Source organism: Pelecanus crispus, chromosome 5, assembly GCF_030463565.1.
Source record: "Pelecanus crispus isolate bPelCri1 chromosome 5, bPelCri1.pri, whole genome shotgun sequence".
NCBI lineage: Eukaryota > Metazoa > Chordata > Aves > Pelecaniformes > Pelecanidae > Pelecanus > Pelecanus crispus.
In genome coordinates this window covers 50,787,576-50,931,754 of record NC_134647.1, presented here as the reverse complement: position 1 = coordinate 50,931,754, position 144,179 = coordinate 50,787,576, and the positions used below count along the sequence as shown (strand labels likewise).

Here is a 144,179-nt window from a genome sequence, read left to right as displayed (position 1 = left end):
CTTCAGGCTCCCAGGGCAGTACTCACCTTAGAGGAGATGCCTCCGTATTTTTTGAAGCCTGGAGCACCCCATCCCACCAGCAGCAGGCTGCAGATGTTGTTGGAGCTGATGCAGAAAGGTTGCAGCTTTCCTTTCTTCTCCTGTATTGCTGTTGGTAAGACTTTCATCTCTTACCTCCTGCCCAGAAAATGCTGCATTATTTCTATATTTAGCTTGATCACCTGGGTGGGTATTAATACCACACGCTTCATATAGCCATGTGTCTGACTCCTGCCTCCACTGTGGCTCAGCAATTTAAGGAAGCTGTTAGTGACCCTCAGCTGGTTTTGCAAAACTACCATAACATTGACTGCGACAGGCTTAGACTGTGGAAGAAATGCCTGTCTCTTTTTTTTTTTTTCCTAAGTTCAGATTCCCTTCCATTCCCCATGGCCACCGGTGACAGACATTCTTCTGTGTATACACTGCCTTTTTGCCATGAAAAACACAAGTTCAGCCACATGCAGACTTGCCTCTCTCCTCCTCGCAGAGGTCCAAATTTGGACTTTTATGATGGGGGAGGGCAGAAGATGGGCACCCTACTCAATCCATTTGGCATCCTGCACGAGAATGAGGGACACCAGTAAATCTTCTGCATAGTCCTTCACAGAGTCAGGGAAGACTGGGCAAGATGTTCAACCTACCCCACATCAGCCTGTGGACCTAACTTGACTTCCCCTCACCTGTCCTTGTTCTTCAGCAACAGAAGAAGCTGGTGAGAACACTGGGCACCCACCTCCCTTCACAGAGGTCTTTGGACTTCAGAAGAAGGAATATAATTAAATTTTGTGAACACAAATAACACAGAAATACTTTTTGGTACCACCCTTCACTGGCTTGAGAGTGGCCAGAATGCTTTCATGCCATTTTTAACCAAAGATGAGCCCCACCACGGCCTCTCACTGGGATATATAGATTTTTGAGCTGGACATCGAATCTGAATTTCTAGATCCAAAATAGTCCCCATTGTTTGGACATTAGCTCAAAATGATGGCAAGCCCATTTTTTCATTCTGCTTAAACATGCGTAAATAACACCCAAACTATGTATCATATTTTAACACAGTTCAATGGAAACACTAATTCTGATTTGGCCTCAAACCAAACTAAACTTACCTAGAGTGAACTCCTGAGCAATTTTCAATTTCTAATCACCGTGAGTGTCTATTATGACTTTCTTGTAGATTTTTTTCAAAGTGTAGTCTCAGATACCTGTCTTTTAATTCCTCCTATTGCTATCCCAATTCCTCTTTCTGCCTCTGAGCTACAGAGATGATTAAGACAAGACTGCTGGCAATATCCTCCTTGCCTTTTTGGAAGGAACATCCTTCTTTCTACTCACTTTTTTTCTTCTTCCTCCAAGAAAGAAACTTTTGAGCAGCCTAGGGAGCAAGCAAGTTTGTTTTGATAATGAACTGAAACCACTTTTTTGAGTAATTACTGCTGAAGTGGTAGCATTTCCATGTATCTCCAGGTTGAACAATGACAGTTCTGGAAGAGAATGGACAAATAGACACTAACAAAGTAGGCAAGCAAGAAAGGCAAAACTTTTTACATGTTTATTGAGGGAAAGCTCCCAGAAATGAAGGTGGAATGATTACCTTCCTAAAGACCATCAAATTGCCCCCCGAGCATGGATTCACCTCACATGGTTTAGACATCAGAACTTAGGTGCCTGTGCTTGTTATCCCAGCAAAACGCAAGCCTCCGGGAGGTCATTCATTTCATCTTAACATAAATCAGCCTTTGGAGGTCCTTATTTCTCTCCACTGACTTTAACAGGAGTCATGGACGACTATCTGTAGCATGGACATCTAACTTTCAGATGCCTAGGATAAAGCAGACAAATGCTACCCTACAGCTCCATATCATAACCTATATATAAAAATTACAATAAAATGCATTTGTGGTTAATCACATATCCATACAAGTTGTGAAATTCAACATAATAGTTCCCTTATCAACTATAATACACAGTTTCTGTCAGTTTAATATTTTCTGTAAAGGTGTGTAGCAACAATCGCTCCAAAAGAGCCCAGTGTTTTGGACCAAGTTACAATTTCTAAGGGAATCATAACTTTCCCTTGATTTGAATGCAATTAAATTCTCTGCCATAATAGCAGCATAATGACAAAGAATATTTTTTCTTTATTTCCTCAACTTGGAAATTAAAAGGGAATAACACACCATGTTGCACAGTGAAATAGACCTTCAATCCCATATGGACAGCGGTATTCTCAAGTCAGTGTATTCTTCTTTCTGGTATGAAAAGTGATGCAGAGAAATCCATTTATATATTTCTTTTTAATGCCCACTTCCAGTGCACGAAAAGAATGAAGTTGTGCTAGCAGTTAAAACACGGCCTCTTAGCCATGGCTTGTAGCTTTGCTTCTCAGGCCCACTCTGTGCTTTAGACTACTTACTGAATCATTGTTTGCCCATCTGAGATGTTGAGACCTGAGACCTTGATCTAATAAAAGCTGCGTTAGTTTTAACTTTGCACATGGTGCACAGTCCCTTGCTGTAACGTTGATAAATGGCTTGGGTAGAACACAAATGATGACTTCACCCATGCCAGCTTTTACTGTTTGAAGCAATCCTTCAACTAGTTATGAACTTTGAATGTTGGGGTTTTTTTTTATGGTGCATTAAAATACATGAAAAATCCCCCAATTCTTCATTACTGTTATAGCCACCAGTTTTTGCTTTATGTTCTTGCAAACAGTATTTTTATGGGCCTCTGAAAGACTGATTTACTTAAAATTTAACAATGCTTATCTCCTAATGTAGTCGTCTCAATATTCAACATTGGCAGTTAAGATCTTATCATAACAAGTAAACTACTATTATTGTATTATGGCCATCCTGCCAAGGAACCATTATATAGCAACTCTTATTTCCCATCACACCAACCCAACCCTTTCCCAAATACAAAATTTGACAGCAAAATTCAACATAAAGTACCCTGTATAAAGGCTGGCTTCCCAATAACCCTTCCCATTTGAGCCAAGGTCTTGGCAGCCTCCTTTGAGGCATTTGCCACAATAGCACGTCCAAATGGATGTGGTCTGTAGTCATCAGGAACCTGTATGAGCTGGTAGTGCAGGCCCCAAAGCATTGGTGTGCAGGGGGTCTCTGTGTGGGACAATTGCCCTTTTTCTAATTTAACTTAAAACTCTAAACTGAAACTGGGCTCTATCTTAAAAGTGTGTATATTCCTGATGGAGGTGAGGAGTGGGAGTGGATCTGTGCTTTGCAAACACCTGTGCCAGAAGAAGAAATCACTAGTGAGCAGTGCTCCTCAATGCTCCGAACAGGAGATGGCCACCTTTCCAGAGGAGGAGGTAAAGCTGCTCACATAAGTGTTCTCTATATAATTTAGTGCCAAAATGAGCTGTGTTAAAGCTTAAGAGGCTTAAACAGAAAGTCACGCTAGCCTAACTGGTACCGAGAAACAAGTGTAGACTAGAAGAAAATGTTCTTGGCTTTTTGATGCTAACTCAGTAACAAGCATAACTCAGCATGTGCTTTGGATGCAATTCTGCACCATGAAAGTCAAAGGGATCTTTTGCTGGTGACCCAAACTGGACCACAGTACCCAGTCCTCGCTTGTCACTAATTTTCTATGTTTTCAGATCACATATTGCCTTGTTACAGAAGTAGTATAGCAAACAGTGGGGGTTTCTGACAAACTGTGCCTCCAGGCATGCAAATCAAGTTGATCTTTGTTGGTTTATCTTATTATAGTATAGGTACATGGCCTACAACTCCAGTCCCAGCACAAAACATATTTTAGGCTAAGAAACTCAATGTATCAACTTTAGCAGTATCTGTGCTGCATCCAAATGTTGAACAACTAAAAAACTAAAGTTCTTGCTTATTTTTTACCCTATCTGCCTTTGCCTGAAATTAACAGAGAGCTTTGCTAAGTGATTAATCTGGAATTAGGACCTCAGGATTGGATTTCTGACACGGATCTTTTATTCTTGTTTATACAGCATCCAAAATGTGCGTGGCTTATCTGAAGGCTTATCTACTTATTTTGTCTTATCTTGCCTAATTGCAAGCTAAATTATAAAGAGAATAATTGAATCTGAAGAGTAAATAAACAAACATTGCATACAGAGCTGGGATCAGTAAAGATTGTCTGAAAATTCCCAGGGGTATCTATAGGTTTCTTGTACAGCTGGGCTTGCTTTCTGTCCCAGGTTTTTAATGTAGGCCCTATTGATGACAAAAATGTGAAAAAGAAAATTCAGGAGAATTATGCAGCTTTAAGTAATGCAGATTAAATTTTGACTTTTTAAAAATATTTCAGACTCCTTTTTGCCCTCTGAACAGGTGTACTGCTCAGTGAGGTGAATGAGAGCCGTTCATGTTTCCAAGGGCGTTATTTATTCTAAGATAATTATTTATTGGTTAAAATGCATTCTCTAATACGCCAAGAATTTGCGATCCATTTTTTTCTTTATTGCAGATTAACACCATTTCCATTTTAATAACGATAGTGAATGCAACGAGCAGGGCCAGACTGTGCAAAGCAAACATCCACTAATTTGTAATCATTTAAATATGTAAAGCTAGACTTTGATGTTAATGCACCATTAAAAAGAAGCCGGGAAGTTCACATGTCTGTTCCTGTATTGCTTGTCAAGCAGCAGAACAGCTCAAACAGCAGCTCATTGATTTACAGCATCAAACCAACCTCAGCAAGTTTGCCATCTTGTAAAAATTTTTGATACGTGACATCTTTGCATTTTACAGGACATGGAAAATCTATGTGAGGAAACTGAATCTACAGAGCTTGTGCCTTTCTGTGCCCTTTCTTCATTATCCAGCAGCACCAGCTATCTGGTGCGTGTGAGCCTGACTCCGGCTCTCCTCCAGTCCTTGGGGGTGGAGGAATGGCTTCATCACCCCGGCTACCAGAGTCCTTTCCCAGTGACTGTATTTTCCAACCAGAGATTATGTTTACAAAGACCTTTGAATATCAGCAAGTTTACGAAATAGTTCGATGTTTTGGAATTATTATTCTTAAAGGGAAAAGGAATTTGTCCTTCTGGAGTTTATGTTAGCATCTCCTAGGCAGGGTCTAGACGATACCAATTAATCAGAATCTTTAAACTGTTCCTGGCAGCAGTTTGTGCAGCATTTTAGTTTTTCTTCTGAACTCACGTTAATTGGGAAAAATGTGCAGAAATTTCACCTATTTATCAGTAAGCCAAGCTATGACTTCTCTAATTGCTCCCATTTCTGAAATGTAGAGCTTCATTAAAGTGTCAGGAAATCACTAGTACCTTTCAGAAAATAAAATAGGGTAACTTAGGCACTTGCAACAATTTTTAGGCTTGGAACACAGACAGTCGTCGTGTTGATAACAACTACCTGATTAAAGTAACAGTTTATTTTTTACAAGTAGGACATGGTTACAACATGCACACCTTTGGCATAGATGAGTGAACTATATTGCCTTTTTCAGGAGAAAAGAACGCAGATAGATCCCTGCAAGCATCGTTATGCTGATATAACTTAAGCAACATGCGTGGTGCACACATACACATTGATTTCACTGCAGTAATCTGACGAAAGCCAAATAACTTTTTTTTGCATAAACAGGTCAAATTGATGTTTCTACACCACTGTTTTAACTGCCCTCTTGTGAGCCTTGCTGTTTCCAGCACTCCCTTTTACATTTCACATCTTCAAGGCTTGTTCTACACATACACCAGCTGTAGCTCTTTTAACTCTCCCTATGTAGCTAGTGTTATTGTACTGAAAATGCTCTTCTGCGAATGCAAGTGCGCTATGACAGTATAACGCGAGTACAAGCGTGAGAAAACAAGTACATAATCCCACTACGATTGCATCTGCATTGGAGTTAATATACATCAGCCTGGATAAAAATCACTCTAATCAAATGGATTCATCATAATAGCAACAACACGTAGATCAATCCAACAAATAACCTCTCATAGTGCAAAGTTTCAGACTTTGAGACACCAACTCAGCAGCTTTAAAGCCTGCTGGCATCGCTGGAAATTAATTGTGCACATCACTCTCTCTGCTCCGTCTAGTGTGTTGCTGTGTCGGGGTCAACATGAAGGAACCTTTCCGCTGATGCCAGAGGTAGCCCTGCTTGGAGTGGGCTCCCTTACAATAAGCTTATGGGTTTCAGTGGCATACAAGCTATTGCCTTAGAGAAGAGAGGGTCCCAAAATTTAGTGTGGCAGAATTTGGCTCAGAGGTGGAGCTTCTTTCAAAAGAAGAGAACCAGGTGCAATGTCTGGAGCCACTGGCTATCTCATCATAATCATTTTGCCTTTGCAAATATTTGTCTCTTGGCTATTCTTTAGTCCATGGCTCCCCCAGATCCAAGTCAATTCATTCCCATAGCAGCAGGAGAATTGAATCGGGAGAGCTGATTTCTTTTGTATTGTACAAAAAGGTCAGGATGAAAGTTGTCGTCTTCTTGCAGGAACAACCCCCAGCCCTTGGTTTTGATATTAAACCCATAATTTATTCTTGGGGTAATGAACTAATACCCAGTTCAGGCACCACTACGCAGGGACAGAGCACCAGGCTCAGCTGACATGGGCTATGCTTGGTACAAAAAAACATTCTGGGTATCAGAAATCATTTACACTGTTTATAATTTTCCAGCTTCTAAAAATAACTCTCCAGTATGCAGTGTCTCTTCTCAAAAATGAGCAAAACAAACATAAGAAATCAGGGAAATAACTATTTTCTATTTATCTTTGACTACTTGAGAGTGGTAGACAAAGACTTGATCAACAAATTTGTGTATAAGGAAATGGACTTACATGTAAATAATTATATTATGAATGTTAACTGGCTGCACACATCACAAGGAAAATGTCAGGGAGGTTTGTTTGTGGAGGCTAAACAAAATAGATTTGCTTTATGCTGTTCTTATATGGTCATTTTTTTTTGGAAACAGAGTATATAGCAGCATAGCAATCATATATTTTTCACTGGAAATCTCTACATGTCTTTGGAAACATCAGGCTCTCTGCAGCGAAAAGGGTGAAAAACAAAGTTGGCTGACTTCAAAGTTGTCAACCTAGAGTTCAAAATACTCCCTTTTGGAATCTCTTGATGTTGTTTATGTCCACCTTTCTGGTAGTGATTTCCAAATCAAAGAAAAATAATTAGATTGCTAGAAAGAGGAAGGTAGAAATGACGGCAAATGGGATCTTGCCAAGGATTTGGCAAACAAACTGTTATTTATCTTAACATTGTCACAATGGCGAAGCAAAAATGTCCTTAGATGAGAACGTATCTGCCTGGATTATTGAAAGATACTAAAACTGTCAGTGATGAAAAGAATGTAGGCTTGCTGGAGTCCTTCTAGTTCACATGGTAGCACTTCCTGGCAGAAACAATCTGAGAAAGCCTTTATAACCAGATCTTCGAAGAAGCTTCACCTCAACCTCCATTTTTTTTTCAGTCAACAGTCATTTTCATGAAAAACTATGCCTCTGTGAATACAAAACCACAATTTTGTCTGTGAAAATTTGGGCACATGCTGCAATAAAGCTCACACACATTGTGTTCCTGGGAAAAAACCCTCCACAATAAGGTGGAGAACCACTCTGCTGTCCCGTTGCTGAGTGGGAGAAGGACACCAAAGGCACAAGGGTCTGTGCCTTTGCATCTCTGACCTTACCTAGATGCCTGGTGTTCTCCCACATCAAAATACTCAAGACTCCTGCCCTGAGATATTGCAGACCATGGATGCTTGAGATGCTCTCCAGTGGGTGCTGAGCCTTCCTTCTCCCTAAGGAGAACAGTCCACCCACTGAGGTGGGTACAGGCTTTTAGGAGAGGGAGTGGGAATGTCCTTGTGCTCACCATCGCCCTTTCAGGGTACCGAGCTGCTCGCACAAAGACTGCACATAAAACGAGACAGCATATTAATGACAGCTTGACCTGAAAAAGTCCTATCCCTGCACGTTTTCCACCCCCGCACGCAAACAAGATTTCGGTGAAGTAATTAAAAAGCACAGCGCCGATCATCACTGCAACTTCATTCCTGACAGTCAATGGAAAAGGACAAATTGCCTAGTGGGACGTTTTTTTAAGGATTTCCAAAACGACTATGAAAATGACACGTTATCCTTGCCCGTTAGTTGTGTCTGAAACAAAGCATTCAAAAGGGGACGTTTTTAGTACCAATTTCCAACCGTTTCATGGGCAGTTATGAGGCCCTTCATTTTAATTAAGGACACGCTCTTATTTTTAAACGCCGTCTTCAGCATCCTAACCAGTTTTGCACCTGCCCGGTCAAGGAAGGCCTGTGTCCCCCGCCCCCCGCGCCAGCCCCCCCGCCTCCCGCCGGCCCCGCGGCTGAAGGCGACACGGGGTCGCTCGGCCCCTCCAGCCGGGGAGCGCAGGCGGGCCGGCGTGAGGCGGGGGCCGGGAAGGGGACCCCAGCGCCGGCCGCCGCCTGAGGGAGGCGACGCCGCCGCCTGAGGCAACGCCGCCGCCTGAGGCGACGCCGCCGCGGCTCCTCGCAGCCCAGCGGGAAGGGCCGGAGCGGGGCCCGCGGCGGGCAGGGGCCGCTGCCGCCGCGCAGGCCCCGGCCCCCCGCCCAGGGCGGCCTTTGGGCGCCGCTCGGTCCCTCACCCGGGCGGAGCGAGGCGGGGCGCGGCCCCCGCAGCCCCCCGGGCGCTCCGGCGGCGGAGGAACGGGCGGGTCGCGGGGGCTCCTCCTCCGCGGCCTCTCCCCGCCTCCCCGCCGTGACGGCCGGGCGCGCCCCCCGCTCCGCACCGCCCCTTCCCCGCCTCGGCCCGCCCCGGCTCCCCGGAGAGGCCGCTCCGCGCCCGGCTGCCGCCGCCACCGCTGCCGCGCTCGCACACTTAGTTGGAGCCGCCCGGTCCCCCGCGCCTCCCCGTCCTCTCCAGCCCGGGCCCCGAGCCGCGCCCGGCGCCTGCCGGCGGCCCTCCGCGGCGGGGGAGCCGCTCCGAGCGGCGGCTCCTGAGGTGAGCGTCCCCCGGGTGCCCGCAGGGGCGGGCGGCGGGGGGGCCGCGGGCGGGCGGCCGCGGGTGGGGGGCCGAGGGGCGCCGCTTCCTCCCGCGGAGGCCCGGGCCTGGGCCGGCGGCGGGCGGGCCGGGGCCGGGCGGCGGCCCCGCTCCGGGCCGGGGCCGGGCCCGGGCCCCCCCCGCCCGCCGCGGGGCCGTGCCCGCCGCCGCGTCCGCCGCGCAGCCTTTCTATTCCCTTATTTCTCCGTATCCCGCCCCCCACCCCCTTCCTCCGGGCGATGTTTTATTCATGACCCCGCCGGGCTTTGTACGGGCAGCGGGCGCCTTCCTCCGCAGTTCGCCAAGTGCTGCGAGACCCCGGCGCTGAGGGGGGCCGGGGGGGTCGCGGCTTGGAGGCGAAATGGCTGCAGGGTGGGCAAGGTTTTCCCATCCGGGCCGGCGGCCCGGGGTTTGAACGGCATCTGTTTGCTTTGGGGGGGGTGCTGGCGTTGCCGCGGCTCAAAAGTGGAGTGAGGCAGGGGGGTCTCTTGCTGCATTTCCCTCGCTGCGGGTCTGCTGGCCTCATGGAGAAAAAACAAGTCACTGCAAGGCTTTCTGTAGCAGATTTTAAATATGTGTGTGTGTATATATATATCTTCTCTTTCAAGGGTTCAGCAGCAAGCGTATTGCAACACCAAATGCCTGTAAGCCAGGCGGCACTTACACCATCACCGAGTTAACTGTAGATGTCAGACTGTGCTTGCACTGATGTGATGTCAGATTCGTAATAACACGCAGAAATGGTGAATTCGGTGCGGGCTGAGCGTGATGGAGATGGCATAGACCCAGCTGGCGTGGACAGACTCAGTGGAGCCTCTTTCTTCTGTGGTGCAGGGCCTGCTGTGTAGGTAGTCCCCTGGAACAGGCAGATCATGGGGGCACTGGGATGATGGTTACAGATTCGTGGGTACTGTGGACTCAGATGAGCAGGTATTTGTGCCTGGAGCGGAGATACTTCGCTTGCTTTCCCTTACAAAGGTATTCAGATGTGTGTTGGTTAGACAGTCGCTTGCTGATGCCTCTCTTGTCTGTAACTTCTGCGATGAGGCTGCTGCCATGGGTATCGGTCAAGAGGATGAATTTTGTGGCATGCTGTAGAAAGCCAGCTGCAATCAATAGGTGGTTTCGTATTAGCCCTTGATACTGCCTCTTGATTTCTCATGAGCTGATCATGGACTGGTGAACTAAAACTGAGAGATGCCAAAACATGTTCCTCACCTTATTCACTTTCCCGTTCGCCTGCCCTTCATGTTCCCCATGCCTTGGTTGGTTGGATTTCAGTGGAAAAATTCTGGTCCTGAGTGTGTTCAAAGGAATACGTGTGTTCTGGTTTGGCTTTTCTAACTCGCTGTTTGATAATAGCTGTAAGGCTACGCGTTTCTGAAGATCTCCTGTGTATGGGGGCTGGCGGTATTTGCCCTTTGGTACAAGTGGAGTGCACCAATACTGCTTGATGTGTTTAACCTTATATTAAGTGTTGTGTAATAAGGCAGCTTGATTTGTTTAAGACTTTGTGATGATGTAATACAATAATAATTATTAATCTTCTCATTGGCTGAAGAATCTTTAAATACTACTCTGTCTCGGGAGGTACTTCGTTGTGTGTTTATTTCCAAGAGGGGCAGGCATGGATGAGCAGTGTTTGATATTTATCATGTTCGTTTTGGGGCGGAAGGGCAGGAGCAGTCTGGCACTAGTGCTGTAAGTTGTAATTTATGGGTGTGACGTCACGCGGTAGATAAGCTTCTATGGGATCTGCCATGTAAATTATGGCCTTTGTTTATATATGTGCAATTACTTGTTTTGAAAATCCACACTGTATAGTTTGCTTAATAGCCTGTGCTGGAGCTGTGAATAAGATCTAGCAGAATGTGCTTTAATTGCGCAATATTGTTCAGCGGTTGAACACATTTTGCTTTACCTTGTGCTCGCAGCCTGCACCAGGTGTGAAGTTATTACACTGCATCTGCACGCTGCGATATGTCTTGTATGGTAGTTGGCTGTGAAAGCAGTGGCCAGGCGCTTTTATTTTCTTCTTTCTCCATTATCTATTTAATTTTTTTTAAAAGAAGGGGGGTGCTGAAATGAGTGATTTCAACTAATCCGCACTGGAGAGAGCAGCTTGGTTATTTAAGGCTGCTGCAGTTTGTTATGCAATCAGATTAACAAAGGTTGAAATGATCATTCAACTTTGGGTAAACAAATGGTATATATAACAACATGGATTAGGGTGACTGTTTACATCAGAGAGATGTGCTGCAGTTAGTGTGTTGCAAATATTGGACAAAAACACGAACGGATACAGTAACGTAGTAAGTAAATTTTTGGTAAACTTCTCGGGGCTATAATGCACTTACTATTGATTGTCTGTACTCCAGGAGCTTCTGCAGTGTGTTAGGCGCTGCCCACGTGCATGGGCAAACTTACTTTCAGCTTCATTTAGTTGACAAGCAAGGGCCTCGGCAAATGTCTTTGTGCACAGCCCGATCGTGCCGGGCGTGCTGTGTAGGCTCTGTGCTAATTGCTGCACAGGTGTTGGGTCTAGGAAGATGACCAATGCTCAACTGGAAGCTTTTTAAATAAAATTAAAAAGTACATATAATTCCAAATATGTTTGCTGAAGCTGGCAGCCCCTCAACTGCTCCATTATTAGTTGTCTATTTCTTCTTGCTGTTGTGGAAGCAGCATGGCTGCAGGAGAGATTTTTAAGGCTTGTCTCCCTGCATCTGCGCAGAGAGGAGGTGATGACGTGCGTGCTGCGTGGCAAAGGTCGGTGCAGGTGTTGCTGGTGTATCAAAGGTGCGACCCCACCGGGAGAGACAAGAGCTGTTGTAGAAAGGGGAAGGTGGAAGCCTGGGATGTCGGGGAAGTAGCTGGAGCGCAGGGAGGAGAGGGAGGCATTTATTGGTGTTACGGCAAGGACCTCTCTTGTGCACCCGTGCATGCAGTGCCTCGCTTGGACCCTGGTCTGCGGTTGCAGTGCAGTGATCTCATGTGGGCTCTGGTGCTGTACAGGTGGACCTCGCTCTAAAAATACCATAGTGTGAAATATGCCCACTGTTATTACGGTATGCAACGACGTCAAGTGGTTGGGGGAAAGGGGGAATAACTGACTCCTGGCAGTCAGTTTTCTGGGGGCCTTTGTATCAGCATGGAGCCTGAGACCTTCCAACCTTCTTCTTGTTCAGGGAAAGGTAAGGTACCCTCGAGGATGCTGCTGTTCTGTCCTTCAGCAGAAGATGATGGAAAAGCGCTATGTTTTGGATACACATGCAAAAAGGTTCTGGAAAGGTTTTTTTTAATATTATTGTTAGTTATTTCCTTGCTGCCTGTATTTAATTCTATATAAGCAGGCACCAGATTGCAAAGGGATTTCACAGGCGCTTGCAAATATCTTCACTATGCTACTGGCTCATCTTTGTGCTGTATAACATATTTGTGACTAAATGTACACAAGCACATTTTGGATATACTGGCATCTGAAGAGGTACTTTTGGAAATAGGTAATATTGTTCAGGCTGTGTTCTTGTAGGACGTTCAGAGAGGAGGCGGTGTGGAATATGATATCCAATCAGTAATTTTAAGACTATTTCTTTTACTGGTACTAGTCTACTTCAGCTCCGATTTATTAACATGTTGGTATCTTGTCATCTTCAATTTTGTGGACTGAATAAGAGCAGTTGGTTTTGGTCAGACTAGAGATCTGTCTAGCTCAGTATCTTTTCTGATGGGGCTGCTTACAGGTGTGTAGGAAAACTGTAAGTACTGAGTTTTCCTCCTCCTGGTAAACCCTTCTAGCAGTCATTGCTCTAAGAAATCTTTGGTCTGGCAGGCGTTCCATTGAGGCTGTTGTGTTCAATAGCTGCTGATGGATTGTCTTCTCTGAAAAATGTCTAATTTGTTTCGAAAACTTCTATGGCTTTAGTGTTCACAACGTCCTGTGTCAGTGAACTTTGGGTATAATTGTGCACTCTGAAAAGGGTTTATTTTATTTGTGTTGCAGCTTGCCATTTGAAGTGCCTATGCTGTGACTGTCATCTGAATTCTGGAAGAATATCTTCCTTTTTAGATTTTTATGTGGAAAAGTACTATGTACAGGGATGTTAACAGGTCTTAGAATGTATATAAAGATAACTGCTATATGTTTGCAGTAAGGTATGCTCCCAGCCCCGTTCACAGTCACCTTTCATAGATACGTACTTTTACAGCTGTAGTGTAGTGTTTAGGTGACTGCATGCAAAAAAATGTTCAAATACAAGAAGTGATGTGATTTCTGCAGCTATACATCCTGTACATAGATTGCAGTGAGTCTTGACTCAGAACAAGTCAGACGACAGAAGAGTTGCTGTATGCCAAGGAGTGACTTCAGCAGCGTTGTTTGAAGTTCTTGCCAAAGTAAATCTTTGCAAGGTATCTGGTGCAACATTTTAGGGGATATGGAAGGATGCAGGGAACAGAATTGAAAAATTGTATTAAAGAGCTTGAAGTTAAGAAATATAGATTCCAGTAAGTGCAGCATCATGCAGTAAAAACAATGTGTCGATCCCTGAATTGTTCTTTAGGTTAGCTTTCAACATGCCATCCCGGACCATTTCAGGAATAGGTGGGTGTTAAAAAGCTGTGTTTTAAATTCCACTTTTCCTTCATGTGGCAGGGAAGCAGGATCTTTTGACTTGTGAATTGACCTACAGTAATTGCTTTTTTACTGGTGGTCCAGGAGTCTGTCTGGTTTACAGGGGCCATCTGGGTTACAGAGTTTGTTGTACTAGACTTTGGTACTGGTGGTAATGGTAGTTGTGTTTGGTGTATTAAAAGAAGCCCTCCAAAGGTTGGTAATTTATTTATTATTATGGCAGCTTCTGAGGTCCTATTGCTAAAAGTGGGTAACATATTCACATTTTTAAAGCAAACAGAAAATCTTCATCTTGTAATTTCGACTGTTATTCCACCCTTAAGCCTGTAAAACTTATGATTAAAGTGGGTGGAATCTCAGCTTACTGGTTTACGGGTGGGATAATAGTAGAGAGTGACGAGACAAACGTTTTCTGTTTGTTTTAAAAATAGAGACACTTACATAATGATGCAATACACAACAACAGTACATGCATATGGATAAGATCTCTGCAACAGAGTATTAATCCAGCAGCATCCCTTGCCTGCGTGTCTGCTGTCGCTTGCTTCAAAGGAAGGTAATTCTGGAGTGAGGAGATGCCAATGCCAAGTGATTTAACTGGAGTATTGGGCTAGTCCTGAACAGTCTTTAGACAGGGCTCTGGATTAGAGGTTTGGGAAAATAGATTTTTAAACCGTTATGAGCTCTCAATTTGTTGTCTGAATCAGGGAAAACCATTCTTTCTCTTTTGTGGAGCACTGTCTATCTGCTTGTGTTTTGAGTTGTTTGCAGAGATTAATCTCTTAATGTGTGGCATGTGCTTAGTACAACTGAGGCCCCATTTTTGAGAGTGGAGTGCTATCGCTAATAAAAAAAACCCAAACCAGTGAGCATGTCTGAAAGCATCAGGATCACATCAGGGTCTTTCCTCTTACTATGGAAGTGGCCTCAGTTTGTTTTTCTTCTGTCTCTGTATTGCTAACAGAAAGTAATAGACTTTTTCCATCAAGTTTGGAAAAAGATAAAAAAGCAAGTTCATGTATTTTAATTGGAAAATTTTTTCCAGGATCTATGTATACGGGAGGGCATTTTCCCAAAAGTGTGTGTTAGGCGTTGAGGCCATAACTATGTTGTTGCTAACCAAAATTCTAGCCCAGAACGTATCTATAAATACCATAGCCTCACCCCTTTGACTCCATGAAACGATAGGTAGCTGGAATAACTTCATACACCAGGACATAAAAGGACCTTGGTGAACTTGTGCTTTTATAATAAACAAGGAAAAGTTTATCCAAGTTGCCCAATAGAGGAGTTTATCCACACAGAGACAGCTCTTTATTTGGTGAGGGGGAGGGACTTACCTTTTAGACTTTTCTCCTTGGGATTTTTATCTCATCCCATCCCAAGTTTTTATTAATAAAAGCAAAACAACTTTAATGTGATTATGCATGTTTGTCAGACAGACCTCTGCGTTTTAGAGTCATGGCTAATTAGATTTGTGGAGCCTGTGCAATTTAGGATATTGGGCAGGGAGATTGTTTTAGCAGGAAGACATAGAAGAAGGAACAAATTGCTCCACTTCCCTTTCTTACGGTGGCAGCAACATTTTATGTGAACTTTGCAGGTTTCTAGATGGTGTGCTGATGTTGGTGTGCCATTCCTGGGGAAATGGGCTTGTTGAAGTTCGCCTTTCTGTTTAGAGAATTCCTTTTAAATTACTGTTCAATAAAGTTCTGAATATTGGATATTTGTACATCTCCACTGGAACAGTCTGAGGAAAGAATTGGCTGGTAAAACAAAATAAATGCTGTCTTTTTAAGGGCTGGTAACAGGCTTTAAGCCCATTTCAGCTTTAACTTTGAGGGATGACTAAGATGTTTCTCTCTTCTGGCAAAACCCAGTTTGGATCCTGCTGCTTAATTTTGTCTGCCGGCCGGCTCATCTCAGCTGCATCTTAAAGGGAATGCAGCTGATGTGCCATAAATGTAGGAATAAAATGTGCAGGAGTTTGGTCTTTTGTTGCAGATGGATTTACACAGCACTGTCACTAGGAAGCCACCTTCAGCAGCAGGGTGCTCTCTGAAGTAGGATGTTTAAAGATGTGGTTTGGGCTACTGAGCATGGTCAGCCATGTGATGCTGAAGAACAGGGTGCTGTTCCTTTTCTTCCAGTGCAGTTGTGCTTGTTACATGCACACAGTAGCTGTGGTCTGGTGGATGCCCAGAGGCTCAGCTTTCTCTTCTGAGCCTTTATTTTTGCAGGAATTTGAAATAGCAGAACTGAAGCTGCTGAATAAGCCGGACTGAATCCAGGGGAGCAGATCTGGCGGCTCTCCCCTTCACCTACCACAGAAATGCATAGAGGAGAAACTTGCATGAGTACTTCAGGGACTTGTTTTATTAGTGGGTGAAAGAAAAGCCAACCAGGGTTTTCTAATACAGTCTCTGTTATTTTTACCACTTGAAGTTCTTATGGACATAGTTGTTTTTTTCTTATGATTTATGTTTTTAAATTACTACCTAGTTTTCAGGTGTGGGAGCCTATAATTTAAAAGTGTCTGGCCAGTGCTACTGAAATGAAAATCAAAACCTTCCAATGAACAAGCTTCTGAGATAATTTCTGGGTTTTTTCCTCTGGTTAAAAAAAAAACAAAAGAGGAAGCGGTATCTGTTGTGCTTTGGTCGTGTCAGACAAGGTATATCTTTGAGATTGAAAAGTCTTGATGCTTGTGGGAGGAGGGAAGCGCTTCTTTCTTTTGTCTCAAACGTTGCAGTGGAGGATACTAATTAACCACCAAACAAATTGGGTTTGGGGGAGTTTGCCTTTGCTATCGCAGTGAAAATGTTTTGTTTGGAAGAGCTGTGTAAATTACACCCGCAGACGTTCATACAGAGATAAATCAGCCCCTGGCTGCCCAAAATCTTCCTGTTTCAGTCTGCAGAAATATGCCAGGAAAGCTTTTGAAGTGGCAACAGCCAGTCTGCATGTTCTGGAGCAGATTGTGTACCAGAGACCGTGGCACAGCCCTGAGCAAAGACGTCAGCAGCGAGGAGTGACTGTCATCCCCAACACAAACAGACAGACTCCATCAGCGTGACAGACAGGCGAAGAGTGACGCAACACTAATGGGCAGATCATGATGGTTGTCAGCTCAGAATATAGGGTTGGTTTGTTGTTCTTCCCCAACAACAGGAGCTGACTCTGAGGTGGATTTTCCTATAACTAGCATTCTGCATCTTTGACATTTTGGCAAGAGTAAGACTATTTCCTAAAAAAAAAAAATAATGGAATAAGAGGCCTCAGGCTTAGTAACAGCATTTAGGAGAATAATAAACGCTCAGCTATGTTTAGTTGTACGTTTGTTTGGGGATTTTTACAAGCATAATGGAAAATTATGCACTTGACTCTTCACTGAGTTGCAGTGGGATTCAGGGGACCTAATTTTCCTAAGACTATGAAAATCCCAGGCTTTGTGGTGTAATTTTTGTTTGTCTTTATTACACTTCTGTGCTAGTCTCTGAGCCTTTTTTCATCCACAGCAAATGCTTGGGTGCTGCAACAGAAATAGTTTAAAAGCCAGAGATTTGAGAGAAAAAAAGCTGGAGTTTCTGAGATGTGTGGGGACAGGATGAAGTAGGATTAATTTGGCATTAAGGCAGAAATTTGTGGGAGAAGTCCAGTCAAGTGACTGGCTGGAGAGAGGGGGGTGTTCATGGAGTCAAGGTCACTTACTCAGCCAAAGGGGGACCAGGCTGACGTCTTTGACGGGGTTTTTGCCTGGCCTGTCCCACAGACTCTGGGTAGCTGTCATGTACTTCCCCTGCAATTGCTTGGTGTTCTGTGAGCTCCTGCCTTAAAAAAAGGCTCTCAAAGTGAACAGCTTTCCAGAAGGTCGTTAGAAATTTAATACTACAATTTAACGAGGTTTGTGAGTTACCTGTAACACAAATAACAGTGCTGACGACTGGTTTTCAATTATTAATTTTTGTACAGCATGTTGTTGGCCATTAAGATGGGTTGTCTATTCAAAGTGGTTCCATAAAATGCAAATTATTAGCTTCTATGTGGGTCAGAAAACATTGCATACTTTGTGTAACTCTTGTAGTTAAATAGACTCCTTTGTTAAGCAAATAATTTAAGCGCTGCTTACTCTTAGCAGTGTCAAAAACATACATGAATTCTTGCTGAGTGTAAATAAAGCATTTCAGCTTTGAACGGTGACTGCAGGATTTGGCTTAAAAGCTATTTTTGGGCCACGGGCACAGCCCAAAGCAGGGGGATGTACGTGGCTCTGCTCCTGGAATGGCGTCAGGATGGAGGATGACTCAGTCACCCCTGCAACTTCCTTGTTGCTCCAGAAAGGTAGTGATTTATTGCAGGCCTGTGTCAGCAGTAAATAGCCATCCACCCGGCGCTGATTCAGCTGCTCTGAAAGTGGTAGTTAGGGATGTGCACCCCGTCTTTGCCTACTCAGTGCCTCCCAGTTCCCTTCCCACCCATCATCTGCGGAGGGTGTAAACAAACACGTAGCCTTTCCTGCCCTGTACTTCTGACGGCTGGCTAGGCAGTCCATGTGAGACTGCGAGCAGAGATCCTGTTCTTGCAGATAGACGCCCGCTGCATGCCAGTGTCAAGATTTGGATGGTGTTCTTGTTGTGTCAGGAAAGATTGGCTGTGCAAAGCCTGCAGGGTTTGGTCTTCTGAGGGCGCTGAGGTTGAAGCAATAGTAAATGTGGCAGAATCAGCACATAGTGCTCTTGCTGCTGCATGAAAAATTGGTCCAAACCCTTCCAGGCCCTGCCCTGGCCTTCCTTTGTAGGCAGAACAGGTTGGGCAGGAGCAGGGGACCAGAGGAGACTACAGAGAAGGTGGTGAAGTTCACAGAGAATGTTCATTAGCGCATCAGGTTGAGGACTGTTGTTTTTCTGCGGTTTATGTTGGCTTGCAGTACATGAGCAGGAATTTCTTTGCTCCTGTTATGATTAATGAAAGTAAGGCAAGTAGTTGTTTTACTGCTGGCTTTCCCTGACTGCCTGCCCTCCAAAAGAAACCCCAAAGTATAAAAAAACAGCAGTCTAAACACCTGATTTTGAAATAAAGCACTGTTTCAGATATAAGAATGCTCCTACTGATGCCAAAGGATTGTGATGGAGAATAGCATCCTAATGGCAATACTTCCTCCCTTCTTTTCTAGCCTGCTTTCCCAAGAGCTACTGCTATCCTGGGAAAGCACATGAAGAACCCACTTGCTGTTTCTTGCCAGTGGAGGGTAAATACCCTCTTTGTAGTGGAAGGTAAATGCCAGGATAATTGTTGTATTCCTCTGTTTTTTTGCCTTAAGACAAATGCAGAAGAAACAACTGTCTTTTCTGGGGCATTTTTGCAGTGGTGTGTGCTTTGAAAAGGCATATAACAGGCTGTTGTTGGCCATAATCAGTGTTAGCCACTTCCTGAGACATGGTCTCTTGCAAGCAGGAGTAAGTTTTAATGTGGTGCTTGTGAGAGGCAGAGGTGGGATGGAAGATCCCAGGTGAATTAACCATGCCCAGGAAACTATCCCCCAAAAAATCTGCTGTGGATTTTCTGAGTGTGTAAGATCAGCCCTGCTTCTGATCTCTGTCGTTACTCTGAATATCCTCAGAAATAAAAGCCACAAGTAAGAATGGAGGTGGCCCTGAAGACTTCTTGGTTTCGCTTTGATGGTTGTTACCTGGTGAATTGCACCATCCTGTTTGCGGATGGATTCTCTTAATGAGTAAATTGGTGACCTCTGTGCTTTTCCAGGTGTTCAACTTCCCATTCCTCTTCCCTACCTATAATCTTCCATTCTTTCTCTTTATCTGCTACCAACTCTGGTGACATCTCATGAATGAGCCTGAATTCTGTTTTGTATGGAAACAGTTTCATTGCTTTGAAAATACTGAGCATGGTTGGGTATAAACAAAAAGTAGCATGTGAGCTTCGTGGTCTGCTGCTTCTGTGCCAGTAAAGTCAAAATCCATGAGTTAGGCTTGGTATCTGTAAGGTGTCTTCCAAGTGCAAACAGCTGAGCTGAGGTGCTGTCTGTGGGAATGCTGATCTGGTCTCAATGTCAAGGAGAAAAAACAGTGTTGGAGGAGACACAAGGACCTTTCTGTATCATCAGTCTGCACGACCGGTTTTAGATCTTGATTTGAATGTCAAAGAAGAGATGGAAAACAGAATATGGGAGTGACTTTCACCCTTAAGGTAATGTATGCCTCTTGGTGCTAGGGATTGCAAGCTGGCTTACCAGTCTCTAGTTCATCATTCCTACCTGGTCATATCTAGTAGGTTCGAGCATTTGGTTAGTCACTGGAGGTACTCTAGGGCAAAGTTTAAAATTGATGAAAATTACAGCAGTCTAAGGTGCTGTGTTTGTTGCACTTAACCTGGAAATTTAGGAGTGTACCCTTGGTTCTGTGTGCCGCTACCTTTAGCAGTTCTCCTGGTTTTTATACCATTTGCTGCTTTGTTATAGGTCTATACCAGAGAGGCTTGGATGAAATGAGTGCCCGCAAGGGAAGTTTTAGGGAATATTGGGAAGTATAAAGGAGGACAAGCATGCACCAGAAAATCAGTTTCAAAGCATATGGTAAGGAGGAAAAAATGTACATGCTTCCAGATATTGCTGGAATAGGAGAAAAATGGCAGGGTGTAGTGAATGGTGCACCAGGGTGGGAGCTGGGAGACCACAGTTCTTTTTCCTGAGAGGCTGTGGAGCTGCTGCGGTTGCAGTTGCCCATTCAGGCTCTTTGCAGCTGCGATGGTATCTTTGTCACACACAGCGTGGTAGGACTCTGATCTTGTTCTGTTCCTTGTTATCAGAAGAATGAAAAAAGGTCCCTTTTCTCTCTTTGAAATGTTTTTTGTTCTTTTTTTTTTTTTTTAATAGAGTGAAATCAGGATTGTTTTTCTAAATCCCTTGATCAACTTGAACCTTAGTAGCTTAATTCTGTTCTCACAACAGATTTGCTTTTCAAATACTATATTTAAGTTCATAGTTCTGAAGAAGAGTATTTCTTATTGCTGTCCATGACAAGTACTAATGATCCCAGTTCAGTCCTGGGGCTGGGGTGTCCATTGCTATTTCCTGATGGGTTTTGTAGCTATTGTCTCCCTGCTTCTGCAGGATGAAGACAATGCTGATTGATTGCAGGTTTATATTGCTAATAACTATAAACAAGCAATTCTGAGTCATTGGTCATGGAAGACAGAAGTACAATCAAATATTGTGGCTATGTTAATTTGTTTACATATAGGGAAATTATGTAAATATCAGTGCAGATTAGGTTTAGCCCCTGTGTGTGCTTGCATTCAATACCTTGGGGCCAAAACTGGGTACTGCTGAAGTTATGGAGAATTTTGCTGTTGAGCTTAGTAAGTCTAGGATTTAGCTTCTGAATGTTTAGAGGCACAATGGTTTTTAATACTGTTAAATGCCCTAAAAGAAGGATTCTTGTGGCTTTACATTACCATTAAAGCCATAATCACAGATGTGTGAAAGGACAAAGTAAGCTGAAAACACGTCTTTCAGGCTTTCTGATTGTCCTCTTGAGAAGGTATATAGCTCCCCTGTGCATCTCGCTTTTGGCTGTCCCCCAGCCTCAGCTTCCCACCTGCCCATCCCTTCCTACAGCCCATATCTACCTTGTACAGACTGGAGCCTGTATGCACCTTGGGTTTAGCATGGACTGAAAACTAATATTGAAAAAGAAGTTCAGAGTAATGGTTTGGCCACGATCATGCCCAGCAAAGGAAGTATTGCGTGGGCATTGTTAGAGGCTTTTGCTTAGCAGTGCTGTGCAGGTGGGGTTGTCTAACTCTTCATTTTTGGGGTAGGAGTAGAGCCTGGACATGTTGTTTCTGGGTCATTACCATCAAGAGTTGGTATCAATAAGCTGAGAAATGGTATGGAAAGTGGGAATAGTATATCTGTTCATAAATGTATTAAACAAGGAGGTGGCAAGGTATAGAGGGCTGGAGAAGAGCTAAACAGCTGATGGCACAAGCCTGGAAACATGAGCAGGAGAAAATGAGACACTGACTAATGAAACCAAAAGGCACTTGCTGTTGAAAAGGAAGCTGTGTAAGGGCACACACGTGCTTTGCATTATTGTCTCGAGGTGTGTGGTCAAGGGGCAGAAATGATCAAACACTTCCTTCTCCTGTTCTTCATATGGTGTGTATACGAATAAAAGCTTTCTGAGTGAGAGGCTCAGAGCCAGAGCAGTTTTCTGTAAGCTGCGATGCAGGATGCTGGCCTTCATGTTGCTTTTCCTTTTAGAGGTGGCAATGCAAGAAGTGAGCCTGTCAAAACAGCAAGAACAGAGCCTGTTCTCTGTCAGTGGGCTATAACCAGGGGTGGTGGTGCCACATCCTAAAGCTGGGTCTTGGGCTGGTCACTGCCTGATGCCAGTGACACCCCAGGTTCTTGTGGGAGGCACAGAGTAGTGCCTGGCTCTTTGCGCAGCCTTCTCTTTTTCACTGCGTGAGATATAGCTGGCCTGGATTCAGCCAGATTTGTCGGTTGAATCCTTCTGAGCAACATCACTAGCTATGGGCAAGGGAGAAGAGGAAGGAAAGAATTTGGTCTCCAGTTTGGGTTTTTCTACAACTCTGAAACATTAAAGATCAGTCAAAAAGGTTGTAAATATTCCAGTTGTGAACTGCAGTGATTTTGCTTAATGCACTTCACTGATTCTTCCTGTCAGCTTTTCCATGTGGAAATGTTAATATTCCACTCAGGAGCAGTATTTCTTCTGATCTCTGGCTGCACTCATTGTTTGTTTCCCCAAACCTTCTCTCTTTCTACCACAAACCATGTAGATAACTGGTTTTATGGCAAAATAATCATCACTTGTGTTAGTTCCTTGATTCTTAGCAATGCTGGCTTGTAGTCCGGTATTTGAAATTGCAAGACGGACAAATAGACAAATGCACAAAAGGCAAAGCAACAGCAGCAAGACAAAAGATATTGTATTTGATTAAAATAAATTTCTCCATGGTACCTTAAATATAGCTAATCAGGAGTGTGTCTTTTTGGGGGAACTAAGGATAAGGATGAAGTTTTATGAATGAGCCTTCACTTGTTGAACCTGAGATGGAGCTTGATGGAATAAATCATAGGCTCCTTGTGGCATTGACATACTGTTGGGAAAGAGGGGGCAGTGGCTGACCCTGCAAACACTGGCTTTGGGAATACATTGACTCTCGGGATTTTAGTACCTTTACTGGCTAATGGTGCTGCTAACGTGCCTGCTTTGTAGGATCGGGGCTTGTTTGTATTTCTGTTTTATGTCCACCACCCTTACTATCCTGTGTTGTGCAGCAGACCTGCAAAACTCAAAGCAGCATGAATTTCCATAGAGTTTGATGTTGCCACTTGTGTTGGCACAGTGTATTTGACAGTATATTGGCAGGACACCAAACAACAGGAACTATCTTGTAGGCCAGCAGATGTAATGGAGGTAAGGCACTGCGCCTGCTGTGGTAGGACCTCGCATCCAAGACTGTCAAGTGCTTTAGTGCTGGTTTTGAGGGGGGAAGTTCATGTGGGTAGTATCTGCAAAGTAAGAGTTTCTAAATATATAAAATGCTAAAAATTTAAACTTCATCCCCCTTGTTCCTTGGTTAACTTTACTTTTAACTCAAAATTATTTCTTTATTATGGAGCGTCCTCTCACCAGCACTAACACCGCTTCCCGTTTTGGTTTGTTTTTCTTAAATTTCCCCTTGCCACATTACTAATTGCGTTATATTGGCTCAAGGAAACTCTGGATGAGATCAGGTGTCGTTCTGGGAAGCACAGCCATGACTTTTGGCAGGGAGGTTGGCTTCCCAAAGCTCACAAGGTAGAGAGGAGCAACCAAGGGTGAATGAGGAACAGGGAAATGGGCAGAAGAGCCTGATAGACAGTCCTGTGCTGAGATGATCAATCCATGTTGACTTGCTGTGTTGTGTTTAGTACAACTTCAGTTACACGTTGAATCAAAGAGGAAAAAGTGGTCCCTGTACTTGGGTTGGGGTAGGAGAGAGGGTTACAGGGTGGTTTCACTGTGTACTTGACCTGTATTCCTACACCCTTTCCCAGGTATGTGGTTTTGGTTTCTCTTGGGTACAGGATGAAACGGACCTTTAGTGTGACCTGATGTAGTTGTTGAGAATAATTCTGCATTGTTGGCAGGTCAGCAAGTCAGCAAGGCTTGTGGGGGCATGGGTGTCTTTGTAGAATGGCTTGGGGGACTGGGACATTCGACTGCAGGCTTCCTGGAGAAGGAATTGCATCTTTGTTTCTGTACATCCCTAGCTGAGCTTATTGAATAGCAGCAGTTCTGGAAAGCAGAGGAATATGATGAAAGTTTGCTGTCAAATTAAAGTAAAAAGAAGGCCTGTTTCTGCCATGCATATAAGAGCAGAGGGCTGGAAAGGTGAAGTCTTCTTTTGCCTGTGCTATGCTGCTTGTCCTTTGGTTTCTTGTGTGTGAAATGGTATAAAAATGCAGACGACCTCTACGCAGCACATAGGGACGAATGAGTAAAAGCTCAGTGAAATGCAAAGCATTTTACCCGTTCAGAAAAAGGAGCAACTGTTCTGTTGGGTTGCAAGGCGGGGTGGCCTATCTTTCATTTTTTTACAGTGTTTTCTCATCTTCCTCTCAGATGAGTGCTAAAAGAAGTGCTAGTAGGTTTGCAGTCTCTGAGGGATGGTGGATTATCATCTGTTAAGGGACTGACTGTCTAATTGAAACAGTGCATTTTGAGCACTATGAGTGCACTTGCCCCTTGTGTGTTGTTACTCAATGACTGTGGTGTATGAATGCTTGCTAGTGAGAGAACTTATTTTTGTGTTTATACACTTAACAATTTGCTTTGGTAAAACAAATGAACTTACTTTTAGAGTTGGTCACTTTTTTTTTAAGATTGCACTTTTTTCCCCCAAAGTCTGCAAGTGGCATTTTTCCCCATGTTTCCTGCCTCCTCACCTTATGCACAGCCAATCGGAATACTATTTTTTTTCTCCAAATTTAACTTTTACAGTAAATTAGCAATGTATTCTGTTCTCCATTAGATTCCTCCCTTAGCTGAGGACAGCATATAGTGACAGAAATGATTAGCCAGCTGGTTTTTTTTAGGCATAAAGGGTTTGTAATGTCCAGCCAGCTGAAATGCCTCTGTTCTTTAAGATGAATGAGAGCACTGCAGCCTGTGACTGCATGCCATCCTTCAAAGTCCCCTCCTCAGTTTTAATTACCACGAGACCTGGCTGCGGTTTGCTTTCAGTTTATATGACAAAAATATATGTAGGGTTTGTGGATTCAGAGTCATGCCTTTGTGCTGGGTATGCAGTTGAACAAGTGTGAGTCTAGTGCATGGTTAGAGCTCTGCTGTTTTTTTTCCTGTGTTTTTGTCTTTCAAACAAGTTCACATCAGGTTTTTTATAAGTGAGTGCTTTATGAGCTAAGTAGAAAGTCTTTGTATTAATTCGATGTGAACACAAGCAAAAATACAGAAGACAAATGCAAACATATAAGAGAATACCTCTGATAAAGGTTCTGCTTATGTGAATTCTGTTTTAAGTGAGTCGAAAACACTAGTTATTTTATATATATAAAATACACGTGTGTGTGTGTACACATGTATTTTTTTCATCACAGAAACTACTGCGTATCACTTGGTAGCGATAGAAAATGGTGTTTGACTGGGTATCAAAGTTAGCCATGGATGGCCATCTGCTGCGCACCACTTGGATGCGGGTTTGTGGCTGCAGATGCCCATCTGCAGCTCCCACCCGTTTCTGCTGCTCACCCATTACCATGGGACTGTGCAAAATCCTGTGGGTAAGATGACTTGCACAAACCACTGATTGCTGTGATACCCATTTCACTCTTAACGCTACTTAGTCACGGTATCTGCTGATGCAAAAGAAATTATATAATCTGTGCAGATGTGAGAGCAGTAATAATATAAAGGCACATGCTTCTGAAAAGGTAACCCTAATGAAAAGCGCAAGCGTCCATAGCAAAAGGTATATGTGATAACTGAAGGTATATTTGCAATATCAATAATTATGTTTATTGTAACTTTTAAATAAGAGCAGTGTGTATGAAGGTACAGCGGGGCAGATTGCAGTGCAGGCCAGCTGCCCAAGAAGGTACCCGGTGTCCCCTAATGTCCCTGAGATTAGTGTTGGTGACAGGCAGAGCCACTACCTATGATTACAGGTTTGGTACCTTTTGCGTGTTCCGAGTTAATTAGCAATTTATGTGCAAATTGAATTGGATTGCAATGATTACTGTGGTGTCTGTGCTTAAGGAAGCATGTACAGGTATGTAAAGATTTTTGGAGAAGCAGGTCTGTATAGCTCAGAGAGACCATGGCAGCACTAAGCGCCAGGCTTAGGTTAGGTTTTTTGCTAGCTCATTTTGCTTTGCCTTGTGCACCAAAGACTCGCCCTTAAATTTCACTTCCCCTCCCCCCCCCCCCCCCCCCCCCCCCCCCCCCGCTTTTAAACGTGTTAATTGGCCTTTAGCCAAAAGATGTTGCTGCCAAACCTTTTAGAAGTGAAAGCCAATCTAAACAAACATTCAAGCATTGTATATATTGAAACACTTTGTCTGGGGTGATCTTCAGAAGCATGAAGCAGTTACAGCACCAAATCTGCTTGAGCATCTCCGTGGTCTGGAGCTTTGGAAACCCATCTTGATTGTGTTTTAAGTGTTGGCAGTTGCCCTGCTCTCAGTGGCTTTCCTTCCTCCTTTATCAGCTTTGGGAAGGAGCAAACTTGAAGCAGAAGGAGAAGGTAAATGGAGGCTGAAAGAAATATTTAAGCACTTTGAGATTTATTTCACTGACAAATAAAATCGACACTTGATTTCTGCAGGAGGATCATTTGCCAGAGCCTTGCCAAATACTCCAAAAAAGGAGCTGGAGAATGTTAAACACAAACTCCACAGCATTTGATGGGAGTTTATTCTGTTGTTTCAGTAGTGACTCATCTCCAGAATGATCCATCCACTTCATCATGCATATGTGGGGAAAAAACACTGTGACAAAGGTCTTGGAGCCATCTACGAAAGGCAGTGTCCTGTTCAATTATTAGTTAAAGCATGTAAGTATCTTAAGCCCTTAGGCAATTTTGAGAGTTGTGCTGGCAAAAGATGTTTGCAGTCAAATCTTGTTCACTTTTTGTTAAACACCTTATATTTTTAAAAGAATGTGGGATGAGAAAGAAATGGTAGGTATGATTTCTTTTTCTGGATGGACAGGATTGTTATTTTTGAAACCTCAGGGGTTGTTAGAACGTCACTTTTTCCTTTCTGTACATCATATCTTGGGCTAACTGACCTGAAAATTAAAGATCAGCATTTCAGCGTGTTTGTTAAGTGCTCTGCTTCCTGAGGTGGTTGTTCAGAAAGCAGACAGCTCCCGTCTCTATTTTCCTCCTGCCCCTACTCATCATCCTCCAAAGGCAGGAATGAGTACAAAAACAGGAAAGGGGAATGATAAAGTGTGGGAATAAAGCGAGCGCTGAGTTAGCAGTGCCAGAAGGAAACGGGTTTCTGACGGCAGCCTTGTTTCTGGTGAAAAATAAACCAGAGGTGAACTGACTTAAAATACTTCTGAAAATGGATTTCTCTCTCTTGTAAAATTTTTCTGTGACCTCTCTCTGCAATTTTTTAATGCAATAAAGTAGAAAGAATGCCCATTGTATTGACTGGGTACTGGCACTAGTGTTTTACCAAACACCTACACAGTATATATGGACTAAATTATCTAAAGAGCTTGTTAGCATATCATCTGAATGCAAAAGAAAGTGATGATGGTGATGGAAGCTTCTTAGAAAGAGAGTGAAGGACTCTGGCTCTTGTGGTGTGCTTCTGCATGTGAAAGTTGCTGCTTTTTCTCTCAACCCTATTTTTCTTTTCCTTGTATCATTCCCCAGATACTGTGCAAATTGGTGGAGTGATGTATCTTTTTTTTTATAATATTCCCCCATGGAATTGCTAGAAAACTGGAAATGTATTATATGGCAAAATGTAACATAGGATGTGAAAGCCTGTTACCGCTTTACTGCCTTTCCAGAGCTGCAGAGCCTGTCCCAAGGGTTTGGAGGGACTGTCTTGATTAATCAGATGTTGTGCATGCTCCTTTCGTGTAGGTGCTGGGTGGTCAACGCAGATGCACTTTTGACTTCAATGTGGCACTAACATTTCCCTCTTCGAGAGCAGCATAATGCTGAGAATGAGTGGTGTCCTTTGGCTCCCCGAGTTCAAATGAGTCAACCCATAAATCAAGAGCACCAGGGTTAATGAGTCCACCGTGAAGGTTTGGGGGGGGAGGAGGACATCTTGCGAATGCTGAGGACAGTGTCAGCCTTGGTCAGGGATTTGAGGAAACTGAGACAGGGCCACCACGTAATTTTTTTTTCTGTTTTCTGGTTTCACATTTCAACTGGAAAAAAAAACCCTTGAGTGCAAAACTCCAAAACTTTTGGAAAAGGTTGTCTGGGTGAGAAGAAACTGTACTATGGCAATTCCTTCCTAAAGGGAAATGTCAGCCAGGGGTCCTGCTCCAGGCTTGTTCACTGTGAGTGTGATAGTTCTATGTGCAAGGAAGAGCCAAATTATGGGATATGGATACCTGTGTGTCAGCCTTCAGAGCTCATGATGGAGTAACAAGCAGTGAGATCCCAAGGGTAGTATGCAAGAAAGGAGGGTATTTAACCAAAAGACTGGGAAGTTAAACCACTCAACATATGTCCCTCTGTCTTTTGATGTTGGTCTGGTCCTGTGCAGAAGATTTCCTAAAGATCTGCACGGTGATACAGGTAGGGCTCATTTTAGAAGCAGCAAGGTAGGAATTAGGGTGAAGTGTTGTATTTGACTGCAGTTTGACATGTATCAAAATAAGATAATATAAGATGTCCTAAATATGAAACATTTTCTAACAAAAAGAAATGAGCCATTGGGAGTTATGGTAAACGTATGGGAAACTATGAAATTATTTATTAGGAACAGTATATCCTCTAGGTTTGCAAAAATAAGTTGTTTTTAGCAAGAGAAAGCTGTATTTACATGAAGATCAATGTGATTTCATGGTTACCAACCAGTTACAAAGGAGCTTTATTTAATAAAATAGCTGCCGGTAAAAATAGAGAAGGTGATTTGGGTTGCCTCACTGAGAATTTACATTGCTTGAATTTAAATAAGCTTATCCTACTTTGTGCAGAAGCTCTGAGTAATGATTTGTGCTGTGTCCTTATCATCAGCTGTGGAGAAGATTGAGTAGGTTGGAGGTAAATTCACTATTTTCCTGTCCAGCCACAGGTGTCTGTCTCTTGGCCAGGAGACTGAGACAGGGTGCTTTTTCTTCTTGAATTGTGGGTATGAAGAAAGCCTCCAAAGCCAGTCCTCTTCCCACAGCGGCCAATGGAAGATGTGCTTTGGAAAAGAATTAGGTCGTTGTTACTTTTTGCTTTCCTTTTTCTTTTCATTGTTTTCTCCACAAAAAAATGTCCACTGTTTTTGAGCAGGTCTTTTTCTCTGTCATCATTTTTTTGTTGTTGTTGTTTTGAAGGACTTAAGATACTTTTTTCCCTATTTTACCTTAGGAAAATTTAGTAAGCTGTCTGGCCAATGCTGTTGTGAAGTTCATAGAGCACATAAAATAGTGGTAGAGCAAAACCATCCACCAGTGAAAATACTTCATCTACAGAACAAGTTGTTTCTGAGAAAAGTTGAGTAATGCTTGATTTGATTTTGTTTTGTTTTCCTTTGGTTTCTTGGCTTTCAAATCAGTGTTGAAAAATACCTGCCAACTGTAATTATTTTACTGGAAGCTTAATTCAAGGTCTAATTTTACTGGAAGCCCAAAGGAGGGGAGGAGACCAGAGCTGGAGAACAGCATCTGATGTTGAATGATGGTGATGTCAGACATACTTAAGATAAACGAACTTGCTGTTAATAAACATACAATGCTGCTTTTGGCCCAACATGGTGAACGGACTCAACAGAAGTACTTGTAGCAAGCTGGCTGTTTCGCTGCTGGTCCAAAAGCCTTTGCTGGTGGTTTTGGTTGTCTTTCACCAGAACCTCTTGGTACACATGTAACTTTGAGCCCTCAAGCTGGTTGTGGTTGAAGTGTATGTGTTAAGTGCTTTGGCTGAAAAGAAAACCAGTGCTATTCTGATAAGGACATTGAAAGTATTAAGTTGCTTTAAATACTAACTTTCCTTAGTGGGATTCAGGTTTGCTGTTTCCCATTGTTAAAAACTCACTGTCATGCCAGTATTTCTCCATCAGTGAACCTCCTGAAGCAATTCCAGCATTTCCAGATGGGACTGCTAACACCTTCATTGTCCAAGTTTTCTCTTAAGAACGAGAGGAAGAAAGGAGGAGGAGGGGAAAGCAAATTTTCAGAGTGAATCAACCCAAAGAGCAAGCTGTGCAGGGAAGTATTTAATTTCTTCCACATTCTTGACTTCCTTCCATGACTGGAGCATCACAGATGTGCAGGCACAAAGAGGTAGCTTGTTGTGAGACAAGGGAGTTACACCTGATGGCTTTGTGTCAGGCAAAAAACCCCAGTGATTTATCTTCACGAACGAGAAGAATGATTTGAGAGGAAGCATCTCTTGTTCTTACAATTTGAGTTTTCTTGATACAATTCTAATCATCCCTCTGTAGCTCTCCTCCCTGTGTTCAGGGTGAGCCGCATTCATGTTGCAGGTCACTTCATTGAAAGATCAGACCCCCAAATCTTTCTGTTAACTTTCATCAACACTTTATGTAGCGTCTGTGCCTTCTGGTTTTGTTATCCATCACAAAAGTACATGAGGAGTTTAACTGTGGCATTGATACTTGCAAAATATTTCCTAAATTATACAGATGACAAAGTATTGATGTTTCAGATGTGCTTTGTGTGAAGTGTTTACAGAGCAGAAGGGTTGTGGCAGGAGCAGTTAGCTTTGTGTTTTAATAGTTTAGGCAAAAATGTTTGGAAACAACTCAGTGGGAAACTGTTCTCATGTTGTTCTCAGGGGAAAAACCCAGCCATCTAGCAGTGTGCACTGAGCAGGACAGTGATGGTGCTAGGCACAACTCAGTTTTGTAGCTCACCGTGAGTATGAAGGAGGATGAATAAGTTACATGGGGAAGGGGACTCTCCACTCCCTCACCTGCTTTTTCTTTGGGGGAAAAAAACCCATACCCATAGTTTTTCTCAATTTACCTATTCAGAATAAACTTGAAAGGTGTTTATAAACCACAGGGTTTATCTGATTTGTCTGGTTAGGCAAATCAGCAGAATCTGTTTGGGGAAGGAGCCAGGGAGGGTATCACTGCCTTTCTTTTAAACTTCAGGTACAATCTTAAAATTAGAGGTTGCTGCAAGTCCCCTCGAGCATGTTTCATATAATTTGATATTTATGCGCTGAAAGCCTGTCTAGACTCTTACCAGTTGTGTTTATTATATAGTGTCAATCACTGTGTGTGTCTCTTTGTCAGTTTGTGTAGATGAGATTCACCTGATCCGTCTGCATCTCCCTTTTCCCCATAAAACTTCCCCAAAAAGGCATACCTCCTTTTCCTCATAAAACTGCTTGTGCCAAGAGTCCTGCGGTGTCTGAGGATTCGTCTTGTCTGTGAGCATGGTACATTTTGCCGATGCTAGAGACTTGCTGCATAGACCTCAACCAACTGGATCTGCTTTTGTAAAGCCATCTTTCAAGCTGAGAGTGATTCATTGTGTTGAGGGGCTGAAGGCTGATCTATTTTAATCTGGAACCTGCTGCAATTAAGTTTAGTTGTCTGTTTGCCCGTATGTAAAATGGCATCTCCTGAGTGGTACCCTCCATCTTCTGAAAACCAGTCCTGATGCCTGAAATGAGCAGCCTAAAACAAGCAGCATTTTACAAAGACTGGATGATAGTACTCAGTGTTTATCATTAAAACTTTTTTGAGTATTCTGGTGGGTTCAACAGAAGTAAAATTAGTTTTAATAGGAACTGCAAATTGTCTTCTGTTTGACCTTGTGCTAGTATTTGTTTATCTTGTTTTATACTTTAATGATAGGCTTCTTTGAGGAGACTGCTCTTGCCCCATGTTTACACAGTGTCCAGCACAGTGGGATTCTTTCCCATGCTATTCCTACGTACTACAGTTATTTAAGTAATAATGAAATTGCATGCAGCACTCTCTCTTCTCCTACACAAACTACTTTAAACCATTCAACTCCTCCTTTCACCTGTCTTATCTGAAACCCTGTGAGTTGTGCCTAGAATTGTTTTAAGCTTGTCAGAGCTCTCTGCTGCATGTTTGGTAACAAGAAGCACTGTTTACTTACATACCAGTAAATTCTCTATATTTAACAGGAGGAGAAACTGTTTTCTGTGTTCTGAGGACTTCAGGAAAACTTGAACAACAAACAATTTTCTCCTTTTCTAAATGCTGAAATATTTACTTCTTGTCTTAATCTTGCAGAGACGTCCTTCACAGAACATGGGTTTAGGAAAGAGTCGAATCCAACATCTGTAGACAAGGGATTAGAAAGTCAAATCCTGGTTTGGAAGGTAGATATATTTATTCTACGTGTTCACACTTGTTTACAATAGATGCAGCATTTGGGTTTTGTCTATCTGTTGCTGCTTCTGGAAGTACTTTGCATATTTAATTAACGGTTTCACATTTGAATTATTCCCCAACAAATTCTTGCTTCCCGTTATTGGTCTCTTTTCTTCTACTGTCATCTGAAACTCTTCCTTTCATTTACAAGAATTAAGCAAACACTCGAGATCTTGTTTCTGCAGACATTTGTGAATGCAGCCTTCACAGCATTAAAAGGCTGAACAACTGCACACAGTTCTCAATTGGTTTCTTAATAATTGTATGAATGTCAGTTCTTCTGGGACCGAGTACTGCGAAATGTAGCATGTTGTCCTGCACATCTGCGTAGAGGCTTGTGCAGGAGCTTGTTTAATTTCAGATATCGTTGACCTGACTGGCACTGCTTTTCAGATTGCCGTCTGCGGTATTGAAATGAAATCTCTTATTGCCAGTGCATTTAAATTATACAAGATGCTAGTTTTCATCAATGGCTGAAAGTAAAGGCTGATAGTGAGAACTATATATATCTTTTTTCCTTTTTTTTTTTTAAAGGAAGTATCTTCCTTCCTTTACTTATAAACAAAACACATGCACACGAAAGGGGAAGATTTTATTTGCTTTTTGGGTCTGGAAGCCTACCAAAGCAGTGAAAATTGGCTTTATTGACTTCCCCCCCCCCCAATTGGAAACAACACGCTTTCCCCCCCCCCCTCCCCGATTGTATTCAGATTGTGCTCTGTGAAAATTACACTGCCTTTCTCTTCCTGACCCATGGAAGAGCAGATTTCCCTGTTGCTGGATGTATTTTCCCCTGTCCTTTGCTGCCTGTCTCACAGCCTCGGGCACAGTTTTCCTGATCCATTGCTCCTTGGTGCTGCTATGCTGTGCGTTTGGTGGTCCTGGTTCCAGCTGTGTGGTACAGGTAGTTCATGGTAACCATTCTTGTTTATATGAGGAACAGGACGCTTGGAGCATAAATCTGTGTTCCCGACTAGCCTGGTATTAGGATTTCCCAGTGCAGGCTGAGGAATGTGTTGTCGTGACCTGGATGCACATCTCTCTGCATCTTCATCTGGAGTCAGTTACATACAGCTCATGAAACTGAACTAATTGATTTAAAAAAAATATATAAGAGAATGAGGAAAGGATCTAAGAGGAGGTCTCCCCACCTCTCTCAAGGGAAGGCATCCTCATAGTCTTGAAAAAGCTGTTGGCCAAAACTGTCTTGTGTTTCTAGAGTAAAAGGGAGAAGAGCTAGGGTGCCCTTGTGAGTCGCGCCAAGGATGCACCAACCTGTCTCCATTCCAGTTCATCTTTTTAACAGGAGTAACCTGCAATAAAATGCTTGTGTATTTTTTAAGTTAGTAAAAGGCAGACCATAGAGTTAAGATTGGTGGAGTTTCTTCTCGCTTGGATTTTAATGTTGCTGAATTACAATAGCATCTATTATTAAGCATGCTTTTGCAGCCTGCAGTCATTTTTCTTCACCAAATTCCACGCTTGTAGAATATGTATAAACGTAACATTGTCATTAATGATGAGTGGTGTCCTGAATATCTTCATACACTGTTTTTGTACGTCAGAAATGGTTAACCTTCATTTCAGAGGTCTGATATTTCTTTAGCAAGAAAATAATTGAACGGCATGGGAACATGCTCCCTCTAAATACTGAACGGATGCCCTGTTGTAAAAGAGACTCAAGTGCATGTTAAACAGCTGCAGGCAGATATATTTTTTTTTATTTATTTAATAGAAGAGCTCATTTGAATGTTTTCCTGAGGGAGCACCACTTCACTGAGCATGTTGGTTGACTTGTAAGAATTAAAAAGCGTCTGTTGGAAAGGAAGCCCTATAGGATGTCATGTTGAGCACGGATGTTGAAAAGTGTGTGTGAGTATTTGAATTTTTTGGATATGGATTTGCTGTCATAGTAAAGTTTTGGATGAGGCAGAAAACTAAGGTAATCCTTGATCAGGTGAATAAAAGTACAGTAATGGGTGTTTATGTAGTCTAGGCCATAAGTTTGAAAAAGTGAGGGTGATTCTGTTTTGCTGTGTATTTCTTACCATTTCCTTTGCCAAATAAACATTTTAAAAGCTATTAAATAGATTAACATACTGTCCTTTTCTCTGAAATTTATAACCTCTGGTACTTCAAGACATACATCTTCAAGTGAATCTGAGGCTTGTGCTTCTGTGAGCATTTGGGATACAGGAAATATTGAATTCAAAAATGTTTTGTTTTGTATTTTAAGTTAGAAAGTTAGTAGTATTTTCCTTCCTCTCCTTTTGTTCACCAAACCCCTTTACTGCTGGCAGCAAACACTACTTGCTTGTGCTTAGGATCCAAATGCCGCCATTGCAGTTCCTGAATGGGCTCATACTCCAGCTTTTGAGGTAGCTTCCGGAATTTGAGAAGACTTTTAATTTGCAATTTCAATTTATCATTGTCTACGCAGAGCTTTTATTCTTTGGTCTACCTCCCTGTTACATGTTTACTTTCCACAACTTGAGTGCCCCTGGCTCTGCAGTTGAAGTTAGGGCTGTTTTTTAAGGGGAGGAGGTTGTTTTTGTTTTGGCTTTTTTTCAGAAATACAAATTACTTTAAAAAGTGGATGATGTGCTGAAAAATTCTTGTGTGCCTCATATATGATTATATCTGTATATAGGGCAGGCTAGTAATCTCTGCAGAATCACTGTGTTCTGTATCGGCTCTGAAATCATCGTTATTTCCAGTAAAAGTGCTTTCGTATTGCATTAAAAGGTTGTGCCCCTTACGTGTCAGCAGTGATAACTGATTTGATCGTTATATTCATGGTAATTTTTGACTATATAATATCATACTTCTTGGCTCATGAGAGGTTATTTATAAAGCATAATGAATAAACTGTACTAGCATGATGTCTGGTAAGTATAATTTTTTAAGATGCTATGTTAAAATGCGTTTTACTTGGTCTGCTAAAGCTTACTTCTATTACGGTTTACTGTTTGCATTGCAATAGCATTGACACCTTTAACTGCTACCCAGCTCTTTGCTCATCTTCAAGAATACTTGGGATTTTACAAGCTGAACAGGATGTGATACTTTTCCCCTGAATAATTTCTATTGCAAGCTTTTTTTCTTGGCAGAAACCCAGCTTTTTCTTAAAAATTATATCTGCACTTATACAATGAAAAAAGCTACAAATTTTTCTTGATCTTTTTGTCCAAGTACTAATTATATAATTTGTATAAAAACATCAGACTTCAAATGCAGCATGTTGGCATTTTAAAGGATAAACCTAGTGTACTTTTTTTTTCAAACGCTATTTAAAAAAACTTATGTGAATGGGTCTAGCATGTATACAATTCTGTAAGAACATAATTCATAGGATAGCCAAATCCATAAAGCTTTAAGCTGCTCTTTGATCCAGGGGATTAGTGGAGATTTCCATTTTTGCATGGCAAATTTTTTGGCTGTTAAGGATGCATGGAGGAACCATGTTTTCATGGGAGAGGTGTCATGTAGGAGTAATATTGCTCCCAATCCTGCTCCGCATGCATGGTTCTCTGCACTGGTTTGCACAAGCCATTTCAAATAGGTTTGGACATTGCTCTTCAACTCAGAGGAGAACCCTTTTGCTGTTTAGTTGCTCAAGAAGATAAAAGCCCGTCTATTTGATGACCCAGGTTGTCACCTACAAACTGAGCTAAGCGTTGAAGCAACTTTATTAACGCCGAGGATTTACAGTGCAGCTGTTTATAGGTGTCAGTGCTAGTCAAACACCTTCGGGTGGCATTGCAAGGAAATATATCTCATGTCACAGGGTTGGATTGGAAGCTTGCTGACGAAGGCAAGGTTTTTCTTCCCCTTCGGTGAAACATTTAAATTATTTTTGGGTAATACAATATAATTGGCTGCAAGGGGAATCATAGAATCATTTAGGTTGGAAAAGACCTTTATGATTATCAAGTCCAACCATTAACCTAACACTGCCGAGCCCACCACTAAACCATGTCCCTAAGTGCCACATCCACATGTCTTAAATACCTCCATGGATGGTGACACAGCCACTTCCCTGGGCAGCCTGTTCCAATGCTTGATAACCCTTCAGTGAAGAAATTTTTCCTAATATCCATAAATCCCTACGTCATAGTGGAATTACTCTCTTGCCCATGTTGTGTTGGAAGAAGGAAGGTTTAGGTTTGGTGATTTTTACAGGGCATATAGACTTCTATAGAGAAAGTCCACCGTGTACTAACCCATGCTATGGTAAGTGTGGTTGGTCTCTCATCACATGCCTGTGAGGGTGCTTCTAAGAGAATGGTTTGATCATGGTGAAGGCTATGGTGAGAAAGGCTGCAGACACACCAAGAAGAGGGTTTTCTGGTCCAAGGAGGAAAATAAAATGTGAAATAAGAAGAGATATATGGTATTAGTGGTATTAATAAGAATAGAAAATAGATGTTTTTTAAGGCAACAATATCTGTATGTAAGATAAGGACTGACTTATATCAGCCATTTACACAATTCAAATTGGTATTTACAGTATAAATGCTGTAATGTGCTTGTAGCATCTCTTCTGGTGACAATCGTGAGCAATGCAAGAACGGCATCAGACAGAGTTGGGGTTTGGCTGTCCAGTGAGCAGTGGCATTTGGAGAAGCTTTCTCTCAGGCCAGAGCTGTTTTAAATTTAAAACCAAATGATAGAATAGCATCAGGCAAAAGAAATGCTCAGATAAAGAAGAGGAACTGTCTCAAAGGATTATCAAAAACACCATCAGCTGTTTTCATGTATCCTTCAAGAGCTTCAGGAGCGGCGTGGATGCAGTCAGCTGGCGCAGAGCTGCAATCCCAGTCAGACCTCTCCTCTCCTCAGGTGACTGCATGGGAGATAAGCTGGGGTAGGTTTGGTTAGCACAGGAGGTCAGTGTTTTAACTTGATCCATTCAGTGGTACGATTGCTCTTCATCTTTATTGTACATCCCCAAACCAGCATCCTTTATTCGAAATTTATTGGTACTGTAGCTGATGAAATGAGACAAACTACTTTGATGTTTGTGGTTGTTAAAACCCAATTTTGTAAATAATCTACTTCCAATAGGCCTTTACAGTCAGAGCGGCTGCAGCGCTCTGTCTGCAGGTAAGAATCAAGGAGGTCCTTGGTGAATATTTCTTCATCTTTCAGAAGGGCTGTTATTGGTAGGGACTAAAGCAAAGAAATTTAAGATTGTAAAATATGTGTGCTCAAAGACAAACATTTTTAGGTGCAGAGAGAAGTCGTGCGAGAACTTCCCATCAAACTCCACGTGTTCTTTTGTTACCTAAAGCAAGAAAACAAGATTCTGCTCAGCAGATGAGAGCAAAATTTAAAGCAAGGGTAAAATCAAACAAACAAAAACCTTTAATACCTTTTTTTATGATTTCAAGTTGAACTACTGTCCTGCTGTTTTGCTAGAAGTAACTGTTTTAGCTTATTTTCTGCAAATGATAGGATAGATAATATTATTAATGGCATGAGCAAATTTTTTTTATCTTATTTTTCATGTATGTGTTTTCCATCCACTGTAATGTGAAGCTCTAACAGTAGAAGCCTACAATTAGGTAAGGATATTAGTAGTATCTGAAACTTTCCGTAGAGTAGTTCTTTACTGCAGGTTTCTCAGCATATATACTTTGTGCTTGTCTCCTGCTTTAAAGTCTTTGGTAGTGTACAGTGTGAAAAGTTTTGTTTTGCATAGTAAGGATATTGTCAGTGTGTAAGAAATGCTTTGTTTTTAATGAAAAAAACTTCCAAGCAATACAGAGCTAAAAGTAGCACTCTTCATAGCAGATACCAAACTGATGCTTCTGGACAACTGTTTTAATTAAAACTCCTATTATTATTAGTTGCAACCGAAGATATTTGCTGTGTTGCAAGACATGTCTTGATGCTTGAATTTGATGTCCAGCCAGCCTGTTAAATATATTAACAATACTTCAGATTTTTAATCTGATATTTGAAAACAGCATGGCAAGCATAACCCTAATAGGGTGCAGCTATTTCTTTTGCTTGGCATAGTGCATCTGGAATTTTGCTGGGATTTCATGACTTTTTCTTAACCCAGACCATCAGAACACAACTCAGCAGAGACTGCTGGCTGTTGCTTGGTATCAGGAAGAAATTACATAAATCTGAAGGCTTGGGTTGTTTCTGTCAAAAATGAAATTTCCCAGGTTTACTGAAAATTCATCTTCAGTCATTGCAAGTCCCCTGGCCTAGGGTGTTTGATGTGCACATGTTGCAAGGGTTATGGACTCTTCCCCCCCCATCTTTCCTATCCTGCAAGCATTTCTTCACATCCCCTTGGAAGAAAGATGCAGAATAATAGAATACCCTACTTACTCTAATTTAGAAGTGCCATACAGTATTATTATTTAGGGGGGGAGGTCTCATTTGGATTAGTATTATTCAAGGTCACTTGAGGTTTAAGTTAAAGGCAATAAATAAATGTAGCTTTTATAATCATAGGAAGTATTTGTAACAATTGAGAAAATAATCTTAAAAAAAAGTGTTAGGATAATTAACAGACAATGGTTTTAAAGCTTGCCTTACAATAACTCTGGAAAGCAATTTTGATGTTTAAGAGGATGAGATATATTTTCTGTCCTCGAAACCAGCCAGCAGAAGCTGTAGCACAGAGTGTTGTTAAATCTGTTTTTGGTGGGAGAGCCTGGCACCACAGGAGGAGGAAATGAGGTGAGGACGGGCATTTTTAGGAATCTTGTTTTTGAAATACAAAGATATGTGTATTTGTGCCTTCTAAATACTTTGGCTCTGTAGGAGATAAATAGATGTGTGTGTGTGTATACACATATATACACGCACATATAATATATTCATACATTCACATTTTATACACACACACACCCCCCTGCACATACACCTTTGAAACATTGTCATGTCAAAGGGAAGGGTGTAGAGGACAACACAAACACGTATTCAGAGATGCCTGAAAATGCACCGCATGAGCCATGGTGTTGCAGCCTGCACTGCAGAGCATGGTAGTCTCTAGCACAGCTTCTGCTCGGTTGCTCATTCATAGCTTGTACTAAATTTGCCCAGTTTTACCTCAGGGAGTTGGAAGATACAAATTTTTCTTTCTGAACCCAGCATAGAGGTGTCTTAGGGAAGCTGAAGATGGCTGGGCTTTTACCTCTAGCAGGCAATACTTCTTATGAAACATCTAATGAACTTCCATAAAATGTCTAAGGAAAAAAAAAAAAAAGCTGATCTAGAGTTTTGCACCAGAGTTTTTCTAGGCTAAAAAGCCAGTCCAAAATACTCCTTGAAAATAGGAAATTCAGTTAACTCTTACTGTGAGATAAGTGAAAATGTATGGGCTAGGTGTGTGGGACCAACAGAAGGTGATCCAAGGGGGAAGAATATATTGCCTTGAGTCTAGGGAAATGGGAGTAAATGTGTAGGAGTCAGGATTGTTTTTCAGTCCTTCTTGCTGTTATTTTGATTGAGCTGCCTCATCCAAAATATAATGCCTGTTTACATGGAAAACATCTATTCACAGGGCAACTCGTGGAATGAGAAGCTTAGCATTGAGTTGAAGACTTAATGAAGGGATGTTAGCAAGGAGCTGTCTGGTAGCATAAGATGACTGTGTTATTGTTGAAGAATACAAATTATTCTGTCTTTTAAGGAATGCATCTGAATATGCATGTGGAGTCTCTCATGCTAAGCATGAAAAATAAGTCTTGGTAAGCGAGATACCCTGGTCTGTAGAAACTGGGGAAGAGTATTTGCAGCTCATGGGTCTACTAATAGTGCACAGCAACAAGGCGCTCGTGGGTTTTTCATCAGAGATTATACAAGAGACAGGCATAATATGCAAGAACTGTCTTGCGTATTATTATGCCATATCATGACAGCTCTTCCAAGTGTTTTCCGCTGACTAAAACTTGCTATGAAATGGTGCTATGCCTTCAAGAGGGTTTTTTAGAAATTGTGAGAGATCTGCTGAATTACAGCGTATCAGGGTGAAGCCTTCTCGTAGTAAGACCAGTTCATGTGTATAAACAAAATGTGTATGAGGATGATTGTGAGATATAATCCTAATCACCCAAAAAAATTTCAGTATCTGTTATATCTCATCTTGCTATACAAATCAATACAAATTAATCTTTTTGTTGTTTTCATTTAGTGTTTTTTTTTAATTTTTTTTAATTCAGTATGCAGAACTTCCTATGGCAAATAATGAAATGAAGGCAAGCAATAAAATATTACGGTGCTGACGTACCTTTATGTGTTATTTTCTGTCACGTTTTCACAGTGTTTTGTTTGCTGAATCCCAACGATACATTGTCATTGAGCTGTCTACAGTAAAGCCTGGGTCACAGTTGTACATTATTCCTTCTAATCTGTGTTACCTTGTGCTTGTCAAGATAAGTTTATTCCACTCTCAGGCAGCTTAATTGTCTGGCTTTTCTCTGGCCCTTTGGGATTCTGCAGTTTTCTCTGTTCTTGATTAATTTGCACATTTTAGTGCCACCCATCATGTATAGCTCTTCCCTGGACACTCTTTTCTGGAGATGCGGCTTAGTCCGTCTCTGTATTTAACGAAAATGCTGATGTGGGTCGTCCCCCCCCCCCCCCCCCCCCCAGTATTGAAGTTTATTACTGTGTGGTTGGAGGGGAATTAATGAGGACTAAATGAAGGCAGGGAGGCTGTAGGACCACTCAGTTTTCCTGAGTTAGGCTCTTGCTCTGGAGTGTTCCTGGAGGAGTTTCGTTGTGCTGACATTCAAGGAAATCTTTTGAGAGTAAACTTGCCCTTGTGAAGATTTCCCTCTTCTCTGTCTTTCTGTGGCAGACCAGGTGACTTTCTAAGGTTTCTTCTAAGCCACTTGCCAGGGTTGTGCAATAAAATCCCTCCAACATGCTGTCACTGATGCTTGAATGTTAATATAACAGTGACATTTTCTTTATCCAAAGAAACCGAGCTCATTGACTTTGTGACTGAAACTAGGTTAATTTTTTATTTAATGTGTTTCACTAGTTGTTTTCAAACACTATCATTAATTCTGTTTTCAAAAAACTTGTAAGGCTGATCAATCTGTAATTTTCACAATCATGCCAGAGCATTTCTCACTCCTCCCTCTAGCTGGCTTGGATGGAAAATGGAATAGTTTTCCCTGGTAAATTTTGAGTAAATCGAACATTTAGTGTTCTTGCAAACTGGGGAGTACGAAAATGGCATGGGCGTGCTACGCACCTCAAACACTGCCTGTAATATACCCATTAGCTACCAGCGGCACAGCAGGTGAGAAGCGATTGGGGCAACGTATTTATTTTATGTATTCTGTTTATTTTAGCAAATCAAACTGAATTTGTTCCTGCTGGAAGTGAGGTTCCTGCCTGCAATCTGCTTGCCTGTTTTGGAGCCCCTTGTTTTGATTCCCAGATGTGCCATCCCATGTCATTGGTATTCTGCGAGGGTGTATGGCCGCTTGCAGGGAGTGAAATCCTTGGGTCTTGGGGGGGAGCTTGCCAGCCTGGGCTGGCTTTTCACTTGTAAACCACTGAGGAAAGCAGAGTGCCACGGTGAAAATACAAAAGCAGTGGATTTTATCATGTAAGAATCAGATTACCTGCTCCCCTCCTTCTGAAGAAGTCTGCTGTGCTTTGAAATACCAGGCTTGGTATTTATACACAAATAAAAGATCTGTTAATGTCCTTCTCTGAGTGTGTACTTTAGCTTACATAAAATCAGATCCTTCCCCCCCCCCCCCCCCAATAAGGCACTTAAGCAGCCTTAAATGAAGATTAATGTTCCATTACACTTTTATCAGTTACGTTATAGACTGAAATGCGCTGGTCACATGCAGATTGATCTTCTGTGTCAAAGAATAGCAAAAATCAATATTTTTTTTTTTTAAAAAACCTGTATATCTGAAGAAATGCTTGTTTGCATCAAGTAACTCCATTGTTTTATTGAGTCTTTCTTTGGGGATCCATGCATGCCAGGGAAGTGGGTTGCCCAGAATGAAGACGTGAAGCCATTGGTAAGCCCAACTTTAAACCCCAGGCTATGTGAGCATCCACATCATTCCTCCTGTTGCATTTTAGCTTAACATTATCATTTGTCCTTTGAATTCAGAGGCCTGTATAAGATCTTTTTATTGCCTAAAAAGAGAGGAGAAACCAAGCTGATAGGGTTACAGCTTCCATTCCAGCTGGTACCGTCTGTGTGTGCTGGCTGGCAAATGCCTGAGGAATTGCTGTTCCTGGTTTTGCATCTTGGCTGTATTTAAAGTTCGATCTCTGCTGCTTTCTTGAAAACTCTCTTTTTGGGATGCTTGGAGGGAGTTGTTGGCATTTGGGTAATGAAATCCAAGCAGCTGCTTTGTGTGCCTTCGATATAGAGCCTGAAGGCGATCAAGGCTTCTTCCCCCCCCCCTTTTTTTTTTTTTATTTCTTCATTGGGTAGCTGTTGATGGCTGTGCTGCAACCAGCATGGGCTGACCTAGCCCTACAAAAGTCATCCGAGTGATGTGATTCACGTTAGCTGAGGACCATGTAGAAAACAAAGTTTCTATGTTTAATTTCTTCACCCTTATACTTTTAATTTCTTTCACTCAGATGGGCTGTCAGAATAAGAGAGTTGCTAAGCAACTTTACTTCTTCCCTTACTGCCATGGCATTTCTCTCCTTCCCTGGTGTTTCTGGGGACTTGAGAGGGTCTCTTCCATCCCAGCAAGCAGTTGATAATTTCCATAATCTTGCTGCGAGGAGGCGGGATGGTGTTGGTAACACAAAGCTGATTTCACCTAATTCCTTATCAAAATTGCTGCTCGTGCTGCTTGGTTTCCTCGTGAGCTTGTACGGCAGGTTTCAAACCTGCTGTAGCTACATTTAAAGCACTTTTGCTTTTGCTCTCTGCACCACAGTGCTGTGGGGACTTGGTGTATTGAAAAACCTCTTCCAGGGGTGGCAGTGGCAGTGGCATAAATAGGAAAGCCTCAGGTTTTATCATGCAGCAAAATAACATGATGAGTGTTACATTATGGCAAGCTCTTCAGCAGAAAGGAAAGTGAAAGGCAGAATGTCCTGATTTTCTATTTTTGGTTTTAAGCTTTACAGCATATTTGGTAAACCTGAGCGCTTCGACTTTGCTTCTCATTTACCAAAGAGAAGGGGGGGGGGGGGGGAAGGAAAACATGGCAAATTTTGTTTCTATACAATTTAAAACTTGTTGCTCTTCCAAACAGATGATGTTCTAAGAGGATTCTTCATGTCGGTGCTGGTACTTAATCATGCTGCTGTAGGAGAAGGTGCAGCTGTGAAAGCCTTTGCATGCAGAACGGCTTCTCTCTCTCCACGTCATTCTGCACAGCGCCTTGATGAACCAGAAATACTGTCTCTGTCCTTGCCCTTTTTTAGCTTCAAGCTCTTGCGTTGATGTTCTGGATTTAGTCTTTGGAGTTTTGAAGATCTGAACTTCACCTTGATCAAGTACGGTTTATTTATGAGCACTGACACATGTATTAAATGATTCACTGTAGATGACAAAACAGGAGCTATTTGTCATATAATTTTTTAATTGTAAACAATGCAATTGAAGAGAAACAAGGTGAAGAGAGAAGAATCCTGTTATTAACTTCCGGGGTTGATGCTTTTCCGCTGTCTCTATCCTAATGCTGTTTTTTGCAGTGGGATGTAGGCACCTTTAAATAGTCTGTTTAAAATATAATTGGTAAGTGCTCAGCTACAGTATCATAATTCAGTTGTGCAGAATTTGCATATAAGATAGGGATGGAAAAATACAGTAATACTGACTGAAGGATTTATGGTGTTTTGGTGCATATCGTTCTGGAAGCTGATTTTCATGAGACTGTGTTTATCAGTTGTCTGGCAATGTATGATTTACAGTGCTATAAATGACGCCAGCATTTACAGTTATGTTGTTTTGAGTTAAATGCTCTTCTAGGGAACTGGACTCATTATATGTTTTTCCTTATGAGTAACATTGAACCAACTTCCAGTTACAGGCTCCTTGCTCAGCTGTGACCATCCACATTCATGGGCTTGGGAGGGAGGTGCACAATCTGTGCAGGACCTTGTACAGCACTGGCTTATACGTGGGACGGTATAGCTGCACTGTTTAAAAGCTGAGTTTGTGTGGTGCAATCACATTGCTTAAAAAAAAAAAGGCTTTATTGTGTATTTTTTTAGCATTGCTAAAGGGAAAGCCAAGATTAGAGAGCTGGATGGAACTTGTGTGTGCCATTTAAAAATTGTCTTGGTGCTGCCTTTTTAAAAAAAAAAAAAAAAGAAAGAAAAGAAAAAAAGGCTGTGTTTTGTTTGGCTTGTTTTTTTTTTAAAAAAAAATCATTAAAAAAATGTGCAGTGATTTTTGCCTGAGGGAGGTTTGTGGCAGACCAGAGCCAGGTGGGCTGTATGTCTGTGACCAGGTCTCCTGCAAAGGGCTGAGCAGCTGTGGTCTGCCTGCTGAGTGGGGGTGAAATGTTTGCTTTCTTGGGATTTGAGGAAACTGTGGGTAAGCTTTTTGTCTTTTCTGAAGGCTGAAGGATTTTTCATAGTTGCTCAAACCCAGTTTTTGCGTTTCAGGTCGGTGGCTGGCTTACTGTCAGCTCTGCACCCCAGCAAGAGAGCTTCTTTGGGTGCTTTGCTTTGCCCAACTTTGCTCTGATGGGAATGGTTGTGTGTCCTTTGAGCTTCTGGTAAACTCTGATTTTGAGTGTTAGCTCTTGGAGAAGTACTACAAGTAGCAATAGTTTGACTCCCCCGTTTTTCTTTTTTCTTTTTTCTTTTTTTTTTCCTTAATTAATATAATTTTTTTTTATTTTAGTCTCAGTATTGCTTTCCTAACATAATAAAAGCATATCCAAGAGAGCCTGCCTGCTGTTAGAGTTCATAAACTTATTTCTTTTTCTAATTTTAAAAAGAAATCCTTCTCACACTTGAAGCTAAAAGGGGGAGAGGAAGGCTATAAAGATACTTCAGAATTTACTCTCAGGAAAGCAGCTGCTATTTTGGTGTGCGAAAAGCTAAAGGGGCCAATGAGCTTAACATTGTACAGCTGTTGGTTGGCTGCCTTGCTGCCTTTTAACTTTGGATGCAGCTGCGTTGAAGTTTACTGTCGCAGGGAATTGCAGACCTTGGTCAGTGAAATGGTCCTGCTGGACCAAGAGCCCCATGTGAGGCAGCCTGACCTGGCTGGGCATGGTGAACCTGCAAAGCTGGAGATGGAGACAAGTCAACAAGTTATGGCAGTTAGTCCTTGCTGGATGTGAGAAGGGAAATAACGATGAAATAAAGAAGGAGCAAAGATATAAATGAAATTTAACCAACACTACACTGCATCTCAAAGTAATAATCATTCCAGGGCTAAAGGCTTTGCGATACATCCCTAAGGAAGATGATACAGCCATATGACATCCTTGTAGAGAGGTTATCAAAAAACCCAAACCAATGCTGTGCTGTTGAGTATAAACACTGTTGAAATGCGACAGTTTTCATGTTGTTTCTGCATCAATATATCAACAGTAAGTCAAAACATTTTACGTTTGAAGGCTGCTGAAATGGCTTTAGCAATTCTTTGTGGTTATGTGGGCAGTATGGAGAGGTATGTGTTATTCCTTGGCCCCTTATGCTAGTGGCAGTATGTAATAACTAAGGCCCTGAAGGTCTTAGAGCATTGGCCATTAAATTGGAAAAGAAGCAATATTTGAGCATTTGAATAATAAAGTAATTGTAAAGAGAGAGCATTGTGGGCAGAAGAAAAGGAGTCAAAATAGTTCCTGGAGGGCCAGCTCAATTCATCCCCATGAGAAAGGAGACCTGATTGGAGCATAGCAGAAGAAATTGGAAAATACTTTGGAATCAAGATTGTCCTTCTGGTCTCAAGATGATGAAAAAGGTGCAGTGGGTGAAATTTCCATATGTCTGTGGATGTTGTCCTCTGCCCCTGGATATGAATGAGAGGCCCAGTGTGGACCAGTGGAGAGCTAGTATGGGTGATGCATTCACATCCTTGGAGCCGTTACCTGCTCAGCCTGTCCTCAAATCCAGCCAAATAGCATACGTACTCACATCTTTCTTGCTTTTCTAAGTCTTCTCAATCTTTTGTAATCCATATTTCTGTTTTCTTCAGGGGACCTATATTATTTTGTTCCACTCTTACAAATCAATCAGTGTTGCATTAACTTTTCTTCCCATCAGTTTTCTCTTCCTGGGTAAGCATCTGTAGAGCTTAAGCGTTTTTGGATGTCTGTGCTGGCATATTTTGGCGTAGGTTATCCACGAGACTTATAATCCTGTAGGCATTTGTATTGTTCTGGCAGCACAAGTCTTAAAAAGATTCCTATTACACTTCAGTTCCTACTGACTGTGTTCAATGGTATTTGGAACCTTTTTCAATTATTTATTACACATTTCTTCTCAGCTCCTACAGTTGAGTAGAATGTAATTTTTTTTTTTTCCTCCTGCTCTGTATGGGTTCCTCTCCTTGCTTTGACTCCTGTGAGGCTGTAATGTTTTCAGCTGGGTTTTCCCCCCCCTTCTATTCATGTATTGGTTTGGCAGAAAAATCACAGTGAGAGCTCAACTGCATGGCCAGGCAACTGTGAGGGGATGTGGGAGAACACTTCATTTGCTGTTTTCTTTCAGGATTATTTCCTCCAGCTTGTTTGTCCTCAGCTATACACCTTTCACAGCTGCGGGACCTCAAGCCAGCAATTCATCTCCCTGATTTCAGAAACTTCACAGTCCCGCAGCTAGACTGATGTATGACCCCCTGCTCCTCCCTAGATGAGTTATGTTCCATGTGCTGCGTGGAGGAGTTGGGAGCAGTACTCAAAATATTTTTGGATGGTTCCCAGTCCTCGAGTCAGTTCCAGTTTCAGTTTTTGATGGTGAACAGCACTGATTAGTTTATAATCTTCACTGTTCCTCAAGAGATGTGAAGGCACATGCATGCTTTGCAGAGACAACTTAATGTTATTTAATGTCTTCTGCAATCACAGAGTCCATGCTGTGCATGCAAGAGTCACTGGTGTGGCGTTTGCATGCATTGGTGCTGCACTAAAGATCTGACCTGGAGAGTCACAGCACCTGATCTGCAAAAGTGGTTTGAAACCAGCTTTGGATGAACTGGGTGAATCCAAATGTACGCATCCGGCATGGGTGCACTTCAGGACAGTAGCTCGATCGGTCACTCTTAAGGCTTGATTGAATCAACTGCAGTTAGCATTGGATTCAGTCACTTGCAAAGAGGAGTTAGGGCACAGGCTGACGTGACCTTGATATCCTGGGTGGAGTGGCAGAAGTTCTGTTCACTCTGCTGGGAGCAAGCATCCCTTAAAGAGGGGACAACACAGGCAGCTGGGAGCTCTGCAGATGTGGACTGTGAGTTGCAGCTCTTGCTCAGCTGGCTGACCTTTGTGTTGAAGCAGATAACAAATGCTCTGATGGTGGATCAGGGCAGGTCAGGCCTAGAGATGATGATGTCCAGCTGATGCTCAGCAAGGAGCAGCTGGTGGGTGACAGCACCCAAGCTGTAACAGACCTTTCCAAAAGGATACTGTGTCCTTGACCTAGATGCCCTTCACTTCAGGTCTGCAGGGGTTTTGCTGAGCTGGGATTCAGGGGCGAGGTGTAAATGTTCTCAGAGTGGTTCTTAAACCTCTTTCTGTACCGAAAATTGCTTCATAATTATTATACTGCATGGTGTATGATTTAAATAAATTAGGTGGTATCCAGAAAAAGTTTACACCATGAAATAGAAAGTTGTGCTTGATGTGTTTTCCCCTAAAATTTCTAATTTGAAAGATTTGTTTTATATGCAATTGGTTTTAAATACTTTTTGAGTTCAAATAGATCCCTAAACTGTGGGTCAAAGCACAAGAGCACTGTACAGGTATATGAGATGCCAAATAGGAACCAGTTGCCTATACACAGAACATTTACATGGCCACTTTTGGGGGAATGTAACATTAGACCAATGTACAGGGGCAGGATGCTTGAAAGCCTGAATAAGATGTAGGTAATTTAAAGAAGGTAGAAGGTAGTTTCTATGTTTTTAATCCTGACGGGGCCTGTTGCTGCCTTGATTGCTCCTTGTTGTAACCCAGGGAAGTCAGGCACCCCAGCATTGTCAGTGGGAGGAGAGATCTGCAGCATTCCCTGTTTCTCTGCTGCTGATCCAGCTCTGGGCTTGCTGGTTTTGTTTGAGTTTTATAACTGTATGAATATGAACTGAAAATATTTCAATTGTTTTTGGCTAGTCTACTTCTCATTTATTTATATCATAGGCTGGAATGTGGTTTAGATCTTATTTTTTAGGTATGCAGGCTTGGTGATGAACATATCCATTCACCATCACACTACTGAAAGGAAAACTCTCCATTAGCATTAATGGAGAGTGTGGAAACACAGCTTATGGTGTTCTAAGACTTTTTTAAAAAAAACTAAGGAAAAAAAAAAAAAAGGAAAAAGCCCCTACCCAAAGCTGCAACTTGGGTAAGCTCCTAACTCTGTGTTGAGGGAACTGAGTAAGGAAATGTTTTTTGCAAGTGCTGAGCCTCCAGCAGGAATGTCCAGAAGCGCCTGTGCTGAAGCTCTGGATGGGGAGATGCAATCAAAGAACAGGATGGATCACAACAGGTTTTACAGGAGCAGTGACACATTGCTTTTCCTCCCCATGACCCAGCTCCTCTCTCACCTGTGTGTTTTTTCAGCTGCCTGTTCTTGGCAGGAGGTTTCTGAGGCTCTCCTGCTCCTGAGCAGAAGCTGCTTTCTCAGCTGCCCTTCCAACTTGGGTTTCTGGGGGATAACCTGTGTGATAGGGTACAATATCAGATAGGATATCACATAGGGCTCTCAGATCAAACCGTACCAATGCAAACATTCAGGTACTGTGGTCTTCAGCACTGAAGATCCTGTTTTCTCCTCCTTGATCCTGAGGAGTAACCCTGCTAAGCAGGAGGGAGCAGTCAATAGTGTAATTTTGGGAATGCAGGTTGCAGTGTGCATCCCTTTCATTCTTACTTGTGCCATCTACATAGGACTACGTTTAGGAAATGTCTTGACTGCATGAAAAAAAATCCCCAGTAGAAATGCTGAACCCTATACAATTGTTCACAAAAGCTAAGAGTGAAATGAGCCGCTTTGTTAGCTTTTATCATTAATTTTAACTGATGATTTTTAGCTAGATTGTAGCTGTCATTTCAGCTGTAGAAGAGGCAGCCATGCATGGGAACAGGTGCCTGTGCTGGGATTACTCCTTGCTGTCCTGGACGAGCCACTTTCTGTGGTTCTGAGAGGCATCTCTGCACTTACTCTGTTTTTTAAGCATTACCAGGTTGGTGAAAAAAGATTTGTTCCTTCTCTAGCATGTCTCCAAAAAAGGGAGGCCCCTTTAAATTGTTTCATGCTTTAATTGCACAGAAACAGCAGAGGTGCATATGGCAAATGCTTCCTTGCTGACACATTAGCAGCAGGTCCCCAGCATCTCACCCCCTTGGCTTCTGCATAGCTGAGTTGTTTTGTTTTAATTTCAACCTAAGTGGCACATGAAGTGGCTCCTGCCACAGCTCTTTGGATGAAAAATGCTTGGGAAGTGACCCAGGGGGCAGACTGTGGGCTCTGTATTGCTGCAGAGACATCCAGCAGCCCCCTTCCACCTTGCAGCTGCTCCCCTCTTCCTCTGCAGTGACGAATTTGGCCAAACTTGCTGCTTGGCCAAACTTACCAGGGAGCGAGGAAGGGTCTCCAGGTGGAAGCTGGAAGCACACAGTGTAACTGGAGAGCATATGTTCCGAGGCAAGCTAGAGGGACTGAAAGTAGTTTCCCAAGGTGAGGTGGGATAATCCCATGCTGTATGTTTGGACGCGATCGTTTGGGGAGATAGATCAATTGTTGCTGTATTTGTGGTTGTCATTCACTGATGCAGCTGGAGATGGGGGGAGATGATGTATTTGTGTACATTTTAAGGATTTTCTAGGGAACACCCAGTCAATGGATTTGGGAGGCTTTTTATTGTAGAGCTGTTACGATAGATCAGTGGGTCTAAAGCGGAATGAGACCCTGAAAATGTGCAATTGCAGATAATTGCATTAGAAATCCTTGTGCTTAAAAAAAACCACACACAAGTCCACGGGAACTATTTTTTCACTTTGTCTGAAACAAGACCGCATAGAAGTACCAAAGTTGCCGTTATCCATTAATGGCAATATTTGTTTGACGACATACTTGAGAGGGTGCTCCAGCACTGATGGACATTTGCCCAGCTTGTTTGCAAGGACTTCTTGCAACCTGTGTGTTGCTGTGCACCTCAGGTATTCAATAATCAGTGCTTCCATCCAACATCTCTTGTCTCATTGACTGGTTAACATACTGCGACATTTCCAAATCTCAGTGTCTAGGAGACCCTGCGTTTTCCATGGCACCCAAAATGAACCTTGGAGGTCAGCTGGTTGCTTTTGGGTTGTGCAAGTTGGATTGGCAATTTTTATTTACCTTTGGGTTGTTTTGGCCATAGGTGCATTGGTTATTTGTAGGTGTGGGGTACAGTTGAAATACATGTGGAGATTAAATAGACTTGGTCATCAGCCTCCTTCCCTCAGTGCCAGCATTTCATCTTGTATAGACCAGTCTTGTTCCAATACACCCTGCCCCAGTCCTCCTTCCTGTGATGGGGTGGTTTTGCTGCCTCCTCATTGCCGCAACAGGTGGTAGGTCAGCCCTGCTTCTCTTCCTCTTTCCTGCCCAGCAGAGCCAGGTGGCACAGCACTGACGCTTTCAGTGTGCTTTCAGTCTTAGGTCTTAAAGAAGTTTTGCTGTAACAGGAGGTGCTGCACCCCAGTGTCGGAGAGGAAGAATTCATCTCTGCTCTTTCAGCATCACTTTGCACTGCCACCACCACCTTGGGTGCATGGCACTGAGGTCATATGAGCTGAAGAGCAGGGATGAAGACTCCTGCGTGCACCCTGGCTCTCCAGGAGTCTACAAGTCCGTTTTCTGGGGAGTGTAACTGTGCCAGATTTGTGATATGATGATGCAAAAGGTGCTCTTACTGAGTTTTGAAAGATGCTAATCATCACCATGCTGAGTGGAGAGGTTGCATCTCGCAGAGCTGGAGGCATCTAGCAGACCCATCTCTGTGTGATTATTTCCACCATCATGGTGGCACACGAGAAAGACTTAGTAGTAGTTTGGGAAGGAAATAAAAGTGTGGAAGAACAAAGAATAAAGATTAGACGTCCAAGTCTAAAAAGTCCCAGTCTCCAAGCCTAATACCACCAATGTGTGGTATTAGATAGTTGATGCTTTTACTGTTAAAATAAAGAAGTGTTTTCTTTGCATTTTAGGAGAGACTTGTTGAGCCACTGCTTTTCTGGGAGAGGGGCAGTCCTAAAACATGTTCAGCTCCAGGCCAAAGTCAGTGTTGACATCTGGAGGTGCCTTCCCCATCATTGGTGGGTTGAGGGCAGGAGGAATTTAGGAGGACGAAGCTGCTTTTTCATAGTGTGGTAATCATTTCTCAAGGCTTTCCTTCAAAGCAAATGGTTTTGTTGATGGTGCAGCTACAGCTACTACATAATTTTATTTTAGTCTAATCCTAAATAATGGGGTTGATTAGCTAGGTGTAATGGTTGCATCTTTAAATAATTTTTAGTAAAGCAAAGCAAGGGGAGTGAGTTCTCAAAAGGGAGATGATGCTCAGACCTGTACTTAGACGTGAACTGTATAAATGTTCCTGTGTCTCAGGGCCTTTTACTGTGTCTTGCTCAGTAAATCATATTTTGCTCTTAAACCATGAAGATGGAAATAAAATTAAATAGGAAAACTTACTGTTGGTTTTCCTTATACTGTAGAGGTACTTGGGCACCCTAGTGCTGGAGATTATGCTTAGATATACAGGAAAGTCATGTACTAAGGAGAATTGAACCTGGCTTTTCTGTAGTCCTGTCCAGTATCTCCCATCACACCAGCATGCCTGGCTGGGCTGCGATCACTAGCACTACATTTCCAAAATCCCTTTGGAAAGAAATCACAAAACAATCTTTCTTCCATGAAATTTGAGTTTTAGGAAGTGACCTCAGGTCACCTAAAGTCAGTGGAAAGGGTGTTGTTGCCTTTAATCAGGTCCTTCATGCTGGTTTCCGTTGGGTTTTAAATCATCTAGTGCTGACTGTGACCCAAAAGAGAACTACTGGGCAATGGACTGAGATACTGTAATGACCCACCATCTCTGAAACTGGCTCTGAAATGTGTCTGATAGCAAACACACATGTGAACATTTTGTGTGTGTTGTGGAAATCTACCGCAGTTCTGTAATGTCCTTGTAACAGCTATAGCAATTGGTCATACAGAAGCAGGAAATATTTAAGGTGTTCTCAGCTTATTGTCATGAAATCTTATTTTTAATGAAAAGTGCTTGGTTTTTCTGCAAAGGGAAAGTGTGTAGGATAAACATCCTGATTCTTTGCAAATTCTGGTTGAGTAGCAGCACCTACTATGGTACAGAGTAGCTATGGCACTGCTACTGCTTTGAAAGAGGCTGTGCAGGTGAAATATGTTGTATGAAAGTTTTGCTTTCTCACCAGAAACATACCGTCTCTAGTATGTTTTTAGTTTGTGTGCAAGGAGGAAAAACCCTACAGAATTGCCAGCCTATACTCTTGTAAAGTCTCATCTCTCTTCAATATTTTCTCTATTAATTCTCCTAGAAAGAGGGGGAAAAAAATTAATATGCTAGAACTGCATCCTGTAACCGTGGTGGTAATCTTCCTATCACTAATCCTAAAGTATTTGAGTTTTTTTTAAAAAAAAAACAAACCCACACCAAAAAAACCTGAACCCCAAAAACCTGAAAATAAAATTTAATTTATTTTCTTTGGAAACAGCAAAAATGCTAGGTCCTGCGACTGACATATCTTGCTCTGGGGTTGCTGGGCTTTTCACACTGTTTTTTAACTCCACCCTGTGTGAATGAAGAGGAAGACTGCAGTGCAATTCCCCTTCTCTTCCTCATTTGTATTTTCTAAATCTCCTAGGGATTCTCTTCCCACGGACTCACTGGTGCTATTTCTCCTTATGAGACTGAATAAGGAGAAAATGCTCCCTAGATGTATTCTGTTAGTGTTGAGAGCCATTCTATTTGGAAGTCACTTGTTGCTTTAATACATCGAAAAACATGTATTGGGTCAGCAGAAATGCTGATTGCAAACAAAAGAAAAGAAAAATAAGGCTAATTTTGCTGATAAAAAGGTAAGAAAAGCCTCAGTGGGGCAAAGTCTGTCTTGTAATAGGACAAATAACCTGATGATATGAATGACTAGCATTAATTCAAACCAAGCCTTCCCTGCTGGGAAAAACTAGGTAGATGAGCTTCTGTGGTTTTTCTGTTGGGTCTCTTTAGCTGTGAAATTGCAGTACTCTTGTTTGCTCTTTGAAAAGTGAATGCTTAAAACATGATTTCTGCTGAGCACGGCTTCCCAAGAGAGGATACATGCAAATGGCAGTTCCACCATCTCACTGGGTAGCTGGGCTGTTTTAGTTTGTCGATGGTATTTTTAGTGCAGCTTGAGTAAAATGCTGTAAAACTGTGGTGCGCTTTCTCTGTGTTTCCTTGTGCGTTATTGATTTTATCACACCACACTCAGTTCTTTTCTCTTTCAGCCAGATTACTGCTGCATTCACGCAGCTGGCTGGAACAGTGTATTTCCAATAGGATCCTGAAATGTGGTAATAAACGCAGAAATTTTGCATCACGGAGACAAACAATTCATAGAAGGGGAGAAAATGCTTAATTTCATGGCTATTAGTATCAACAGGCCAAAGGGGAGTGTGTTCTGCCGGTGGGTTCAAAAGAACAGAGCATCACCACTCACTTTGACTTTTCTTTTTCCTCTTCTGCCACTGCAAGGTATTACTCCAGAGTGTTTGCAACTCTGGTTCTGCTGTAACCTTGCCCTGTTCATTTAGCAAGTCAGTGGGTTAATTTTCAATATAACTATGCTATTCACCAGCAATGCTCATTTGAATAATTTGAAGAAGGGGAAAGAGAGCTTATGATACACGTTTGGGGTTTTTTTAAATCCTTTTTTTCCCTCCCCTCCTTAGGCCATTGGTGCACTTCAAAGGCAAAAGCTCCATCTTTTTGGCTCAAAAATGCCTTTTGGCAGTTGAAAAAAAAACCCAGAAGTCATCTTTTCTAGTAGAGGTGGTGGAGGGTAGCTGAGGAAGAGGGATATTGCAGTGGGGGACTCCCAGGTACAAACTTTCATCAACCCTCATGGAGGGCAAATTCAGAACACAATGCTGCTTTCTTCTTTTGGGGGGAGCGGGAGGAAATCAAATGGAAATCAAACAGGCCTGTTTCTTTTAGGAAATAAATATAATTAATAGCACTAAGTTAAATCCTTGGGTTCTGCCTGGACTAGGTTGTATTATAGAAAAAGTCAGTGTGGTTTTTCTTTGTAGCTTAGGGTTTTTTCATGGTTGCACGAAGCTCACCGCTTTGATCCCTTGAGCTTTGTGAAATTTTAACCTGATTTCCTGTGTGGTCAACACGGAAGGAAACTTTTAGATGTATCTGCAGCCTGAAGAAGAGGAAAAATTGGTTATCTCAATGTGATAAAGATTAAAACAAATACACCTGTGTTAATAGCAGAATTAACATACATTTGTTGTAAAACACTTGAGAACCTCCATCCGCTGTGTTTAGTTTTCAGCTGTGGAAGCAAAATGTGTTTTGTCAAGGATGCAGCCTTGGACGTGACTGTCAGAAATAGGTGAGGGGATGAGAAGTGGATTAATGAAGTGTTGAAAGAGCTAGTAAAAGAAAAAGCACAACACAGACATGCCTCAGGGAAAAAAAAAAAAAAAAAGGAATTGCTTAAGGTTTCCAGAGGCAACTTCTGTTCTAAGAATTGAACTCTACTGTTTTTACCTCAGAAGAAACTTGGGGTATGAAGGACAGTGTCTGAGAGTGTCTATAGTCTTCTCTTGACCCGCACATAAGATGTTAATCTTAAACCTGCCGCATTTAATTTGAGGGTGGTGTAGACTCTTTTGATCTGCCTGAGAGATTTTTCTCACTAGCTTTTTGCAGATTGGAGCTTGTAAATTGCCTCTCAAATCTTGATAATTAATGATGGTGGGTGGTGAACATGAACAGCAAATGGTTTGAGGTTTTCTCATTCTTTTTATTTTTGGCTTCTAAAAAATCTGTATGCCCCCAAAATGCTCAGGAAGACAAAAGGGAAAATTACACTTGTGCAAAAGTGGGGGAGGAGGCGGAACGGATGCGTTATTCTGCTGCCTTTTGAAGTACTGCATTTCACATCCTCAAAACCCTCTGCAGGCATCCCACTGAACAAGGACCAGCACCTCATTTCTGACCTATACCTGAACCTCGTCACTGTAGGCTTCAGTACTCAGGCAAGAGGGGTTTCCCCAAGGCTGGGGGCAGCATAAGGCTGGAGAGCATCATGATGTCATGTATCTCAGATTTCATCTCTTGTAAAATTAATGCTGCTTTTCTCTCCTCTCATTCTACCCCCTTCCCTTCCCTTCCCCCCCCCATTTTAAATTGTCTGCTAATTCTGGGTTGTGTTAGTTATACATGTCACAGTGTTGTCTGTCTTGCTGCACTGTGTTTACAGTAGTCCAAGAAATGTGCCTGGAAATGTCTGTTGAACTTACCTTGGAGGTCATTTTGGAGTAGCTTTCTCAGCCCAATTTATTGGCACCAGGTCAAATTGCCTCCATAATCCAAGTATTAGTTGTGTAGTTTTTCCAGATACTGCTGTCATTACTGTTCTTAATGTAAAAGGTGAAACTTCCAGTTCTTTTATTCCCATTTGTTTCCTCTAATCACAGCATGCCTTCAAACGTGACCATATTTTTAGTAAGGTTGGCATGTGCTACCAGGATACTGCAGGAGAGATTTGAATGTGGATATTTTTTGCTTCCCTCCCCCAAGGAGCTTTATCCTTCTGCGTTCAAATTCTGTGTCTCTTTGCTCCCGATTGCAGCTACAACTCACCGGTCCTGGGTGACAGGACCATCACCCTCCTGGGTACTAATCAATGATTAAGTATTTTGCAATGTGTTTTGCTGCATGTTAGCTGTGTATAAGGCTTCACAAAAAATCCCCTCCCAAAACCAACCCACTGCTATGTTATGAAATATATTTGGTTTTTATTGCTAAACAGCTGTTTCCCTTTTGTAAATAGTCCCTGCTGAGAGACAGAAGGGAAGAAAAGAAAGAGGGGAAAATACTTGAATAAGGCAACAGCATAATTCATTCAACAGGTACTTCTGTGAGCACAGTTCGGCTGTTCTGCGACAGATGCTGGGTTTGCAGTGTGCAGTGATTTCTCCCACGTACAGCCTGTTAGTGGTCCCACATACACACTGCCTTGTCTTTTCTGGGGTTACACTGGATCTCCCCTTGCTCTTTTCCCCATAGCCGGCCACATCCTTTTCCCTTGGTTAAAAACCCATAAAGGGTTAAAAAGGGATCTGCTCACTCCCACTAACAGCATGAATGCCTGGTTTAAAATACTGTGTTTCTGGGTGAGTAGCTAGCTGTGACTAAGGGAGAAGAGAGGGATGGGGTAATTAGAAATGTATGCTCAAGTGTGCATATACAGGAGGAAGGAAAAAAGGAGAAAGCATGTTGGGGAATATACGGAACATAAAGAAAGAAAAATGCACAGAGGTGTGACAGGGAGGGTTACCTGCTTAGAACAGGGATTGAGCATATATATGTTGTATACTTTGCGTGAAACGCCCTCGTTAAATGGAGAAAACCACTTTTCTGTGCAGAGCAAGATGGAAGGTGGAAGCTGGTCTGTAAGTAGGACTGAGAGGTGGTTCTGCATCCAGTCCTTCCCCTTACATAGTAAAAGCTGCCTGTCGGGGAACCTGCGGCTGCAATGGCAGAGGCAGAATCGCTCTCAGCCCAGCTGGCCACATCCTCATTTCTGTGACTTTGGGGATGCGCAGGGAAATCCCTCTGAGGGTGGCTGCAGAGGCCCCATAAACCATGTCCTGAGGTGTCATGGTGCTGCCTTGGCACAGGCAGGCATGCTGTTCATGCTGAGCACCCAGGGAAATAAAGCTCAAAAATTTTCTTTGGGGTTATACATTTCTGGTGGGATGGATACTGCTATATCCTAGGTAAGAGCAACCTTCTGCCGTTATAGATAAAATTCTTGTGGTCGGCATGAAGTAAAATGAGCCACATCCTTTTTAAGTAAATACCTGGAAGTAGTGAGTTAAGAAATTGTGTGTATGATCTTATGCTGTAGCTGAACTAAACAGCTTGGTGAAAAGGGGTGGTTCTCATTTTCCTTTAGCTCTTCTCTTCTTCCAAAAGGTTTGGCTGGTGGAAAGGCAAGCCAGGTCATCTCACCCAACTTTGAAGTTGGCTTTGTTTGAGTGTGGAACCATTTGGTCATTAAACAGTTCATGGGTTTTTGGTTGGGTTTTTTTCATATATAATATTGCAGCTATAAACTAGCTTTTTCTTCCCTCTTTTGTTTTATGTGACATCTGGATTGTTCAGGGAGTGTTATTGCACTCTAAAATGGGGATAGCTACTTTTCTGAGCAGTGGAGGTTTTATGGATCCAGTAGAGTAATGATCACATAGAAAAAAGATAATACAGCTGGTTATCACCTTTCACATCTATTAACATAAGATCTTTAATTGATTTGGGGGGATATTTTGTCTGAACACTTGCAATTAGCAGCTCTTAATTGCTAAAACACTTTGTAAGAAATCTGGCTTGATGGGTAGATTGGTAAAAGGAACAGGAGGAGCAGATATCGCTGTGTTCTGTGGGAAGCATATCTGTGCGTGTGTTGCTTTCTTCAAGCCGCAGATTAAAGAATAGGGCTGGAGGAGACTCTGAGTTCCTGTCTCTGAGGCAGGATTGGTCTACCTGTATCATGATCTGCCTTTATCAGATGTTTTATTGAATACAGTTTTAACAACTTAAGATAATGGAGACAGCCTGTGCTCTTGCACTTCTCTTCGCAAACCCCATTATTTGTCTTGTAAAAGCTCTACGTTTAGAGGTTGCCTTTTGTCAATATTTTTCTCTCTTTTGCCATCTTTAGGTAAAAGCGTCTTGACAACCACGTGGGAAGGTGGATTATATTTTAAACAATGAGTGTGCGTCTCTAGACATGATTTGTGGTTCGGTCCAGCTGGAGCTGTCTGAATGAAGCTATGGGCTGTGCCTCCGCCAAGCATGTTTCTACTGTTCAAAACGAAGAGGAAACTCAGAAAGGGAAAAACTATCAGAACGGAGATGTGTTTGGTGGTAAGTGTTGCAGGATTTCATCTTTCTCCCAGCATCATGAATGTTCTGAAAGGTATATTTGGGAGCCTTAACCTTTCATGAAATATGGAGGAAAATGCATGTTGAAATAAATTACGATGATAGTGCATTTGGCCCCTCCAAGGGACAGTACCATGACACCTGAAATAGAGGATGGGGTGAAATCCTTAGTGGAAAATTAACATTCTAAGTGATGTACAGTACTGCACTGTCTTTAACTCCATGAATCCTGGAATAGTTCAAAGACAACGAGTTGCACAACCCCCTCATATTTATATATGTGTCTCTGCTATGTATTTGTCATTGGGTACCAAAATAGTTGACTCATTTCCTAAGAATAAAAATCTGTTCAGTAAGAAAAATAATTTCTCAACACTGTTGTCCTGTAAAGCAATAAAACATTAGTTCTGAAATCCTATAGCAAACCGGGTACAATGAAACTAGAAATAACGTTCTGTGAGGGATTCATTGGTACTGGGAAGCTCTGAACGTGGGATGAAAACATCTGTTTTACTGTGTGGGAAGACTGGTCTATGATCCAGGTATTCTTACAGACACTTGTGCATCAGGAAAGTTGTATAAGATCAAATGTGTAGTCAGCTTCATGATTTTCCCCCTCTGCCAGGTTCTGTTAGTATATACTAAGTGGTTTTTAGATAATGATCTAAACAATAATTCAAATTTTTAAATGTTAGGAATTATCTGGAAGACTGTTCAGAAATTAGATTTCTAGATCTGCCCAGATATCTATCTGAAAGTTAAGTCAGCTGTGAATAAGCTAACTTGGTACTGTTATCCTTAAAATAGGTGCATTGCTACTGAGTACGCCAAACTTCTCTGGTGGTTTTTATAGCAATTGTTTGTGTAGAAGTGGGAATGATGCATCTAGTGGCAAAAAATATCTCCCTTCAATTTCAAAAGCAATGATATTTCACTTTTTCAACCTTTCTGGGTGCTAGCTTGCTCCCAACAGTGGATCCTAAAGTAAGAATACCTAGAAGCATACTCTGAAGAGAAAGTAGTTGTTCAGCAAACTCCAGGCCTAAATGATGGGTTATTTTTCTCTATGTGCTCCTTCACTAACCTGAGAGATGCTGGTTTTGGAATTGTGAGTTCAGTGTATTGCTTTTATTTAAAACAGGCTTTAAGTGCTGTCATGAACAAAGAGCTCTATTAGTTTCTCAAAGGAATTTGAGTTCATATTTTAGCTGACCTTTAGTGAGGGAGCAATTTTTGGCAATATGTGTGTCTCAGCATTGTTTTTTTTTGTTTTTGTTTTTTTTTTTTTGTTTTTGTTTAACTGCATGTTGTGGGCCAAAGATCATAACTTTAATGACAGGAAACCTAAAGTAACTTCTGGAGGCAGAGGATCAGGAAGACCAAAGGAATTTTAAAGGGCTCCCACTTTATAGACATGGACTGCTGTCAGTGGTATCATTTAGCTATGGAATCCATTTGAGGGCTGTTAATCATTCCCTATTTTACAGAAATGTACCAATATCAGGAATACTACCTGCTGTTAACCATTTTCTGGCACATAGTTTAGGTATGCAGTTTGTCATTGCTAAAGATCCAGTTCAATGACTGATCCTTTATTAGCAAAGAGTTGGAGTCTGTGACTTAAAACGATTTGTTGAATGGTAACCAGAATGAGCACAAAACCCACGTTTTTCTCTTGCTGCTGAGGGGCGGCCTCCAGATCAGGAATTGGATGTATGAGAAAGGTGAGGTGGAGTGTACCTGGCTTTACTGCTGTCCTTTTGGGACTTATAAATGATCAACAGGAAGCCACAAGCTTCACATGTCCAGTGAACACAATTTTTCAATATAAGAGAGGCAAGAAAAATACACCTTAACATCATATTTATTGTCCTTCTTAACCATCTTCTGGACTTGCCAAATGCCTGGAGCTCTTTCATAGGAGACTGAATGCTATTCCTCTCCTCTTTCTTCCATGTTGGAAATCATAGTGGCAATTGCATTGTTTGTTACGAGTTAGATCTGAAAGCTCAGAGTATTCTGCCCACTTAATTTTCTATTAAACTTTCATGTTGTTAGTCCCAAATTAATTCCATGTAACATATTCGCAGAGTTATTCCTTAAGTCATCAAGGAGGAAGTCAGTGCCGTATCAGAGGGCTGTCGTCATCAACTCCCTGGCAGGAGAGAGCGTATTTATGCTAGATTTGAACAGACTATCTCAGCTAGGATGACAAATCTTAGCAGAATAAGTTTCCAGAGATAGAGGAGGATCTGCAGAGTCAACAAAGGTTAAAAAGCACTGCAGCACTTCCATCATGTGTTCCCCATCCTGTTCCAGGCGCCCAGAGCTGCTAAATGTTTCCTTGCTTGTTGCTGGGAGGGTATAGAAGTGTCTCATCCAGACAGTGGCCAAGAGCAAAGTATCTCTGCAGCCTGTAGGGATCAAAAATTAACTGCAGAATGACTAGGCAGAGCAAGACCAAGGTGAGTGGCAGGGAAATCGGGTGGTTCATGAGGAGCAAGAAGGTAATGGAAAGGGAATTAGAGGCAATCGGTAAGAGGTTTTGGGGAAGGAGACAGCAAGGTAAAGAAACAGAGATGATGAGTGGGGTTGGAAGGTGGCTGATGTAGTGATAGTACTGATAACATCCTGAGAATATTAGTATCCATAAATGATGATGTTTGTAGATGATGAACACTTGCAGTGTTCACATCTGGGGACTAATCTGACATAAAGCACCTGTGCAGAACTAGCAGGTATAAGCTTCGTAGTTGTAGTAGCCCAGATTGCCTCAGATGTTTCACAAGTGCAGAAAATCCTGAAAGACTTGGAACAGCAATGACAGAATTAAAGGAAAATACCTCAGTGCTGGTGCTGCCTTCCCTGGGCAGCTGGTGTGATCTGAAAGACGTGGCTTACAGTATGTTGCCCCTTGCTGTTTGCCTAACACCTGAGATGAAAACAGTACTCTTCTTTCTTCCTGGAACATCATCCCCAGACAAGTTGCAGGCAGAAAGAGTCAACAGAAAGGATTGTACTTTCCATCTTGCTTTTACATTAAATAGGTCATTTTGGTGAGGGGAGGTATGAAAATACTTTATTTGGTTCTAGCCAGTTTTGCTCTTACTTTTGCCTTAGGCTGCTGGGGGCTTTTGCCACTAGGGGATTTTTGTTGTGTGTGGCTGAAGGCATTAGCCACATAGCTGAAAACCTTTCACTTTCCCACATTTCACTTTCCCTTTTTCCACAAATAAGTGCAGTTGTTCATGTGATTTTTGGTGAATTCCATCTTCTCTGGTGCTCGAGAGCTTTCCTGTCTCTCTCCACTGCTGTAGTTGCAGCTCTACAGGTAGCAAGCGGATTTACTGAGGAATGAACTAGATGGTCATCATTACCATTGCGCTTGTCTTCCAGCTGGGCAATAAGAACTGCCAGTGCCAGCCTACAGTGATACAGAGCCAGTGGCTACTCTGTACCATCTCTGCTGTCAAGGTTGAATAATGATGGAAGTTTCAGAGGGCAGAGAAGGGGATTAGTCATAGCCTGGGGTTATGAGGTTCCCTCTTGTAACTGATGGAAAAGAGGTGTAACTATAATGAGAGTGCTAGGGGTGAGCAGACAAGACCTGTCTGGTTGTAGTTAAACATGGATTCTTCCTGTGAAAGAGGTCTGCAGTTCATGTAGTACAACAATCCTTAGTTGTCTGAACTGAAGAAGACATCAAGGTGGTCTCAGAACTGCGTAAATGGTGGTGTCTCCAAGCTTCTCATTTGCGGTAAGCTCATGGTACAGGACTTCATGAGTAAAGGAGGTGTGGAAAGTAATTGCTGTGCAGCTCCTTGCTTTCTGTGGCTTGGATAACAATTCTCTGTTCACGTTGCAGAAGTTGCCAGAACAGCATCATTACTGCATCTCCAACTTTGACTTCCTTTGCTATGAACACACTTCTAGTCCTTCAGCACTTTTTCCTCTTCCTTTCAGGGGAGAAGCAGGCAAAGAAGCCATGCAGGAGTTACAAGCACCAACAGGGCTGCAGCTTTGCCCTCTGCATTTTTGTTGTCACTCAGCTTGCATGCCACGAGCCTTACACTTGTTTTGCAGCCCTCCCTCCAAGCCCTCAGAAGGTGGCCTGTCTAGAAGACCACTTAACATTTCCAAAGCTTTCTTCAGGGGTTGTGATGTTTGTCTTAGGGTTTATCCACTCTTCTTTAGAACAAAAGGAGATAATTTCCAGGTATACTGTGTTTGGATTTTTTTTTTTCTAATCAGCTCAACTATAGATGTCACTTTGAATCCAGAGACTATTTTCTGAACTGCTCAGAGTGGTGCAGTTCTGCTTCTGTTCTTCCTCAAAGCCTCTAAATGCTTTTTCCTTCTTGCTTGGTGGTGGTTGGTTGAAGCCAAGTCTATTGACTGTTTGAGAGATCACCACTTCTGTGAGGATTTTTTTTTTTTTTTACTTTTAAAAGTCACTGCAGGCTAAGATTGTGCTCCAGTGCATTATTTTCTCCTCATGTTTTAACCTTTTTTTTCAACTGAGCAGACACATTGAACCAGGTGTTCAATGTAAATTCCAAACTCTAGTGTTTAAAACTGAGAAACCCACTGTGAAACCCATGAACTCTATAGGAACAAATTCTGGTTAACTGAGAACAAAACATAAAAATTTCCATCTTATCCCAAACTGTAGAAGGCATGCTGCATTTTGCTGTAATATATATTTAAATAATTGAGTTAGCAGGCCTATCAAAGGAGATGTTCTAGAGAAGATTGAATATAATATGATTATTATATCTTGTTGGTCTCTAATGACTTTAAAATCCCTCTAATAAGGATAGTAATAATAAATCTTCATTTATTCATCATTCCACTTCAAAGCTGATTTCCATGGCAATACATAAGAACTATAATAATGTAAATACCAGTGAAAAACAAAATGGCATGATAGAGCCTTGAGCATTGTTGATTTCAGCATATGTTTTAATAATATGATGTCTCTTGTAGATTTTATTTGTGCCTTTTAAAAAATCATGGGATGTTTATTTGGGGAGGAGGTTATTTTTTGTGTAAGAAAATAACTGGTAATGTGATTTGGGGGGGAGAACCTGATTTTAGAATCTGTTTTTTAATCCAAGAGGCTAATCCAGACATCTGTATGGAGCTCTTAAGTGCTTTGCAAAAGTGAGAGTAAACATGGCAGGTAAGAATCTTCTGGCAAATTGGGAATATCCATGCTGCAATTGCTGCATAGGATTTCTGTTATTAACAGCAGCCCCGATTGCTAAAGCAGTCTAAATAAAGTTGAATGCAAAGCACAATAGTTTATAAACTGACTTATCTCAGAGCAGCTGGGAGAATGCTAGAAAAGGAAATCTTTAGCATTGAGGTATCATAATGAGATTGAAAAACTGATTGATGCACATAGTATCCGACGGCTTCAGAACCTCTAGTGTAATCATATTCACAACTTCCCTGGTTTGTATTACAGACCCACCCTTGTTTTAGAGATGGACAGCATGGAGAAGATGTGTGAGGGGCCTGATGTCAGACCACTTGCAGACATGCATGCCCTTATCTCTTCTCTGCTCTTCCTCACTTGTTTTTTTCAATGCTTTTCTCCTGTGTTGATACTTCTTCCCAAATCTTTTGAAAATGCCATAGTTCAAAAGCCAAGCAAGAAAGTTAGAGTATTTAACTATGGCAAGTACTGACTTGTCCTGTATGGTGGCATTTGGTCGGCAGTGTCAGGAAAGCAACAATCCAATTCACAGAGAGGACTCCCTTCTCTCGCCAAATCAAGGAGTTCAGCTTAGCTACCTGAAACAAATACTGCTCTGTAGCTGCCATACCTGGACTGGGAGGAGGTGGCTTTATTTGGCTTCCTGTTCACCAATACCACCATTTAAAACCCAAAATCTTTATCAACTCGTCATGAGTTTTCTTATGTTGGTGTTTTCTTTCTTCCTGTATGTTTTATGGGTTTGTCTCCCTTCTGCTAACCCCTGCCTTGTGACAGTCAACTGTTTCTTACCCACATGGATAAGACAGGGCAGACATGAGGAATCTCAGTCTGCTGCCCAAGACAGCAGAGCTCTGACTTATTTTGATGTATGCCGTGTGCATTTGAAGTAAGTGCCAAAAGATGCTGAAATATTTGAAACTTTTACAACATGTCCACTGGATACAGGAAGAGAATAGGAAGGGGAATTTGAGACTATGACTTAGCTTTCCTAAATATGCAGCATCTCCAAAAATGTTGTGCTCAAACCTTTGTAGGGATTAGTTTGTTTTGAAGGCTCTTTTGTTGATTAACAGGCCTAGAATTATTATCTTATTCAAAACTTCAGGCTCAGGTTGTTGCACAGGACACTTTAAAATATCTGTGAGCCCAACAGACTGTTCAGACGTCCTTGTTTAATATGAGATCAACTTCCTAAACCTGCCTTTCTCCACTTAGTTCCTGTGCACAAAATTCTGCAGGTTGTCTTCTGGCCATTTGAAGTTCTGAAGTTGGGAAGTTTTTAGATAAAATTTGAAGGGGGGAAAAATATATTAGAAGTATTTTCAGTGAATAACACCTTCCTGTTAGCTCTCACTTTCCCTGAATTGGCAAATAAAAATGCTAAAATTGAGAGCAAGAAATTATTTCTTCTGAAAGACAGCATGGCCATTACTGAGCTGAAACTCTCTGGAAAGCCATAGCTTAAGGAATATAACTTCTGTCACATTGACCGTGAATGCGTACCATGATCAGAAGGTCTTGCTGCACTAGGCTTCACACAAACACACAGCTCACTTTGCCTGGCAGCTTTTATTGTATTGAGTCTGTTGGTCAGCTGGTTAGCACTCAAATATTAATTTCTCCAGCTCATTTGGCTGTCCTGACATGCTTCTGCAATGTCAGACCTTACTCATTTTAGGGACAGTAGTGATTATGCATAAGGGGACCAGCACCATGCAGTGTGCTAATACCATACTGGATATTTTGAGACAATAACCTTTTTAAAGACATTTTCCAACATGAACAAATATCTCTGGTACAACCACAGGCACTCCTTCCATGCAGTGCTTAATCTGAACTCCATGGAAGTGAGTGGCATGTAGCCACCTGCTCTCTGAAAACCCGGTCTCAGGGATGCAAAACTTTAAATATCACAGTGAGTTTCAAAGGAGGAGATTGTCATTGCTTAAATTCAAATTCCGGCTGAATTCCTGAAAGGGTAGCTTTCATGTTGTTCATGATTTCAGCAGCTCATGTTATAAAGTAGATCTTGCTTCAATGCTTGAAAGCTAAAGAAAAGCAGATGAGTGCATTGCAGCACAGGGCTGAAGTGCATGAGCATCTTCCAGGATTATACTGGACTGTGTTTTTCCTCACACTTTTATTTCAGTTGAAATGATATTTTTTTTTAGTTTAACAACATCCTTATTTTTATCCACTCTGTTCCAACACAATTTGGTAATAGCCTGCTTCTTATCTAAGTAAACATGGGTCAATCCTAAACATACGTTTCAGGAAGCGAGAGAGAAGAATAGAACCAAAAACCACTTTGGCGCTATGTTCATGTGGGAAATGTAATAAAAATGCATTTATTATCTAGGTTTATGACATACTTGCGTAACTGTGAGAACACCCTTGGTGCGTCAATAATTTACTATTTTATTCCCATGAGGAAGCAACAGGGTTTTAAAAAAAAATCAAAACAAAACTGAACCCCACCCTCAGGTTTTGTCTAGTCATGTATTTGTGATCAATGTATACAAAGAAAGTGTTTTCCACATGAATTAAAACTCTTTATTTTCAACTTTTGTGAATAGAATTGGCTCATCTTATAGCTCTCTTGGAAAAGGTACTGCTTTTGCAGTATAAGGAAGAAACTGTTCTGGGCTGTGGGTTTGCTCAGAGAGTAGTAGCAAAACAAGCTCTTCATCCATCTCCAGCAAGTAAATATGTAGAGATATATAAATAATATAAAAAGAGCCTTTTGTAGAAAGTGAAATGGGCCAGTACCTCTCCTGGAGCAGGAGCAGGGTTGCCTAATGAGGGGGGGTGAGCTGGGAGCTGAGGGTGCCCCCAGCACCTGCAGTGCCCTCACTGTTGGAGCACAGTCCTACAGGGCCTGAACATGGGCCAGAGCTGGGTGCTGGTGACAGGGTCCGTCAGCAGTCCCAGGCACAGCAATGAACCATGTCCAGGGTCCATCCAGGGAGTGCAGTGAGGAGCATCAGGAGACGAGGCTGGAGTCAGGGGTGGGGACAAGCTAGAGCTTGCCTGAGGGCTTTGTTCAGGAGACAAGATACCTTCGATGTGGGGTTGAGGTCCCTCCAAGAGATGGGACCAGAGGCAGGACTGCAGACAGGCAGACCTGCTCTGGCAAGGACTGAAGGCCCAAGCCTCTGCTGAAACAGAGCTCCTGGATCCATGGGCAGAATGTGCAAGTGGGGGTTTTGTGAGGCTGGTCATGGCCTCTCAGTGCACTCAGGGCCCCGACAGCATCTGTCCATTAATTGTAAGTTCTATGTAATGACTGTGATTGAACTAGCTCTCTCTTCTCCTACTCCTCCCCCTTTTGTTTTTACTTGCAAGTGGAGAAATGCTGGTGTGGTGGTTCTTAGGGATGAGATCCAAGTCAATGGAAAGGTTCCTGTAGGCTCCAAGAAGATACCTTGCCCCTTTTAACAAGATTGGTTTTCAGCATCTAGTTTCACTGATCCAGCAGTGAAGAGAACTAGTTCAGAAGTGACGACAGAGTACCTCTTTGCATACTTGGGTGTTGGAAAATTGCTTAGTTGTAAGTCTTTTCCATGAAGTCAAGCAACAGTGGTTGAAGACATTCCTTGGTCAGGTATAGTAATCCCTGTGCAACCCATCGCTAGTGGTAGCAGTGGGGTTCCCCTTCAGGGAGAGTTAAAAAGCTTGTCCCCACCCTGCAGTGCTGTGTACATTATGATGAATAACATCTGTTTTGATAGCATTCTGGAGTCTATCAGGACTGGGCATGACTGAGCTAGCAATTGTCTGAACGTGGATAAAGGCATGTCATACTTCCCTGTTGCTATCTTCGTACCTCACACAGCAGTTGCCACCTCTTTCATACCATTGACCTTACAGCTACACAAGCTTTTTGTTTGTTTTAAGTCAAAGTACAAAGAAAGGAGAAGAAAACACTGACCCTCGGAAGCTGATCACATCCACCACCAGTGAGCAAACCTGTGCTAGGGAGCAGATTGACCCAGCAGATGCACAGAAACAAATCACTTGTTTTTACATGCTAGAGGAGTGTTCTCAGTCACTGGCAGAGTGAGGTTTTGCATTGCTATGCCCTTAGCCGCATTGCAAGGCTGCTTTGAGGGCACACGGCATTTATATCAATTGACCACTGATTTAGCAGATAAAACCTTCCCGTTCTTAGTCATGACTTCTCCTGGCAGGAAGCAAAAAACGAGCAATAACAAAAAATGGTGCATATTCGGAGTTCTGTCTCCTATTATTTCAGTTCTTTCCTTTGGAAAAAAAAATCAGAAAGATCCTAAATGAGATTACTTTCTCAAATGATAGGAGATCTTTGCCATATAAATGTTGCTGATGTTTTCCTACCTGTAAGCGGAGAACAACTGACTAAATTTAACAAAACAGGTTCTTATTTTTTGTTGCCGCTTTTTGAGATTATTGTGTCAGATGACTGAGCAGATATAGTAGTGTATGACCCTTAGCTTAAAAAATAATCCCTGTAGTTTAAACCATGTTTGCTATCTAGCCAGAAGATGCAAAGTATCTTTCTTCTTTGCAGCCCTTTAACGTTAGTATCTGGTTTGACATCAAACATTTAACTTAAGCATTCAACTTAGCTTTGGAATGGCTGAAAATGTGTGCGGGTCATTTTGCAATAGGAAAACTGAATAAAGAGGGGGTGACTCCTACTTTATTTTTTGTGAAACCATAGTTTTGTAAATTTTTCTCTTGCGTAGGAATGAATTTAAAATTGCTTGACGCCTAAAAAAGAGCTGGACTTAGAGCAGGTATCCATAAATTAACTAGATAGCCTTCAGACTCTATGGTTATCTTCTTCTGGCAGTTAACCGTCTTGCAATGTTTACAACCCTTTGTCATGGTATTAGATGAGGGAATTATTCTGCAATGTCATTCTACTTAGTGTAAATGCACTGCATTTATACAGACTTTCCCTGGTACGGCCACTGTTCATTAGCTGCTTTGCAGCAACGCCTGGGTTTCCAGCCTGGTGTCTTCTGGGTTTGGCATGATACGAACGTAATCAGACTCGGCACCTTTAGTGGGGATTTATAGTGTAAAGAGAAAAGGTGAACCAAGGTGGAGAAACAGTTGTTATCCCTATTGTGGGGGGAGAAATTAATCGTAGGCAGGTCGTAACTTCCCTGCTTCTTAGTGTAATGTAAGCTTTCGCTTTTGCAATCTGCCTGTTGGTGTCAGAGCACCCAAAGGAAATGTACCAGAGGATGGGGGGCCTCTGAGGGCACCCCTGAGTCTCTGCAAGCAGCTGGTATGCAGAGTTTAAGTTAGTTTTAGTCTTGGGCATGACCCTTCCCACAAGCTTCTTAGCTCGATGAAGAGTATAGTCAAAGCTGAATACAAATAAAGTGTATGGGGTACATGCATTTCACAATTGCATTAGTGTACTATAAATAGGGGCATACATCCGCCTTTGGTATCTGCTAGAAAGAAGCCAGGATGTATTTTCTGGCAGCCTTGGTGCTGAAGGAAATCCGTTTATTTTATGGTACAGACAAACTTATTTTTTTTACTTAATCTTTTAAAGACAGAATCCTTGGCATTCATTGCCTACGTGTAGGCAAATGAGGAAAAATCGTTGTAAAAATGCCACATACTTTCAATTACTGCAGTGTTCCTTTTGTCATTTTCCAAGTGTTGTATCACTTAGCCACAAAGTTTAAAAAAAAAAAAGAAAAAGAACAAAACCCAAAGACTGAAATTTGGCCAGGAAAATTTCAGTCTGGGGGATAGTTCTCCAATTCCCCAGGTAAGCCTTGTGAAGCTGCATGGATGCGTATTCATTTCAGCAACACAAGGCTGTAATTTTGTAATAGGAATGCTGGTAGAAATACCTATTAAATACAAGGAAAAGATCCCTGACCAGTAAGTATTTGTGTACCCTCACGTACACAGCCAAAGATGCCTTTACAAGTTAGTTGCTATGAAACTTTGATTTCTAAAAAGCTGCCAGAATGCTTCATTGTCCTATGTGCTCAGACTACAGCGAAACATCCATTTGCTAACGTAGGAGGCACTTTTCCATTAGGTACTTCTCCAAAACACTGAAACATTGTGGGTATTTTAAATAAACCCTATAACCCAGCGGTCACGTATTATCCTGGTCTGAAGCCCAAGACTGATGGCATTCTGTCTTGAGCTTGCACCAAAAATATGGGAAAAAATTGGAAAATTTTGAAATGTTAAGATTGCTGCGTCATGGGCTTGTAAAAAGCAAAGCCTGGCTTTTGCTGAGTGGATGTAATCACGCCCTGCCATGTGCCTTTTCCTCTTATCTGTATGAGGGGGAGCTCTGGCAAAAAGGATCAGGTTTAGGGTGCTCGTAAATTATATATTTCCTTTCTGCTCTTGTAACAGGAGCACTGCAAGGGGCTGTTCAGGCGACAGAGGCATGGAGCACTTCATGTTCTGTGATACTGGGAAATAGCATGAAGTTGCCTTTGTTTCAGGATTTATAGTTTCAGGAATGATCTTGGTCTATTCAAAGGGAAAAAAGGGGATGTAGGTGTTTTTCATGGAAGTCTCCAAAATTCTATTAATGGCTGTATGTATTAAAATTACATATATTTTATCTCTTTATTTTGTTGTCAATTATATATCGAATTTCTAACTGTAGGAACCGGGTGCATCTTGAGATCTTTTTAGGCTGAAAGTGCTCATCTAATATAAGTACTCTAAGCACACTTTTTTTTTTAAAAGCTATTATTAAAAACTGCCTTTTCTCACACATTGATATTTTGCTTTCTTTTAAAAAGTGTTGCCCAGAGGGAAGGGGAAAAGGCATGGAAAATCACTAGCTTTTTAAAATTTCTTTTTCTTTTCTTTTCCACCCAGTCATCTTTGTACTTCCAGCATATCCTAAATGTGCGTGTTCATGTATTATTTGCACAGAGCGGCTTCGATGTCGTTGCAAGACAGCAGGCAGCAAACAGGGACGAGTACTTCTAGCCTTATAAACAGGCTATGTTCGTGATGACAGTAGGGACAAGAGAGGAGATCGTTAACAGTATGGGGCAGCATGGAAGAGCACCAACTACGTGCTGCAGAGAATTGGGAGTTAATTTCTGGCTTGGCATATGTGGTAAGAAGGAGATGTTAAACCAGACATCTCCTGTGACTGGACGGGGCTGTGAGCCAGGGAGTCCCTCGCTGCCCGGTGTCACTCCAGTTACAGGAATTTCTTAGGGTGTTCCCATCGTTACCATTGATTGCTTGAATGATACGCCTCTGTTGGCGCCATGTGCGTGGTAGGTATTTGCTTTGGGGGCTTTAGATAAAGCTTTTGCAACATGGATGTTGGTTGGGGAAGTAGCCGTCTTTTGAAGCTAACAAATTAACTCTGAACAATATAACCAGAGTAAAATATTAATCTTTCTGATAGGTTAATTTTGTAGCTCTTCGGATGGCCTGTAAGTAAAGTAATGTAATTAACTTTCGTATCTTTTGCATCTGGAAATGTGTGCTGTATTTTATAAATTAAGTCTTCATTAGTCTCCTCCTCCCTTCTTGGTTTACAGAAATACTAGCAATGAGGAGACATTTGTGCTCATCAGGAATCTCCAGTATGTTGCTAGTCCTGGATAATTATTCTATCGCTTTCATTATGCAATTAATAAAAATGAAATAGTTGTTGATTTACAAATATTCTTTGAGGTACATGACCAGTGAAAATTGGATAGACTAATATTAATGGAAGAAAGCTACTATGCCAGAAAGGACGTGAAAAGTCATACGTTGCAAGGTAACAATCTCATTTAATAGTTGACTGATTGAGAATGGCATTACTTGTTAAGTAAAGAGGAATCAGGTTTTTTATTGATAAGAATACTGAAGACACCTCATCATGTATTTGCAATATAATAAAAAATAAATATAATAACATATATAAAAAACAATATATATAAATATATAATTTTTAAAATGTGCCGAAAGACAAGCTGGCAGGGCTGGACAGAGAGCTTTGGCTGGAACTCAGGACAAAAAGGAGAGTTTGATGTTTGGAAGAAGGGGCAGGCAATTGAGGAGGACTACAGGGATGTTGTGAGGTTATGCAGGGAGAAAATTAGAAGGGCCAAAGCCCAACTAGAACTTAATCTGGCTACTGATGTAAAAGACAATAAAAAATGTTTCTATAAATACGTTCGCAACAAAAGGAGGTCTAAGGAGAATCTCCATCCTTCATTGGTTGCGAGGGGAAACATAGTGACAAAGGATGAGGAAAAGGCGCCTTCTTTGACCCCATCTTTAATAGTAAGACCAGTTGTTCTTGGTGTACCCAGCCCCCTGAGCTGGAAGACAGGGATAGGGAGCAGAATGAAGCCCCCGTAATCCAAGGGGAAGTGATTAGCGACCTGCTGCACCACTTGGACACACCCAAGTCTGTGGGGCTGGATGGGATCTGCCCAAGGGTACTGAGGGAGCTGGTGGAAGTGCTTACCAAGCCACTTTCAATCCTTTATCAGCAGTCCTGGCTAACCGGCAAGGTCCCAGTTGACTGCAGGTTAGCAAATGTGACGCCCAAATGTGATGCCCAAATGTGACGGCCCAACAAGAAGGGCCGGAAGGAGGATCTGGGGAACTACAGGCCTGTCAGTCTGACCTGGGTGCTGGGGAAGGTTATGGAGCAGATCATCTTGAGTGCCATCATATGGCACGTACAGGACAACCAGGTGATCAGGCCCAGCCAGCATGGGTTTAGAAAAGGCAGGTTCTGCTTGACTAACCTGATCTCCTTCTGTGACAAGATGACCTGCTGAGTGGGTGAGGGAACGGCTGTGGATATTGTCTACCTAGACTTTAGTAATGGCTTTAATACAGTTTCCCACAGCATTCTCCTGGAGAAACTGGCTGCTCATGGCTCGGACAGGTGTACGCTTTGCTGAGTGAAAAACTGGATGGATGGCCAGGCCCAAGGAGTTGTGGTGAATGGAGTTAAATCCAGTTGGTGGCCAGTCACAAGTGGTGTTCCCCAGGGCTCAGTATTGGGGCCAGTTCTGTTTAATATCTTTATCAATGGTCTGGATGAGGGGATCGAGTGCACCCTCAGTAAGTCTGCAGATGACACCAAGTTGGGTGGGACTTTGATCTGCTTGAGGGTAGAAAGGCTCTACAGAGGGATCTCTGTTTAGTGGTGGACTTGGTAGTGTTAGGTTAGTGGTTGGACTGGATGATCTTAAAGGTCTTTTCCAACCTAAACAATTCTATGATTCTATCTGGACAGGCTGGGTTGATGGGCTGAGGCCAGTTGTGTGAGGTTCAACATGGCTAAGTGCTGGGTCCTGCACTTGGGTTATAACCACCCCATGCAATGCTATAGGCTTGGGGAAGAGTGGCTGGAAAGCTGCCCGGCAGAAAAGGGCCTGGGTGTGCTGGTTGACAGCCAGCTGAATATGAGCCAGCAGTGTGCCCAGGTGGCCAAGAAGGCCAACAGCATCCTGGCTTGTATCAGAAATAGTGCAGCCAGCTGGACTAGGGAAGTGTTTGTCCCCCTGTACTCAGCACTGGTGAGGCTGCACCTTGAATACTGTGTTCAGTTTTGGGCCCCTCAGTACAAGAAGGACATTGAGTTGCTGGAGCGTGTCCAGAGAAGGGCAACAAAGCTGATGAAGGGTCTGGAGCACAGGTCTTATGAGGAGTGGCTGAGGGAACTGGGATTGTTTAGCCTGGAGAAAAGGAGGCTTGAGGGGAGACCCTTATCGCCCTCTACAACTACCTGAAAGGAGATTGTAGCGAGGTGGGTGTCAGATCTTTTCTCACAAGTAACAAGCGATAGAACAAGAGGAAATGGCCTCAGATTGTGCCAGGGGAGGTTTCGACTGGATACTAGGAAAAATTTCTTCACAGAAGGGATTGTCAAGCACTGGAATAGGCTGCCCAGGGAAGTTGTTGAGTTGCTGTCCTTGGAGGTATTTAGAAGATGTGTAGATGTGGCGCTTAGGGACATGGTTTAGTGGTGGACTTGGCAGTGCTAGTTTAACAGTTGAACTTGATAATCTTAAAGGTCTTTTCCAACCTAAACAGTTCCATGATTCTCATAATAGGAAATGTGTAACTTTGTGGGTGTGGAGTGGTAATGACTCTCTTTTCCAGGGAACTCTTGGGGCAGCTCAGTTCAGGAGAGGTTTTTGGTGTCTAAAGCAATTGGTCAATACATTAGTGGGGCTGTAAGGAGCAGGACCTCCATTGTTGTACAAGGGATGCTCACAGTAATTAGGGTTTTCTTCTGGAATCTGAATAGGACCTGACAGGTTCTGTGCTAAAAGGATAAATGTTTTTCAATGGAGTATGTAGATGGATGCTGGCTGGGGGAGAGTCAGCAGAGACTGGGAGTTTTGTTAATGATGCTGAAAAACCTGAAAAGAATTAAATAGTAAGTGCTCGGTGGGTTTTATTTCCTTTCTAAGGGAGAATTCTAAAAAAGGAGCAGTGAAATGGAGTTGAAGTACCCTTTCCGACCTGGCCGCAGTGTGCTATCTAGATTGGCCAAGGTGATGACTTTTGGATTGGTATCAAGATCGTTTCCAGGGTGTGGCCTGGAGAGGGAAGAGGATGGCACCCGCCTCTCCTCCGTGGCTGAGGAGGTCTTTACCACTGTCTACAAGCTTGCTAGGTTTTTGCCACCTAGTTGGATCGTAGAACTTTTAGCCCTTGTGTTGCAGTTTATGTTTGCTCCCCAGCTGTTCCTGTTCTCTTGTCTCTCCCTTCCACAACAGAGGTCTATGGCTGTGAAGCCAGTTCTTCAAGCTTTGCTTTTGCAGTTTCTGAGTGGCACAGAATGTTTTCTTCAGGGCAGGGTCACACAATTTTGTTTAAAAATAAGTTTGTGGTGTTTAAAAGTAGTAAGTTATTAGAAATGCTGAACTTAGGGCTCCTTCAAGATGCTTCAAGGGCTGTGCGGGGCCAGCCCTGTGCTGCTCCCCTGTTGTGGTATGGGGATGCTGGGGCAGGACCGTGCAACCTTGATCCAAAAACCTAGCTGGTGGTTTCATACGAACAGCAATGTTTTCAAGGCGCAGACCCTTTGTTTTCCTCCTGTCTGTTCCTTTAATTAATCTCTCTGCTGCTTGTTTCCTCTCCTGCTTTCATTTCTCAATTTGATCTTTTTAGTGGGCTAGATAATTGCATTTACTGAGTATCCTTCCTGCCGAGCACTGTAGCTGTAATCTCCTCCACCTGAGAAATGGTTTCCTTTGAACAACCTGGTGTCTGGCTCAGTTACGTGTTAATTAAATGCAAAAAAAAAAAAAAAAAAAAGCACGTGTATATGTATATATGTGAGCTATATAGTTTCAGCAAGCAAAAATCTAGGTAGCTGAAAGACAGTTATCAGTGCACACCACCGGAACTGGTTTTTGGCTTCTTAATTACAGAAGAGTGCATGAAAGTCTTTAATTATACAATCATGTGGCTGTTTTTTCAATACCATCTTATATATGGAGTTTCCTCAGATCTTAAATACAAATGGGAGTTTGAAATATCTGGAAATTGTGTAATTAAAGATGGTACCATGCAAGCGAGGTGGAAATTGTGTGTTTAGCAGTAACTGGATTTTAGGATATTGAGGTTGTATTTTTAAGAGTCTTTCTGAGGTAACAAAATGGCCTCTGAGGTTGTGGTACATTTCCCCATGCTTGAACCAGCCGCTGGCAGCATGTCCCTGGCCAGAGGGATTTGTTGGCAGAGTTGGCCAGAGGGTCTCTGACCTTCTTGTCAGGGCCCTGTGATGCAGCAGAGCAGCAGCAGAGCGTTGCCTTCCTTCACAGGTTCCGGGGGGGGTTTAAGATTTCTGATCCTCCCCCTACCACATGCACGCACATCCATGAGCCCCCTTATCCCCAAGAATTGTTTTTCAAGTGGGTTTGGGTACTCACCGTCTTCAACTTGTTCATGCATCTTCTGACACTTCTCTTTGTGTGAACAGAATTAACACCAAGAAGCACAGAGGAAGTCTGAGCTAGAGCAGGAAAAGCTTTAGGTTTTACCCTGACTGGTGAACTGTCCTCCCCCCTCAGTCTGTAGACCCAGGGGTGGATGACCTGCGTGCAAGGAAGCCAGTTGTGCAAACCATGGTGAGTTGTCATTTTTTTTTCCATGTGGTGTTGACAGAGAGGTTGCATATGAAGCAGAAATCTTTATGGAAAAATTACTTCTCACAAAACAGCTCTGTTGTTTGCACACCAATATATATGTATTTTTTCCCCTGCCAAAGTACTCCTCTGACCTACCTGCCACAGAGGTAGACCTAGCAGATAACACTGTAGTGGGCCTGTGCCCCTGGTGCAAGGTTAGTTAACACGATCCTTTATGCATAATGTGGTAGAAAATTATACATACAACTATAGTTTTCACAGTACTTAGACTGTGTGACAGTCCAAATGTAGAGTAGCCTTGCGAACTTCTTGGCCAAGAAGAAACCGCGTAGTAGAAGAAACCAAGTAATGACTTCCTTGATTCAGCTACTCGAGTCCTACACACAGTGGTGTGTCTCTGCAAGTCATGTACCAAACTAAAAAATTAAACCTACAGAAACAAGGGAACTAAATTATGGCTTTGTCATCATCTGCCACTATATCAGATCACAGGGAAAAGAAATCAGAAAAACCCAAGGTACATAAACTAAGGCATGTGACGAGCAGTGGCATCGCAGGTGTTGGAACAGCACCTTCTCCCTCAGGCAGAAGTCAGGCTGGACCCGTGTGAGAGGACAAAGGTACCCAAAGGATTGAGAGCTGCAAGCGGTTTGCAGAACTGGAAATGCCTGACAGCATTAGTGAAGGATGGGTTAGTATGGCAATGTGAGTTTTTGTGCTTCTACAGCAACAAAGATCAAGATGACGTCCATTGAAGTTAATGGAGCTGCGCTCCTGTCAAACCTGTCGGTCCCAGAGGAACGCTGTTGAAAGCTGTCATGATTTGGGCCTGATAAAGGAGAAGGGAATTTGCTAAAGTTTTCCAGTTTAGTTTCAAGTACGCATCACCCTTGAGGGAGTTAATATTTCATAAAGTACGGTGTGTGACGTGGGTCTGTAGTAGGAACCACTCGACACCTTAGAAAAGAGCTACCCCTATCTTGCCTAGCTTTAGGGCAAGTGTCCTTCCAATACTGCAGAAGTCCTCCATGTAGGGTCTGGTTTTTGTTATACTGAATACAGTATATATACGATCTCTTTTTTTCCCCAAAAAAACCCAACCCTAGCAGCCACATCTGCCTTGTGCAGAAGCAGTAGGTAGCATTCCTAGTTAACACTCATTAGGATTGTGTAGGAAGAAGAAAAACTATTTGAGGGTGGTCTTTCCAGATGTGCTGCGATCTGTGTAGTACATTCAGATTTTTAAACAGCTTTTCTGTCAGATGATTTATATTTTCTTGGCAGAATTGGTGTGTTGTGTACATGTTTTGTGTTTAATATCTGGTGGTGTCCGCTGCCTCAGCTTCCAGCAGTGGCTGTATTTTAGATTGGATTAAGGTACAGGTAACTTCATTTGGGAAATCTGAATGAGCATTTTCAGGTAGTCCTTTGAGAAAAATTATTTGGCTTATTTCCTAAGTTATTTCTTCTATGTAGTTCATGTTAGTAAAAGCAACATGATCACTAGGATCTAGAATTGCTGGGGAGTTGATAGCTCTGAGGATTGATGACAGAGGAAGATGATGGGCTCACCCAGTGCTGGTTTATCTCCAATGAAATTTCACTCTCAACCCACATCGAGGTGGATCGGAAATCCACCCCCAAAGCTGCGAATCTCAGCAATTAAGTCAGAATCAAAATAACCATGTAGAATCAAAACAACCATGTAGATGCTGCTTTCTTAGAGTGCTTGAAGCTGGAGCCAAGAAGGTAACTGAGATATCCTCCATTACCTAGTAATTAGTTTGAGAAACATTGGTTTACAGGATTTTTGCTACTTTTTTTTAATCTTTGACATAGCTTTTGCTGGTATCCAGGCAGTTGGTACCTGCATACAGTAACAGAGCTGGAATACTCTGAATAGCTCATCTCATCCTTCCTGTACTCCAAAACAGGATGGACTTTAACCTGTGGCAGTAGTTGAAACTGATGACTCTCTAAAGATCTCTGATGATGGAAACTGCAACCACCCAAGCAATCTAATTCTAGTACTTGACTGTCCTTGCAGTTAATGATTTTTCCTGATGTCTAGCCTGGCTCTTTCTAGAGTTAAGCCCACCATTGCTCATCCTACCAGTGTAGCTGTGGAGCTCAGAGTATTCCTCCTTTGCCATGGCAAGAAGTTTGGCATGCTTTTTGTTTATCATTTAAGTGGCTCACCTGCTATTATATGTTTCAGTTAAATTGCATCAAAATCTCATATGATTTTTAACAAATATTTTTAGAGAGCACAATTCAGTCCTTTATCTAAATATAGCTTTTAGCTTTCAAGTCTTTGAGAGAGGAGAGCATGTGACTCTCTGATCTGTGGCATTCCTCGTGATCACAGCAGTAGGAGTATTTTCTGCACCTGGCAGAACTAAGTATGATACAGAGAAATTTGTTAGACAAAAAGTTCATATTTTACAGAATAGACATCTGTTTTATTACAGATGAAGGATAAATCTTGGCATGTCTTTCAACAGAAAGGCAAGAGATACTAAAGAAAAATATGAAGCACAGGAAAATGGAGATGTGGTTAGAAACTTTCTTCTTGGTGGTGTGACTAAAGTACCACTTATCTCCTGTCTGATACTTGATATGTCACTAAAAATAGAGAAGAGAGGCTCACCCATTGTCCCTGTTGATGACAGCAGAGCCAAATCTGTTTGTCCTTAGATGTCTGAAATGGGAATGCAATGTAAATCAGCGTTTTTTTTTTTAAAGACTTGATGTTTAACAAAAGATTTCTCCAAGAGTCACAATGAGTCCAGATATATTTGATGGAGTTATGCTTTTTTGTGGTGGTTTTTTTTTTAACTGAGTGAGAAATAGTGTCATTACTGATGTTACTGTGGTAATAGCACTTATAGTGATATCTGGAAGTGCTGAAGAAATTCTTCTCATAGGAATAGCCACAGTTTTATTCCCCCCCCCCCCCCCCCCCCGCCCTCTAGTAATTGTTTCAATATTATGAGTTGATAAGATCATTTATCACTGAAATCATTATTAATGAGTGCTGTTTTTCTTTGTCACATTGCCATGGCAACTGGGTGACATGTTTGAGTAGAATTATCTGTTTCCAGATGGAGATCTTCATTCATAAGATTTGCCTACTGAGAATTTTTGCAGCGTGTTCAACTTAAAAATTCTTCCTCCCTTGCCATTCCAAAGAGTTTTGTGCTAGAAGTGTTACTGCTTTCTGGTTTATATGCTGTGATGGATTTTGTGGTGGGTGTTATGCTCAACAATATTCCTGTCTTTTATTTGTGGTTCATTTATGTTGTTTTTCTTTCGATTCAGTTGGGCTGGGTTTCTTCAACTCTGTATTTGCTGTGGCAGTCCTGTAAACCCATTCCTCCCCCATTTGAGTTGTGGGATGTCTTCTCTTTTTATATAATATACCACACAGTGGAAGACAGTACTTGATTTTTACTTTCATACATGAAAGGAGCATAAAGATGTATTTTTCTTTATATATGATATACCACACTCTTGAGTGACAGAGTCCTAAAATTTTTGTCGTATTCACTACCTCGATTTTTACGTTTGCACAGGAAAGAAGCATAAAGATGTTTCACTTTTGTTCATTTTTGATGTAAAAATGCATTTAGGAAGAAGAAAAAAGGTATTACTCTTGAGCAAGACAGAGCAAGGTAAATATGCATAGAACTTTGTATGATTTCCTTTATCCTGAATTTCTTACAGTTTTAAAGGTCTTGTTGACAGTCAGACTTGTTGAGATCGAGTAGGACCTAATTAGCATTTCAGGATTTCTCTGGGTTCATTTCTGATTGCTCAGACCAAAATATCTCCAAATAGTGTATTTACTTTAGAAGAAATCAAAAGGTAAAAATAAAAAGGTGAATTTAGCATCCTTTATTTTTTCAATTCCAGGTGCACTCTTACCTTATCAAGCAAAACTTGGTTAGCAGTTTTTGCAAATACCTGCAGGTGTTACCTTAAGGGAAAGCATCAAAGACCTATTCCTCCAACCAGTCTTTAACCTAATTTTCATATCCACTTAAAGCCCTTAATGACTGTACACCCCATGACGCACTTCAAGGTTAGTCTGTTGCTTAAACATCCATTCTTTTGCATTTGCAGTATTTTCATCCTGACAGTAACTTTAGAACAAGAACAATCTCATGAATAGCCCAGAATTTCTGGTTTCTGAACACCTCGTGTGTGTATATATGTATATCTCTCTCTTATCTTTAGAAGATAACATTTATCTTCACCTAGTCAAAAAAGTCTGTATGTAGTTGTGTCCTCCCAATAATAACATAATATAGTGCAAGACCTGTCTTATCCAAATACTTACTTGAATATAATTGCTATATTTAGTATATTTGAAATAATGAATGTTGTCTTATCTGTGAAGAGCAAGGTTTACGTGTCAGACTCATTTGTTCTCTGTTATACCAACTAGCAATGTCCTCCCTAGCCAAGCTGCTCACTACCACCTTCTGTTTTGCACCCTTTGGTTGCCTTTTTGGTTGATTGCTTATTGCAGTCAACAGCCTTGGCTGGGAACGTGCTAAATATTGACTGGTCCCATTGCTTTCAGGAATTCTTCCACATTTCTCATGTCAGGTCTCTACTTGAGCAGGTTTGTGAGGGGCCTTTAAAAATGAAGAGATTTTACATCTTAGCCTGATTCAAGGAAAAAAACCGGGAGTTCAGCATGAATGTGAAGGGTAAAGTTTGTGTCATTGAGTACTGTAAATGCCAGAGGGAGACCTGCAAGCAAAATCTAGTGTTTCTCCTCGGATAGCAGGAAGGTTGCAGGTATAAATATCGACATTTTAGCTGTGATTCAGGTAGTTACTTGCATTTAAGCAGCCTAGATCAATGGCTATTGAAATTAGTAAGAGGTGGAGTTTTTCTTCAGTGCATTAGCTAGTTCAGAAAGTGGATGTTTCCAGGTATCCCTCATCGTACCTTGGAATCTGTAGGGCTTGTAGTCAGCTGGATACTCCTTTTTCTTTCCGTGGCAGTATAACTACTTTGTTGTTTTTTTCCCCCTCCTCTTTCAAAGTGGAATCATATCTATTTATACCTACCTCCAGCAAGTGACTACTCAGTATGAGCTAATGTTGCCACTATATTGTATTTGTACTCCCTATTTTAAGGAAAATATTTTGCCTGTGATAGGAAATTATGAGAGCTTATGAGTAATAATATTGCTTCAAACTTAACATTGCTGATCCATTCCCTTCGTCTCTGTGTGTATCTGATAAAACAGTTGTTTATGGCTCAGTCCTCTCTTCTGCTCCCATTAACTGAAATTAGATTGATCGTTTGCTTTCCACAGGCCAGCGCTGTGTTTGCCTCTTTGATATTGGTGCACCACTTGCTCAAAACACGTGGGTTTGATGGAATTGGTAGCTGCTTGGCACTCCTGTCTTAATCATTTATTTAGGCACTGAAGCCTGAGTGTTGGCATTTCAGCCTGCTTCTTCCCTGATGTGCCTCATTCCCAAGAGGTAGTCTCTTGGCCTTTAAGGCAGGTCATCAGCATTAGAGTGTGTCAAATCTACATTGCTTTTTGAGATACAAATAGAGATTTCTCATGCCCAAACACATACCATATAATAGAGCCATGACATTAATGCTAATTTTGTAAGACGCTTTCTATTAAAAGAGTAATTCTACTAACATCTACAGAAGCAGGTGTTTTCTACTTTGACATCCTGAATTTCTTTTATCTGTATTCTCCTAAGGAGAAGGTGGATTTCTCTGAAGTAAGATTTGCTAGTTGGCATGGTGTATTCAACTTGTCCTGAAAATGTAATGAAAAGTGACTGTTTTATTTTTGGAAACTTTCTTGCTGCTGCATGTCTCAGGCATGAATTGTCCAGGCATCTGCACTCCTGCAGTTGGTAGGACAGAGGGAAGAGTAATGCCAACTGTGCAGTGCTGCACAGATAATTGAATACTTACTGTATTCACAAGTAAAGTATTGGGGGAAAGCACGTTTACTTAAGCCTGTTGTAAATACCTGTGGAAATTACACAAGAAATCTGTGCAAAGTTCTTTGCTGCCATTTCAGGGCTACTTGATGTATCTGGCAAGCGATGCAGCATTTGAAGGATCTGTATCCATGTTCAACGTGAATTTAAAATTACGTTTTTGAAAACTTATTTTGGTAATGATCTCTAAAAAGATTCGTGTGGAGCTGTAGCTGGAAAGGAAGCATAGCCTAGAAATTCGCATAACCACAAAGAGTGGGAAAAGACTGCCCAGGCAGCTCAAGTATTCTTTAAATGTCCCGTGTCCATGTCATGCTCCTTACCATCGCCTGGCAAGACTCTGTCCACAGGTTTTCTAACATTTATTCTTTTTATGAATCCTACATGATTCAGGGAGATCTCTGCTGAAGTTAATAGCAGGAGGAGGTCTAAAGAAAACATTGGATTGATACTTGTTGAAGATGGTCACCTGATTAATAGGGATGAAGAAAAAGCAAAGGCATTCCATGCTTTTCTTGCCTCAGTCTTTAATAATACTGATAGACCTTGAGCTGCCTGGTCCCCTGAGTTGATCACTGTCCCTCACAGCATCCTTCTGGCCAAGTTGTCCAACTGCGGGATGAGCAGGTACATGGTTCACCGGGTGAAGGACTGGCTGAAGGGCAGAGCTCAAAGGGTTGTAGTGAATGGGGGTGCTACATCTGGCTGGTGACGGGTCACCAGCGGTGTTCCTCGGGGCTCAGTCCTAGGGCCCGTTCTCTTCAATATTTTTATCAACAATCTGGATGCAGAAGTTGAATGCACTGTTAGCAAGTTTGCTGATGATACCAAACTGCGAGGTACTGTTGACTCTTCTGAGGGCCTTGCAGAGGGATCTAGGTAGATTGGAGCATTGGGCTATGATTAACGGGATGAAATTTAACAAGTCAAAAGGCCGGATTCTGCACCTAGAGTGGAGTAACGCCAGGCACAAGTACAAACTGGGAGAGGAGTGGCTAGAGAGCAGCCTTGCAGCAAGGGATCTGGGTGTGCTGGTTGGCAGCAGGCTCAATAGGAGCCAGCAGTGTGTCCTGGCAGCCAAGAGGGCAAACCGCATCCTGGGGTGCATCAAACACAGTGCAACCAGCCGGTCAAGAGAGGTGATTATCCTGCTGTATTCAGCGTTGGTGTGACCTCACCTTGAGTACTGTGTGCAGTTCTGGGCCCCCACCATTTCAGAAGGATGTGAAGGTCCTTGAATGCATCCAGAGGAGGGCAGCAAAGCTGGTGACAGGGCTGGAAGGCACGTCCTGTGAGGAGCAGCTAAGGACTTTGGGCTTGTCTAGTTTGGAGAAAAGGGGGCTGAGGGGTGACCTCATTGCTCTCTACAGCTTCCTGGGGAGGGGACATGGAGAGGGATGTGCTGATCTCTTCTCCCTGGGATCCAGGGACAGGACGCGTGGGAATGGTTCAAAGCTGCCCCAGGGACGGTTTAGAACGGACATTATACCGAGAGGGTGGTCAAACACTGGAACAGGCTTCCTAGAGGTGGTCAATGCCCCATGCCTGTCAGTGTTTAAGAGACATTTGGGCAATACTCTTAATAATATGCTTTAACTTTTGGTCAGCCCTGAATTGGTCAGGCAGTTGGACTAGGTGATTGTTGTAGGTCTCTTCAACTGAAATAGTCTATTCTTTTCTATTCTATTTGCCTGGTAAAAGCAGCACAAATTTGTAAGTAGTAATGGTACAATAATTACAAGAGTGTTGTCATGATGGTGATGATGAATATTGGGAAGCCAGGTACCAGAAAGTCCTCAGCTCAGACACCTGAGCAGCAACGCCTGGCAGCACTCTCTTAGAAGCAGTTTGAGAAGAAATACAGAATTAAGTTTCCAACAAAAACCTTCCTTCCTGTCTTGCGTCCATCCTATCAAACTGCATCACACTTTCAAATGTAAATCTGATTATGCTGATTATCAGTCATGGGCTCATCAGTGCCCTGGTCCACTTGCTACAAGAGACGATGTCTTCCAAGGAAGCATCCCTTACATACAGTCCGCATAGGATGGTCTGCTGCCCAGGTGTGCTCTTGGTGTTTGATCACGATTAATCTTTTGGAATAAGCAAGAGACATGTTTCAGAGGTTATTTTTGCTGCTGGACATCAGGACCTCCATACCTACAAGGCTGGTTGAACATGTCTCTCTTTTAGTTAATGTGGACTAGCTGCGGGTTGTGCAAATTTCCTTTGTGCTATTTTCTCATTCTCATCTGTTTTCCCGTTCAAATCCATAAATGCAGCCGTGGGAGTTTTATAGTTTTTCTGCATGTGGGTTTTATTGCTAATCACAACAGAGATCATTGAAGGAGCGAGAAAAATGTAAGTTAGATTTTGCATTCAATCAAGTACTTCTAATTCCCAGGCTTTATTGTGTTCAGCCTTTTTGGTTTTATGATTGTCACCTCCAGACTACCTAAATTCCATTTTAAAAAGAAAAAAAAATCAGAGTTGTTGTTCACATTTACCAGTCTAATAATATTCTCTTAAATTCTTCCATCTGTTTTGAGACTCTGTATCTCAGATGCCGCTGTTTGATAAATTCACAGTTTTATTTAAACTCTATAATAAAAAAGCATATAGATACGGACCAGGCCAAATGCAAAACCATGTGTATTTTTTTAAAAAGAGATTGTTTTTCAAAGTTAGGCTTATTTAACTAACACTGTGGTTAACAGTTTCCTAAAAACAAGCTTCCTTCTAAATAATTTTGATTTTTTTTTAACAATATAGTAACTGAGAAAAATCCATTTGTGTTCTGTTTTTCCCTTAGCAAGTGAAAAACACTGCTTGCAAACCCAAAGAAAAAGAATAAAGTTTGTGCAGTTTCTTTTAATTTGCCGAGGTCTTGCCTTTTATTCCCAGTGTACTGTGTCTCATTTCATTTTCTATTAACATTTTCCACTTATGTGGCTGAAGTTTATCTTCTGCATTATATATCCTGGCTGGAGGAGTGTGGGTGCAAAACTCTGGGTGTTTTCCCGATAGATTCATGTGCTACAAAGATAACCAGAGCAAAAGGTGGCTCAGAAAAGGTACTGTTGGTACTGCAAGCACTGCATTCATAGGCTAGAGAGAATAATAACTTCTCCCAAAATCCCATCTTGTCCTACCAAAGAAAAAAATCCCTTTATTCAAGCTGTGGGTGAGGCCGTTTACTTTACCGTGGGATAGCACATGTACGTTAGATAATACTTCCATACTGGCACTGGAGCTGGGAATTTATTATTTGAAGAGCTGAATAAATGTTAAGGGCAAACCAGGAATCTTAATTTTCTCATTACTTATTTTCACACTGCATTTCTATCTGGGTAACATTCATGTGCAGCAAAAATGGTCGGGGGTAGGGTGGGGTGTGTGCAGAAGGAGGGAGTGGAAGACAGTCAGCATGGGGCCTTTTCTCCAGAAATCATTATATGACTGTGCATCATGTACCTTTTGCTTTAGCTCCATTAAACCAGTGGAAAAACAAAATAAAATTTTAAAAAAAGCCGTGGTTTTTGGTGTGGTTTTTTTTTCCCCAGCTTTTAAATTAAATTTTAAATATCCTCCGTCAGCATTGCTTTTCAAAAGAGGTTTTCTCAATGCAAGGAACTCCATGATCAGACTCCTCTTTGTAGTAACTACTGTACATCGCTTGTTTGCCCACTGATAATAAAAATCCAGGGATGATGCAAGACCAAAGAACTTGTTTGTATTAAGTATATTATACAGAAAACTAGGGATCTGAGGGAGAGTACATACAAACATCCCCTGTTTGTGGTGCCATGGCTATACTAGACCAGAGCGCTACTGAACAATTTCTGGAAGCCAGTACTAGACAGCCTTACTGAAGCTTCAGTCAGGAAAAACTTCCTTGGTATCAGTCACATTTAAGCCTTTGAAACTATATACGTGTAATTTTTAGTTGCTTTGCTTAATTAGGGTCTTTTCTAGTCAGCTGTTTTGGTTTTAGTTTGTTTTTTTCCCCAGCTGCTGAACTACACTGGTTCAAAATTTTTTTTCTTTTTTTTTTTTTTCTTGGTGCTCAGATGAGTATAGGATCAAACCAGTGGAAGAGGTCAAATACATGAAAAATGGGGGAGAAGATGATCAGAAAATAGCAGCCAGGAACCAAGAAAACTTGGTAAGGATTGAACTTATCGCTTATCTAATAAAATAACATGGCTCTGCTTTTGTAATGAAATATGCAACGTGCAGCACATTCAAGCTACAGCTTACATGCAGCAAGAGGATTTTCTCACAAATGTCATTACTCTCTGCAAAGCTCACATAGAAGGTGCAAAATATGACTTTTTCCTGCTTGTCTTTCTGAATTAGGCTCTACTTGATCTTGGAGTGAGTGCTTCCACGATTATACTTGTTCACCTCCTTTGCAGATCTAAATACACGTGCTTTGAAATGTATGTGTCTATATTGCAAACAAGTTGATAGTAAACCAGCAGTGCACTGCCATTTAGAAAATGACCTACTTATGTAGATATTATTTGCTCCATGCTTTCTGGTTTTACATATTTTAAAATTCACAAGGGAAAGCAGTTTGGAATAGAAAAAGCAATTTATTGATAACACAGCAGTCACAAGAATTGTTTTGTGTGTATTTCTTTTTCCCTGATTTGAGCACCTTGCCGGCTCATAGTTCCACTTACAGGAAGGAAATCTCAGGTAAACTGTTAGTACTACTTGAAATAACTAGGATGCTGTTGAAGTGGCTTAAAAAGTCACAGTGGAGTCACTTCTGGCATTTCTGAGAAGTCGTTTATTCTCTTCTAAAGCTAAAGGAATGTCAGTTTTGTAATTGGCTGACTGCGGCTTTGCCCAGTTTAGCTTTTTGAAGACATCTCACAATTATAATAGTTGGGTGCAAAATTTCACATCTGGTTCCACTCATTCATTGCAGCTTTTCTTCACGTAGGATTGTTTGGTTTTTTTCCCTCCATCAGTAAGACCAAAGGGTCTTTGTTCCCATCAGCAGCAGATTTCAGTGGAGCCATAACCATTATCACTAGCAGAGGATTTGCCTTTTGCCATCATTGGGCAGCTGTACAAAAATCCACTGTTCGGGATTTTTCCATTTCCTGAAGATGTAAGTGAGCTCCAGGCAACCTGGATACTTTATATTACCTCTTTTAGACACACATACTTGCATTACACAATTACACATGCATTCCTGTAGTAAATAGAAGAGTTTGTTTTGCTCTGTGCTGTCCTTACCTTGTTGCTCGAGCAGTGGTTGAGCAGCACGCAACACGATTTCTGCTTTGGTCTCCAGATTAGGTATCTGTCACCTGCAGTTTTGCATTGTTGATGCTCCAGTGGATGGCGCAACTTCAGCTGGCAGCAGGATTTGGGGATTTTTTAGGGCCTTGGAAACATTGCTGAGAACATCACCTTTTCTAGCAGTATCTGCAGTGCATTCAGCATTATTGCCAATGTAAGCACATTTGTTTTGAACTGGAAGAAGTGTGACTGCAAGAATTTTTTTCTCATTTTAGAGACCCCAGTGCTTTTTTGATAAACAGAGAAAAAGGAAAAATGAGCATGATCCTCAATTTTTTTGATAAAAAATGGAAGAAATCTAGCAGGTTAAATTTTAAACTAGCCTTCATCTGTATTTAGATTAGAGTATTTGCAGAAGGTAACATGCCACTTGAATGACAACAAGGAAGAGTTCAGGAAAGCTTAGGTCTGCTGAGGTGACACAGTCGCTGAAGTTGTGATAGAGATATTTTGTACTTCCATTAGTGCCTGCTTTCTTGTAGCACCTAAGTGTTAGCCTGATTAAATTTAGGAAGCACAGTGCTTATTATTTTATTATTGACAAGTCACGTTTGATGGGAGCGGTGGGTTTGTTGGAAAATACAACTTAATGTGGAGTTAGAGGGCAGGCATAGCGCTCTCCTCTGTCATATCTATCAGGAGAAAAAAAAAAGACAGTAACACAAAAAAGGCTTCAATCAGACAGGATGTATATACTTTAGAACAAAAACCATCTTGCACACCAAAAAGGCTTTACTTTCCTTTTACTCATCTTACTATAAGGAGATTACATTGTCTGTAATGTATGCAGCTTTTTAAATCTGGGAATTGTCAGGTCCTTGTCACTCCTGGATTTTTTAAAGGGGTTTCACTGTTCCAAGTTCTCCTTAGTAAACATGTTTTAGTTCACTGCTTAGAAGATTGGTTAAGCTACCCATCACTCAGGCTTTAGTTTTCTTAATGTGTGAAAAGTTGGCAAGCGCTTACATAATCTTTTCATCAGCCATTTCCAGGCAACAGAAATTTTAGGAACAAGAAAAAGCGGTGGGAGAATCAACTGACCCTTTTCCCTCCTCTCTTGTTTCTTAATCCCACGTTTCTTTATTGTCACAGGGCTGCTAATTCACTTCTTCAGAAATGCGACCCGGATGAGATGTATAACCTGAATGTCATTATAGTCGGTTCCCTGGGAACTGCTGTGGTGTGGGTTATCTTATCTTCTGATACTTGTGCTTGAATTATGTTATTCAGATGCCATCGAATTTTTTGGTCCCATTAGCATCACTGTTACTTTTTTAAGGTATTTCAAAGTTTCGCTTAAAAAGAAAATCTCTGTTCAAGTGAAAATAAAACTGTCTCACTTAAAACTTAGGCTCTTTGATGCGGTGCCATCTCTGCCTTTGGTGTTGCAATATTTCTGAGTCAGGGAAAAAAAGGTCATGCAAGTAGATAAAGAGAATGGGAGGACATGGCAGGCACCAGGCAAATTGTCATTTTTTACTGGGGTCCTGTGGTCAGGGTCCCAGGCTTTTATTCTGTTTAAAGAGAGAGATGGAGATGGGCTGGTACAAGTGTGGGTATTCCTGGGAGAGACAAGGCTCTGTCAGTGAATGACCATCTTCTCAGCTTCAACCTGAGGCTTAAGCAGGGCTCAAAACTTGAGCAAGGCTGACATTGTAAAGCAGAAATACTCCTCAGATGTATTGACAACGGGGATGGCTATGCTAGGGCTGTATGCTAGGTGAAACAGAAGATGCTCCATGTGAAAACATTTTCTGGCAGAATCAAAGGCCTCCTTGAATTAGGCCCTTGACGGGGGCCCTAGGGGGGAAGAAATAAGAACAGATAAAAAAGTCAAGCTTGTTTCAGACTCTCTCGCAGTCAGTTATTGTTTTCCTGCAGTTCCCTTGTATCCATCGGCCGGGTTCACTTCTTTGCCCAGGTTGTTTCTGCAGTTCTCCACTTGCCACTGGGATCAGTCTGGTCCTGGTTTCATTCCTGGTACCTCTGGCTCCCGGCACCTTCCTGAGCATCTTGCCCAGGCATCTCCACCCTCAAAATCAAGCCAGCGATGTTGCCCTTTCTGGGGAAGATCTTGAGCTGGCATTAATGCATCCTTGTAGCCTGCAGATGGGAAGAGGATGTAGCAGGATTAGGTGCTGGAGACCCGGGGTTATGCTGCATGCTGGCACTCTGCACCATGTGCTTTAATAGCTGCTTAGCTGAAACAGGGACGTTTGAGTCAGATTTGTAAAGAACTAGTAGATAGATGAAAGAAGTAATTTGCACTGGTTTTCAAGACTATATGTGTTTTTGAATCACAAGTGTTGGACTATATATATATTAAAAAAACATGGAAACTGTGCTAATTTTCCAATGAGATGTGATTGTGCATAGAAGCTCATGAGTGTGGCGTTGTTCCCGGAGCTGAAGAAGCAGCTGTGATGGTTATTTGTACATTCAGAAGCAGAAGGGCTGGCTGCAATGGTTTATCAGGGTCCTGGACTGGCGTGGCTGGGAAGGCAGGCAGGCTGGCTTTGCCCACAGCAGGTCAGGCTCTGGCAGGGTCGTTGGCTCAGGCAAAGCCAAGACTACACTGTCTCCACACACTGCTTGGTGTCAATGTACGAAGGGAGGTGATGAACCCCCACGCGTTAAAACTAAACCTCAACTCCTTGTGGATCCACAGCAGCTCAGCAAAACCCCTCTGGGGCAGAGGTGAGCTCTCCTGCATTTCCCCATCTTTTTGGGGGGGACTATGCGCTGTTAATTCAGTACTGAACAGTGTTTAAGGTTTTATGATAAGGATTCTGCAAAACAAAGTTTTACCAACTTGAGTTTAACAGTCAGCAGATCCGGATGGGTTTTTTTGGCCCTAAATATCAGCAAAAGCTAATCATGGCATATGTCACATACCTGGTTTTGTTACTTTGGAAAATGTTAAAACTCAGGAAGTATTAATATTTTAAAAAGCTAAATCTATTCTAAAAGATACCTGCTATGAGCAGGTATGACCAGAATAAATAACAACATTTTGCTATTTCTAAAGATCCATTAATTTTTTGTTTGGAAAGGACTCACTGTTTAGCTCTAGAACATCATGTTAAATATAGAGAGTACAATCATAACAGCCTATTTAACATTCACAATAGGACAAATTTAATTGTTCTCATTTCCATACTCTTGCAGCATTAATGGCTTTCCATTGTAAAATTTTATTGCCAGAAAAGGTAAAATAAGAAGGTGTGGCATATTCGTGCAGCTTAGCATTGCTTTGGCAAACTTGATGAGCTGTATCAGTTTTCCTCTGAGACGGTCTATAATAGTACAGATACGTCTGAAAATATCAAATTCCTAAAGCTACATTTTTTAGTGTTAGGTAGTTAACTTGATATTTATTGCAGTTCAGTTTTTGGATGTTGTTGTAACGTTTACTAATAGAAATCTTTTTCTGGTCTGCGTTGGCACAAAAGGCTACTTACTGTGATTTTTATGCTTTGTTATCCAAACACTCAAAACAATTGGGCATAATCCTCTGTTTTGTCCTGAAGCTCCGTGGTGAAATTGCATGTTAGAGCTTGAGATGAATTCCTGCTGGAGTTGGAAGAAAATTGCCTCTCTCTGTTGCTCTTGCTATCTCTCTTGCCTTTAATAACGCAAACAATGTTTTGCCTTTTTTTTCCCCCCAGTAAGTATAAATTTCCACTCCACTTACCTGCAAATGTAATTTTTGTCAGCCTTGCATGCACTGTTATTTCCTAACTATGTCTTGAGCTTCTCAGCCCAGCCTCTGCTCTCCATTTATCATTCAGCTCCGTAATACTTAGTATTGCAAAACCTCGGTATCTGTAGCTCTGTATTCAACACCGGTTATCAATTTCTGCAGTGATTTGTTGAAAACAGACAGTAGTATTGGATAGATGAAGTGTATGAAATTAAAAGCCTAGCAGAAAATGAGGAATGAAACAACCGTAATAACTATATAAAATGTAATGTGAAAGGGAAGCTACTGTGTATAATATAAATCTTTAAATGGTATGCAAACTATGTATTATAGATACATCAATGATAAACATTTTGTGATGTGCAATGCAAATGTTGGCATATGTCTGAATTCCAGATTGGTTTAGGAAAATATCTTTTTAATTCTGTTGCCAAGTTGCCCAATCTAGGCACTAAAAAAAAATAAGAAGAAATAAGCTAGCTAGAAGAAGCTAGCCAGCACTCTCTGGGGTTAAATTTATTGGGGGTTTTTGTGATGTTTTCCTTTCTACATATGCAAAATACCACAAGTGCAAATTTAAACATGGAAATACAATTAATTTGGTACTTTAAAGTGTTTAAAGCCACTGCTGCTTACTATTGCTAGATAAGCTTTGGATTGCTGTGTTTTAAATGTGTAACTCTGTATCACTGTTGTAGTACATTGGCGAAGAGCTCTGTAAAAATTAAAATTAGTATCGTATTAATGTATACTACAGTACTAAGGTTTCAGGCTGTAGTTTCCTAATTATTTATTTTAAACTATTTTGCAACAATAGCATGTTTCAAAACACACATTTCAGGATAGAACTTGCTCATGCTCTGCTTGTAAGGGGAAAGAAACCAGAAATGCCAAAGACCAACACACCTCGAGCCGTTAGAAAGAAGAATTTTTCTTGGGTTCTTGTCTACTCTGAAGAGCTTTGGCATGTTAAATCATGTGTTGACCCCTCGTTTGCTTTCGGTGCTGTATGCAGCATCATCCGGGAAATGCTGTCCCACCGCTGGCACCGTGTCAGCTCCAGGCACGAGTGTTGGGATGATTGCATCATCTTGGTTCATTATCCATTGTCAAGGATGGATATCTAGATATTTTCTGTATATAAAGGAGAGGCTATTAACTTCTCTGCCTCTTGCCACCCTATTTTCCTTTCTCCTGTTTTCAGATATAAAGCCTCAGCTCAACAAAACGCTTGAAGACATTGTTGTCTCTTGTGTTGGAATCCAGGCAGGGAGAAAAGCACAAAAAACACGCTGAAAAATACAGCTTGGGTCATTCTGGGAGGGGAAAAAGAAATTGAGACTCTCTTTTCTTTGGTTCCTGGGGCATAAGAATAATAAAAGGACAATGTGAGCATTGCCTGATGTGCAAAGAGACTTGATAACGTGCAGGGGTTCCTGTGTTGCCCACCTATTGCATCTCCTGTAATCCTGCGAGCTGGAAAAGAGAGCAAAGAAATTGAGGGCTACAAAGCAAGGCTACTCCCCCACACGTTTTCCCACAAGGAGAGGCATACGCTTTGCCTAGATGCTGCATCAGCCAAATCCTGAGGCCCTGAGGGAGGTCTGTGGAAACAGGTCCCACAGGCTCCTCGCAGACCAGCGCAGAGATGCTCCCCATCTGGACTGCTCCTCTCTCAAGTTCAAGAAATAAACCACAGAACAAAAGCTGCCGCTACAAAATGCAGCTACAGAATAAGCAAGTAAATGAAAGCCAGGGATTAATATTTAAAAGTAACTAAATGAAGGAGTGACGAGCGTAATATCAAGCTCGTTTCTGCCAGAGGTGGCGGGGTTCACGTTAGGATAGAGGAGGCAGCATCCCACGCCCTGAAGGCAGGCGGGCAGGCTGGGGCACCCATGGACCTCCCTGTCCTGGGCAGCTGCAAGGGCAAGGGTGTCATTTGCTCAAGGCAGAGGCACTCTGAGCAGCACCGGGACAGACCAGTCAAAGCAAATGATGTGCCCAACTCGGTGAAGAGGAATTTTGCTGTTTACATTTGTAAGATGATACCTAAGAAATTCCCTTGTGAATATGTAGTTGTTTATTGGATGTATTTTTTTCCAGTCTTCATCGGTAGGGTCTGGATCAGCGCATTTTATGCTGCATGTACTCCCAGGTTCCCTTACCTAGGGAAATTATAATTATAAAATCACCCTTTGGATTTATTTTTTTCAAAGTCTGAGATCCTAAATGAATGCTGTCCTATTGCTATCAGTACTAAGTAATTACAACACTTCAATTTCCATAACCCAGCCTCTCCAATGTTTTTCAGAAGAAATGCATTTGCAGCTGAAATAGAAGTGCACGGAAGGGGTATTGTTACTAGAGCCAGTTATTTTAAACACTGTGCAATTAGCTTATTTCCATATTGCCCATTTCATTTAAAATTTGCAGTGATATTCTTCAAAGAATGGTTTCTCATAATGAATTTATGACAGTTTTAGCTCATTCCACTTACGGGTCACTGCATATTATATAGACATCAAAGTAAATGATTGCACCAAGTATTAATATTATTTTTCTTCTGGATTCCATCAAAAGTGGTTTTGGGGGAAGAAGTATTAATTTTTCCTCTAGTATTTAATTTTTGAAAATCTAGATAATAAGTGGATAGTATTAATAAATATTTTTAGCAAGTCAGAAAATAACATAAAAACTACTTGTGCTCCAGATACATTTCTTCAGACTAGACCTTGTTTCGGTCTTCACCCTCTGTTAAGTAAATCTCCATAGTGCTTTACTGAGAGGTAGAATGATATGATTTATCAGGCTCTTGATGGATGTGATTTTAAAGTAGAAAGTTTAAAAAAAAAAAAGTATTTCTTTCTAAGCATATTAAAATAACAGTGTCCAGAAGCAGCATCTAATTGCAGTCTTGCTAGTGTTTGCTAGGGGAAAAAAATAGTAGTGAAGGTCTAATGCCCAAGAGCCTTGGGCAGGTGTCAGGAGCAAGTTTTCAGGACCAGCTATGTTGTCGGTGTAAAGGATTCTTGCAAAACCTGCAGAGATGTTCCAGTCACTTGTGGGAGCAGATCATTTTCCATACTGGTCATGTTTTTTCCATGCCTGTATCATTTTAATGGGTGGGTTTCTGCCTGGGATTTTTTTTCCTTCTCTGGGGAAGCTGTTGCTGTTGAGAAGGAAACGGATGAGGAGCTGTTGGTGAAACAGAGGAGTCAGCAGCAGTGGCAGGGTCGCTGTTGGGAGTGAACGATGCTGCTGGCTTTGAAATCCTCTGCCAATATAACCTGCATTGCTCTGTTCAGGGTCCTCTTAAAAGTCCAGCTGAGCTGCTCTCCCTTCACTGTTCAAGCACTGGCTGAAAACTCACTTTGCCAAGGAAGTCCTTTTTCGCAGAAATCCTACCTAGTACCTAAACTGCCAAACTTAAAGCATTGCTGCTCGTTGGCCGAAATGTGTCGGGCTTCTCCAGACCACATCATCCAGTGTTTGTAGATGTCAGCATCTGAAGCCCAAGCAGGATGCAGCTGTGGTGAGCTCTGGCGGTGGCAGGCAGATGAGCACGGTGACGTCTCTCCGTAGCCCCAAGTATACTGGCGCACCAGCAACCACAAGCTTGTGGGCATTTCTCAGATCCTCTCATTATCGTTGTCCTTGTGCTTGAAGTTATCAAGGCCACGGGCATTATGTGTCTGTTTTGGACATGCAACTTTCAATGCTGCTCTCCGGGAGGAGGTATAGAAATCTATACTGTTTCCTATAATAGTTTATTGTGCACTTAGCGGTAAACCAGCCTGCGTTGCAGTGCTGCCAACATCAGCCATTTGAAAATGAGTCAGTTGACCAAAATATATAGATTATATATAAAATTTGTTATTTAAAAACATTATACATAAAGCTCTGGAAGTTTTTTATTTCAGTGTTTCTTCCATGATTGTGAGGACTGGGAATGTTTCCCCCCCCCCCCCCCTTTTTTTTTGAGCTGAGACTCTTTTTTATTATTTTTATTATTTTTTTAAGAGCTTTGGTGTCTCAAAACTTGAGGAACTGAAGCTCTAAGAAAGATGAGCAATAAGATTTTGAAAGCTGTCAGCAATTAGAAGCTCTCTGTATCCTTGTTTTGGTACTTGCTTTTCAGCAATTGCCTGGTAGGTGTTAATTATTAATTCTGCTGTTTTGGAACAGAGGATAAAACAAGATACAGGTAGAAATGAACACACAAAAATGCCTAAAATCATCAAAAGTTGCTGTTGGAGAATAAAGCTGGCAAATCCAGGCAGCTGTGCTGACTGCTAGCCCGAGAGTCCTGGGGTGGAAGTACCACTGACCACAGGTGAGCTGTGGTCTCCTGTCTTCCTGCCTTCTTTTGATAGCAGTGAGGTAGATGTTCATCCTTTCATCTGCTCAAATTTAATTATAGATATTATATGGGTTTGCTCAAGCTGTCTTTTCAGGCATAGGACTCCTTCGGTTGAGGCGGTTGTGGAGAAAATGTAGGGCTCAGGATCTGCGTATCTGGTGAGAAGCTAATTTCAGACTATTTAAGTACACGGAGATAACAAGCAAATTTATCCATAGTTACGTATTTCATTAGATATTTAACCATGCAGCCTTAATGATCTCTCAGTTTTAGTTTGAATACAATATTGCACCTGGAAAAGAAAGTTTCAAGGTGCTGAGAGATGGGATGTGCCATTTGAGACTCAAAACCAATACTGAATTCATTAATTTTGATTTATTGAAGCTGAGGTGGTGCCCTTTGAAGGGTAGGACATTCAGTGTTGGTTTCAGGCAAATCATTCTTACAGTCAGTGCATTTTTGCTGTAACTTGTTTATACTGTGGCTGTTTTTTTCAGTGGAAAAAGTGTTTTCTTTTGTGAACTTCCCTAACTACTGTCTTTAAAGACAAGTTAAAAGCGGTGAACTTGAAGTCAGTCAAATGAAACTGTTGTCTGCTGTATGTAAAAGATCACCAGCACCCAGTTCTCAGGATGGGGTCCTGTGACAGACGCTTCCTTCTCTCCCTTTTCTTCCTTTTACCTTTATCCTGTGTTTCTTTGACCAACATCAACACTTTGATCCCCTGGCCTGTTCATAGAGAAATGCATCTTTTAAAGTTGTTTCTAGTAGCTGGAAGCTCAGCTTGCTTACGCTAAATTATGGCTTTGTATAGATTCAGAGATCAAATTTAAAGGCAAGGACTGACCATTATGAAAGAATGGGATATGTTCATGTTTTTAGGGAGGAGATTGCTTATGCTGTTTTCTGGGGTTGGTGACAGCTGGTTTGATCTCAAATGCAGCGAAACAGATGACACTTGACAGCTCTGTAGTGCAAAGTAGACCTTGACATCCATGTTGGATGTCTCTCTCGGGTGGAATTTAATGCACCTTCTTGAGTGACAGGCAAGAAAGGTGGCATCTTCTGTGGCCAGCAGAGCTGCTAGGGTGAGTACAGTCCAAAGCCCCAAAGAGGAATCTGCGTTAGCAGCTGCTGAAAGCAAGCAGGAGTTAAATGACCATCCTAGGAAGAGGTTGGAGAGGTAATGAAGGAGGGGCAAAAGGTGCAAGGTGGTCAGAAAAGGTGAAAAGGAGCAGAAACGCTACAAGGAGAGGTGAGAAGAGATTCAGAGGGCTCTCTGCAGCCCTGAATTTCTCAGCTTGCCGTAGTTAAGGAGAGGCATTCTTCCCATAAGCAGTGGGGCACCCTATGGGCTACCTTAATGAGACACACACCTCATTACTGATGTGTATGAAGACACCTGGGTTTTGATCAGCAAAAGGTAGTATACCACTAGCCAATGTTTTGCTTGGCGTTAAATCTATGTAACAGTAGCTGCAGGCACTCATCAGCTCTAAAAACAATTTTGATGGTGCCTTTCTGATGTAGGTGGGAGCTTATTCTTAGCATTTCTTTCCAGGTGTTTTGTGAGGGGTCTGGTGATTTTATATGATCTCTCCCAGTTTAATCCCACAGGGATTGCCATGGTCAGACACAGTCTTGTCCTGTAGGAGATGGGTCAGGTCCTGTCTCAGTGTTTGCTCTGTACCTCTGGATGGTCTTACTGGCCATACTGGTGCGGAGATTTCAAGAGGCAGGTCTGCGCTTTTGCCATGAACAGCACGTGATAGCAGCACGTTGCATAATCTAGATTGGTCATTATTTGAAAAACAGAGTTTTCTAACATTTTTTTTCAAGTGAGCAATTTCTGTTAAAAGCCCTGTTGGCCCTCTGTTATGGAATTATAAAACCAGGAGCTCCCAATCCATTTTGCACCATTATTGTTTTGAAATGCTTGCATTTTGTCCCTGTTTTTACATAAATAAGGCAATTTTTTTCACCTATCCAATCCATATGAGACTTTCTTCATCACCTGAATTATTTTTAGTGTGTTTTTTTCCCCCGCTCTTCTTGGTTATTTAGTAAGAAATGTAAAAAATACTTTTAGAAGCAACGTACGGTAGAAGATCCAGGAGCGAGGAGTACTTGCAGGAATAAAAGTTGTAGTAGGAGAGCACTAATTATTTAACTAATCTTCGAAAAGACAATATCTGTTGTACTGAATGAGCATAAAACGTTATTTTCCTGTTTCAATAGTCGCTGCTTTTGTTAGGTTTTCCACTTGCTAGGCAATTGTATGCTCATGTTGTTATTGAGCAGCAATGTTTTTCACCGCTGCAGCAGTTTTGTGTTTTCTTGCTTGATATTTTGGTTGTGTTTCATCACAATATGTGAATGAAGTTGGTAAATATTTAAAATCCACCATGGAGAGAATGATAGTGTTTTGTATAAAATTATTTGAAACTGCAGTGGACATTTTTTAGTGGGGTTTTTTCTTTTGTTTGTTTGGTTGTGGTTTTTTTTTTTTTTAAATAATTCTTTCAGGGAAATGAGGTGTCTCTGCAGGGGCTGGACTACCCAGGCATTTTATCAGCTTAGGCTTGCTGGGACAGTGCTGCAGTGAAGGCCATATACAGGCAGAAGACATCCTGATTTAATGTCATCTTCTCTAGAGAAAGTGAAAGAGAACTGGAGATGGCTGTTGGGGAAGCTCATTAGCTATATTAATGGGCTTGTTGAGCTCTTTAGCCTTAATTAGTGCATGCTCAGGGTGACAGGCTTGGCAAATCCAGGTCACCCCAAGACTTGGCATGAAGTCAGAAGGTGCTCCCCCGTTTGCTTTCCTGCTGCCATACATTTCGGGACCATTGGGAGAGTTACAAGGTTCCTCAGCCTACATTGGTCCACCTTGCCAAGGGGGTCTGCTGGTGCTCAGGCAGGCACTGCAGAGGTCTCCAGGGTGGTGTGAAGCCAAGGGATGGTCCATGGGGAGGAGGTGAGTGAACCAAGAGGATTTATTCCTGGTGGTGGATGAAGGTGGGGTCATGTAACCTACACACACGGGTAGGGGAGACCAATGATGTTCCTGGTGATCTTGAGACTTTGCTGGTGCATTATATGCCCCACCCTGAAAAAAGAAACTAGGAGCATGATAGACTTGTGAGGAGAAAGGGGAGGGATATAAATGTAAAGTTTTCAGGAATTTTTTTTGATATTAAGTAAAATCGGGGGGTTTTTTTTCTTTTTCTAAATGAGAAGCATTTCCAATTATTTATTTATTTATGTAAGATGCCTGGAGCATCAGTTAGGCACTTGCCAAATAGAGTCAGCACAAACAATTTTTAACCTTACAAAGCTGAAGGTGGCAGCTTACACTCCTGTTTTAAATGGAGGGATGGAGGCTGGAGTTAGGACTGTGTGAACGTTTGGGGTTCGCATCAGCTCTGCGGCAGTAAACTCCCTCTCCAGCAAGTGGTGGGGCACTGCTGTTGCTTTTGGTTTCACTGCAAGCTCCGGCTAGTCAATGTGAAATTCCCTGTATCAGATATCTGTCTCCAGTTGAACTATGAATGTTTCAGCCACCTCTAAGTATCAAATGATGAGTGTATCTCTCCATCTGTACTATGTGTGCTTAAACCTGGGCTGGAGGGGGCTCAGCTTGATATTTTTTTTTTTTCACTGTAATTTTGTTTTTCAGCTTTGGTTGTTCCCCTTTGCTTTTGCGGATAGCTGAGACCAGCTGCTCTGCAGGCAGCTGAGAGGCTCAAGTGTGTGTGTTAGAAGGGATTTCTGCATTTTAACTGGTGGAAAGAGGAGCAGAAAATTGGATTGGGACAAGGGGAATCAATATAAGATCATAACCTTCAAGGGTTCAGGGGTATTTTTTTAAGTAAAAAGAAAAAGTCACAGAGGAAAAAAAAAAAATCTATGAAAATATATTTATGTTTGTAAAAGCAAGCACTTTGATATTACGAAAATGCTGGGCAGATAATTCAGGCTTTTGTGCATATGGACGACGATGCATTTTGGAATTACATGTAGGTATGTTATAATATAAATCTCCTGTATACATGAATATTTTTAATGTGAAGCAGTAGTTTACACAGATAGCAAAGTAATACTGAACTAAGCTAATATGCAGCTGACCGAACAGTCTCGTATTTGTTCTCACTGGGAAGATAATCTTTTTTTTGGCTTTAAATTGTTTGCTCCTTGCTCCTGCAAGAAAAACTATTTAGTTCAAACGCAGCTCTCCGGTGCTCTGCTTTCATCTCCCACACTTGATCTGTGCGAACCGCACTGGCTGCGTACTTCTGCTTGCTGCTTTATCTAATGTGTAATCTTTCCATGGGATAGCATCAAAGACAGGTGGCTTTAAATAAAATAAACAAGCTGCCAGATAGTCTATGCATGGGAACACAAAACCAATGCTTTTTAATAAGGTAATAATATTATATTTGTGTCTGTGTATATATATATATATTTAAATGTAGTTTGTTTTACAGCAGCACCTGAAGGCAGTAGCTGGGAATCAGAAGTGGCTGCTCTGCCTGCAAACACAGCAAAAAGGGGCTCATGTATTACCAATTCTTCCCAAAGAAGCAGCTGCCCTTTTCCCTTGGTTTTCTTCTTTTCTTTAGCCATTCACAGAAATGAAGCTGCTGTGAGAGAGAGGAGGGGCAGATTTGACTGTCAGGAGTGGTGGAAACCAGGGGGTGATTTCAGGGTTGGGGAGATGCTGGTAATGTCGTACTCCTGCTGGTGAAATGCTGCTGGTTTGCCAGATCGCCCTCTCATTTTAGGCTTGGAGAGCACATTGCCTTAGCAAGCATACCTGAGCTAAACATAGGAAATCCTCAGCCCTTTCAGGTGACGGGTGGGGCTCTGAAATAACTGGGTTCAGGCTGCTTCATAAGAGTGAGTCGAGGTCAAAACGTGCTTTATTTTTTGTAAGGGCTTGGCTGGATGCACAAGTTTAGCAGCTTGTATATTTGTGGGATTTGTTGCTTCTGGAGCTCTGCCGGCTCTCTAAGTCACTCCATCCTGCCCAGCTTTTCCAAAGTTTAACATCCGTACGGGACCGCTGTCTCTGAAGCAGTGTTTACACTCATTTCCTTCCTAGGGAAAACATTCAGCAGCGAAACAGGACTTCAGCAGCGCTGTGGAAGCAGTGACGGCAGATGCAAGGAGATGGTGACATGTCTTTCCAAAGTACAGCTTGTTCTTAGTGGGTTGCGTATTGAGTTTTCTGCATCCTCCTTTTTTTTTTTTTAATTAAAAAAAAAAAAGGCAAGCAGAAATCTTTTACCGAGCTAAAGGCATTGCTCAGCCTTGCAGTGAACCCAGCCAGGGCTGGCTTCTGGCCAAGCCTTTGCTAGCCACAGCCTGCACACCATGTCACTCCTCTAAGAATAGCCCTGGTGCTCTTTTTAAAAAGCCCTCAAAAAAAAAAAGATTTTAGCAATGTATTGTCTTCATCCTTGTTAAAGAGGTGGAGTTTGGAGGGGATTTTTTTCCCCCCATGACGGTGTCTGTTGTTTCGCCTGTGCCTGTGACGAGCTATCGCTAAGGCTGAGAAATATTTTCAGACTCAATGCGGTGAGTCAGGGCTTAGCCATAAATTGGTCATGGGATAGAAAGGATACAGATTGTCTGTTACCCAGTGTCTAGTTTCAGTGATTTCAGAAACATGAGCAATTTCTCAACTGATGTTAATTAGACTCATAACTCTTTCTGAGATGATCTAAGGCAAGGATTAATTATAAAAGTTTCTCGGTGTTAGAACATGTTTCTTTAGTTAAAGTTTGGCATGCTTTTGTTTTACGATTAGCATGAAAGAATTTTCCTCTGCTTAAAATCCATAAATACTGCATTCTATCTTGCTATGTAAATAACCATATTTATGAGTTTATCTAAACAAATCTAACTGTTAAATGGAAAAAACACATAAAAGGCACAAGTGCTGCCAGCCAACTCAAAGGCTCGTTGAGTGGACTTGCATATTCCTCATGGGCTTGGTTATGTTTTAGAAGCTGTTCTTCTGGCTGTACTTGATTTCTTGCTTAAATGAAACACATCATGGGTTATTTTCCTATAGTCATTTAAAAAATAAGTGACCTAATGAAGTACCCTTACGTGCTTCTCCTTTTGTCTCCATACCTAGGGGCTTCTCCAGGGCAGCTCCATGGAGTCTTGATGGAGATGGGGATCCAGTGGTCCCATGTCAAACCACCCCCATGATTTGTTGTGCCACGCTCTCGCCTCTGAGCCTGTAGCCTGCGCTTTGAGGTGTGCGCTTACTAAATCTGAATATTTTTAATGCCATGGCTGCATTTCCTTAGAGGATAGAAGGAAGCAGAGCTTGTTTCAATAAAATTGTGTGAGTGTGAAAAAAAGCAGTTTACATCAATACATCTAAAAGGTGAACCTAAACAAAAATGTTCAAATGGCTATATGGAAGGCTTGGTTTGACTTGATGGTGTACAATCAGAAAAGGCTGGATGAGATGACACATCTTCTCTCCATCTTCTCTGTCTTCTGTGCTCCTTATTTTCCTGGGGGTAAATTTCAGCAGATTCTTACGACATAGTATCAGAGCGTCCCAGTTAAGGATCCCTGCACCAGTTTGGAAAACGTGGCTAAGTTTTAATTTTGCTCACTTTTTTACTTCATAAAGCTCTTCTCTTACGATTAAGTCACATAGCCAAATAGTGATGTAATTTTTTTTTTGTGTTATACTTCTGTGAGTGCTTTAAAACAGAAGAGATTAAAATCTAGATCCTATGACTGCTGTATTTGAAGTTTTTTTTCTAGAAAAGTGTTGCATTAGCCTGTCCTTGAGCGCAGGTAATGTAATAGAAAATTGTTGGGGATTTTTGCTTGTAATAAATTTAGACTGAGATTCTTATCATATGTTAATGTTTTTAATAATCTGACACTACAGATCTCCTCTAGTTTTATGAGCTGTACTTACGACTCCTGCATTATGTATGCTGATGATTACTATGCGAATATAAGTTATTGAATTGATTTAATGATGGTGGCATAGAGCATAAAGCTGAGTTCACTTAAGGAAATAAAAGCAATGCAAACACAAAGCAGTCAAATGCTAACAAAGTCTTTTGTGTCATGTTGGGTGACGAACCGCAGAGGGATTTGTAATTCAGCTTTCTGCTGAAACCCTTTTGTGAAGTGGTGCTCCAACATCACTCACCCTCCAGTCCTCGGTGTCCCCAAACTTGGCCCAGTTACCAGTGAGACGGAATGTATTGGATCTGCTTTGACTTTACAAATGGTGACAGATTAATTTGGAAAGACAGATTACAAACATACATTATGGCCACAGTCTTGAGTCCTATAAAAGTGATGTATGGCTGGTGCAGAATGATAAAAATTCATATCAAGGGAACAGCTTAATTAACTATTCTTGATTAAAGTAGTACAGTATGTGAATTTAATAGCTTGTCTTCAAAAGTAGAATGTAAAATCACTTACTACTTCGGTGTATTTTGCTGGCAAATTGTGAGCTGCCAGAGGTTCTTAGTGATTAATTGAGTTTAGAAGAACTTACCACTGGGGTGGGAGATACCAAATAATTATTCTGCTCTTGCTTCAAGCTCATTGCCTCATGTTCAATAAAGAAGTTGTCAAGAACAAAGTCATGGGAGTGGACTAGCAATAGGATTGATAGCTGTCAGGAAAGGGAGGGCATATTTGGATTGCGAAGCAAGGACTTCAATTGAGTAACACCAACAAAATGTTGGGTGGTGAAATAGTTAACAGTGTTGCCATTCAGACTTCCAAGTTAATGGTCAATTTGTATGTCATCATGGTTGTTGGGGTCATTGTAGGTGTGGAGAACAGAAGTTTATTGTGTCTCGCTTCTGTCATCTTTTAGGTTGAGCAGCTCTAGTCAATGAAGTGTTTTCTCAGTGGTCATGCTTTGTGGCGCTCTAGTTGTTCTTGTGGTTCTTTGAGACCTTCTTGGTCTGTGAAGCTGAAGAAGGTGACGTATTCTGCAGCCTGTTACACCTTTTACATGCATCAGGATGATGCCGGTCTTTTCTGCAAGAGCATGATACTGATGGCTCGTGTCCAGCAAGCTTCTAGATCTGTTCAGCAGAATCACTACATAAGGTGGTGTTTCCGTGTTGTATGTATCCAGTTGGTTATTCCTGCCTAAGTATAATACCTAGCATTTGGGCCCTGTTTGAATAATCTCCTCTTTTTCAGTACATCTCTCCAAATTGTCAGGATAACTTTCAATCCTGCAAAGTACAGTCTTTCCTGACTTGATGCTCTCTGTGGTTTTGGCAGGCAGTTGTAGTCTCCAATTCATTATTATTCATCATCCCAGTCCCTAATGGAAATCCAGCTCCAGGACAGATACCAATGAAATCTTACTTGATATATTCTTCCATTTTAACAATGTGCTGTTATAAACTACCTTCTGCGTGGCTTGCCAACCAGCTTTGCACTTATCCTAGAGTGCTTTCGTCTTGTTGGTCTAGAAGAATAGACTTGGTTTTCCTAACTTGTTTGTGAAAATGCCAAGAGAGACGGTGACAAAAGCCTTACAAAAATCAAGGCGTATCACATGTTCACGGCAACCAATATAAATGAAATATGGTATTTACTTAAATATGAGTAGGTTTTTTTAAAAAATGTAAGTTTCAAGTACTGTTAGCTTACAACATTTTTCCCATGTAAAGGTTTTCCCTAAAAATACTAATACTACAGAATGGATATTTGCTTTAAAATACAAGCTTAGATTGTGAAGCATAATTGAAGGCCAAAGAGTGAATTTTGGGAGCAAGTTTTATTTCTGCAGCATGAAGAGCATTGAATGCTTCATTATACAATGCTTTGGTATTAGTCAAAGTTCAGATTCAGTCAGTCTGATCAGTTAGCACAGATGTGCAAGTAGTGAACTTTATCATTATATGATGTCAAAATGATCCTTAAAAAAGGATCTTCTCATCATCTCCTTTAAAATAATATAAAAATCCTGCTTTACTTTTCTTTCGGCATCAGTACCTCAAAAATCCTTATACCTGATCTCATCTGAAGAACCCTCCTGATTCCAATCAGAGACAGTTTTCAGGGCATATTTTCACTGTAAATAGGTAAATATGCTATTTGGATGGGTGCACATTGCTGCTGCTTGAAAGTAAGGTGGGTGAAAAAGGTGATCTTACAGCAGCTATCCTGGCTTTGAGACTGGGCATCTGCACACCTGTGTCTGATCCAAGATGAAGAATTAGGTTTTCTTCCTAGCATACATGTGATCTTACCTTGACTGGAATTAGTGAAGGTCTGAGTCCTGAATAAAACAGCAAAGAGGTGCGGTTTCTTTGAGAGATGCTCATTCCTCCTGGTACCCTTCTCTTGGGAGCAAGGCTTACTGCAGCAGGTAGGCTCACCGAAATGAATAGGACTGGCTGTGGCTGAAGATATTGTATACCCTACAGTAAGTAAATACAAAGCCCAAACTTCTTAAGGGCATGTTTGTGTCAACACATTTTTCTTGGAAATATATCTATTGCAGAAGCTGCCTCTGTGGTTACACCTAATTATAAGACAGCATTGTTTTGTATTTTATGAGTGCTTTGAAAAAATTAGCAAAATTCATTCATACTGTGGTCAGTGAACTCCTATGAAATTGCCTGACAATTCTGTTATTTATACACAGTGGAAAAATCGATAAATTTAATCCAAGGTAAAACTGTCTGGCTCTCTAAAGGAGAAGGCTGCCTCGGTTGCTGAGGACTGGAAATCATTGCCTCATGCTAATTGAATAACATCCAGCAGTTGTGTGGCTGAATCTTCTAGACCGATTGACTCACAGAGACTGAGTATCTAAATGAAGTGTATTTGTCATGCTGCAATCCTACAGGATTAAGACCACTTGGATTCATTTGATCTGATGCATTCCAACAATATTAAATAAGTCCATTTTTTATTGTCCTTTGCACCTTGCATTTTCCTGGCTCTGGAAGTCCAGCATCTTACTTTCTGGAAACTGAGCTGTGACATGACAAATATTTCTGGCCAGTATTTCTAGCTCTGGCAGGGCTTGAAGAATTCTTGGCCGGCTTTTACAGTAGGCTGATAGCTTAGACCAAATATAACAAGAGGCAGAGTACAGCATGTAGAATTAAATCATGTTACTTGTTATTATATTATTTTTCTTGTCTTGAAATTATTCACTTTATTCTGGGTTTTGTGATAAATAGTCATTCTAAAATGTTTTAATCAATACTTAGATGTTAAATAATTTTAAACAAAACATCTGAAAGATCCTTGTCTTTCAGCAAGATAATTATGCTGTGAAATTTGCTTTCATAATTCATTTGGGAAGTCCAGTTTATTGAACATTTGGGATGTAGGACTTACTCCTGATATATCTGTGGTTTCTCCTCTGGAACCTTCTTTGCAGCCATGTCAATGGGCACTATTTATAATCACGCAAAGACACAAGGTTTAAAGTCTTTGCAAAGGTACCTCATGGGTAGGGTAAAAGGGAAGGAGAAGGCTATTGTGTGAATGCAGAGCCGTGAATTGACTACAATAGAGACATCTTTGTTCCTGCTCACAGTAATACTCACACATAAGTAAATAAAAGCTGACAAAGTGAGAGTGGGAACAGGAGAACAACTAATGGTGTGCAGCTTTCCAAAGAGGTGAGCTTTGCAGTGGAAACCGAGAGGGGGGAAGTTTCCCCTGGCCATGCCATCTCCCTGATGCTTTGGCTTTGGTACTCAGTGGGCTGCACAGCCATTTGAGTCAGTTGGTGTGAATGAACCATGGGAAAAAGACTTAAATGTTTCTTTTCAGACAGATCAGTGAGTTAATAGGACTCCTTACAGGGCCAGACAAGTCCTAATCCTGGCAGAAGGAGCATACCAAAAGTGCATGGCTGGGACCCTTTTAGTGGCAGACCTCAGTCAAATGACCATAAATCAACTGTGAAACTGCACTCTTAATGAGAGAGGGACCTACCAAGGGGTAAATTAAATACCTTTCAACATTGAAAAATATTCTCTGAACATATATCGCATTATTAATATTGACCAGAGTTCCTGATCGGTCCAGGAGTGCATGTGCTGAATGTCCATGGAGATGGCTGTGCAGCTCCCCTGCATCCCTTGAGGGATCTGGGAGGCCAAAAGCCACCCTCCCAGCAAGCCTGTAGCAGCACAGCTAATATTAATTGAAAGTGATTTTAAGCTCCAGGAATTTGGGGCTTAAACTAAACCTTGAATTTGAGGATTATAAGGAGACCACCTAATCATCTAAGTGTTCGTTGTCTTAGATAAGCCTTGACAACATCCTGAGTGTTCTCTGCACCCACTGGCTGGTTAGCAAGTTGCTCAACGTGCCCTTTCAGAAGTGAGCGGATGGGGGAAATAGCTGTGCGCCGTCTCAGTCTGAGGTTGGTGTAATCACAGATAGCTCACTTGGCACTGTCTGAGCAGCAGGAAAGTGCATAGATGGGCTGGAGAAGAGAGACCATGGGCGCAGGAGCTCACAGGTTTGAAGCAAGTACACCTGTAAGCAGTGCACAGTGAGGCCGTTGTGTTCGCCAAGGCAAAGGAGCAAGCCCTATGCATAGTAACAGAAAGGCTTTAATCGTCATAGAACATTAATAGGGCAGTGCAGTGTTACTACCTGCTTATTTATAGCTGCAAGTTTAGGGCGATGTGTGACGGCCCATGTTTCATTTGGAAGAAATGGGTAGAGGAGTCCTGCTGAAAAGAACGTATTTCCTTCTGCTCATTACACTCAGTTGATCCCTGTTGGTTTAATTGAGGTTTAAACATCATAAAATGTGCCCCCGTCTTGTGGTTCCTCATCTGCTGTTTGCCCTTCCTTTCTCTGGTGAAAGTTGTTTTATCAATTCTGCGTATACATGGCACAGACTTCTTGAGCTGGCCTCCATGCTGTTCCTGTAGCCGGTTGGTTGCCCGTCTTCCCCTTCAGCTTTCCTTCCCTGCATGCTTTACCCAGCTGTTTCAAACATATATAGCAGTATCACAAAGAGTCCTTCCAGCATAAAGTCATTCATTGTGATCGTGATGTTTAATAGCTGCAAAATCAGTCTTCAGCACATGTGGTCTTCTGCTGGAAGAGTTGTGCAGACTGTGATTCAGGAGAGCAGCATTATGGGCATATGCACCATTGACCCAAGGGGGATTTAGGCACCTCCATGAGATGAAACAGGCCCCTAAGTGCTTTGCAAATCCAGGAGCAAAGTGTGCCTAGGTTGAAGTTTACATCAGGAAAACTGTTAACAATTAATTTAAGCACATGATTCTTTAGGGACGTGCTCCATCACGTCCCATAGCTTCAGTGATGTGGGAGGCTGTGCTTTTCATAAAAGTCAGGGAGTGAGAGCAGTTCTGCATTTCACTGGTAGGGGAAAAAGTGATCCTGACACAGTTCATGCCTCAATTTGTTTCAAAACTGCTTTTGTAATCCTTCAGGTTGAGAAGTTTTGGGTAAGCATTGTCAGATTTGGCTGCTAAGCGCCAAGCACAGTGTTTCCAGTTATATTCATAGGAGTTATATGATCCATTTGTTGGTGTTCCTGATAGAGTTGATAAGCCTGCTTGAAGGTCAAGTGTGCTCCTTGCTAGGTCTCTAGTCTGTTTCTTAACAGTTTACAAAATGTGGGCCACAGAAAGGCCAAGGAAGGAATACATATCATGGGTCTCTGCAATGGGTTGTTCAAAAGTTGAAAGTTTTGACGAAACAAATGACCTGACATGGTCTTTGGTTGAATGTAGGTATAGGATCTGCAGAGAGCCCTGATCACCATGTCTCTGCTGCTCTTCATTTTGCCAGAGAGATGAACAAGTGAGAAATATTAATCGCAGCTTACTGATTTTGCTTTCAAAATAGGTTTTATTTGTTAATGTTTTTAGGAGCAGTCAGGGAAGATTCTTGGCCTGTTGCAGCTGCTGTGCTTTTTTATACAGCTCAGTGTTATAAAAAGGCAGAGGGATTATGGAGCTTTGGTGACTTTAATAAAATCTGGTTTTGCTATTAGGATCATTGATATGGTATATGGTTTGAATTAAAGTTCTCATTATCACATTAAGATTCAACAAGGAGTTAATTAAGTGTAGGGAAGTAATTGAATGCTAATACTACAACACTGCAGTGAAAAATGAGGCAGTATTTCCATACTAAACTCTAGTTTTCTCCTCGTTGTAAGTACCATGCCTGTGAATGTGCATCGGAGTATACTTCTGACTCAGGCAGAAAGCTTTCGTGTTTGGCAATGCTGCACCTCTTGGTAGTAACATGCCGGTCCATCGTTTTCTGAACATTCCTGTGATGGGACAACCCTATTAAATTTTAGAGGTACTTAGCTTTGCACTCGCCTGACTTGAAAAGAAAATAGAATGTGTGTTAAAACTTGGCTTCTGCAAATGGCCAGAAATCAACTTAGAGACTTGAAAGCTAGTTTTGATTAGAAATAACAAAATGGAAATTATTTAAGGAAGCCTGTTTTGCTTGTTGCATGTGATTTTTGTTGATTTTAGGAAGACCTGTTAGACTGTGAGTCATGGAACATGTGGATATTTTAATTGCTGATAATTCTGTTAGCACCGAATAATTGTTTTGTTAAATAATCCAAGGGTTGAGGCAGGAAGACATATCATCCCCACCAGCTTTTTGGCTTGAGAGAGATCTTGAGTACTGTACCACAAATTTTATGTACCTATTAGAGAAGTTGAGCTCAGCTTATTTCTCCTTCAGCGTTTATTTACCTTGTTTTTTTGAAGTATGAATGCACAGTGTACAGGTGTCCCCTGTATATGTGGTAATAATGATATTTCATGGCAAACCATGATTTACAGTAACAAAATAAGTACATTCAGAGAGGGCTCACAGAAATCAGAGAGACTTGAACCGGAGCTGCCTCTGTTTTTGAAGGAGTTGGGCGCTCTCATCCCCAAATACGTGATCTGACCTGCTTTTCAAAATAAATGTACTTTCCTTTTTTAGCAAAACCTCAACAGTAAAAATAGTTGGTAGAGCCACATGCAGCTTCTGTCCATTTGCTTATGAGTCTCAGGGCTGCTGCAGGCAGAGAAATGCCATCTCTGAACACGGTGAGTTAACCTCACTGGTTTGAGATACAACATTAAAACCAGGAGCTTCTGTTGCTCTTAAATATGGCGATACATGTGATACATCCTGACTTCAGCAAGGCTTTAAATACTGTGACCGAAATTGGAAATGTGCTCTGTAGGAAGGATGTAGGCAGATGGGAAAGAGCCCAGAGGGGAGTGACAAGAATAGGAGGTTTAGCAAATGCAAGCTGTAATGGAAGATGGAAGGAATTGATTTGTTTAGCCTAAAAATACAGAAGGAAACGCAAGTCACCCAATACATAAAAGGTTGCTTTAAAAGGCATGACAATCGTTTTTTCTCCGTGACCACTGAAAAATGCAAGAAGACATCAGGCAAAGATTTAAGCTGGGTAGGAGGATAAACGTTTGAACTTTTAGGGAAGTGGCAAAATGAAAGACAGGCTGTTGAGAAAACCTGCAGGATAAGAGTTTGGAGAACAGGTTAGACAGAAATCTGTTGAAGTGGTTTGGATACATGCCCTCAGGTGATGCAATTAGGTGATATTTTGAAATATCTTCCTTTCGTGGTGGTTGATACCATGTGAAATTTTCAGGAGACTAATCTTGTAGAGTTTCACAATGCTATTTCACATTCTGATCAAGGAGCCGTTGAAATTTTGTGGGTGACTGAAGGATCCATCCGTGGCCAGCCTGATCTTGCATGGCGTACGAGACCTCCTTTTCCATGGCCAGTGCCTCCCAAGGGAGCAGGCACCGTCTCCCAGCGCTGGCCTGTCTTATGGCCGTGCCACTGCTGGGACTGATGCACAGCAGCCACACTCAGCTGGCACTGATACTTTCCTGGAGAAAAGATCTGCTGCTTTCTGGAAAAGGAGGGCAGAGCTCATTTTGAGTCTTTTTCCATGTCCTCTGCCACCTATGAGGGGTGGTTTTGGGAAGAGGTGATGCAGCAGGTGAGATGATGGACACATTAAAATCAGAGTGGACAGTAAAGGCCATAACAGGCATACAGTCATTTTGGGACTCTTAAATGTTGGACATCTTAAATGTTGGACGTGAGTATTTCCAGGCCTGTAATTGGATCTTAAGCTAGTTTTTCACACAATATTGGCTTGGATATCTTCCTCTAATTTGCAGCATCTTGAGCATCAAAGCTATTTTTATACATCCTTGATGGAATATATTTACTTATTGGTGCCTCTTTTTGCTAACACTGAGGAGACATGCTTATTTATCTGTTCTTCTTCCAAGGAAACTTAGAGGAAGATAAACACCTAAAAATCCAGCCTCCATTACTGATTTAAGTGGCTTATAAAATTTTTAAACCATTTATGATTGTCTTTCATTCTGATGTGTATGATGTCTATTCTCAGTATTACTCTCAGATAACTTTGTTTGGAGAATGCAGACAAAATCCATGCTTATACATCTGAGGACTGGAAACTCAGTAAATAAGCCGGCTACTATATTCTTTGTGAAATAATAATCATTCTTTCTGCTGTTCAAAAGTAATGGCTAACCAAAAAAATGAAAAGCTGGTACAAAATACATAAATCAGATTTAAGGCTCCTCCTGCAGCCATAATACTTCTCATGTATGTCATAGTACATATGCCATATTTAATAATATTCAAACTATTATGTCCTTTAAAATGTACATTTTACCCATGCTCGCTGAAATTTGCCATGTAGTGAGAACTATAACTTCCTTCTCTAGGGCCTTAAATCTTATGCCTTGAGCAAATTTGAGAATTAATGCAAATAAAACAGACATCGAGAGGAGCAAAATACAGACATTGAAAATATTTTCCAGCAATGGCATTTACATAATTGCAATCTACCAAAAATCTAAAAATTTGAGTCTTGGACAGTGCTGGGAGAATGAGAGCTTATTGTAGGGAATTCTTGCCATTTTGAAACAGGCATTAATATGTTTTTTTCCCTTTGTCAGCTGCACAGCTCCGCAACTGGGAGATGCAGTTAGCCAGCAGTGTCCATCTGCATGAGCACGCCGTATGCGGCGTATGTTGTTCCACATGTTCGGAGATGTTTCCCATGATGTCAGCCTGTAGGAACTTCTCAGGGTTACCTCAATCAAAATTTCTTGCTACCATTTTATTCTGTTTACAATTGGCTTAATGGTGTCTTTTCATTTGCACCATGACTTCTAATTGGTTCCATTTTTCCTCTTCTCTTAATTGTAAACAACAAACCCAGAAGGACTTTTTCTTTCACTGCTTTCCCTTGTTGTTCCACCCTTTGTAAATCTCAGGTTTGAACAGGAGGGAAAAAATATCTTACGTGTATCCTGCAAAATTCCCCATTAAGACTGGGTTAATGGGACACCTCTTATTGTCCTAACATCTAGGAGGATCTCAGTGTACTTTATGGAACTGCTTGGGTGTAATAAGAAATATGTAATAAACATAGTCTACTCAAACTTGCAATTTGCAGATAAAAGCCAGCAACGATTATAACCGCAGACTCAACAAGAGGAGACACCATCAACATGCTGTTGTTTTGCAGATGGAGGGAACCAAGTGTTATTTTTTAACGCCTCCTCAAAGTTGCTGTTTGATGGTCACCATCTTTTCAATGAGTCCAGCCTAAAACATAACCCAAAACTTGGTATTAAGGCAGTGGGGTAGCACATGTGCACATGGGAGTCATCAGGCTTGGTTGGTTTTGACAGTGCAGGAAGATCTCAGGAAGCTTCGCTTGCATGTGCCTGACGTGGAGGCATCTCGCAGGGAACTGATTTTACAAAGAGTGGGTGTAGAGCATGTTCCAAAAACGGGCTGAAAAAGTCCAGTTTTGCCTTCAGAAAACCAGCTTTAGAAACCACTACAGCTGCTGAAATTTTAGGCCCAGCTATATAAAAAGCCACAAAACGGGGCACATCTTGTTCTTTAGATATGTTCTCTCATATATGTTTGAAGGGCATAAAGCTCTTCAAAACTGTCCCAATAAAAAGCTCTGCAAAAATTGTAGTAGCAATAACCTGCTCGCCATTCCAGAAAAGTGCCTTCTTGAAGCAAAAGCTAATGGCTACGTGCCCTGCTGCAGACAGTCTGCGTAATGCACCAAGTTACTCTTCAGACTGTCTACACCATTTATTCCTGGTTATAAATGTTTTACAGACTTCACGCAATACTGTTGTTTCCGTGTTATTACACTTGGTGGAAAACTGCCTTCAGGAGACAAGTATGAAAAACTTGAGGGCATGACTAATATATACATGTACTATAAATAACTATATTCTGTAAAAGCTTGTTGAGCGAGAGAGAGAATAATTGATGACACAGGCTTAATAAACAGAAAATTAATTTTTGAGCCGTTTTGTTATCCAGGGTGGGTGTACAATTCAGAAGAGCAACATCATACCTGCAAAAGGGCAAGGTTAGTTGCGCTTTTTGTTGCCAAATGCCCTAAAACCTCTGAAGTTTCCTCAAGAGTCAGTCTAGTCTTGTAAGTTATCAGTAATGCAGTTTTTAACTTCTATCCATCTATTTTTTATTTGCTAGATAAAACTTTCAACCACTCTGATGTACCAAAGCCATTAAAGATCTGGTATATTAATGAAAGTTGGAGAGCAGGTTTCCTTTCTGCCCATAGCATTTTATTTGCAGTATTTCTGGGTATCTTTCAATGTAAGCAAGTATTCTTCATGCCCTCAAGCAGTCCCATGTCACCTTAATTTCTGGTGTATATAACTGAGAGGGACAGTTTTCAGCCTCTTGCAAAGTTGTTTGTAGAGGGGATGTTCGTCAACTTCATTTTGCAAATTGCTTCCTGCTGGAAATCTTGCAGATGTGTCCCTTCCTCTGCTTCCTGCTTGTGTTCACATTCTCTATGAAACACAGAGTTTTACTGCATGGGTAAGTAAGATTCCTGCTGAAGGAGCAAGATAATTTCCAGTTTGAAATGAAACTTCACGCAGCGCTATGGATACAGGTGCTTTGGCTTTATTTATGTCTGTGCTGTTTATTTTCTTACCCTGGCTGACCTTTCGGAGTACCACAGAGAGGCTGATGGAACCAGAAACCCCTGATGTTTAGGGCAGTGTAAACCTCATATTTCAGAATGGAGGTTTTTTTCTAGTGATCATGCTCATTTTCTATAGGGGACACCTTGAAGTTTAGCAATCTATCTGCAGGAAAGAACTTTGAGATAGAAATAAACATTTTCCTGGACCTTGGTGTCGCAAAGTGTATAGGAAGGAGGGGATTCAAATGTTTAATCTCTGTGGAGGGGTGATACAACTCTGAAAGGGAACAGGATGGCAAGGTGCAGGTAAAAGTTTCCCTAGAGGATTTCTTGGTCATACTGTCATACTTATTTATCATTTAGGTTCCTTATTTGTAATTTCATCTGTTTACCTGCCTTACTTTCCTGTCTTCATGCCAGCTGCTCCCATGTCTACATTTCAGTTCATCTGCAGCCTTCATGGTATTTGGTTACTTGACAGAATTAATTGGAATTACCGTAACCAATTAGGCCAGACTTTCTAATACTGACTAGGAGAGAGGAGTTGAAAAGCTGATGGGGGATGTTTAAAAAGTTGTAGCTATTAGATTTAGTAAATATTAATGCCCTTTGAAAACCCTTTAGTGGTGGGAATTGCCCTTCTTTTTTTTTTTTTCCCCTGCTCTTTAATGATGTTCTCTGTCAAAGCTCAAAGACCAGTAACTTTGGCTGAGGGTGAACTATATTTAGACACTGCAGGAGAAGTCCCGCAACTCTCTCCAGAGAGAACTTTTTCCTTCCTGCTCCTTTTTATTTTTCTTTCTTTTTTTCCCCAACTTTATACTTCTGGTTGGATTTTTCAGATTTTTTTGAGATCCTGGAGCCTGCCTTGAGTTTAATGGATATGTTAGATGTTCTTCTAATAATCGCCCCCCTGATTTTAACTTCTCAAAGGCATTTAAAAAAGCAACTAGAAATTAGTTACTGCACTGGTTCATCTTATTTTCAGCCAAATATGCAAACAGCTATTCCAAGGGAAAAAGCAGGCCAGGTGGCAACCTGAACAGAAAGAAGCAGGTAATCTCAGATTAGATGTCCTTGGAGAAGGAGCTCAATATCGGAGAGCCAGCAGGGCAAGAACTGAAATGGGGCCAAACCTGCAGACAGAGCAAGTTTGTTACCCTGCCTCCAGCCAGTGCTGTGCTCTACAAGGAGGTTGTTTGCTTCCTCCCTTGGAGGGTTAAATTAGGCTCAGTTTAAACCGCTCTCAGAGTTTGCTGCATGTTCTCAGCTAATCTCTCTTTTTTTTTTTTTTTTTTCCCCTTGGTCTTCATGATTCACCCAGCTCCTTGTATTCCATACTCTTCTGTGGCATAATTTTGTTCTTCTCACTCACGCTTGCCCTGAATTTCTGTGTTGGCTTCTTCAGGGTATTATCTGAGTCTGATGAAGGATGTCCATGTAGGCTGTATTTATTTTGTACAAGCACAACAAGCATTTCTCTTTTGTGTTTTGAAGGCCTGGCTGAAAGCCACCTTGCACTCAATTGAAAGACTCTTGTTGACTTTAAGCCAGGTCTTGCTGAGCAAGATGCATAGGTGTATGCATGCATGTATGTATGACTGGTAAATAACCACTAAAAGCAGCATTATCTGATTTCTCAGATCACAGTGTACGGATGCGTTTCTGGTGGGCTGTAGAAAGCTGCTCAGGATTTATACCTTTTTCTTTTTTTACCTGTTTTTATCCCATTTCAAGTAATTTTTAATTTTTTTTTTTTTTTTTTGGTGCTTTCCAAATCCTGTTCTTCCATATTGCATTTCAGGAGCTGGAGTTACTGCAGCAAAATTTCCCATTAATAGCTGGGAAGGAGGAGCTCCGTTAAGCGGCTCATTTCAGGATGAGGCCTGCCCTCAGGAACAAATTTGAGAAAACCACGGACCTCTGATGAAAGCAGAGGATTTTCATCTGCCAAACCTGGGTTATACTCCTGGCGTCTGCGTGATGTTGGCTGGGTTTGCAGAACCTGATGTTTTTCCAAAATAAATGCGAGGCAGCATGTCTTCTTCTGCCTTCCCTTTGCATGCCTGAATGTCCACAATTTGGGCCTGAAGTCTTCAGGCTTCAGTCTCTCCCACTGTTAGTTGGGGATAAAACTCAACAACCTACTCAAAATATTTTTTCCAGTGTCCAGTTTATTAAGAATCACTTTATCACAGAATCACAGACTAGTTGAGGTTGGAAGGGACCTCTGGAGGTCATCTGGTCCAACCCCCCTGCTCACGTAGAGCTGGCTGCCCAGGACTGAGTCTGGACAGCTTTTAGACATCTCCAAGGATGGAGATATTTATAGGGGTAAAGCATCATGGGCAAATCCTTCATGCATAGTTGAGGAAATTTTGGCCTGATACAGCAATAATATTTATTAAAATATTCCATTTATTAGGAAAAATTTCTTCACGGAAGGGGTTGTCAAGCATTGGAACAGGCTGCCCAGGGAAGTGGTTGAGTCACCATCCTTGGAGGTATTTAAAAGATGTGTAGATGTGGTGCTTAGGGACATGGTTTAGTGGTGGACTTGGCAGTGCTAGGCTAGCAGTTGGACTTGATGCTCTTAAAGGTCTTTTCCAACCTAAATAATTCCATGATTCTGTGATTTAAGACTCAGATTTTATTATGAAACATGACCTCAAGCTTCATTCAAATCCGCAAATAACAGCCATGTTTTCAAGTCCTCATTCTGAAGACCAAGGTGCTCCCGGTGGCAGGATGGCTACTTGGTCAAATGGACAGGCTGGACATATTTTTGCATCAGGTCCCTCAGTTACAAGGTGCTCCTTAAAACTGAGGTCCCATGGTGGATCACAAACAACGTTTTCTAGGAACCCAGGGCAAGACAGGTGTCAATAGTGGAGCGGTGCCAGCACATGTTGACTTGTGTCACAGTTGTGTGCTCAGGAGTCTACATGACTGCATCCACAGTTGCAGCCACCTGGGAGGTGTATTGGAGAGATCAGGCAAGTTTGTTCCAATATTGGCTCTTCTCATGACCATGGCCAGTAGAAGGTTGCTTTTAAGAAAGACTTATTTTGGAAAGGTAGAAGGTCCTTCTGATGACTGTGATGATAACGCCTTTCCTAGGTGTCTTCTCACCATGAGCATCTATTTCTTTGTCTCTCTTTGCATATGTGCTATGAAGGTTAAATTCGTTACGAAGCCCTGGCTTTAAGGTCCAGTGTATATTTTGGAGCTGGTGTGCACCTGGAGCACACTGTCTGGTGCTTGGTGTGTGCAAACTGAGCTCCTCTCCAGCCTGGTTTTCAAAGTTCAGCCCTTGCAGGCACCCACTTCCATTGTCAGATGGGTCCATGATTTTCATCATCCCTCATGCCATGCATAGGATCCCAAGAGAAGGAGGAAAATGTACTCCCTGTGTTAGCACTGTCCAATGTATGTGATCCATACTGTGCCCTGCCTCATCACTGAGTGTGCCCTAGACCTCCTTCTGGACGGCACAACGTATACGCATATACACATTATGGCAGGGATAATGTGATTCCTCTGATGCAATTGCATCCAAGAGTAATCTTCTTTGACCAGCATCTGAGATTTTTCAGTGCTTGATTTGCCACTTTGTTATAAAGTTACCCTAAATAACATTTTCAGGTGGCTTTGCTTCCAGGTGGCTAGAGAAAGAAGAAAGAGGCTCTTCCTGCCAAATGATAATACAAAGAATAAACACGTATATATAAAGCAAGGAAACACAAGTAAAATCTCGTAAGTCAGTACTTCTCCCTTATTCACCCTGATGCATCAGGACAGTCCATGTAAAATATTATTACCTGAGGCTGGCCCTCATAACTGAAGGAGGTCAAAAGTGCTGGGCTGGCATACTGAAATTTTACATCACATCTTTCATGCCATTTCTTACTGATGCATTTGGTTTCCGTCTTTTCAAATGTGATTATTTTAAAGAGTAGTTTATGGTATAAAAAGAAAATAAATACTTCTTTTTTTTCCCCTAAATGATTTTAATGATGAATTACATGGCTCCAGAAAGCAGTTTGAAAGGTGCTGTGGGGTCCTTTGATGAAAAGTGTCATCTTGATATGAATCAGGACTATTATTATATAAACATTTGAATAGCTGTAAACTACCAATATTGAGTAAAATGTGATCACTATCTGGAGAGACCCTTGACATTTCTATCAACTTCAGTATATTTTAGGAGCAAATCTACAGAGACAAATTCATCTTAAAAATGGTACTAATTTAGGGGAATGTGCCACCTTCAAACATTGCTGGCTCCAAGATACGGTTGCAACTTGGATACTTCAGCCTTTTCCAAATTAAACAAAAAACAGCGTTGAAGCTAAGAACCCCATTTTACTTATGCTAAGTTTTACTGTTTTATGGTTTTTTTCCCTGTTTGGTTGTATATTAGTTTAATTATTGTAACTTTAGAGGAAAAATAATTAAAGATCAAAACGTGACTGTAAGGTAATGAAAATTAGCCATTAGATTAGGTAGTAGCATTGCTGCTATCATCTTTAATTGATTTCTTCCTGGCCAACTTAATCCATTAAAAATGCATAAAATAATGTATAGTCTCTTCATAAAATATGTTAGCACTTTTGGAAGCATCTCTTAAAAATCAGCCCTTCTCTAGTAAGCCATGAGTGTTAAAAAGAGTTGAGAAGGAGGACTATTAGCAGCTTACCTGAGTCCATCTGTGGCAGTCTTATGAAGAAAAGCAAAATACTTCAAATGAAGTTCACATGTCTCTAGAAATGGGTTTGTAAGAGGGGAAGGATCAAGGGAAATGTTGACAGATACTTAATTATAATGGCAGTAGTGGCTGTTGCTATGTTAATAGCATCTGGCAGCAGAGTCACTGCCATCTGTTAATGCCCTGAAATTCTGATATGGTGCATCCTTTATGGAGGAATTAACAATAATTAACGAATCTATCAAATGAAATCACCTTGATTGGATGACAGCTTTACCTTGATAATGATTAATTGCAAAATAAGGGGGAGTAAAATGTCCACTATTCGCCTTTTTACTATAAACCAGCTAAGTGCCACTATCTGAGTACAGCATCCTGGAGAGTTTACTATTAAGCTTGTGGTGTGAGACATTATTTAGTGCATCTCCTTTAAATAATCCTTATAAGAAGAGCTAGATTAAAACCAAACTTTTGCATCTTAATTTCTATTTGCAACAGATTAGGACTCTAAAATGAGTTGCGGTTCTACTGATGCATGGTAACTTATTTAATGTTCAATAAGGGAGAAAATGAGGGTAGGCTGACAGAAGTGATCCTTCAACCAAAGTCAAGTCTGCCTGGAACAGCAATCTGACTACGTTAAAGCATTTCGGGTTTCTTTGTAATCTTGATATTAGTATCCAAACTATTAATTTCTGTTGAATCAGTTTGTCTTCAAAGTGATGGGGAGAAGATATTCTATTTGTTTGTATTTGGAAGAATTGTTTTTGAATATCTATTTTTATCAAAACCAATATTTTGGTCAGTGTAATGAAATATCACTGCCATAAATAATAGCTATAAACAAAGCAATTCGAGGCCTGTTTAGGTTTTATTTTTCTGTTAACTCCTCTTTTTCTGTTTGTTCCTGCTGAGCAACAGATGGAGAAGATGGCATACTCTGATTAAATAGAAGAATTGTAAGTAATAGGTAATTGAGGTGTGTTAATTATCAGAAGCAATAGGAGGCAAACAGTAAATTTTGGGATCTTGAATTCGAGTAAACTGGAGCTTTATTTCAGTCTTCCTGTGTGAGTCAGTTAATGTTCTGAATATTGCTCTGGGACCCACAGAGAGAAGGCAACATATATTTTCTTTGTGTCTTTCTTATTTGTTCCTAAGTGACAGAATTTTCTTTAGGCTGGGATTTGTGCTGATTCCAGCTACTGATAGAGCTGCACTGCCGCCAAACCACAAGCGGAGGTGTGGAAAGCTGGGTTTGCACCACCATGATTTATCACAGCTCCTCATGCAGGAGCTATAAATCACAGCTTCCCTTCCCTATTAATTGAGGCAATGGATTTGCAGCATTTTTTTGGTGGGGAAAGGTCTGTGCCTCCAGGGTGACAGTATGCAGAGACAGAAGATAGCCCAAAATTCACCTTGTGTTGCAGTAGGTGGGCAGGAGGTGTTACGGCTGCAGAACATGCCTACTGCTGGACCATCTAGATGTGCCATCCCAGACGTGCAGTGCGGACCATTCCTGGTTTCTGCCTCTGTGTTGGGGCAAATGAACTGGTGGGGCAGATGTGAGGATAAAGGCTCACCTGGTATATGAAGTTGGGATTTAGCTGATTTCTGGTTTTGGTGTCTTCTCCATGAGACATATCCTTCTCTTTATTTTGCTTGACAGTTGTATGAGTCATGCATCAACTCATGAGATGTGTGACTATATATATATACATGTTCACCACATACCACACATGCAACATGCATGTACAAAGTCATCTCCAGTTAACACTTAAAATTAGAATATGCTTTGAAAGCAAGTGGTTTCATCGTCTTTTCTGCTGCTTTGACTTGACATCATGGGATCACGAGCAGGCAGGGGCTGGTGGGATGTAACAAACATACAGAGACGTTTGTTAAGGCTTGGAAGAAAGGCTTGTTTCTCTCTCACTGTTATTTTCATGCAAGACACTGTTTTCTGTTTAGGAGGATTAGAAGATATGCATTAAACAGTGTTAAATATGCTGAGGCAGTTGATGTTTACAACCCTTGTAGAATTATTCATTAAAATATTAACTGCTAGACAGCCTCTTTTTTTTTTTTAATTCAGTGATTTAGTAGCCCTCTTAAAAATCATGTTGTGTGATTCAGACATTCAAGACTAAATAAGACAAAACAAAACCACCAAAATTACCCACAAAAGCACTAATTCTTGGGTTTACATTTCTTAAATTGTCATGAGCATGACGTGCCTAAGAAATTCAGACGGATTTGTGGAGCGGGTGAGCTGTAAGATTTGACTCAGCTCTCTTCCTGTCTGCACCAGCAGCTTTCCCTAACACGCAGTGCTGGGAAAATCTGGAAGGCGCCATATACTTCTCCAGGTTTTTGCAGACAGTGGATATATGTGTGCAGTAAGCTTCGGTTTACAGAAGCTTTTGGTATGAGGATAAGATGCTACCTTGAAGTGCTGGCTCTCAACTAAACTCTTTTCCGTCCCCTTGCCTTTTTTAAGATGTTTACAATGGCTCTGGTCCTCTGTGGAGGACATGGTTGTGTTCTTGTCTATAAACATATTCTTGTTTGCTTCCTTGGGCCTCTTGCGTCCAATTTTCTGGCTGAGCAGGTCAAGTCTGCCATTGCTGCTCTTCTCACTGGCACGTTTAATGTGTGCTTTCTCCCACATACAGTTTTCCACGTGATGCTAATGTTTCTCACCTGTTCTGAGCAGACCCACAGGTCTGGAGTGACTCTGGGGCTCTGCCTTTTCAATGCTTTGCCTTGCTCCATTAACGGTGCCAATTGGTGTTGTTATTGATATGACTCTACAAGGAGCCGAGCTGCAGCTGCACGCCTCGTTTTCCATGGGCCGCTAGAGAGTTATTATCCAGCGCAGTGTTTGATTGCTACACGTCCTGGATGGATTTCGCCTGGTGACCCAGAGGCAATCACCCAGGCCACCGAGCCCGTGACATTTAAAAATTGCCCACTTGGGGTCATTGCATCGATTGTGTTGCCTTTAATTTTGGTTTTGATGAGCTTTTCTCATTTGGTTGTACAGGTAGAAGAGCCGGAACCCAGCGCAGTGTGACACTATGATGACAAATGCCTGTCGCGCTTTGTGTGCTTCACAGATACTGATGGTATCTCCATTGTGTGTTTTTGTATGTTTCAGGAAAAAAGTGCCAGTTCAAATGCAAGACTTAAATCTAATAAAGAGATCCCAGGATTAGTACATCAACCCAGAGCAAAGTAAGTTCAATTTTTTTTTTTTTAAATCGTAATACAAATAAACACAGGATTAAACACTATCTGTGTGATTCCCAGTTACTGCCTAGCAAAAACCAATTGCTGGTTCCAGCAGCCCTGAAACCATGCTCATTTTAAATAAAATAGGTAGGGTCACCTGTGTCCCGATACCAACAGCACTACCGGGCAGCGCTTGTACCGGCATCCCTGCAGCATCCTCTCCTTTGCACACCTAAGATGCAGGACTTAAAAATGTGAGAGATGCATCTTGCTGTGCCTTATAGGAGTACCATACTGTGTTACTTCTCAGCATTCTGTACAACTTACACATAAACAAAATTATATATGTCCTAGTGTTCCTAAATACTATCAGTTAAGTTCCCAGGGAAGTATTTGCTAGCTCTTGGCTTAGGCTGGCAGCTATACTGCCTGGGATTAGGAATGGTAAACTACTTCCATTTAAAACGGTCAAGTTGTTTCTTAAAATGAGGGTTGTTTTGTAGCTGAGAGTTCCTCCGTCCTTCGCTTGCAATTCTGTGCTGTACCCTGCCTGAGATCAGTCAGTGTTACATATGCCATGAAATATTTAACTCCTGTGACAGAGCTGGTTATTGATATTAGTAACTCGTTTCTTATCTAAATCACCATTACATTTTAATCACTAATTGGATTGAAAATAACACATTACATGGAGCCTTATATCGGGTTCATAATGAAGTGATAAAGCTTTACTGTTGGATTTTGAACAATAGCGGAAATGCTGTTCTTTATGCCGTGCGTTCGGGGCACTTATTAACTTAAACTTGCTGCATACCAAGTGCGTTGTGCACGGTTTCAAGTCTGGAAACTTCAGTAATTTCCTCATCAACTGACAGTATAATTCAACCTCCTTTCAAAAGGAAAAATCGAGTGCTTCAGATGTAATTGCAAAGAAGTTCACGGTAGGGAAGTGAAGGTAAAATCACCCTTCAGCAAAGCTGTACTTCATTATTGTGGCTTAGTCCTTCCCAGCAGGGTCAGAGATGTATCTAGATGCTTTAACAAGAGGCTAATCAGCCTGGGCTAAAAAAGGGACGTTTCTTTTCATGGGTCATCCCTTCCGGTGCATCCAAGGCAGAGGGACTGCGTGGGGTTGGGGGTCCATTCTTTCATCAAACTCTGATTTTAAAAGTCCCCATAGAAATTAAAACTGACCTTTATTCACCAAAAACTCTAAAGATGGCATGTTGGCAGAGGTGAATGTTTCTGTCACAGTCCTGCAAAAATAAGGAAATGTCTTGGAGAGTGTCGTGGTTTAGCCCTAGCCAGCAACTAAGCACCACGCAGCCGCTCGCTCACTCCCCCTACCCCGGTGGGGTGGGGGAGAGAATCAGAAGAGTAAGAGTGAGAAAAACTCCTGGGTTGAGATAAGAACAGTTTAATCATTGAAATAAAGTAAAATAGTAATGATAATAACAACAATATAATAATGATAATAACAATAATATACAAAGCAAGTGATGCACAATGCAATGCTCACCACTTGCCGACTGATACCCAGACAGTTCCCGAGCAGCGATCGCTGCTCCCTGGCCAACCCCCCCCAGTTTATATACTGAGCATGACATCACATGGTATGGAATAGCCCTTTGGTCAGTTTGGATCAGCTATTCTGGCTGTGCCCCCTCCCAGTTTCTTGTGTACCTGGCAGAGCATGGGAAGCTGAAAAGTCCTTGACTAGCATAAGCAGTGCTTAGCAACAACTAAAAACATCAGCGTGTTATAAACATTCTTGTCCTACTAAATCCAAAACACAGCACTATGCCTGCTACTAGGAGGAAAATTAACTCTGTCCCAGCCAAAACCAGGACAGAGAGTTACAGAATGTAACATTAGGTTGTTGGGTAGAACCTCCACTGTTTGCCAAAGCCTCTGCTGTTTACTGAACATACCATTGGATTTCTGTTTGTAAAGTGGTTACATGTGTTTGAGTCGCTAATCACCAAGTCAGCAAATATCTGTTATCATGTGCAATTTTTTTTTAAGGTTTATCATCTGAAAACCTGACTGCAGTGGGGAGTGGCATTGGGTGGAAAAGGGCTACTTAGCTAAAAGAGCAGAAATGAACAGATAAATCATTAGATACATCTTGTAGGACCGTTCTTGTGGAACAGGTGTTATTTCAAAACAAAACATGGACTACGTACCAAATTACAATTTTATGTACAGTGGAGGGAGTATTAAAATGTCGGCTATAAAAGTAAGGTTGTGAGGGCTCTTCCCATTTGTCGGAGGATTTAGATTTTTACATCTAGAGCCCTGGACCCTAAAACCAGTGTACACAGGGAGCCATCAGTAGATTTATGGGGGGGCTTTGACAGAGGTCTAGGGGTTGGTCCTGCCTCTTCACACCAAATGCTGATACCTTCTTTCTGTACCTTCACGGGGCTTCATACCTGCACCCTGCCCCGAGCTCTTGGGCACTTCCTTTGTTTGTTCATCCTCAAAACTGATTCTGCTGAGATCTTTAACCAGAAAGGTTATGTATGCCCCATTAAGTACATTGAGACATGGCCATAACTCATGAAGTAATGCAGTCTGAAGCATAAAATGAAAGAAGTACTCTTTCATACCATTTTTACCCTGCTAGATCATGGAATGATGGAATGGTTTGGGTTGGAAGGGACCTTTAAAGATCATCTAGTTCCACCCCTCCTGCCATGGGCTGGGATATCTTCCACTGGATCAGGTTTCTCAAAACCCCATCTAACCTGAGTTTGAACATTTCCAGGGATAGGGCATCCACAACTTCTCTGGGCAATCTGTTCCAGTGTCCCACCACCCTCATCATAAAGAATTTCTTCCTTATCATAGAATCATAGCATCGTTTAGGTTGGAAAAGACCTTTAAGATCATCCAGTCCAACCATTAACCTAACATTACCAAGTCCACCACTAAACCAATTAAGGGTAGAGTAGCAATTTCATGTTTCCTGGCTTGGTGGCTGGATTATTTATAATGAAAGTAAAGACTAGGAATCATTAAGATTGGAAAGGATCTCTAAGATCATCAGTCCAATCATCAACCCAACATCACCACGCCTACTAAACCATGTCCCAGAGCACCACATCTATCTGTTTTTTGAACACTTCCAGGGATGGTGACTCCACCACCTCTCTGGGCAGCCTGTTCTGTTTCTACGCTGTCCGTGAAGAAATTTTTTTTAATATCCAATCCAAACCTCCCCTGGCACAGCTTGAGCTCATTCCCTCTTGTCCTATCGCTAGCTACTTGGGAGAAGAGGCCAACACCCACCTCACTACAACCTCCTTTCAGGTAGTTGTAGAGGGTCATAAGGTCTCCCCTCAGCCTCCTCTTCTCCAGACTAAACAACCCCAGTTCCCTCAGCCGCTCCTCATAAGGCCTGTGCTCCAGACCCTTCACCAGCTTTGTTGCCCTTCTCTGAACATGCTCCAGCACCTCAATGTCTTTTCTTGTATTGAGGGGCCCAAAACTGGACACAGTATTTGAGGTGTGGCCTCACCAGCGCCGAGTACAGGGGGACAATCACCTCCCTGCTCCTGCTGGCCACACTATTCCTGATACAAGCCAGGATGGTGTTGTCCAATCTAAACCTATCCTCTTTTAGGTTAAAATCATTAACCCTTGTCCTGTCACTACAGGCCTTGGTGAAAAGTTTCTCTCCATCTTTCTTATAAGCCCCCTTTATATACTGAAAGGCTGCAATAAGGTCTCTCTGGAGCCTTCTCTTCTCCAGGCTGAATAAGGCCAACTCTCTCAGCCTTTCTCCATAGGAGAGCTGTTCCAGCCCTCTGACCATTTCTGTGGCCCTCCTCTGGACTGGCTGTGACAGGTCCATGTCTTTCTTGCACCGGGGACCCCAGGGCTGGATGCAGTACTCCAGCTGGGGTCTCACCAGAGCAGAGTTAGTAGGGGATAATCGCTTCCCTCCGCCTGCTGGCCGTGCTTCTTTTGATGCAGCCCAGGATACACTTGGCTTTCTCGACTGCAAGCACACATTGCCAGCCTGTGTCCAGTTTGCCACCCACCAGTACCCCTACGTCCTTCTCCGCAGGGCTGTTCTTGATCCCTTCATCCCCCAGTGTGTATTGACATTGGGGATTGCCCCTGCCCAGGTGCAGGACCTCGCCCTTGGCCTGTTGAACCTCAGAAGGTTTGCATGGGCCCGCTCCAGCATGCGCAGGCAGCGAGGGCAGTCCCGCAGCCCCGGCTGCGCTTGCAAGGGCGCCGGTGGCACTGCAGGGAGGGTATTCCTCGGCGCCACCGGGCCCGGGAGAGACTGCGCCCAGGCACCGTGTCCGGACTCGGGCTGGCCGGGTCCAGGCCGACACGGGCCACCTAGAGCGTATTAAAGTGAGTTCTTTGCCAACCAAGGAGGGAGACGAGGACACTTAGTACAGAATAGGACCCGGCACAGAGGAGCACTGGGGAAAAAGCTTCCCAAATTTTTATATAGAGCAGAAAGCAGCCGCAGACGGGCTGAGGCCGGTAGCAGGACGGTCCTCGGGACAGCTGACTGCCTCGGGCATCATCCGTCCGTCGCATGCCGCCCCGTGCCACTCCCTCTGGGCACTGCACATCCTCAGGGCCAGCAGACGTCTTTGGGGACCGGCCTGGTGCTGGCAGCTGGGCGCCGCTGCTCTCCCTGTCCCCTGAGGCAGCTGCAGGAGAAAGCCCAGCGCAGAGCCCGACGGGCCGTCCTGACGACGGAGTGCCATCGCCGGCGAGCCGGGGGGCGCAGGAGGGCAGCGATGCCTGTGGGGCAAGGAGAGCTGTAGGCGAGGGGCCGGGCAGGCACCGGGCAAGCCCCTGCCAGCCCCCCCGCCAGCAAGGGCTTATCCTGGGGAGCGGTGCCCTGGGCATGGCTAGCCTCCGTGCACGCTGCGTCGGCCTCCTCCACGGGGTCTGCAGGCAAGGCAGAAGCCGGCAGCGTTGCATCTTCCGGCCCTGCTGCGATGACAGGTGCCGTGTGGCCCTCGTCCCAGGGATCTCTGGCCAGGGGAGAAGCTGCTGGCTCTGCCTCTTGGTCTTTCAATGGGGCAAGAGACGCGCCCTGTGGGTCGCCACCTCCCTCTCCTGCAGCCTCTCTGCCAGGGACCTCGTCCTCTTCCCACTCTTCCAGCAGCTCCTCCGGAAGAGCGTACCAGGTCACGGGGCCGTCAGAGGCAGACCCCTGGCCTTCGGCCCTGGCTCCAAAGTCTTGGTTGTTCAGGATGCCCTCAGCAGTGCTGAGAGTTTCAGCACCATTGTCTGCTGCATGGAGCGTGGCCGCGGGCGAGGGAGGAGCCAACAACTCTGCATCTTCAGGCGCTGATGCAGGGAGCGTTGCCCTTTGACTCTCCTCACAGGAGCCTCCAGGGGGTGGAGAAGCTGAGAAGCCGGTGTCCTCAGGCGCTGATGTGGGGAGAGGCTTGCTGTGCCCCTGGTCCCTGGGACCTCCGGCCAGGTGAGCATCTGCTGGCTCCGAATCTTCTGACAGGGCAGCAGACGCACGCTCTGAGTGGCCTCCTGCAGCCTCTCCTGCAGCGTCTCTGGCCGAGCCGGGCACCTGCTGGGGGCCTGCACCTGAGTCTTCTGACAGGGCAGGAGACGCACGCTCTGAGGAGCCGTCTGCCTCCCCTGCGGCGGCTCTGGCCATGCTGCTGGGCGAGCCGGGCACCTGCTGGGGGCCTGCATCTGGCTCCTGGCTGAGTCTGGGCAGACTGCGGCTGATGCAGGGGGCGTGGATGGAGATGTCTGCCCCCAGCAGACTCTCTCCTAACAGGTCTTCTTCGGATGTTCCATCATCCTCCTCTTCCTCCAGCTCCTGCATCTTGATTTGCACGACCACAGGACGCTTGGGAGCATACTCGGGCCCTTGGCGCAGCGGCTTGCCACGTACAAGTCGCAAGGGTGGCAGACGATGGCCCTGCCTTGCCGTCGGCCGTTCCCAGAGCCCGTTGGTGCACCTCCCCAGGGAAACGGCTTCACAGGCCTCGCCAGCAGCCCTGGTGCCCCGTTGAGCATGGGGATCAGGCCACGGCAGAGCTGCAGGGGCCTTGCAACCCCACGCGGCCTGCACCTGGGCTGTTCTTGCCGGAGGCGCCAGACCAGTGGCGTGTGTCAGGTGCCCCTGTGCCACCACCAGCTGCTGGACGGGTTCCCAGCTTGCGGCTGCAGCGTGGCTCGGGACCTCTGACGCAAACGCCTGGACCGAGGGCCCCAGAGCAACGCCATGGGTTGTGGGGCTGCGTGGGGCAGGCCCCCATCTCTCAGCCTTCGCTGCCATGCTCCAGTCATTGAGGATGCCCCGAGCAGGTGGCACAAGCTCTTGGGGGCCGCTGGCCGCGAGGCCCACGGCATGTGCTCGGCCTCTCAGAGGAGACCTGGAGGCGGCTGGCAGAGCGAGCAGCTTGGCGACGTTTGCAGATGCGCTTGCAAACTGCAGACCCGCAGCAGGAGCTGCAAGTGCGTGCCAGGGTGCAGCTGCCTGTGTCGCTTCGAGCCTTGGGAGAGACGGCAAGCGTGGCGTGGGCACTCTTTCTCGCCGTGTGACCCTGCCGCAGGGCAGTGCCTCCCAGCCCTCCAGCCTGTCCGTCTGCAAGAGAAGGTGTGGAGAAAGGCCGCCTGACTCTGGTCCTTTTTGCCCCGCATCCCAGCGGGAAACCCCCTGCGCCCAGGCCGTCCTGCCAGCTATGAGGGCAGTGCTCCGCCCTGCGGGTGGCTGCCGCCCCGCTCCCAGAGCCGGCTTAGGAGAGGGCTGGACCCCACGTGGCCCTCACCAGGTCCAGGGAACACCCCCGACACGCCCGGGCAGCCTGCCAGGCACGGCACGGGGGGGGGATCTCAGCTTGCTGGGGGGCCGGTCCCGCCTGTCCCCCCCCGGTACCTCCCGCCTTCCCATGAGCACCTCGCGGGGTCGGGAAGGCATTCGGCCCCGTCTCCCTCGAGCCCCCTACCTGTGTGCAGAGGCTCCGAGTGCCCCGTGAGCTCGCTGGGCCGGGGAGCGGCGGCAGCCTGTGCCCACGGAGGGGCGAGATGGCGGTCCAGCTGTGCTGCGGTGCTGCCTGTGGCTGCCTGTGGCGCACCTGCGGGGGAGAAGGACGGGGCGTGGGATGGAGGCGGCTGTGCCGGCAAGCCCAGCCCCGGCGTCAAGGTAGCTGCTGGCCACGACAGCCCGGCTGAGCTCGGTTCCAAGCTGCTCTCTGCCTCTGGGGCGTCGCTGCGGGGCCGCGCGGGCCTCGGCCATCCCGGCACCGGCTCTGCCCCAGAGCAATCCCCGGGGCCGGGCATGGCTGGCCCTCTTTCCCCTGCCAGCCCGCCCCCGCGTCCCACTGCCAGCCTCTCCCTCCGGCCCCAGCCCTCACCTGGCTGCGCTTGTGCAGGCCTGGCAGCCCCTCACGGGGCTGGCAGTGGGCATTCGCCTCCTGCTTCTCCGGCATCTTCGGGGTCCCCTGCCGGACACCTGCCACGGGCACCCAGGGGAGATGCTGCCTCCTGATGGAGCCGCCCTCCTGGGAGTGGGCACCCTAGGCCTCTGGCCCCGTAAGAGGCCCCTACGGCCGCCGTGCGGACCCCCTGTCACAATGGCCTCCGGGCACGATGCCGCCCCTGGTCACAAAGGCCTGGCGGTCACCACGGAGACGCGGCAGCTGCCCCTCTGCTGGCAGCCCCCTGGGGACATGGTCCCACAGGCCCACAGCGGGGTGCGGGGTCAGGAGACACCTCTGGCGGCCGCTAGTCCAGCCCCGCCCTGTCACCCACCCCCAACCCCCCGTGGCCTTCGCTGGACGTTTCCCCAGAGGCGCCCCCAGCCTCGCTGACAGGCTGAGCCGCGGCTGCGCTGGGGCCGTTGCAGAGCCGGCTGGCGGCGGCTGGCGCTGGCTGTGGCCGGCACAGGGCAGCCCCTGGCCTCCTCGCACAGAGGGCACCCCTGCAGCGCACACGCCCCCTCCCCCCACCCCCAGCACCTCACCGCATACGCCCGATCCCAGTGACCCCTCCGGACTGCAGTCCTCTGTTCATTTAGCGACTCTCAGCGTCACCACGAGGGGCTTTATCCCCAGGAAGGCCACGAGCGAGACTGAATGTACGCACGTGGGCAAGGTGGAGCCCTCCAGCAGCTGGGCTCGGGCACTCGGCCTGCCCAGTAGCTGGCCCCTGGGCCCCGGTCTCCCCAGTTGCTGGCTGGCCCCTGCGTGTAGGAGCCCCCGAGGCCACAGCCCTTGTCCAGCGGCGGGTACAGACCCTCCCACACCCCCTGAGCCGGATGGCAGTCCCCTGGCCCCGTAGCCGACCCACCCTGCTCTCACGGCTGGGCACAGCCCGGCTCTCTCACACCCAGGGCTGGCCATCAGAGACCCGCTCACCCCCTTGCTCCCAGGCCACGTCTCCTGCTCGCCGGCTCGTGCGGCTTGATCTTCGCTGGTGCTCACACGCTCTCTGGCACACCCGCGCTCGCTCCGGTCGCTGCCCCAGGGACGCAGGGGCCCTCCGCCCCGTGCTCGGAGCCCAGCTGCTGCCCCACACAGCCCCGCACACACACACGCACAGGCGCCCAGGACAGAGAGACCTCCCCCAGGATGGAGCCGGGAAGGGAGTTAATAGGGAGACAGGACAGGCTGCGCTGGTCAGGCACAGGGCATGGCCAGGCCAGTGCGCTGACCAGCCAACGGTCGACACGCGACCGGCCCTTTTCAGCCCCTTGCCTCTCTGTTTTCCCTGCTCTTGTTCCTCCCCAGATCACCTGCACCCCTCTCTTGTCCCACCTTTTGGTCCTCCCCTAAACATCCCAACAGAAGCCCCGGGCCAGCCCAAACTGCTTTTCCCCGTGCAGCCCAGAGCGTGTCCCACCCCTTGGCAGCAGCTCCCTTAGTCTGAGAGCTGCTCCGGGGAGCTGCTCCCCATGGCTCACGGGGGTGGGTGTGGCGCCTGGACCCTGGGGCTGATGGCTCTGCTGGGACAGCCTTGGGTGTGCCCTCTTTATATATTGAAAGGCCGCAATAAGGTCTCCCTGGAGCCTTCTCCAGGCTGAGCAAGGCCAACTCTCTCGGCCTTTCTCCATAGGAGAGCTGTTCCAGCCCTCTGACCATTTCTGTGGCCCTCCGGGCTATAACAGGTCCATGTCTTTCTTGTACCAGGGACCCCAGGGCTGGATGCAGTACTCCAGCTGGGGTCTCACCAGAGCAGAGTAGAAGGGGAGCATCACCTCCCTTGACCTGCTGGCCACGCTGCTTGTGATGCACCCAGGACACAATTGGCTTTCTAGGCTGTGAGTGCATATTGCCAGCTCATTTCCAATTTGTCATCCACCAGTATACCCAAGTCCATGTCCATAGGGCTGCTCTCAATCCAGTCATCCCCAGTCTGTACTGATACTGGGGATAAAGATCTCATCTTTTGGCAAAATGTGTTTCATTGGCTTGCCATGGAACATACAAAAATGCATTCTCATGCCTTCTGATGTGCTTCTTATAAGGAACATTAAATCCATATTTCTGTGTGGGGAGAGCTTTTTCTTATGGAGAGATACCCAAGAACTCTGCTTAGATTCGGTGGTTTTCTGACTCTTCTAGTTGTTATTAACTCTGTCAGTTCCCTGCCCTGCCAAGAATTTTATGATTTTGCACCGCTCCTCAAAATACACACTGTGTCAGCATTTGTGTGTGTATTGCATCTCTAAATAGTAGGGCAATTTTACTGCCCAGCCAAACTTTTCTGAAGATCATGGCTTGCAAGGGCTTTAGGACCTCCTGTGGGACTTCTCATGTATATGGCAACACAATACTCCTCCCACTCCTCCACCTTTAGTTTCCTTATAAATTATGGTTGGACTGAGTCACTACAGTATCATCTCATTTCATCAGAAACTGGATCTATGATGTTGCAAAGGCAAGAATATGTTTCTAGTGCTTGCTTACCCAGAAAGGTAGGTACTGCCCTAAAGCCCCTCTCCAAGACACCTGAATATCTAGGTGACAGAGTAAGCTGCTGCAAAGAAGCATTTTTTCCCCATCTCAGGTGGAGGTGGGAACCTGAGGGACAGGCAGACAGCTGGGGACAAAAACTCCCACAGCTACTGAAAGGTGAATTGTTCCCTCTCCTGAATTACCAGCTTTAGGTTTTAATGCCACTTCTGAGACCTCCTCTTCTGAACTGAGCCTTCATTTATGTCCAGCATAAGCAAATCATTGTATACATTCATCTTGATAGCAAGTGAAGCATGAATGCTGAGCTTTGTAGGAAAGTGCAGTGTGTTGTTGGGCATTTGGGAAAAGTATTAACTCATTGCAGCTGAAAGGATCATGCCAAGGAAGAGGAGTCTGGGGTGGGAATTCAGCAAGCTCAACCAGCTTTTAGTGTTGGAGAAAATCTCCAAGAGCTGTGTGTCCTTCTAACCATTTGGCGTCACTGTTAACACTGGCACCAGTCTCCCATCCCTCCTCTTTTGCATCTTTTTTTGTCCCACATTTGAGTCTCTGGCACTTTTCTCCAGCCCCCCCATAGGTCCACGTGCTCCTCCCTGCTGCGGTTCCAGAGGATGCACCAACTTCACCTTCCCGGAGGGATATCGTTATTTCAGGAAGGAGACTCTCACCACCCCCTAACATAAATAAAGCAGACACACCCCAAATACCGTCTGCCATGTATCCTCATCTTTTTCTCCTTGACCTTTCCTTTGCATCCAACCTTCCTGTATTTTTAGCTTGTGGGTCCCCCTTGGGGAAGGGGCCTGTTGTCTTGTGCCACCATCAGCATTTTACAGACAATGAATAAGAGTATTTTCCAGCCCTTTTCACTAATGCAAAATTATATCACTAACCCTGAGCCTCTTGGTACTGCAGAATTAATTGAAGTGAATAATCTGCTGGGTCCACTCAGGGAGCAGTAAGGACCCCCTGTCTGGGAGGGGAAGGACCAGCCTGGGTTTGTAGACATTCCTGGGTGTTGCATGCAGAGCCCAGCTGTAGCAGGGCAGGCAGATCTTCCAGTGTGAGGCTTTAACCTCACATTGTAGGCACCTCATTTTGTGGTGGTGAGGTTGGCAGTCTTGGAAGACCTGTCTCAACACAGAGGGGGCTCTCACTGGCCCAAGGAAAGGTAGCAGGCTATTAAGTTTCTGCAACCTGCCTGGAAAAGGGAATAGTCTCCTCTGGATGCACGCAGGTCCTAGTTATCATCTCAAGTGTAGCACGCATATGCAGAACTGAATGCAATAACTTTCTGTGGGCAAACCAAAAAAAGGAAAAAAAAAGATTAAAACATTGTCATTGTAGACAAAAGTGTGACATGATTTATTTTTCACAGTGGTGAAAGCTTACGGCTGAGTCCCTCAACAACCCTGGACTGCAGGGTCAGTATTTTGAAATGGAAGAAATCTTGTTGATACTGATACTCTTCCTTTGCCTTTCAGCATGCACATCTCTGAAAGCCAACAAGAATTCTTCAGAATGCTTGATGAAAAAATTGAAAAGGTAAGACACAATAAAGTAAACATGCATTTTCACTCAGGGGGTGGACACAGGTTTCCCAGCTCCATGGGGAGGACAACCAGACACTGTCTGTTGCAGGGACTCTGGTCCGAGATCCCCCTTACCACTCGTTGGTTAGATAGTTCAAGTGCAAAGAAGATCAAAATGGTAAAGAGGTTACAGGAGGTACTGGAAAGAAACCTTTGTTTTCTGGAAACATCACCAGGCTAGGATGAATGGCAAATTAACTCATAGAATCATAGAATCATTTAGGTTGGAAAAGACCTTTAAGATCATCCAGTCCAACCATTAACCTACACTACCAAGTCCACACTAAACCAATCAAGGGTAGACTAGACTAAACCATGTCCCAAAGTGCCACATCTACCCGGTTTTTGAACACTTCCAGGGATGGTGACTCCACCACCTCTCTGGGCAGCCTGTTCCAATGCTTGACCACCCTTTCCGTGAAGAAATGTTTCCTAATATCCAATCTAAACCTCCCCTGGCACAGCTTGAGCCCATTTCCTCTTGTCCTATTGCTAACTACGTGGGAGAAGAGACCAACACCCACCTTGCTACAACCTCCTTTCAGGTAGTTGTAGAGAGCTATAAGGTCTCCCCTCAGCCTCCTCTTCTCTAGGCTAAACAATCCCAGTTCCCTCAGCCACTCCTCATAAGGCCTGTGCTCCAGACCCTCACCAGCTTTGTTGCCCTTCTCTGGACACGCTCCAGCACCTCAATGTCTTTCTTGTACTGAGGGGCCCAAAACTGGACACAGTATTTGAGGTGTGGCCTCACCAGCGCCGAGTACAGGGGGACAATCACCTCCCTGCTCCTGCTGGCCACACTATTCCTCATACAAGCCAGGATGCTGTTGGCCTTCTTGGCCACCTGGGCACACTGCTGGCTCATGTTCAGCCGGCTGTCAACCAACACCCCCAGGTCCTTTTCTGCCAGGCAGCTTTCCAGCCACTCTTCCCCAAGCCTGTAGCGTTGCATGGGGTTGTTGTGACCCAAGTGCAGGACCCGACACTTGGCCTTGTTAAACCTCATACAGTTGGCCTCGACCCATCGATCCAGCCTGTCCAGGTCCCTCTGCAGGGCCATCCTACCCTCCAGCAGATCGACACTTCCACCCAACTTGGTGTCATCTGCAAAGTTACTGAGGGTACACTCAATCCCCTCACCCAGATCATTGATAAAGATATTAAACAAGGCTGGCCCCAAAACAGAGCCCTGGGGAACACCGCTCGTGACCAGCTGCCAACTGGACTTAACTCCATTTACCACAACTCTCTGGGCTTGGCCACCCAACCAGTTTTTTACCCAGCGAAGACTACGCCTGTCCAAGCCACAAGCGGCCAGCTTCCCAAGGAGAATATTATGGGAGACTGTGTTAAAGGCTTTGCTAAAGTCCAGCACAAATGTTCAGGATATACATGGACTACTGGATAGAGAAGAAGAGCAAAGTGAGGTTGTATGCCCTTAGTACTTGATTTTTCATTTAATCTCTGTGGGAGACAACTGGAATCTTAATACCAGTAGTATCTGGGATAGCCCTTCTTATTTCTTGCTGAATCTCTTCAAAATAGCTCTCGGCTCCAAAGGTTACTAATAGTGTGCCTGTGTGTACGGATAACCCTGCCTCAAAACCTACGCTGAGTAAAATAATGATGCTGGAGATGTTTTGAAGAAGGTGAATAGTTCTTTACGTATCTCATTGTCTTGATAGCAGCTTTCACGTGTTTCACAAGTCTTTTAAATGAGAATCCCAGCTTCCTTGTGGGATAGTAGTATATAATTGTACCACAACATAGATGGAAAACTGAGATTTGAGGAGTTAAACGGGCTATTTGTATCGAGTCTAGATCTCAGCCTTTGCTTATACCTTGAGCTGATGTTCGCTCACCAATATTCTCTTTACCCTTCATATTTTGGAGTGGTGTATCTTGTTTAATACTTGATACTAAATACTTGCTTCCCCAACTGGAATAAAGTAATTTGTACTCCCGAATTGTAGTGTTGGGTTGCAGAGTAGGAGGGAAATTTTTACTTGGATGACTCAATTTCTGCCATTTTTGCCGACACTCCTGGTCTTAGGAGTTGGAGTGCTACGGTGGCTGAATCTCTTATTTGTCCCAAGCAACAAATTTGTTACACTACTCTAAAAAAAAATGTATTTCATGAAAGCAAAAAGTTAGATAAGGGGAAAAGTTGAAGTGAGGAGGAGTTTGTAGATTCCTGAGAAGAGTATTTCTATACCAGTATTTCACTGGAGTAAGATTTTACTTAACCTATATGCATTTAAAAGTAGAATTTCTACATATCCATAATACAGCTACATCTCCTTTGAATAAATGCATTCACCTTATAAATATTTAGATGCTTTTCCTGGACATCATCACCTTCCATAATATCAAATGCAGAATCTCCAGTGAAATGTATTTTCCAAAGATCTCTTATCTACGTACCAGACCATCTGATGGCTGTATCTAATTATGAACTGAGGTTAGGTTTTGTTTTTGAGGTTTGTTTCAGGACAGTAATACCATTCGTTTACCAGCTGCCACTTTGAGATGCAGCTGACTCTGTCATCTCGCTGTTTGGACCATACTCTCAGATGCTTGCCAGTGTTCTCCAGGGCTCTTGTACTAATTTATCTTCTAGATCAGGAGATTGTCTATTTAGAAGGAATACACAGTTTTATCTGTCAAAGAGAGAAAGGTAGCTCCTGTGCATTTCAAGCTGCTGATAGTTGATGGGATTGGCAGGAGTTAATGAGCAGCTGAACATGGGATTTGCTTTACCTGGGGACTTCCTGTGCCTGAGGAAACAGTCTTCCTAAGAGAAGTTTGGGGTTTTTTAATTGATCTTTGCCCATAATACATTGTTTTTCTAGGTATTCGTCACAAGTGCCAAAAAGATTGGAAAATACGAGGGGTTTTGTTTGATCCCTAAACAGCATTTTGAGTCCTTTCCCCAGGCAAATAGAGGACAGCAGTTGAACAATTAAAAGAATTATATCACTGAGCAGCACACCAGTTATGACTGAAATAGTCTGCAGAAGCAGGGGGGTGTTGCCTACGGTTGATGAAGACCCAAAACATGTTGTAATGTTCATGTGGTAACTGTGGTCATGAGCAGCGTTGGATTTGTAATGGAGACATGCTGGCCATCACTCACTCCATGGGCTATGTCTACAGAAACTACAGTTAGAAGCAAAACAGCCCTCAACTTGTGTTGAAATCTCAAGGGGTGTTAGGTCACCTAATACAAATGAGTAACAACAACTCTAACGTGTGCTGTGAATTAGAGAGGAAAATTAAATGGGCGTTTTGGACTCAGCAAAATGATTAAATGGACAGGAAGGTCAGCTAAAACACAATTTCTGCAATCAAAGTGTGAAATGGAAAGAACACAGGCTGATGTTTTAGCAACTGAAAATATGAAGTATTTATGAATCCTGGAGATCAAAAAAAGCCTTAATGAAATGGTCTGGAGAATTTCTCTGAAAGTCTAGTCCCTTCGGTACCCAGCATGCACCCATGTTCCTGGCTGCCTGTATGAAGCTGAACTGCCTTCTGCAAATGCCACCCAAAGGTAAAAACCAGAATTTCAACCCCAACGCCTGGAGCTTCTGTCTACCAAAATTTGGTGTCAAAACACTGTGAGGCATTCAGAGGGAGACATCTGTTCCTGTATCTGCGTGAGTGTCTGTCCCTGCGCAGAGAGCTAGAGCTGAACTCGCATGTATGGAACTGCATGTGATTATGGTAATTCAATTCATAGGGTTTGTTGGAAGGAAGAAATACTGAAACGAAGGCTTGGCACTGAATGCTGAGGTAGGACTGACTGAGAATGTAAAAGTCAGCCTCGCACATAGGGTTAGTTGTTGGTTCTGCTAGAGTCAACCCAGTCATTTCAGAGGCACCAGAATTTGAGCTAAAAAATAGCCCAAAACCTGATGAGAAGCCAGAGATGTAAAGTTATGTGGGAGGTTGGGAGTAGCTAGGTAGAGTTAAGCAGTCAACAGAACAGGAAACAGTAGTTATGTCATATGTACATGTCAGACCATGGAGGGCTTCTTGTGATGGTGTTTCTGTGGTGTAGCAACATGCATCCAGACAGCTAGAAACCGGGTGATTAAAAGGTTGAACAAATCTCAGCGCAGCTCTGGGATGGTTTTCAGATGATGGGATGCAGGTGTAGTGGCAGAGGGTGAGCACAACTTCGGTGGAACACTAAGGCTGGATGTGCACCACACCAGGAGAGAAGAGGAAAAGGAAAGACCAAGTCACCTGTGAGCAGCACAAGGCCTGAGAGTTGTGGCAAAAGCTGGCTCAGAAATGGTCCTGACATCTGCCAGCAGCTGCAGTGAGTGCTCTTGGGGTTTCACACTCGTTGAAGTTACTGTGAGTAGAGTCATGGGCTTGCTTTTGGAGACAAAAAGGCACATTCATACAAAGAGTTTGGGAGGAAAATGGAGCCAAGACAGGCAGCTCACCTGGTGACAGCATTATCATCATTTTTTGAAAATTGGGCTTGCCTAAAGTCCTATAAATACATTCCAGCAGAGGATGAGCAACAGGTAATTGCAGCAATTAAGCTCGAGGACACCACCCCCCCCCCCAAGAGTAAATTAGAAAGACGTGGGTCAGAGGTGCAAGTGGTTTGCTTGAGCTGAGAAATCAAGGCAGAAACACAACTTTGGAAACCTGAGAAGGAAGCAGAGAGCAACTGACACATCCCTCCTAAAGCAAACGCAGCAGCCGCTGGATAAATCCAAGATCTGCTGCATGATGCCCAGAAGAGAAGTGGGCCCCACCAGCCAAGCCAGGATGGGGAAAGTTGCTGTACTCATCACAGTGTGATAAATCTGGTTTTTAAATACCGTCTCTGATTAAGAAGATAGAAATGCCTCCCACTAACAGTGTCCCTGTCTGCATGACACCCGGTGTTTTCTGCTGGCTGCAGTGAGAAATTACAGCAAAATTAGGCCATTTGTATTGGTATTCAGGCAAATAAATGAGTTACCTATGTTCTCTCTAATCTAATAGGGCAAGGAATACTTTAGTTAGATATTGTATATGGAGTCACAAAGAGTTGCTGTGTCTCTCCTAAAATTCCTCCAATCTTTTTTTTTTCCCCCCCTACATCTCAACTTTATTTGGACCCTGATTGTGCAGGACCACCTGCAAACTCCATCTTACCCTCTAAGAAGAAATCCCATTAATTGAACAGGATGGCTGAGAGCAGAGAGTTAATCCGGCGCACAGTCTTTGCAGCCTCAAGTCCACAGACTTGAGGGGACCTTGTCCCACCAAGGCTTCCATGAAAATATGAATTAAAAGCAAAATTAAAAGCTGTGGTGTATAAAATGTTGAATGTGGAAAATTTACCCCATTTAGCGCTGCTTGCAAAAACATCTTGATGATGGCTACCATGGAAAATGGTCTGAAAAATGACTGCTTTCTCTGAATTCTACGTACGGAGCAGTCAAATGATCATCCAAAATTATCTCCTTTAAGTATATATTATTACTGTAGGCTGTAGCGCAGTCTGTAGGCAGCTGTCTCACTGTAGGAAAGAATACCAAGGTACAACTGAACAGCTGACAAGCAATTTCTAGGATTGTATCTGGGGATTTTACCCCCAGAAGGGAAGCATTTCTGGCTTTGTGCTTTAAAAAAACCCAAAACAATCCAGGTAAGCTGTACAAGAGGATATCATCACCGGTCCCATCATCATAAGCTGTTTCCTACATGGCTACAGTAGTTTTTAAAAAACAATCACAATGCAAATATGTTCATGGAAAAAAATGTGATTAAAAAATGTCATAGCACGTGAAGGTGTCTTGCTACAAACTCTCATGCAGGCCATTGTGTTTCCACTACCGCAGAGGATGTCGCTTTGGGACGAGAGGTTACTTGGTCTTAAACACTGGCACTGGTGTTGGGGTGGGTTTGCAGGGGTTTCCGCACCAATGTGCACACCTGGCTGCCAGGAACCAGGTTGGAGACTACCAGTTTGTTGTTGGAGGCCACGAGAGAGATGCCCAGCAGCAACTCGCTCCATCCCCTCATTAGTAAAACTGGGCATGAAATACGGGGGGAAGACACAATGCAGCTCCTTGTATCGTATTTAAAGAGTGCCATTAGAAATAGGGGGAGTTGCTAACTGAAACGTATGCAAGGGCAGAATTATTAGGCTAAGACTCATTAGCAAAGTGGATTGCTCTTAATGACTCTATTGATTTTTCTCTAACAAAATAAGAAATGGACAAAAATTAGCACAGAATACAATTATTTAGTGCCACCTCCCAGCATTTTCTTCGCATCCTTTCTGTGAGCACTGTAAACAAAACCAGATTGATGAAAAGGGTTCCCACCACAGAGCTAGGCTAACGTTTCCCAGCGCCAGCCATCTCCTCTGAAAGGGGCCACTGTGTCCTGCAAGCTCTTTCAGCCATCGCAGAAGAAAGGGCTGCTTGGTGCAGCTCATTTTCCTCTCCCGGCCAGCCTCCTCTTCCTCCTCTTCTCGCCAGGGCCGCAGCGCAAGGATGCTGGTGCCAAGCTGCAGAGCCGTGGCGGAAGAAGCATCTCCTTAGCTGCCGTCTCTCCCTCAGCAAGTCCGCCCGCCACACAAAAGGCTATTGAACTGGGAAGGCTTCTGCATTCGGGTGGCGTGGGGTTTTGTTTATTGGCCTGTCACCCGCAACAATGGGGAAAAGGGCTTTTCCTGTGATTTTTTTTTTCTTTTTCTTCTTTTTCTCTAAAAGGACATCGTCAGCCGTGATGCATGCCCTGGTAGGGGCATCAGGATGGTAGAGCTTTCTAGATGCAGCAAGGAGAGAGAGCAGGGGAATGAGCCCTTCTGGTTTGGGTACAAGCAGCAGAAAAGGAGTGTAAGGCTTTTTTTTTTAATTACCTTAAATGCACACATTTGTGTTAAGGCATTTCTGTGGACATCTACAAAAGCTGGAAGTTGGATTTTGAAACTGCAGAGGAGGAAGACAGGATTTCTCAGGAACTACCTGGACTTGGGTGCGCGTGTTCCCATTCTCATCTTCCTTGGTGTAGTTCATTTACACTCTCAATTGTTAAAACTTATTTAATAGCCCATGCTATTAAGGGCTTTTAAAGGATGGCCCATACATTCCTGTTATTAGCCACATGTGCTGTGCCTGTGGCACCTCTGGGTGTGGGAGCCTGCTCCCCTCGGCAGCAGGGAACAGAGTTTGGCCAGCAATCCTGCACCCTCATTTTCCAGCCACGATGCTGCTCTATTTGGGGGGTTGTCATCTTCTCTGCTTTCTTCTTATCCTTCCTGACACGCATCTGCTCCCAAAAACACCCCCGCCATCACTTCAGTCTGCACTCAGATACTACTGGAGCTCCTCTGCTCATGTCGTGGAGCACATCTTCTGACTACTGGTTCACATGGTCAGTATTTCAGTGTGGTTTCTTCAGAAGACCTTATCAGCTTTGCAAGCTGTTAGCTCACCATTTCAAATGAGGTTTTGCCCAGCCCCACCAGGATAATTCCCCATCTCAAGCACAGCAGGCCTCTCACTGATCGCAGGTGCAGCCACTCAAGGTGTCATCTTCTCCAGCATCTATCAGACATCCTCTGAAACAACCAAGGGGTCAAAAATTGACATTTTTAAGTATTTTACTGGACTGGGGCATGGTGCTTAGCAGGACCAAAGCAGCCTTCGTTCTCTGCCAGCAGGGAGACGGAGACCTCTCCTGCCTTTCTGCCTGAAGAACACCAAGAAGAAAACCCTGTGTGCTGAATTTACAATGCAGCAGGGAAGGCAGCTTTATTCTTCCTCTGATCTTCCTGAGGAACACTGACCTTGTTATTACTGATAAAAATCCAATTAGGGAATAAGTTTTAGACAAAAGCTTTTGTCTTTAAAAAAAAAAAAAAGGAATTGCAACTTTTTTTTGCTTCCTTCTAGCATGGCTTCTCCCCCTCCTGCTTTTTCTAGGAGCAAATACCCATTGCTGTGTATTTGCTCAAAGAGACTTCACTTACCACGAGCCCTCCTTCAAGAAGATGCTAAAGCACCTGCTTAACTTTCTGGTCATGAGCTGCTCCAGGGCTGAAATGCTGTTTCCCTTGTGCTTAAAGACTAGTATGTGCTTAACCTCACTGAACTGGCCCAGGACACTTCAGACCTTGCTAGGCTGAGCCCCACACACTTCATTTTTGTGCTGGAATTAAATGCTGAGTGCATGTTGGTGTGGGTCTTTGCACTGTAGCTGGGGCAGTGGGTGTAGGACAGCTGGGATGGGTGCAGGAATACGTGCAAAACAGGGTGTTTGCTGTCACAGCCGATTCACACCCCTGACAAAATAAGCTAAACCTGCCAGAGTGGGGTGGTCCTGCAGGTTGTATCGCATCCCACCACTCAGAGGGTGGACATGGCCCTTCCTTCTCCCAAGGAAAGAAAAGCAACATCCTCTTAATTTGCCATAAACGTCAAGGGAAAGCAAAACCCTTAATTTTGCATGCAAGCTGCCAGCCTGCTGTGCCTTCACTCCAATGTTATTCTTGGCATGTAGCAAATGTGTCCCTTCCCCTGCAACACAGCATGCTCCTGTGCACAGCTCTTCAGTGGAGAGGGCAGTGGATGTGAAGGCTTCAGCCAGCTGTCGAGCAGCTGTGGGAGCCTTTTTGGGTCACCCCTCTCCCTTGCCGCATCCTCCTCCTTCCTGCCAGTGGGCGCGTCAGCAGGGGCCACCTCTGCTGAAGCAAGTGCCAGGGGCAAACCCAGCTCTGGAGCATTTCCCTGCAACAAATACAGCAGCCTCAGGCTGCAGCAGTGCTCCTCATCTTGCTGTCAGGCATTACCGCAGTTTGGGCATTGAATTAGTTGGTCAGGTTGGGGTTGCGGGTCCATGCTGGGCGTGGTGGCTGGAAGAGCTGCATGTCATGCTGCAGGACAGCGTGGGAGGTGTTTCAGGCAGTTCTCACTCTCCTCCCGCTTTCGGCTGTTTCACCACTGCCCACACACTCATGGGAAGGAACAGGCTGGCAGGAAGCTTGGGATGGCAGCAGCTCCCTGCCTGCGAGTGACCAAGGGCCGCAGTCTTGAAGGCCACCTCTGAGACACCGATGTGTCTCCATTCCCACTGGTGTGAAGATGGAAATAAAATGTCTGGCAGCAGCAGTCTGGCTCTTGGCAGCCTTCAGGCAGTGGGCGAGAGGTGGCATTTCCCCACGGTGGCAAGGACTTCCTCAGCACATTGCTTTTTAAGCGGTTTCTTGGCATCCTTTTGAGGAGTGATGCACTTGGCTGCCGTAGAGCAAACCCAGAAGCAGAAGAACGGCAGGAGGAATGGGAAGGAAAAAAACCCAAGATGACTTTCGGTGTTTTGGGTCCATTTGAGCCTTTAATAGCACTGATGGTCCCTGGTGCGGAGCAGAGTGGAGAATGATGGGCCACGGGGCTCCCTCTTGAGAAGGAGGCCAGGTGACCAGCCTAAATGAATCTCCTGGGAATGCACTGAGCCTTCTGGTGGCTTTCACAGCTCTGAAGCATGTTGGACAAAGCCTTTATTGCTACCAGCTTAGTCTCATGATTTTGTCCAGATGTGTCATGGTCCCCCCAGCATGGACAAGACGGATGGAGAAAACCTGGCATGGAGAAGCCCACATGTTCCTGGGTGTGGACCCTCCAGCAAAGCAAGCTCTGCAATACCAGCCTTATCAGTGGGATTTTAATTGCGGAGACATGTTGGAGCCTTTGTTCCTGACATGTACCCCAGCTGGGCATCCCAAATAAACTGATTGCTGCATCAAGAAACATCTCTTCGTTTTCTTTTTTTACTTTTTTGTTTCCCCCTCCTCTTTCCAGAAGGGACATTGACCAGTTTGTGCGGCAACTGGGTACCCCTTGGGTTAGTAGTTTTACCCATTTTACCACTGCTGGTGGTAGTTGGTCTGTTGGCAGTTGGTCTCTTCTGCTTACACGGTGTTGTTGAGTTTTTACACTTTATTGCAGGTCTGAGACTCTCGTGTTTCTCCTTTTCTTCTTCTTCTGTGCTAGCCCTTTGCTCGGCTGCTGGGATTTTCCATGCAAGCACTCGGGTGATACACCCGGCACACGGGAAATGGGCCAGAGGTTGAGATTTTCAACACTACATTCAAGACACTTGTTTTATGTGGGATATCTTGAGTGGCGTGTGTGTTGAAAAGCTCAGCTCCAGCTGTTTCCGTGTAGAGAAACAAAGACAGTGGGTCTCGTCGGGTCCTCTTCTTGCTGCTTTGCAAGGAACAGCTAGTGAAGGACAAGACTTGTCTTCTCCAGAGCTTCCCGAGGGTAATACCTAGGTAGGTGCTGTTGCAAGTCTTGCGTTTGGGATGAGATGTAAGGTGTAACATGACTGGTCTGTGTTTTGTGAAGCTTAGCCTGTTTTCTCCCATGGTGCGAGTGTAATTCCAGTATGAATAGTTTCTTCTGCTCTTATGGAAAACTCTTGCTGAGGTTGTCAGATGAGGTATTCTTGTTCACAGCAGCTGGCTTGTGTTGCTCATAGGATTATGTGCTTCGTTTTCTTTTGCAATGAGTCTTACAAAGTTGTGTCCATCAAGGTGTATCTTTACATAAAATAGTTTTGTAAATCAGTTTATTGGACTCCGCCTGGAATTCAATATAGGGAATGAAATTTATGAGATTAACAATGACAGAAAGGGAAGGGTCTCCTCTACTGGTTTCATGCAAACCTTCCAGAAACAGTTGGAGTTGTGCAAACTCCGTTCCCTATTTTTAAGGTTTCTACCCATCTCTGAACTTAAGTCTTCTAAGTATAGAGAACTGATATGAATTATTAGTAAGTGCTCCCCCTTGGTTTATGTTATTCCTGTCTTCAAGTAGTCATTTACAAACTGTCTGGCTTTTCTTCTTACAGGGTCGTGATTATTGTTCAGAAGAGGAAGATGTCACATAGTGCCGATTCTGCCAGTCGCACCAGGAGTACTACTGTGTAAATAGATAACAACCCAGTCGAGACCTTTTGGGAAGTCTAGAGTGAACAGCACTACATAACAGAAGAAGATCATTTCCACATTATATGCTCCATTCAGTTACAGTGTTTCTTAATGAACAGATGAGGAATATTGCTAAGAACTCATAAGGAACTGTTTTTGTTGCTGCTAGTTAAAACTTGTTGCAACTTCTCACTTTTTTCTGTGTCCAGATACGCAGCAAATCCTTAAAGTTAATCCAAAAGACATTGTTGATTTTATTGAGGCTTCTGGCCTGTTTTCTATCAGATGAGGTAGTGTTATAC

At 43.0% G+C, this 144,179-nt stretch overlaps 1 protein-coding gene across 1 annotated transcript; it reads left to right on the top strand.

Annotated features, from left to right (window-relative positions):
• Window positions 1-58,530: 58,530 nt before the first annotated feature.
• Window positions 58,531-143,837, top strand: C5H1orf21 (chromosome 5 C1orf21 homolog). Its single transcript, XM_075711198.1, has 5 exons — window positions 58,531-58,651; window positions 86,073-86,167; window positions 121,332-121,408; window positions 132,819-132,879; window positions 143,799-143,837. Exons 1-5 carry the CDS (start codon window positions 58,558-58,560, stop codon window positions 143,835-143,837), a joined length of 366 nt encoding a protein of 121 aa, XP_075567313.1. The 5' UTR covers window positions 58,531-58,557.
• Window positions 143,838-144,179: the final 342 nt, after the last annotated feature.

Coding starts and splice junctions, on each gene's coding strand:
- C5H1orf21 (XM_075711198.1), top strand. CDS start 58,558: ATGGGCTGTGCCTCCGCCAAGCATGTTTCTACTGTTCAAAACGAAGAG. Junction 58,652..86,072: donor GAACGGAGATGTGTTTGGTG/GTAAGTGTTGCA, acceptor CTTGGTGCTCAG/ATGAGTATAGGATCAAACCA. Junction 86,168..121,331: donor CCAGGAACCAAGAAAACTTG/GTAAGGATTGAA, acceptor TGTATGTTTCAG/GAAAAAAGTGCCAGTTCAAA.